This window comes from Cheilinus undulatus, linkage group 17 (genome assembly GCF_018320785.1).
Source record: "Cheilinus undulatus linkage group 17, ASM1832078v1, whole genome shotgun sequence".
Classification (NCBI taxonomy): domain Eukaryota; kingdom Metazoa; phylum Chordata; class Actinopteri; order Labriformes; family Labridae; genus Cheilinus; species Cheilinus undulatus.
Genome location: NC_054881.1, coordinates 11476599 through 11608613, shown reverse-complemented (window position 1 = coordinate 11608613; position 132015 = coordinate 11476599). Strand labels below are relative to the sequence as shown.

Sequence of the window (132015 nt, the reverse complement as noted above, 5' to 3'; positions counted from 1 at the left end):
TGGAGCTTTTCCAGAGACTCCATAGATGTAGCTACCTCTACTGCTGTATGTCTTCTGAATTTTAGAAGCCTTGGCAATAGCATGTTGCTGCCATCTGTAGCCAGACGTTACCTCTATGGATAAGAAGATGGCACTAGAGAGGAGTGTGATAAGCACAACTTCTAATGCAGACTCTCTTTGGGATCATATATCAAAAGTTTTAGAAAAAATGTGTCTACTTCTTGTTGCACTTGGCAGCGACCACATATTTAAGCATCATCTGACACAATAGATCATATCTTTTTAGATAGACTGAGGTACTAGGCAGTTATCTGGTGCAGTTTTAAATTCGTTTTGTTCTTTTTTATCTAACAGGAGGTCTCTGCAAACAATCCTATCATCATTTTCCACCACTAAGCATGGTGTACCTCAGGGCTTAGTTCTTGGACAAATTTTATTCTCTTTGTATGCTGCCTTATTGAAATATTTGGCCTTTTCTTTCACCTTTATGCAGGTGATACACAGCTATACTTGTCAGACCTTGTAAGCTGGGTACACTGGAAAGTTGTTTGGATGAATTGAGGATCTGAATGTCAAGTAATTTTCTGCGATTTAATGATGAAAAAATAAACATATGTGTCATTGGGTCCTAGCACATCACAGAGAGAGTGCTGCCATCTGCTGGTCCACCTTTGCAATAAGGCAGTCCATGGCACTTCATCCTTGATGGATACTCCACGGTCAACTGTAAGTGATATTATTAGAAAGCGGAAGCGTTAAGGAACAGCAGCAACTCATCCATGAAGTGAAAGACAACGTTAAATCATGTAGCGGGGTCAACGACTGCTAAGGTGCATGGTGCAGAAAAGTTGCCAACATTAAACTTCCACTGGCTTTAGTGTAAGCACATAAACTGTGCAGCAGGAACTTTATGGAACGGCCAACAGCCGCATGCAAGCCTCACATAGTCAATCCAATGGCAAGCATTGGAGTGGTGTAAAGCACACCGACATTGGACTGTGGAGCAGTGAAAATGTGTTCTGTGGAGCTGGTGAGTTATGTTATGTCAGTCAGATTGGTGAGTCTGGGTTTGGTGGATGCTGGGAGAACATTTCCTGTCTGACTGCACTGTGCCAACTGTGACAATTGATGGAGGAGGGATAATGGGAGGGACTGTTTTTCAAAGTTTGGACTAGGGACTTTATCTCCAGTATGCTTCATCATACCAAGACATTTTGGACAATGCTATGCTTCCGACTTTTTGGCAACAGTTTGGAGAGGGCACTTTTCTATTCCAACATAACTGTGCTCCAGTGCACAAAGGAAGGACAATAAAGACATGGTTTGATGAGTTTGGTGTGAATAAACTCTACCGGCCTGCACAGAGCCCTGACCTCAACCTCATCGAGTACCTTTGGGATGAACTGGCATTCTCATTCAACGTCAGCCTGACCTCATAAATGCTCTGCTGAATGAATGGGCACAGAAACTCTCCAAAATCTTCTAGAAAGTCTTTCAAGAAGAGTGGAAGCTGTTATAGCTGCAAAGGGGGTAGCAACTCCATACTGAAGTACATGTATTTTAATGCAATGTCATTAAAGTCCTTGTTGGTGTGATGGTCAGGTGGCTGAATATTTTTGTCCATATAGCATATGCTCTGTTACATCAATGCAGTCATTTTGTTTGTTGCTGACCCCATACACAGAGGATTTTGGTTAAATCCAATTGTCCAAATTCAGATGAAGAAATATGTTCAACCTAGCTTAGCATTTAGTCTTGACGTAGCTAAGTAGTTTTTAGACCCCTTGAATACAGAAATTACCAATAAAGACCACTAGTATTATTGAACCAGGGTGTAAATATGCTTAGATTATACATAAAATGGTCATTGTAACGTAAGGCCTTGTGTGGAATATCTCTTTTTTGAGCAAGCCCCAAGTGGACACTCTTGAAATTGCAGTTCTGACACTTCCACATTGTCTCTATTTGACTCTCTTTGATTATTTTTGGTGTAAAATAATCTGAGTGCTTGTACAAGTGGAAATATGTTCCTGCTCTATTTTTCTCCTTTGTTCCAAAAAATGATCTGTAAATTCTTCCATCTCGAAATGACTGAACAATTTCCAATCCTTCTGCATTGACTTGATCAATACATTTAGCGGTAATGCCTTTTCTCTGTCACATTACCGAGTCTTTCAGAGCTGTAGACCTACTTTTTACAGCAGTTTCAAAATACTCGGCTTCACTCAACACTTTTGGGTTTCTCATTTTGAAAGAATGACTTCAAACATTCACTGGGAGCAGCCCTGACAGCCCGATGATTTCAGATGAGGAGACAGACGAGGAGGAGTACGAGGAGGTAAAACTGCTCCAGTGGGAGTGGGACCTTTTATCCGCTCCCATCTTGTTGAAGCTGCGGAGCATCTGGTGGGGGGATCCCCCTGGGTGGCACCCTTTGGAGGTGTTCTTAGCACAAGTAAGGAGACCGTGGGGATGTCTGGGGACGTGCTGGAGGGTTGATTTCTCTCTTAGCTGGTATGAAATCGATAATGGAGCCATAAATGACAGAAGGAGATGGATTGGCATGTTCAGTTGACGTCTGGCAGAGAAATTAAACATCCAAGTGATAAAAGCATGAGACATAAAAGGAGTAGATGTGGTTTGAAGGTTTATAAAAACATTAAAATCATAGGGACACATGTATCTGATGGACACATGAGTTTATGAGGTAGTCAGGCCCTTTTGAGAGCCCTTTTAGATTTTTTGGTTCCAGTTATTAGTCCCAAATCATACAAAAAGAAACAGACGAGAAGGCTAATGCTCATGAAAGTCATGCTTCATGTTCTAAAAAAAGGCTTTTACAGTTTTCAGTCTCTTGACCAAAAACATCTACACATACAAACCATATTTCCACTGAAGTTGGGATATGACCTTGTATTTTAAAGGCTGTATTCTTTATAATATAAATTGCAAAATGTTTTTTTGACATTATCCTCATTTTGCACATGTCCCAATTTTTTTGGAATGGCCCAAAATGAAGGTCCATCCATACTCAAAATAGCAGCTGTATTTCAAGCTGTATTTTTTCACAAATATCTCACCTTTTTTTAAAACCAGAATACAATATTAAATTAAAAAGTGCAACAACTAAAATCGCGCCTTCATTGGCGTGTGGCTTGTGTGCGTATTTTAGACAGAAAGAAGCATCTTTGTGCATATATCTATACTTGTAGCCCATTCAGAACACTTTCATATTACTAACCACCCATCAAAATGCTGAGTCATTGTCAGAGGTTATGCTAGTAGCTAGCTAATAACTCTTGCACTGCTGCTAGCAAGCAGCCCTTAGCTGCCCTCAAAGTGACTGTTCGGTTCATTGAGGCGTTCGGAAGGTGATTTGAAGAATCTTTTGTCTGTCACATTCATGGTGGGCCAATCAGAGTAACAAGACAAAATGACGTTGAGCTAACAGGCTACTGCTGCCATGGACTGCTAATGGCGGAGTTTCTCTGTGAGTAATATTGATGCCAAGGCTAGTTGGTAGACATCGAAAATATCTACTCTGCCGTGACAAGCTATCAGTGTGACTCTTTGCACTTGTTTTAAAAAGAAATGTGGTCCAGTTCCGATTAGATTGCCTCTTTCCTACAGCTAAATCAGATCTAACAGCTACCACGCCAGCAGCCACTGGATACCAGCAAACCTCACCTGTAATTATTGTAAATCCATATTCTTTCCGGGAGAAGAGCAAACCAGAGCATGTGAGCGGAGTGGAGTGAAGAGATTTCCCGCTCCTCGCTCACAGAGCTGTTCCTTGTGCCCGTTCGTCCGCTCAGAGGGGATTCACGCCGCTCCGCTCATTATCGCTCCACCTTCAACTCAAGTTTCTTCCCGCTCCACTCCGATCACTCACCGCTCACTCAACGAAAACACGGAAGCGCATTACCATTACCATCTTCTCGGTTTCAGACGCTGGGAAATACTGATGTTTTTAAAAAAAATGACGATGGTGTTAATATTAGTATATCAACACTGTGCAGGCATCTCAAGTCTCTTGGATTATTCCGGCGGAAAGCCCAGTCTGACGTGCTGGATGTCGCTGTCTTTCTGCAGGAGCAGTGAAACCAACACGGGATGCTTCACGGATACAAATTCTTGCAGATGCATTCTGGGTGAGACATGCCTCAGACACATGGTGTGAGCGTTACCGGAGCGAAATTGGAGCAGGATGGAGTGCAAGATAAGGTGCCGGTCCAGCTTTTTTTGAAAAAAAAAAAAAACGCTCCGCGCTCTGGCCAAAATCCTTCCGCTTGCGCTCCCCGCTCGCTCCCACTCCGCTCCGCTCACATGCTCTGGAGCAAACACATCTTTTCCCTCAAGAAAGCTTTCATAGTTGCTCATTTCATAGTTGAGACTGCCCTTGTTTTAATAATAAATACATGTTGTCCAGTTTTGACAAAACTGCCACGGTGGCTAAGTCTGAGCTAATTACTCTACTAGCAGCAATTAGGGGCACCCACTCACAACAACTAACTCTGTTAAACTCATGCTAAGTCAGGCCAGCAGAAGAGTAAGACTATCTTTCCCATCCTGAGAAGCTTTTAGTGTTGTTTTTATTCTCTATTTCATACAGAAACATGCTGAAGTTCTGTTAATGTGATGCTATATTAGAGCTATATCCAATCTCATCACTGCACTGGAGGCAGGCATTGCAAACAGCTTTGAGCACAACTAAACCATGCCCATGGCTACCGGCTTGTTCTTTTTAACTGACACTGATTGGTCCCAAAAGTGTTCGGTTTGGCAGTAGCCTTGTGGATTGAAGCCTTGGAGTGCCTTTTAGGGTGCCCCTCTTGAAGACAAAATATAATGAAATGGCCTCTATAGTGCTCTTACACTGGACAAAAAGGGATAACGTGCCCTCTTGGGTGCCTTCCCATTGGAATCAAACATGATAAAGTGCCCTCTCAGGGTCCCTTCTGTGGATTGGATGTGGTAAAATGTCCTTTAGTGGGCTCTCTAGTGGACAAAACATGACAGGTTGTCCTTTGGGTTGCCCTTCCAGTGGACCAAATGTAATAGTGGCCTCTGGGGATGTCTTTCCAGGAGACAAAACATGATAAAGTGTCCTTTTTGTTGCCCTTCAACTGGACTTAATGTGATTAAGTGCCTTTCTACTTAACAAAGTACCCTATAGGGTGCCCTTCAGTGGATAAAATGTGGTTAAGTGCCCTCCAGGGTGCCCTCTCATTTGACAAAATGATAAAGTGCCCTTCCTTATCCTGTTCAGGCTCCTCAAAATACAATATATATCACATTGCTAGTGACAACTACTTCATTAAGGTGGTCATATTGAACAATATAATTAGTTCAAAAACAGTTAATACGTAGTATCATGAATCTCAATATAAGGGTGCAACAAGCTTTATGCTATAAAGAAGGAGGCTGGGGTGGAGGAAGTTTAACTTTACCAGCAGCAGCAGAGCAGTATTAATGCAAGCAGGGATAATTATTTAAAGAGAGAAAGAGGTGCCATTGGCTGTGGGAGCTGGGAGGTGATAATTGGGATCAGTTGACCATCAGCTGATCACAGCTGGGCGTTTGACTACAATGTCCTACATGATCTAACGCTGGGCTTCATTTCTGGCAAAGCTCTCGGATGGTCCTGAAGATACCGATTCAGTTTTGAGCAAGAGCAGGAGATAGAGCATCTGAGTCCTGAGATGCAGCTCCAGTCTACATGGCTACACGCATTGCTGCTATGCGATTGGCTGATGAGATAGTTGCTTTAACGAGCTGTTGAAGAGGTGTACCTAATAAAGTGATCAGTACTTGTATGTGAAAATTGTAATGCACTGGCTAGTTCCTGTCATGGTTACATAATTATAGAGTAGCTCTTCAGTTGAAAGCACATTATAGTGTCATCACGTCATTTCCAGGAATATTATAGCAGGAAATTATAAATAGCTCTTTGTAGGCTGGAAATTGCTGTCATGCGATACATGTTGAGAAGTTATTTTCATGCAGTAGAGCATGTGTTGGAGCCAAAGGTGCAAACATGAAAGAAGACAAAGCTATATGATATCACCTCAGAGGTGTTACCAGCCACAGGAGGCGTCTGCACCTTTGAAGGAATGATAGGATTTACTCAGAGCGCACATCACTGCCTATAAGTTTGAGGATTACTGCCGTCCGGGCTGTGGATACTCAGCGTGGTGTGCAGAAGTATATGGGTGCCTGGGAGAGAGTGAAAGTGTGAGAGATGGGGGAGCGAGGCTGAGCCCCCGTACACAGTCTGGGAGTGTGTAAACAACCTTGTGTGCAGCACTGCGCCGCAGGGTGTGAAAGTCTGAGGCAGAGGAGGCTTTACTCCGAGTAGCTTCTGTTATTCTCACATGTAGCTTCCTGAATTCAACATGCCCTCCAGGGTTTATAGGCTTCATGTCAGGATCAGTCACAGATTTGTTAACCTGATTTGGAGAAGAGCTGTCAAATATGGGTATGTAATAAGGGGAAAAGCTAACAATAAATAACATGTCAACCTAGAATCCAAATCAAATACAAGCAGCTCATTTTATAAGAACAAATCTGTTGGAAATAAAGTATTCCAACAGGAAGCAGCACAATGTTCAAATGCAAATTTCCATTATTTCCTCCCTGCATTTCTTCATTACTTCATTACCGATTCCATTCAATTGTTTCCCAGCTAATGTGCTTGGTACTTTGCTCTCCAATGAGGCTCATTGTCTTCTTCTGTTCACTGGCAAGACAATCAGTGCATTCAAGAGAAAATACTAATTACAGCACCATCTGCTGGTGGTCAGCGGTAATCCATTTATCAGAGTAATTAAATGTAATAGGACATTTCCCTGCAGCCAGTCATTATGCAGTGCTACCAGCAAATCTCACACTATTATGAAAGCCATACCAGGATAGTTTATCTTTTTAATTTCATCTTAGTCGCTGGTCAACTTCCCACAATTGACAGTTTGTGGAGGACTTGTGCAGAGCTCGGGGACAGACAGTTAAACACTTGACCTTTACTGTGCAGAAATATACCGGGAACATTGTGGAGCTTGACTTGAATATGTTAAGACTCCTTTAACTCACATTTTTCCACAGACATACTATATGATTTTAAATAATGATCATCATCACATTTTATTGGAATAGCCAGCAGGGCTGCAAGGACAGAGTTCTATCAAATAAAAGAGCAAATAAAAAGTATACAGCTAAGACAAAGGCACAGCAGACACCGCAATTTTAAGAATTTTAAAATAACACACAATTAGGTTTTAGTAAGGCATTAACAAACACTTGACTCATCTTTAAAGTATTATTTACTGATTTAAATGTCATATAAGAACAGTTATAAATGCCTTATTCATGCATTAGCATCATTCATTTGTAATTAATTAATTATAATCTTTAAAGGGACATTTCACTCTTTTGAATTTTGGTTGTATAAGGTGAACATATAGGCAAATATATTCGACCTCCTGACCATTTCACCAATGGGTGACAATTTAATGACCTTGTATTCAAATACAAGTACCCTGTTATAGGGTTTTGCAGCTCTAACAGCCTCCACTCTTCTTTCCACAACATTTTGGAGTGTTTCTGAGGGCATCTGTGCCCATTCATCCTCCAGGAAATGTCAAATCGAGGATAGTGCCTGCAGCCTGCATCACTCCCCCTCCAGAGTTCCCTGCCTTACTGAACGTTTGTATTTTACTGACTTTCTTCTATTTTCTGAAGATAAATTGGAAAAATTGACCTCATCTAGAAGAGATGAATGTAAATTTGTCATCCAAATTGGTTTATAGCTGTCACATTATTTTTCTAATGGCTGATAACGAGACTAGCTACAGTCGGCATGAAATGTTCACTTTATGTAAACAGCCTTCAAAAACGCCAAGGCTGAAGAACATGTGGCTGGTAGGCAAAGCTTGTATTGCAAAATAGTCCCAAAAACAGAGGCTTTGTTGGTGTGCAATTGGGCTAACATTGTTTTTGGCCCATTTTTACCTCAAATTTGTAATATCATGTGGAGCACCTATACCTGTCTGCAGCACTGTAGAGCCAAGCATCCTTGTCGGTGCCCCCAGCAGGACTGGGGGCAACACAAACTGCAATCTTTGGAGGCTAATACCTCTAGTATTACCAAGTACCTCTTACAACCCAACTTCAGAAATACCTAGATATGTTTATATCAACATATACATTTAGACTTTCATAAGCCTATTAATATGCATTTCATTCCTTCCCTTTATCACTTTGATAGCCTTTGAAAGCCTCTACGAATCAGTGAGCTAAAATGTGATTAAATGAAAGTGTATACACTGAAAAGTATCCAGTTGACTTTTCTTAATGAATCTTGGTGGGTAGACCTCACTTTCTCTGTCACAGGGAATCTTTAGGTGGACAAGGTTGACCACTGAATTAGAGTTATTTCTCACACCTGGGCCAAGAGGTTACTTAAGCTCCTGCACTTACACTCGCATTCTCTCTCTAGTCTGGCCTCCACAAAGGGGTCACGCTTTTGTGTAGTTACAGTTATGTCTCAGGCATGTATGGAGCTAAGGCAGTGGTTCTCAACTGGTGGGTCAGGACACAAAAGTGGGCTGCGGAGCAGTTTTCAGTGGGTCGCAGCTAGGTGTCTGTAAAAGGAATGGTGGCAAAAGTCCCAAAGTCCTTATTGGACATGCATCAAAACCTTTTATTGTACTCTGTTTTACTGTTGAATTGGGTAAATTTAAATGTTTGAGCAATATTTCAAACAATTTATCTCCATTGAAGTATTTTCACAAGTTCTCTGGAAAAATGGAAAAAAATAGGCACATAATGATGGAGACAGAGGGAATAAAATTTGTCAGTTTTGACCCTTTTCTTTTATTATATCAGGTGTTTTGGTCCAATCATGCTCCAAACTGCAACATATTCAATTAACTAAACATTTGTTATTGAAATTTTTTTGGAATGTTGGGTTGGGATCTGTCATAAGACAGACTAGTGGGTCCTGAGGCCGCACCAGTTGAGAATCACTGAGCTAAGGATTCATTACAGTGACAAGGTCAAGGTCAAGCTCAATGGCATTACTTTTGTCCAGGTCTTTTCAAGCCATCAGTGGTTCTAAGGCTTTTTGGTTTGTTATAGCACTACCAGTGTCTTATGGCAACCCTTTTACCTGCTCGGCTGGTACCTTAAGCCATGCTTACTCAACACATCAATCCCTTACTCTCTCCTAAAGCTATGGATCTTGTTATTTTTTTCATCAGACTATTTTCCTATGCCCCTGTAATATGCAAAGACATTCAGAACACAACTGGGGGTTTGTCCATCCTCTATCCTGATGCTTACAGTGTTAAAATGCCATTAAGCAGATGCTTTTAGTGGCCTCAGGTGGGTTTAGTTGCCACTGCATGCCTTACTTCTGCCTCAAGTTTTGACTCAAATGTCCCTTAAGTTCTGCATAGTACTGTTTGTTAGATTGCTAAGCTTTTTTGCATTCACCTCATTTACTCTCACCCAAATTGTTCCACTCATGCACATTAGATGCTACTGACTTTACTGACTTCAATATTTCATAGTGAAACTGTTTAATTTAATGCAATTTGGTTTGTCAAATCTGGCTCATTAAGAATTCTTCAATTTGTTCTAATTGATTTGGCTTAATAAAGAATTGTTTGATTAAATTTAGTCCAACTGAGTCTAATTTGGTTCAGAAATAGAATTGAATGGTTTGAATGTTTAATTTGGCCAATAAAGACTAGTTTAAAATCTGATCATGGCCTTGTCTCCCATCTTTGTTGTGACCACCTGAGCCAGGCTATGAAAGATGAGTAATAGAGCAAGCCTGTGCCACATTTCCATCCTCTCTCTGACTCTCTTTCCATTCATCTATAGTTGATATTTTATCCACACAAGCTTTCAGACTTGAGCCATACTCTTTGGTACAAATCATACAGATTGTGCTGGACAAATCTCCTCAGCCATATGTGCCCATTTGGCTGTTACATACATACATCATACTTTTCTGAAAATGTGATGTTTTGTTGTAGAGAAAAATAAAGAGTACTCGATGCAGAGAAGCATGAATCATTCGCCTGATTCTTAAGTGTGCTGTAGCCACACATTGCAATGCAAATAAGACATAAAAGAGCCGCTCTCATCAGAAGAAATGAGGAAAAGTGATTAATAAGAAAGCTTCAGAAACATCCCAGAAGACAAAAACAATGCCACACTAGGCTTTGATGAAAGATTTTACACTGCAGCTTGTTAGGTGATGTTAATTAAAACTTTAATATCAGATTAGGTGTTAACCAACATCACTGCCAGTGCTTTACTTATTAAACTCATCATACTGACTCTGCTGCCCTTGAGAGCTTGACAGCAATGTGATCTATACGGCTGGCGAGAACTTCCTTGGCAACAATATTGTGGTACTTTTACATATTTTCTCCCGGACATGCTGTATATCCTTGACATTTAATTTGTAAAGACAGAGGAAATATCCTTGGAGTGTACAGATCTGCACAATACTCAAGCCTGTCTGTATGCATAAACACAAAGACTGCATGACGCCGTCAAGAAAAGAAAAATCGACCTCTTTAACCAGCTCATACCTTCATTTCTAAAGCACCGAGCTGGTTTTACCCCCGGGTTGTTGCTTCATGCTTTATGCAAAGATAACAAAAACATTTCAGGAGACATATTTAGTTAGAAAAGAACAGATTTGTCCTTAGAGTAAAACAACCTGAAAGAGGCGAGCAAGAAAGCGCGCATATCACATAATGTATCCTGTACAAGGCCACACAGCTCCACGGTCATATTTGGAAATGATGGTAGTCCATAAACATGTATTGTGTGCCTTGGCTCTGGTCCTGAAAAACACGATTGAATCTGTATATAGAAAGGAAGACGTGGATCCCAGAGAAAAGGCCATAGATAGAAGAAAACACCATTATTTTCATCATTTCAGCTAACAATGAAGGTTATATATGACTCATAACACCATTATGGTATGATGGTTTTCAATTCTTAAGCTCATTGTTTTTCAGGTCACTCACCAGTCAAGGTCTGCTGAATCAGATGTAGAAATAATAAAACATAGAGACATTCATTTCTGTGGTATGGGTGTTCAAGTAAACACGATTTCACCTAACAGAAAAGGTGATACATACATGCATCCGTGGAAAGAATGAAGCCAAGCAGCCAACTAAATTTACACTCCAAAGTACCCGGACACTACAACCCCAATTCCAAAGATATTTGGGTGCTGTGTAAAATGTAACTAAAAATAGCATCCAATGATTTATAGTTCTCACAAAACATGTACTGTTTCATCCACAAATGCAAGTTAAAGTTGTATCATTCAAAGGAGAAGGCATAGGTGAACAGGATCTGAAAATGCCTCTGTCTTCTCTGGGCCATAGCTCATTTTAAATGGACTGAGGCAAAATGGAAAACTGTTCTGTGGTCAGACAAAGCTAAATTTTTAATTTCTTTTTGGAAACAATGGACGCTGTATCCTGAAGACTAAAGAGGAGGGGGAACATCCAGCTTGTTATCAGCACACAGTGTAAAAGCCTCAATCTCTTATGAAGTAGTGTTGCGTTTGTGCTAAAACAAAGCGACATACAGTCACATACAGACAAAGTCTCTTTCAGGGAAGGCCCTGCATATTTAACAAGAGAATGCTTAACTACATACTGCTTCCATCGCAGTCCAGTGGAAGGGTCCAGGTGCTGGACTGGCCTGCCTGCAGTCCAGACCTTTCACGCAGAGAATACTTTTGGAGCATTATGAAGTGGAAAAAGTTGCCATAAAAGGCCCAGGATTGTTGAGCAGCTAGAATCCTACATGAGACAACATTCTTCTCCTAAAGCTCCAGCTACTGGTCACTTCCCAGACATTTACAGACTGTTTTAAAAAGAAGAGAACATGCTATACAATGGTAGACCTGGCCTTGTCACTACTTTTTTGAGATATACTGCTGCCATCAATTTCAATTTTTTTCAACAAATGGTAAAATGCCTCAGTCTCAACATCCTAAATGTTTATTTTCTAATGTGAATAAAATATGGATTACTGAGACTTGTAAACCATTACAGTCTGATAAATTTCGCACAGTGCCCCAGCTTTTTTGGAGCTGGAGCTGTATTTCCTACCACTACAACTTATTTCCCATCTCACCTGAGGCAAAAGTTTTCTTTTCCCATCTATTTAATAGCTGCAGATACTTAATATGCAGATGATGCTTTAGTATAAAATTAGCTCCACTGCAGTCCCCCCAACATAAAATGCTGCTTACACATTAATGCGGATTAGCATTAATCCAATAATAAAATATGTACATAATAATATAAAAAGGCCAGGGGCATTTTTATGTATGACAAGCACATTATAATAAATGTTTAATAGGCTATGGTACTTATGCATGTGCTTAAAAAGCATTTGGAAAGCAGCATAGCATATGGCACGTGTTTTACAGGCGCTTTTGTGTGTTTGTCATGAATCATGTAAAGGATTTTTGTTCTCATTTCCCTCAATGATGAAACCTGAAAACAAATTGATACAGTGAGAGGAAAATAAAACACTGTTTTGGGGGTTAAACATAAAATTCAAAGCAGCTTTATGCTCAAATACACATTTTTAATGATGCAAGAATCTGTGTTTTCATCATCTCAGTATACATATTTGAGTCTCAAGCATGTTATCTAGGTTAAAGCTGATTTAACTGCTTATTTCAGTGCCTAGTTCGCATTTGTCTTTGTTAGGGTTCCAACTCTTTTCTAGAGATCGTTTTCTAGGACTTTTGCCAAACATTTCCGCCCAGTTGACATCTAAAGCTTATGAAAATGGGGAGTGACCACACTGCTAGGCCATCTGCACCCCTTTTGTGAAGTTTTCACCATGCAATGAGACAATGCAAAAGTTACTAATTTCATGGCATCTTAAAGGCCACTGAGCTGATGTATATTCATTTATAGTTTTAGCCACAGAGTCCCATTTTTCATCACACTATGCTTACAATGCCAACACACATTTGAAACCAGAGCTCCAAGCCACAGCTGAAACACAAGACATCAACCTTTGCATACAAACAGGCTACAACCCTAATTCCAAAATGTGGAGGTGTTGAGTAAAATGTAAATAAAAGCAGTTGTCTGGACCACTGGGAGTATATGTTGCTCTAAAACCTTGTTATGCTTTTCAACACTGATAGTGCCTTTCTAGATGTGTAAGCTGCCCACTCCATAAGCACAAACGTAACCCAACACCATCAAAGATGCAGGCTTTGGAAGTGTGCACTGATAACAAACTGGACAGTCCCTCTGTAGGACACGCCATCAATAGTTTCCATGAAGAATTTCAAATTTTGATTCATCTGACCACAGAACAGTTTCCCATTTTGCCTCAGTCCATTTCAAATGAGCCTTGGCCCAGAGAAGAAGGTTTTTTCCATGTGTACCACTTACTTTTCCAGCCTTCTGTTGCCCTGTCCCTACTTTTATGAGATGTGGAGTTAACTGTAATGTTTGTTGTCTGAGTAGATCAATGGTAACATAGAACTGTTTTTTTTTTTTTTTTTTTATATGGTACAATGTTAGTGCTGTGAAAACGACACAATAAATCACAAAGTACATTTGTCGTATTGACTTTATTAAGATAATTTCGAACTAAACATATATTTCTTCCGAGACATCATAGAATAACATGAAAACAGTTGAAAACTGTCCTAACATATGGACCCATTTTAAATGGGAAAAGGTTGCATACTCTATAAACACCCAAAAATAACTTTCATCACATTTATGTGGCAGACATTCTTCACTGCACAGGGTTGGAAGCTCAAATACACTTACAATGTTAAACTGCTGTGTTCAGGATTGCAAGATAAGCCACAAGAACAATGTGAAAAGGGGCAATGTTTCAAAATGGAAATCAAAAGACATTGGATGTACTGTTAGCTAATGTTTGCTAGTTAATAAATCTAAGGGGTTGAAATTCCTACTGGTAACGTTAGGAAGAGTTGCTGATTTTCCTTAGCAGCCTATAGTAACTGTCTACTTTTTTTTATTTAGCTTAAAAACTGGTAATATTCCAAGGTAAACAAGATGCCAGCTATACTGCTAAGTCACACCAGCTTATGTTAGCATTCAAACAATTCCTAGCGTCGCTGCCATAAGCTTCACTGGTCTAACAGTGTCTTGTAACCAATTCATTTGAAGTTAATTTAAAAATGATCAGTTTTCTATCCCATCAGCTATGCTAACCAAACATCATCCAATCATTAAGTTATTCATTGATAGTTTTATAGAACAGTAGGGGCATAATTTCCTAGCCAGTGGTGTTGTTAGCAAGCCAACATAAATATTAGCAACAATTTTAGCCTAGAACTGCTGATATTTGAGGTAAAACAACATATTTGGCTACATAGTTACAACAGTTGGTGCTAGTATTATACCAGCTCCTAGCGTGCATAAATGATAGCTACATCAGTCCTATCATATCTAGTAAATATCCCCTGCAACTAACCAATATCTGTGAATTAAAAACATCAAACTGGTCTGCAGAATGCTGCTAACATCAGCAGCGCTAGCACTCCCAGACTTTGGTCTTACTTGGAGGTTAATGTCAACTTCCCTACACTGGAAGTGGTTAGGTATTGCTCGGATTGATATTCCAGTTTTATTTAAACGAATTCCACACAACTTTATCTTCATTTTCTAGAATTAAAAAAGCAAGAAGCAACCTTCTCACTGTGCTGGTTTACATCCAGGTAGTACTGCATTATGGCGTTAGCCACTTAGTGGAGCTACAGCCCCAGGTAGTGGCAGGTGTCTGTGTTTCAGCTTAAATATGACATTTGACCGGCATTGATACCTACTTTACACAGCTAGAGACTTAAGTTAGGTGTGGCTGCAGACCTCAGCTATCAGAAAACTCCTCTTGCAGTGAGAAAACACCCCCGTTCAGATGGAAGTGACGCATTTTGCTGGTACAATATATTCCCTGTTTTAGAAGTAGTTCTGTGAACAGTGGTTAGCTTTAGCCAAAGCTAAGATAGCTGCCAAGCTATGTTTTTCAATGAATTCAAAAGTGCCCTGAGCTACCTGCATTTCTATCATTGCTAAGTAAGCTAACGTAGCTATGTTTGTTGTAGCAACATGACCTTTGGCAAACATAGTGTAAAGCTAATGTAGCTCAAGCAGAGCTAACTTAGCTATATTTTGCTTTAGTAGAGGTAGCCTAAGCTAGCTTTGTTAGTTTTAGCTACATTAACCGTGCTAGAGTGTTTTCACTGTTACCTTTTTTCTGTAAGCAGGCTGTTTACTTTGCTATATTAAATGTTTTATAATCTGATTTTATTTTGAAAGTTTAGTGTGCATTTATGTCCTGACAGTGTTGGTGTCTCATTGTGGTGGTCCCCAAGGGGGGAAATGGTCTGCAGCCAGTCTGTCTTGAGAAATTTTTAGTATCAATTTCTGTTTAGTTAACATTTAGAGTCATTTAGTTGGCAAATTCTGGTCATCCCTACTCGTGACCCCAAGTTAGTCAGTTAAATATCGTTTAAGGGTAGTTTTAATATACGCTGTAAGTTGTATTAAACTAGATTAAGTCCAGATTTTCACTATTTGTGGACCTCTAAGTTGTAATAAAATGATGAGAGTTTGTCCTTTTATCTAAAGTTTGAAATCTGAACAAAAGTAGAGCCTTATAAAAGCCTGTGAGCTTCTCACCCTGTGAGTGTGATGTCAATGGTAAAAATGCTGCTGTGTGAATCTGGTGAATTCCATTTTATACGCGATAAAATCAAAGCCGACATTTTGACACGTTGTCAAGGTTACAGACGTTGGGTAAGAATTCAGAATTGGACATTGTTAAAAGGCCAGAGAATGGCTGCATTCACAGAACTGTAGGCAGAGCTTCTATTATACACAGCCACATAAGGGCACACAAAAACACACATGTATACGCGCACACACGCACACAGATATTTCATTAAATGTGTCTGAAATGAGGAAATGGCTGCCGGAGGTAACGAAAGGATCTACAGGGTTAACAAGTGAATTAACTGACAGCCTGTCTGATTATACTGTCAGTGCTCAGACAGAAACAGGCACTCACCAGGGCGGCTTTAACACAGGTAACAGAACAGCCGACATGTGAAAAGCAGAAAAAGTCAAACATTGCAGCCAATTCCTAAATTTAAATGGGGAAAAAAGTTCTCACTAATGGCCACATTTTTAAATCTGAATGTTCCCTGAGAACATCAGGTTCGTGAGTGTTGAATATCTGGCTGGGAGGCTTCACCGCAGTGAGACATTCAGACAATACAATGTCAGGATGTCAGTATCAGCAGAGATACGATGTGTTTTTTGGACAGCGGGGAATCGCACGGCAAATGTCAAACAAGGAAAAAACCAACAAACCTTGGTGCTGTGTTTGACATGTGATGTGTCACGCACTGACTGAGACCACAATGCAACACAGGCCTGAATCTTTAAACCACAATAAAAAACAAACATTCCTGTACATAACAACCTTATGTATTTATATAAGTGCCATTATAAGAATTGTCCCAGTTCTCCAAATACATAAAAGAACAAAGCAGGTTGAAGAAAAAGCAAGAATATCATACATCACTTACAAAAACAGGTAAAAAAAACTATATGGACATTAAATACAAGTCATCATATTGCACAAATACTCAAGTGGCAACGTGTATTTCTTAGAGATTTTTACAAGTTTCTTTGGCAGAGAAATTAATTCAAAGATTAAGACTGAAGGTGAATAAATTATATTCACAATCTAAATCAGTAGGTGAGTAACTATTGAGACAGTGATTATAAACAGCATATTTGAGTATGCATAAGGAATCATCACAATTTGGTTGCCTGTGTCAGAGCTACAGTATGGATACAAAATGCTTTCTTACACAAGACCTGATGCCTGTTTTTCCAAGATGCAAGAGACTAGAAAAAATATATAGATATATAAAATGCATGTACATTTGCACACAGATCAACCGTCACTCTGCAGTTGCTTCCCTCATGAAGATCCTGGTTTCCCATTTATGCAGGTTGTGTTAAGCCTGATTCATACTTCTGCATTGGATCTGCAGTGGCAGATTTTAGCATCTACGCTGAAGCATACATGCTTAGCCTAAAATGCACCACAAAATTTAACTGTGTGTTGCAATGATGCAATGCTGCTGGGCCTTGATTGCTCTACCAGGTAGCATCATTATTCCAGTATCGCTGGTGAAAATTTTTCCCAGTCTGCGCTTGAACTGATTCAGCAGCCATGCGTTGCATCTCTTTTAATGTCTCCTTTCTTTGCTTCTTTACACTAAATCGGCTGCTGCTTGATATTAATCAGCTCCAACTCCAGCATAATAAGCTTGATTTCAGTCACCAAGGTGTCCTGTTCACAAACAGCCATGTAGCAGAAATGTAGGTGGCAACATAACTAGTACAGGAGCACAGCTAATTGGTGTTTAAGTGGAGTTTTGCAGCGGTACGTAGACACACCAGCCCAGGAATATATAATGCTAATGATGGAATAGGCTGCTGCAGTGTACACTCAATGCAGAGGTATAAATCAGGTTTAAGTATAATTAGACATTTAAACATGAAAATAAGCTCTTTTCAATGAAAGTTTCTGTATAAGGCATGCCAAGTGACAGCTGGGAATAAAGCTAGTGTTAATTTTTCATCTGGCACTCTTCATGTAGTTAAAGCACAAGTGACTGACTGGTGCAAACAGGTATTATTCTTTTTCCATTTTATTTTAATTAAATCCATGGAGGCTATTTCCCTCTGATGTCACACACGGAAACACTGTTATAATGTTAATCTGCTCTGTCTGAGGCTTGCGTGTCATTACAAAAGAAAAAATATGACTAAATGGTTATGATTCAGCTGAATTTACACTGATAAACATTCAAAAAGAAAATGAATGGTAAAAACAGAGATCATAGACCATATTTACAGTTAACTCTACATGTTTGATAAGTACTAAGACTCCAATAGACAACACCTTATGTAAGCTGATGTTCAACTAATTTCTTCTTAGCATCACAGGTAGAAAGTGTTCCTTGACCAAGCAGCGAACACTGATGTTAAAATGTAAGCCAAGGCAGAAGTGCAGAATAAAGTGCAGTACCCCACATGTCCACAAGAGGTTGGTGTCAAACACCCTGGAGTCCCATTTACACCCATGTTAAAATGTCTATTTCGACAGCTGATTTAAACATGTTTACAGCCTGGTTGAGAAATCAAATCTGGTCTGAATGACTCATGTCAAATTGGTGCACATCATGGGGGTTGAATAGTTTTCATTACTCATTTGTTCTGATTGGATTAAGGCAAAAATTTGTGCATAAACTCTAATAAGTGGCATGGTTAATTTGACAGACAGGCTGCCTGGGTTGATTAAGGTTGTACAGAAAAAGCATTTTCAACATGGTAACTGCCCTCATTGGGCTTCAATACTCCCCTCTAGGATAACATCATTGAGCCTACAACCATGCATGCAGTATGTTCTTGACACAGCAGGAAAGACTTCTTTCTCAACTAATAAAAATATATATTTTTTTTTCAATAATGGCTTTCTTGCCTTTATTAGTGAGACAGGACATTGGTTGGGCTGGTCTTGAACCCTGACCATCTGCGTACACAGGGTGCAGCCCCAACTACTAGGCCATCTGTGCCCCTTACCCAACTAATATTAGCATTAGCAAACTATTGGGGCTTTAATTATAAAGCAAGCTAGACAGTTTCTTGTTTAGTTGCTTTGTGGCAAGAAAAATAGTTAATACAAACGATCCTTTAGCTACCCTTTAATGTTAGTTAGGAAGTCCCTCCTCCACTTTGAATTTTGTATTACCATTAAACTGTGATGAAAGCTAGGAAGTGGCTAATTGCTAAGTTTTTATTTTTTACCTGAAGGTACTGTAGCAAGAGTTATTAAAAAATGTGCTTTATCTTGAAATATGGCCCAATAACACTCCCAATTTTCACTCTCCATTGTCCTTTCAGCTCCTGATCTAATGTGAACTATAGTAAATTGTCATGACATCAGAGGGAAATGGCTGCCATATGAATATTCTGAATTGATGTTTATCTTATGGGATCCAAACATGTTGTGTTCTGAGCTGGTGACTTGTATAAAAAGTTTTAAGTTCAAAAGTTAAACAAAAGGGGGTTAGGCATATAGATATATCATAATTTCCTATTTACAGTCCAAAGGTACGAGTTTGCCAGTTTTCAACTGGAAAATTGGGTTTTCTGGCCCATTTGTTTTAAACAAACATTTGCCTTTAATCTCGCAGATTTCATTTCCTTCTGTGCGAGAACTACTAATTAAATGTGAATTTCATAATGGAATATTTCAGGCTCTTGTTTGTACCTTAAATCCCCCCCAAAGGAAAAAGTTTCTTGGAGTTTGGTGACACAGAGGTAGCAACTCTTCAGGGTGCAGAAGGGACCAAGGGTGACAGAAGCTGGGAATGTTTTGGTGATCCAAAACATCAATTAGAGCTCTGATAATTACTTCCCTTTTGGTGCACTCATCTCTAATCACAAGATGAGGCAGACAGTGAGCGGCTGGCTACATTTAGAATGAAAAGATGCCAAGTATGAGCAAGGATAAGGAGCTGTGAATGCCTGTCAAGTCTTGATTTTCAAATGAAGACAAAGTAATGGTTTTGACACCATTAACAGCAGCTCGTACATCTACAGGATTGTGATTAAAATGCCCTTAAAACACTTTAAAACCAAACATAAAGGTCTTTTTTATGAGGATGTGGGTACAACATATTATAGAGATGGCAGTTACCAGAGAGAGTGGACATAATGCAGAGGAAAAGTACTGGAATTTCACCTCCAAAATGACTCTTTTTATGGAAACTCCACCCTGGGGTGTAGCTGTATGAGATGACATAAATAGTCCCAGGTCTAAAACAGTGATGTTCAGTGTTGTGCTACTATCTCCTTTTTTAGGGACATAACCAGGCTCTGAATACAGATATGTATCTGCTTGTGTGTATTTCTGATGTCACATTCATGATCATTTTTTAAAAATAATTTAATGCTACCTTTTAGGCATTGATAGGGTTGGTTTTAGTGAGTTATTAAGGCAACAGGTATACTGTATTTCTGTGTTGCTTAACTCTGAAGTAAATGCCCATATACAGCTATTGCATAGCATAAAAAAGGCACCATAACTTTGTTTTGTGAGCTACAAATGAGCAAAAGAAGTCACCTATAAGAATCACCTCAAGTGACACGGACAAAAAGGCAGAAAAAAATTATAAATTCACAAGAAAAATCTAGGGCTAGCCACTCGCTCAGCTCCAGACTTCTTAAATACAGGAGGTAGCTGTTAAACTGTTGACCTTGACTCCAATTAAGACAAATACCCCTTGATAGGAGCATCTGGTTTGAACTTTTGGTCCTCGAAACATGGCTGCTATCTTTTAAGACTGACCTCGCCAAAAGCCCATCATATTTTTGTAGCTTGGATGTGAATTCAAAACAGCTTTTCATCTGTTTTTCAGGCGGTCTTTTGACTGGTTTGTCTCCTGTCTGACTATTATTGTGCTGCCATCACACAAGCACAATTCATTGAAAGGAATGTAGTGAATTTCCTGTTAGCTCTTGGGGGGATATGGTTTGTTTTTCCTGTTGCTTGGGAGCCAATTTATTTTTTTTTCTCTTGCCCTCTTTAACTTCCTGTGTAGGAGCTTGATTTTTACAGAGAGGCTGCGGAGGTGAACGTCAGAAGCCATTGATCAGACTTCTGTTATCCGTCACCCAACACCCCCCTCCTTTCACCATCACATGCCCCCAGATCATTCCATTTGTGTGTCAAAGACGTGGGTCGTGCTTTGTAATATGAATTTGTAAGGGGCAGAAAAGGAGGACATGCTTTTCTAAGCATTATTTTAGAAAAATAAAGCACATAACCCATATAGGTGACTTTGGAGGGAGATGGTGGCCCTGCTGGTAGTGGAGATCATCATGACTTCATGCCATGCTGCTGGTCGGTGTGCTTTGGGTACTTCCGATGCTTGCGTTGGCGCTGCTGTTCTCAGAGGGGGAGGGGTTGGTGGAGACGGGTTGTCGCTTTGCACCTGAGCATGGACATCCTGGAGAGAGAGGAGAGAGAAGCCAGTAAGAACCTGGAAAAAAGGAAGGAGAGGAAAAGAAAGAATAAGTAGTAAAGTCATTTTTCTTACCAGGAAGATTTGCTGCAGTTGAGCTAATGTCCAGTCCAGTTGGGTATCCTGAATAAGGCAGACATTTTAAAGCCCATTCTAATATCAGTTTAAAAGGGATGAGCTACATATATGTCATATATTTACCTGTTTTAATTTTGATGAACCACAGCGCTCCAATAAGTAAAACGCCAATCAGGAAGCCTCCAAATGCAATGCCCAGGACACCAGGTAGGCCAAAATCAAAGCAGGGTGGGGCTGAAACAAAGACAAGAAATAAACAATGTATGCATGCTTCAATGAAACAGCAGCAACAACCACCATAAGTAAAAAGTAAGAGTTAGTTAGTTAGTTTAAAACGGCTGTTCTTAAAATACACCTCATTTAATAGAAATATTTGAGTCCAAAAGTACAGGTGCATCTAGTCAAAGCATCCATGCTGAGATACTTTGGAATACTTTTGAACATTGCCCAGCAATTCAGCACCAAAATGTGCTGGCAACATAATCTTTTCCCCAATCCAGCATTAGAGAATCACTACCACCAACCGTTGGCCCAGTTGACAACAATGGATGACCGTATCTGTTGTGTTTCATCAATTTAACATCCTAAGACCCTCCTTAAACTTCAACTATGTACATATGTTCTCATATGTACATAGTTGAAGTTTAAGAAATTTGCTAGAAACGTTGGGCGAATCTGCCATATATTTTCAGCAATTTTCATGGAAACTTAAGGGAACTAGTTTGGAGATTTGGGGAAATGTCTTGGAAAATTTCGAGTATTTTAATGGAAATGATGGGAATATATTTGCATATTTGAAAGAGTTTCATTGGAGGTTTTAGCGGACATTTGCTCTGAATGTTTTTTTTTTTAGCATTTTCATGGAAATTTGGGAAATCAAAGAAATTGTAGGTATTTGAAAAGTAGGGTATTTCTGTTGATTTGGAAAATTTCAGAGCAATTTTAGAACCTAAAATGACTCCCCCATACCTCTCCCAATGAAAGACACAATTTCTTACGCCTGAAGACTCCAACAACTGACCACCTGGCTAAAACACAGCCAAACATGTGCTCTGAACTTATTCAGCACTGAATTTTCTACAGACACAGGACTTTCAGGAGAATTACAGACACAATTTCGGGTAAAAACAAATTCCAGTTTAAAGACAAGACTGAGCTTTTAAACTTAACAGGTCCTACCTATCCCAAATAAGTGAAGCTAAAGACTCATTCCAGACAAAAGCTCAGGTCTCAGGAGGTTAACGCTGGGCAGCTAGTAGGGTTTCACTTAACTCATGAAAATACCATTGTTATAGGTTTTACAGCACGACTTCATCAAAGTTTTGCTCATCTTTTTTCACTTTAGAGAAAATGGCAAGCCTAAAGTCAGCTTCTGAATAAGTTGTTCTTTTACTTCAGCAAAAAATGGCAGTGTTTGGAAGTTCATGAAAAGTATTATACAGACGCTCTTTGGTTGGGAAAAACTTAGATTTAAAATGGTAAAAAAACTAAGGCAAACCAAGGTAACAACCCACGCGTCACACCCTGAAGAAAGCTCTTTGTTCTGCTATGTGTGGGTTGTTGCTCAGCTTGGTTTTAACATGACCTGTTTTAGCAGTTTCATTATGAAAAGGCTGTTTGAGTAAAGGGTTTTTACTTTTTCCATAAGCTAGCCTTGTCTTTTTGATCTTTGCTATTTTTTTATTTTACATTTTATGACAGCAAAATTGTAAAACATTGTCTTTCTTATGGTTATGTTTCTATTTTTCAGATTAGGATGACGAATGAGAGAGATGGAAACACCCCTTTTAGGTTAAAAGAGTATTGCAACACATGACTTGTCTAAATCCTTGATTTCATAAATATTGAGATATATTATATATCTATGATGACAGATTAAGTATATTGTGAGCTCAGCTCTGCTCAGTCTGGAAGGCCTTGGACTGGGAATTGAAGGTCACCGGTTCAAGTCCTGGTCAGACCATAGCTGGACTTTGGTCTGGTAACTGGAGAGGTGCAGGGTCACTTCCTGAGCACTGCCGAAGTGCCCTTGAGCAAGGCACTGAACCCCCAACAGCTCACGGCAGCGCTCCAATGAGGGCAGCAAGACCATCACTCACATCTCTCCATTAGTGCATGTCCTGGGGATCCTGTTTGTGGATGTGTATTTGCATGTAATTCAGCCTATGTTTGTGTAGCATGTATATCACATAGAGTGTAAACTGTGAATTTCCCTTTAGGGTTTAATAAAGTATGACTTAACTTGACTTAATCATTGCATCCTGACAAGCAAGAGTATCTAATTGCTAATTCAGATAAATGTTTTTTTTTTCTAGTGCTGGACAAAGGAAGTCCCATGTTGGAAAAACCGGTTTGTTTTCATGGTCTAACATAAAAGAAAATGCCTGCAGTGTGTGAGTCTTGTACTGTCTCTGGGAGAGATCTGGAAAAATGCCAGCTAGAAGACTCTTCAATGAAGAGGACAGATTAGTAACAGTATCTACAATATCAAAAATCATCTACTGTTTTTAAATACAGACACAAAGACTTATGACAAAGGAAAAAACAGCTTTGCTTTTCACTGTTAGGTTTCACATTTATCCCTCTTGGCAACAAAACCTTGAAATAAGGGATCATTAGTATTGATCAATATCCACCCTATTGAGAGATATCTGCCATCAGCCACTCTTAGTCATTCCAAGAACCGAATGGCAACTCTTGACTGAGCTCCAGAGATCCTGACCCCGGCTAGATAGAAGCCCCTCCTCAGTGCAAAACACAAGAAAGTCTGTTTGGATGATTTTGCAAACTCCTACTGGGCTTTCATTTGTTTTGCACTGACCTGAGGCTTGTGTCTAGGCTTCTGCCTAGCCATAAAGCCCAGATCAGTGGATGGCTGCAGTGATGATTATCCTTCTGCACTTTTGTCCCATCTCCACACAGGATCTCTGAAGCTTAGTCAAACTGATCATCAAGTTCTTGGTGATCAGTTTGGCTGGGTGACCTGCTCTTGGAAGAGTCCTAGTTGTGCCAAACATCTTCCATTTAAGAATCATGATGGGCGCTGTGCTCTCGGGAACCTTGAGGCAACAGAATTTTTTGTAGCCTAACCCAGATCAGTGCCTTGTTCCTTTGACCTCATGGCTTTGTTTTTCAGCTATGAGGCCTTCTATAGACAGGTGTGTGCATTTCCAAATCATGTCCAGACAACTTACTTTAACACAGGTGGACTCAAATCAAGGTGTAGAAACATCTAAGCAAAGATTAAAAGAAATGAGAGGAACCTGAGCTAAAACTTAAGTGTTTTCTAAACTCTATTTTCACTTTGTCATTATGAGGTACAGAGTATCAATTAATAAGAAGATTTTTTTTTCCAACTGTAGCATCAGGCTTCAACATTAACTGGAAAAAGTGAAGGGGGTCTGAATGCACTGTTATGTGGGCATTAACCAATGCCAGCAGCAGATGTTTATCTGGTGGGTCATATCAATTCGATGCAGGCATCTAGCACACTTTGGCTGATTCAGAGAAGAGATGTAGTAGAAGATGTGGCCTGTTTTTGTGGTCGTCATAGAAGAAAATGTTGGCATTATGGGAGTGTAAAACCCAAAGCAGTGAGGAAAAAACATGGGCAATAAGCTAATTCATCACTTAAAACATTGTCATGGCATGTGCCCTGACTTTTACAGTGCATCTCGACTTGAAATCAAAGTAGTAGTGTCGTCCTAATATCTGATTGGATATGCTCACATATATATACATAAGCATGTAATGCAACTATGCATAAGTTCAGTGTGGTGTATGAAAGTTCAATGTCATCCTGTCATTAGCTGAAATCAGCATCTGAGAGATTCTAAAACATCTTAAAATAAAATACATAACATGCTCATGCAACAGTAGGGGCCTCTAAATGTAATTATCATGACAATACAAGCAGGGCCCAGTGAATAGAGCATTTACTGCTTCTGCAGGGTTTGACCTCAGCTTTACCAAAATAAAGCAGTCCATTTATGCTCAATCATTTTCTCTCTTCTGATTTAATGATACAAATTTCAATTCACAATCAAACTTGGCATTGGAGATGTTCTTTGGGCAAGCTGTGCGCTGTCTAGCACCCCCACATCGTGCTTCACTGCTGACAAACTTAATAGAAAACATAAAAACCTCAGCCAAGAGCAAACAGAAATTATTTTCTCTCAACTCCTCTCAGAGATTTTTGGAAAGGAGAAATTATTAACAGTGGCTCAAGTCTCTGACGTACGGCGGCACAAAAATACACTCAAAAGTTTGGCAAGGATTCGCTTTGTTGTCCGGCGAGGCCTCAGAGGATTACCTTGAGATGGACGTCATTTCAGGCAAGATGTACAAAAGATCAGTGACATTTTTACCCAGAACTCAGAGGTCTTTTAACATCTCATTGTGCAAAGTTAGTACTCCCAGGGCAAGTATTGATCCACAATATTTTCAAGAAATCTGCTTTTAAAAAATGTGGATTTAGGAACAATTTCAAAGTTTCAAGCAAATTTTTTTTTACTTCTATATGCTCTATGTCTCACCGGGGCTGAAATAATTGTTAACTTCATTCTGTACTTCAACTGAGTACAAAAACCAAGGCGTAATTGGCTCTGCAAGGCTAGAAAACTTTCTTTGAACCATGCCAACAAGCTGTCAGATTTTCCCTATCAGAAAAATAAACCAGTGTCTCCTAGCAAAGAGATGCATAAGAAGAAAAACACTGCACAAACCCATTATTTTCATTCCGCCCTTTGTCTGCTACCTGTAGAGATGCCCCCACAACCATCCTGAACATTTGGAAGAAACCAATCATCACCTTTGCAAGAGTTCTCTCTCACCTCTCTCTGCTGCCTCCAGCCTCCTGGTGAAATGTGCTCAGCTAAAACTAAACTGGGTTTCGTAAACAGCTTCTTCTCTTAAAAAGTGCATTAAAAAACAAGGAAATTAAAGACAGAGGACAATAAGGCGATGACGACTCTGTGAATTATGTGAGTATGAATTAATGTGGGTGGTGTGACGACCTCTGCAGAGAGCCTTTAGCTGAAAAAACAACATTAAATCTGAAGTGCACAATAATTTGGTGAATAAAAAATGCCTCAAATTAAGCATGTAACGTCTAATTTAACATCTGAACTAATTACAATTGGTACATTTTTTACTATCATGCTGATATTTGATTAAACAACACCAAAAATCAGCTGAATTTCTGATAAATCACAGCACTGAAACAGTGACATCTTGTGACCATATTACCAACTGCATCCCACACAGCCAAGCCTCTCAGCTGCTCAGTCACAGACAACATTCCCTGACCTTAAATGTGCTAAAAACAAGGCTCTAAGTCGAGCAGGCTTTCTCCTGAGACTGTTTTTCATGTCTGCAATCAGTCTGTGTGTTAGTTTGTGTAAGTGCGGCTGAATAAACAGGAGCAGGAAGCAGAAGCTCCTGAGCAGGTAGAGAAGAGGACACAAGATGAATGCCTGTGATGTGACTCCCTGGAGCCCCTTGAATGAAAACTACAAAACAGGAATGATTACTGCTAGTCCTGCAGTGCCCTGCTGAGTTAACCCTTGTTGCTTCAACACTGGCTAATGAATGGAACAACATGTGAAGTAAAAACATACCAAACTGGATTTTTTTCTTATTAACTAGTGTCATTATCTCCAAAAAATCTTTTAATTATGTAAGTTTAAGCAAAGGAGGGCAAACAGGACGCATGGAGGCATTATTTAGAAGTTCAGTCAGCTGCCTCAACATGTAAAGTATGCAGCAACTTTTATCTTTCTCCTCTAGAAGAAAGTGAAGGATAAAGGGTACGTTAGGAGTTTACTAAAGCAGTGGATGGGTCATCAGAACAAGAGGCGTACTGATATTCATATGTGGCATTGCACACTTATAAAGCTGTCAACTTTGAGGGCGAGAAAGGTGTCCTACTGCTGAATACTAACGAGAAACTTCACTCTGGGTTGTTAACTGCATGTTTTCAGCAGTTTTATGATTTATCTTTATGCATTGTTGTTCAATTATATTCACAAAGGCATGAGAAAACTGAGCCTTAATGCTGCTAGATACTCAGCTGTACCTCAGGGATCAAAAGAACAGACATCTTCTTATCCTGCTGTAAAATATTCTATCATACAATATGATACATATATAATAAGACACATACGATACGATATGACACGATAGGATAGAATAGAATACAATAGGATACAATAGGATAAGATAGGATACAATTCAACATGCCATGCATGTATCAAATTATATCGACATGATGTGATGTGATACTATACCATACTTTCCCATTAAATATGATGTAATATGATAATATAGAATGGGATGAGATACCAAGATAAGATAAGATATTCCTTTATTAGTCCCACAAGGGGAAATTCCAGTTGACAGCAGCAAAAACTGTCGTAGACAAAGTAGGCAATAACACAACAGATACAGAGGACAAATAAAAGTAGTGTACACAAGAGCATTAATAAATACAAAAATATGTAATATTAAACGTCAACTTACAAACACAATACAATATGATACAATACACTTTCTTGACCTTATCATGATCAATTGAGCTAATACTACTGTTTTTTTTAACTAACATTATGACCCAAGAACATTGACTGAAAGTCACAGCTGACATTGATCTTTATGCAAACAGCAGCTATCATTAACTCACTCATGTTAGCCAATTAGTGCTAACCTATGCTTTGCTAATGATTTTTTAGCCCTAACAGCTGTGTTACTGACTAAACCACATCAAAAGTGCAAAAAGCTTCCCGACATTTATACTGGCGGCTGTATAAAGGGAATGATGAGCCACTAAATACTGTTTTTACAAACATCACTGGAGTAAACTTGGGCCATGACAAAAACCATCAGCTGTCATGGCAACAGATAGCCTTGTGGGTTTTGGCGTGTACCCTGTGCACTTTTAAGCATATCAATCCAAGTTATCTACTCAATATTCTGTCCTTTCCTTACAATGAAACCACAAAAGACAAATAAAATGTAAAAGCTTCTGCTGTGATGTTCATTAACAGTGTTCAGAACACCTGGCTGAGGTAGGACGCTACACAAAGTTAAAAAAAACCCTGATGTTGACCTCTATCCCTGTGTCTCGATTCAGGGCCAGAGTCGTGTTTCAAAGGCTGTCCCATTTTGAAGGCTCCTTCAAATTCCGACATATAAAGCCAGCCTTCTTTCCCTGGCCAATGAAGGATCCAGCTGTTGCATCCCTAGTGGCCCAACATAGCCTATGAATCACTGAGTGGCAGTAAAAAAACACAGCATTGAGTGGCCAAGTAATCCACTTTAAAATGTTGGTAATTATACAAGAATGCACATATTTTACCTTTACTCCTGGCACTGTTGTCATAAATTCCCTGTATCTTTTCCCCTGTTGTTGCTTCAATCATTTTACTCAGTCCATCTCCCCTCACAACATCAACGCAGTTTTGCTAAACAAAGCCTGACTGACTGATTGATAATTGGTTTCAACTCCATTGAATAGCAAGCAAATACCAAAGTAAAGAGACACTGGCAGTTTGGTTTATCTTAAAATAATACTTTTAAGCTCTGAGACATTAGTTATGCTACAGTGCAGCTGTTGAGACAACAAGAGCAGCTCTTAGAAATGTAAAGGTAAGGGCGAGGACAGCTGGTGATGCAAACAGGAAATCCTATATAGACAAGACCATGTCATTCTAGTTCAGCCTCAGTGTTCTACTTAGTTGTAAAAAGGTTGGTTCCTTAGAAGATTGCCCCTAAACTGGGGCATAGTTTCTATCAGATGACTCAGTCAGAAATATCTATTGTGTAAAAATGTTTTAACAGTTTACCGTAAAAACTATTTCAATTTCCAGGTGATCCCCTTTTTAATCATCTCCTCATTCCTCATGACTTTCTACACAGGAAGCAACTCATCCAGTTTAACTGGAAATTCATCATCTGTCTGTTGACTATTCTTTGTTTAAAGACACGCATCTTCCCTCGTTTGACTCACTGGTGTTAACTGCTCTGACAATAGCAGCAGGCCTAGTGGTCGTGTTTGGACAGAAACCCAGTCAGACCCTCTTTGGAAACACAAAGGACTTCACCTCCGCTCCCCTGAGGGCCATTACTTCTGATTGTGGCCACAAGGTCAGCCTGCAGACCTTCCTAAAGGACGAGGCCCAGCCCTGCAGCCCCCTCACCGCTTTCACTGCATATCCTGACTTTACTGCTATGACAACAGCTTGAGCGGCATTTGTTGTTCAGTGAAAGCAACAATAGGAATTTAAGTTAGAGAAGCAAGCAGAGGCTGGCTGGCTGTGAATTAGACTGGCAGTCTAGTCTAGCAGGGGAAAAAATACAATATAGAAGTTTCTGGGAATTTGGAAAGTGTATTTTTTTAGGTATAACATAAAAAAAAAATCATCCTTGTGGCAGGATTGATCAGAAACATGAGCACAGCTTTTTGAGGCCATTGTGGAGACTGAACATTTCTGCTTTTGTTCTGTTTTTTGTTTGTTTTTTTTTCATTTTGATTCATCCAGCAATCAAGCTACCTAGCTGCAGGTAACACGAACTGTATGCATCATGGCATTAAGGCTATGCATTCCTTTTGTGACATAGCTATGTAGCTTCCCCAACCTATTTTACCTTATGTTGTTTCAAATTCCCAACTTTTAGTTTGTCTCTATATGTCAGCCCTGTGATTGAGTCCAGGGTGTACCCCACCTCTCGCCCAATAACAGCTGCGAAAGGCTCCCCGTCACCCCCAGCGGGATAAGCGGTATAACACAATATAATAATATAGCATTGTATTTTGTACTTTAAACTTGAGATGTAACGGTATTGTTCATATCACTGTATTGCAGTGACGGAAGTGTCTCAATACTGTCGGGGACATGTGACGGTTTTAAACGATAGGTCTGAAGGCCAAAAAGTGGTAACAGTGCAAAAAATAAGTGGCGAGGGAGAACCGAGTGTCAAGGAATGAGAAAGGAGGAAAGATGACGGACAAACTATCAACAGTATGCAGACACTGCCAGACTGCAGTTGATGGATAATAAAAGCAACAAAAGGAGCCACTTGGCTGATCATCACCCTGGAAAGATATGCAAGGATGCAAGGACGTGCTCATAATCCCACTCAAACAACAGTGCGAGGGCTCAACAGATCACAAGGTTTGTTGTGAATATTTTTCCATAGACCTACAGCTATTTTCAGTGGCGGACAATGAAGGTTTTAGAAGGTTAGTAAACACCCTGGAGCCAAAGTATAGGAATAGATTTAAACCTAAAGCAAATCTACGGCACTTTTCAGCACATATTTCAATATTCAGTGTATTCAATTTTTATTTAAGTAATGAAGCTCGCAAGCTAGTTCAGTTGATAATCTTGAGCACAGTGCTTCACACCTGATGCATCTTAATCAAATCACATGACTCACATCCTCCTAAATGAGTGGTCTATTTAAGCTGCAAAACTCCTGGTCTCTTCCCGTGCTCTGCTATTGCCTGCTCTGTCCTGGATCAGCATCATGCTATCACTTTCAACCCACCTCCAACCCAGCATCCACCTGTTGGCTCCAACTGAGGGTTAAAGCTGTTATCTTAACACTCCTCAAATTCTGTATATAAAATTACAGAATCTTGTTGTTTTTCATTTAGTTTGTTTTGATACTGCATCTTATTACCAAGGTATTATTATGACATTTTGATTCCATTGCATCCCTACTTTAAACCATCAAAAAGCCATAATTTATAGGGATGCATGACATTATTGGTCTGGTATCGCTATTAGCAGATATCAAAATTTCTGCTGCTATTTACATCCAATTTTTTGCCTGTGTATTTTAGCATACATCAACTGTTAATTTTGTCCATATATACAAATAAATAAGTGGAGTTTTAGGCTAAACCAACAGACCTATGTCAGTTGAGGTCTTTTTTAAATTTAACCTCATTCTTTGAACTTTAAAGTGTTTTTTTAAGGTATAAAGTTTGTTTCCTTGTTCATTCTATAACCGTAAAGTGTGTCCAAAAGGACTGAAATTTCTTGTCCAAAAAGCATATCTAAATATCAGTACTGATATCCATATCGACTAAAATAAACCTGTAAATATCGGCAAGAATCCTGTATCACGCATCCCTAATAACATAGGATATGTTTTTTTTTTATCTGCAAAGGACAACGGATTGCTTTGGGCTGAAATAAGAAAAAAGTAAAGTGGTCAGATGTGGGACCAGTGTTGTTTTCCTGCTGACTCAGAGCCAGCGATCGCTCTGTGACAGCAGCAGCTGTGGTCTGCCTGTCTGTTTACACATTCTTCACTCATTCACTGAATGATCAGTGAATGGATCAGATCCAACTTACGCACTCAGTCAGTCACTTCATGACACCTCTGGTCATCAGATAGGATCTTTTGTTAAGTTTGAGGGAGAAAGTCTGAAAAGACACTCACAATCTACCAAAACTTTATGATAGTGCAACTTAGCTGCTTTTGCAAAGAAAAAAAAATGGGCCATGGGATTTTTGTTGCTTGTTTTGTTGTTTTGTTTTTGTCCTAAAAGTACTATTTAGGTACCCCTCAGTCACAGACATCCCTTTTGAAGTATTGATTTAGCACTGGTAATGGGAAAAAAGCAAAAAAAAAAATGCCAATACACAGTCCCAGTTTAGCATCTACTTTTGTGCATTGCCACACAAATTGGTAATATTTATAAATGCAGTTAAGAAAGAATATTAATTCAAATAATCTATCACAAGCCTTATTATTTTATTTTATTTTTATCATTATTTTATTTTAATTCCGAAACATTTTGTTTCCTCTTTTATCAAAATCAGAATCAGAAATACTTCACTAAACCCCGAGAGGAAATTTGGGTTTTGGACAGCCAATTAAGGAAACAGCGAAGTGTGAAACAATATCGACTCAGGATTACTCACCTGTGCAAGAGTAGAAATAATAATTTTCATTTTGAAGGGGATATTAGATGACTTTACTCAGAAAATCACAAGAGAATATGCAGCAAGGCTAAAAGAAGAGAAATGAGCGATGATTTGGAGTTTAAACTGAACTCACTCGGTGGTTGCAAACACGGCTGGGTCACCTCCAGATTCCTCTTCACTCTTCCTCCATCTCCACATTTCTTGTGAGGTTATAAAAAAAATGCATAACATGTCAACATCAACCCAAAAAAGTCAGTATGTCACGGGGTCATATTCCTTCCTGACATATTTCAATTAATGTTTAATTCCAAGTGCTTCGTCATGAATAGTTTATAAGCTCCTACCTCGCTGTGGCAGAGTTTGACAGAGCACTCCAGGTCCCACGTGGTGGACTCCAGCTCCTGCAGCTGATCTAAGGAGAAGCTGAGTCTGGTGCTGGTCGGGCATGAGTTTAAGGAGCAGGTCTCTGGTATGAAGGGAAGTTCCTTTATTACAGGACACGAGCCTTTGGAGCGCACAAAGCAGCGGATTACCTTGATGGTCAGGACAATGTCTCCAAAAGTGTGCCCTGAAATCTAGAGACAAAAGGTGAGAGATCAGAATTAGTAAGGCAGAGCAGAAAACACAGGAGAATGGAGGGTGGGCATCAGGAAAGTGAGTCAATTTAATAGATCCTTTGTGATTTAAGCCGTTTGATAAAAATTCCAACCAAATGCCAAGCTATCCACTGTGATTGCTGGTTTGCAGTCTATGATTTTGAAGCCTTGAGTTACGGAAATTGAACACCAGTATTCTCTTTCTGGACAAGAAGTGACCTTAAGAAATGGTTCTTTTGCTTGAATCTTTGTCCTTGTTAAAAGAGTACCATTGTATAAATTGCCATGCCCTTTGTTCTCCACTTAATGGTCCTTTTTTTAAATGATAAACAGGGCCCTTTTTTGGGAAATCAATGCTAATGGAAAATTAGCTGTGCAAATATGTGATATATAGAGGTATATCAAAGCATGCATGTTAGACATGCTCAACATCTAAGAGTCTGTCTTAATCTGTCTTTTTTACTACCAAGGTGACACTATTGTTTATATAAAGATGGACAACACATCTCCAGTTCCTTCAGCTGTACAGAAGTAAAGCCAAGATACCTTCTGACAGTTACTAATATACTGCTCATTTGAAGACTGTTTGCATGATTGGTTGATTGGTTGGTAAAACTGTAGTATAAACACAATGCTGCTCAGGCTAAGCAAACCAAACTGGATTAGTGACTAAGAAAATGGCGCAGTGGCACAAGAGCCACATTTACCACCAGGACTGTAAATCATGGTATATATATATTTATTTTATGAAATCACATAACCTTTTACCAGCTGGGGTGCTGGTGGCCAAATGGTTCATTTGTGCGCCCCTTACAGAGAGGCTGTCGTCCGCGACATGGGCAGCCTGGGTTCAAATCTGACTTGTAGCTGTTTTCTCACAGGTCAGTCCCCACACTCTCTCCCCAATTTCTGACTCTGTCCACTGTGCTGTCTTTCTAACAATAAAGATCTTAAAGATAAATTTTTAAAAAGGAGGAAAAAACTTAGCAGAAATAAGAGGACTTGCACAAAAATCAGCATGACAGTGACTAGCTATCATGACTGAAACCAGTCTGACTGCACGTGTACATCAATTTTAAAGTTTGCTGCATGTCCCATCTGTTAACATGGTGAGTTGGCAAAGCTATAAACTTACACTAAAGCCAGCCAGAAGGGGAGCTCTAAATATTCTGGCTTCTCTTTTAGGGTTGTGTAGCAGGGCTGAACGATTTCCAAAAATAATCTAATTGCGATTTTTTCCCCAAATATGGTGATTGCGATTTAATATGCGAATATTCTTGGGTTAATCTTATGTATTTTTTGACAAATTCAAGCAATAAATAATTTGATAAATAAGACCATGTGTATTGAAAACAATGAAATTATTTCCAAAGCAATTAATCCATTGTAGCATGAATCTGAACATGGGGGTGAAACAAGCTTTAAGCTTTAAAGGAGGCGGCTGGGGAGGGGGAGGTGAGGCTGGATACCAGCTAATCGCAGCTGGGGTATGACTTTTGTGAAGTAACACCAGCCTTCACCAGTTTTAGATGCAAATGTGATGTCATTTGCTTTTTTTAAGGGCATTATCATTTTTGTCACTCATTTTGATGAAAAAACATACATAAAACACAAAAAGGAGGATTTTGTAAACCATCATAAGAAATACTGACACTTGAACGTTTGCATAATGTCCAAAAAACTCTGCCGCTGCAAAATTTAATTTATTAAACTTGTAATTTAACACATTTTAAGTTAAAGAAATATTGCAACTTCTGCAATTTGAAAATTGCAGCAGGCTGTATCTAATTTGCGATTAATTGCCCAGCCCTATTGTGTAGTGTTGCCTGTTTTCTAGGTTTAAGAATACCACATCACCTTCACTTTAGGAAACATTTATACTTCACTTGCACATTAAATATGTGAATACTGCTAAAATTGAGCATGAGTTCTCACCTCTGCATAAATCCTCCTGTCACTCTGCACCTTGGTGTTGGGGTCGAGAGGAGAGCGGTAGTCTGGGGAAGTGTAAAGCTGCATCGTCAGAGGCATCTGAGCAGGGGCATTAGTCGTGACGGCAGTGACTGTTGGTACTGTTTCTGTAACTTAGAAAGAAATGGATGATACTCAGTTATTTTGCATTTCAAAACATTGCTTTGAGGTTATATTGACAATATGAAGCATTTCTTTCCACTGTCTCAATTTAGGACTAAAATAAATGCCAAGAGACTTATCTTAGGATCTTGACTATACGATTTAGTAAGTACTGCACTGTTATACCAGTGTGGTCTGTAGTAGACAGCTTCAAAGTGCTAATTCTGTCAAATAAAATGTTTAACACTGTTACTGAAAAACACAGGTGTGTATGTACAAAATGACTGACAGAAGTCCAATGATTGTTGGTTAAAGGAATAAGGCAAGGCGCCTTTAACACTGTTACACAATAAGAAATAAGCAGGAGCGCATGTACAAAATGACTAACAGAAATTGAATGATCACTGGTTGCATGGATATTTCTGTAATTTTGAAGTTGGGCTGTACAAGGTACTTGGCAATAGCAGTGGCATTAGCCTCTAGAGATTTCAGAGTGCATTGCCCCTTTAGGAATTACCTGGTGGGCGGAAGCTAAGCAATACAGTGCTACAATTGAGTACAGTTGCTCTGTTTGATTTAGCAAGCTTTAGGTAAAAATGGGCCAAAACTTAAATGAGCAATTTCAGCTCAAGTGCCATGACATGTCATTTGTCTTAATTGTCTATCGCCAAGTATCTCATACAACCAAATTTCAAAAATACTGGAATATCCCTTCCATACAACAACAGTTTAGATTTTGGGAGTTTCAATCTAGCCTCCTCCTCTGTGCAAAAATAACCCAGTTAAGTTTAACAATTAGGCTAAGATATTTACTAAGATATTTATCCTTTTTCATATTTTGTATTTATATTTATTGTTTGTGTTTTTTTTTTTTTAGCTACTATCTATTGTTTTAATATATTCCCTTGGCTTTATTGGTTTTATCTTGAGCTCTGGTATACCAATTGTTTTGTTTTAATGATGTTTTATGCAGCACTTTGGAAATGTTCAGTTTATAAAATGTACTATATAAATAAAGTGGATTGGATTGGATTGGATTTACTGAGTAAATAAGTTTAGTTTATTTGTATGGCAAATTTAAATCAGTGCTTCCCAAGGAAGAAATAAAACAGCAGACAAAATACAACAGACAAACATAGAAGCAATGAAAAGAGTATACACATATGGAAAATAGAATCTGGCTCAATTTAGAGACATTTTTAGTAGTGTCATAAGCCATAAAATATAGTTTGTTATGCTTTTATTTTATCATTTGTACTGTTTTAATCTAAGAATACTTCTCTCCTTGTTTGGCTAAAAACAGCTTGTATCTTGAAAGAAAATAAAGAACTTCTGGGAATTTGAAACATTAGCTCCACCAAGGACAAACAGACTTGCTGCAGATCAAAAAGGAAAGCAAATAACCAAAAAGAAACAGTAAAGAAAAATGTTTGATATGGTAAGGTGCAAATAAGACTTGTCCACTGAGCTGTGTACAATGATTTTTAAAGTGAGAATTTAAAAGAAGCAGTGGTGTACTTATTTTTTATCACTGTGGGAGCAGGAAGATGCTAAGGTGAGTTGCATCCAACTGCTGCCCCACTACAGTAGTTGTTTCACAATACAGTATAACAGCACAGTACAGGTGTTATAGAATTACCACACTGACAGCCCTACCGTGTTAGTGTAAGTCTGCTGTTTTTGTATAAATTGCATATCAATTAGGATAATGATAGTAAAATTGCTTTTCCATGTACTTCTCCATCCTGACTCCCTGTACCAAAGCCAATAAGTTGTAATCAACAATTGGTATTTTTTCCTACCTGGTGCATTGTCGTTCCTCCCCAGAACCAGTAGAACTGAAGAATCCTCTGGTCTGAGTTCAGTGTAGCTGGTGAAAGTGCTAACTTTAAAGTGATCCAAAGCCTTCCTCTGCACATCCTCTGCACCATCCCTGTTCAGGGTGATTAAAGGTCGGACTGTATGTGGGATGTTGGGGAGCAGGACCTCGTTATTGGACTGGGGAAAGAGAAGACGATATCAAATACATCAGTTATGCTCATTTTTACAGTAGAAAATCACCTACCCCTGATACAATTTAAGATTTAAAAGAGAATGTAATCACACATAGTGGAGTCTGTCCTCCTGATAAATCCAATCTAACACATGGTTAAAAAACAATAAATATTCCAAATCTTCTTGCACTAGTCCTAGAGTCTATATGTTTGGGTTAGCTTACACCAAACTGGGCATGCTGTGGGTTTAGGAGAATCCATGTGGTACCCTGAGGTCCTCTTAGGAACACCTTGGTTTTCTTGGCGTCAATGCGAAGTGAAACATTGCTGCTATACGAAGACAAACCAGAGCAGACATTCAGCTAAGGAAAAACATAAAACAATAAATAAGATCTATACTGTGTGATGCCATTCAAATGGTTTACCGTATGTTGGTGTCCTCAGGTATGTTTATGATGTGTAGCTCCGCCTCAGTGGGACTCTGTGGCTGCGGGGAGCAAGATTTTAAGGAAGAATCTGAAGATTCTGCATTAATCTTTAAGAAGTGTTTCTCCGAGGCATCTTCATTTTTTAAAACGCAGTCAGGTGAGTCAGGTTTGGTTCCTGTGAAACCACAAAGATGCATGTTACATTACTGGAGTTCATTGTTTTGTTTAACCTTTGCTTAGCCAGGCTAGTCCCACTGAGACCAGAGATGTCTCTTTCAAATGTAGACCCGGTCAGGAACAGCAGCAACATATATTTTCAACAACATATGAGACGTATCAAATGATAATAAAATCATCAGCTAAGACACAGAGAGTTCAGATTTAAGATTTCACTGAGGATTTAATCTCCTTCAGGGAGTTTGAAGTTTAAATCAGACTGTGCAATTTGTTTGTTCCCAAAGCTGGAATTAAATTAGGAAAGAAAGCTTTCAGTTTCCTGCAATCACTAATCTACAATGTCCAAAGAACAAAGGTTACGTATTTCATCATTTGAGATTAAAAGAGAGGAAAGGAAGCCCAGACTTTGCTCAGAGGTGCTCTATTAAAGTAGATATAAGAATGGGCCAGTACTTGGAGCAGTCCCTTTTACTTTAGAACATTAAAAGAAACCCTGCATTTTAAAACATGTCGACTTCAATAAATCAACATCATTGCTTTGTTTGGACATGTATGTTGTAAAAACAAGCATGCTAGATTTTGGAGAAATGATGTAATATGGATGCCTTTTTCCTCTTCTTATGGAGTTCTGTCCTGAAAACCTCTTTAACTTTAACACTTTTATACCTCTGATTAATTATGCTGATGTTTAATATATGCATGCATCTTGCCAATGCCTTAAGTCTTTAGAGAATGTTGTTTACCATGGGGTGCTAAGGTTTAGAACAAATCTAGAGTCCTTAATTCATCATTGTATTCCATAGGATCAAGTTGGTTGGCCTTCATTTGCCACTAACAGACAAAATCATTAGCAAATCCTTATTTGAAAGGCAACACTAAACCAGCTTCAAACATACTTGTGTGGTTTTTATTCATTTGAAAAGTTCTGAAAGCTATGATCTTTGTTCTCTGACTCAGTCACTTATTTCCACTCTCTGTGCTCAGTCCATGTTGAGATGGGTAAGAGGAGTTTAGGATTTGTTGCACCTGCAGCCTGGAATCTTCTGCGTGTCTGAGGGAGCTGTTCTCCTTAAGTAGTTTTAAAGTAGATTAAAGGTCTTGTAGGAAGATGCATCAAGTTGTTTGATGGCTTTCTGCTCTGTGACTCATGTCTGTAAATCTGTTAAATGTGTTGCTGTCTGTCTTGACCAGGACACTCTTGTGAATAAGAGCCTGATCTCAATGAGGTTTTCCTAGTAAATAAATTTGGATAATAATAATTAAATTGCACAAAAATGGAAACCTACATGTGAGTCTCTTATTGGCTGACTGCCAGGGTCTGTATGTGACTGCCTGCCTGACTGATTAACTTAACTTTCAGAGCAGCATCAGCGGAGGAGTAGCGGCATCTAATGGTGGTTCGTGGAGTGTAGCGGACCTCTGCTGACGCCATGCCCTGTCTATCGTGCTGTGGATACCTTGTTCAGGGGAGTAGGCGGAGCTACTCCTCTCTCCTGTCCGGCATTTCAACAGGCATCCCAGATAGCTGTGGTCAGACATATACCAGGTTTTAACCTAGTCTTGTTTAAATTTCTCTAGTACTACGTAGCAGTCTAGTTTGCTTTCCTTACAACATGTGTATAATAGACACTAACGCTGATCTAATAAGGTCAATATGTCTTAATAATCAGGGTTCCCTTTAAAGCTCCTATCGCAAACTTTCCGTTAAGTTGATTTTGGTGACCCCTGTGGACAAACTGGTACAGTTTATCTCTGCTAATCTTGCCGTGTACATATGTGACAATGGTTTTTCCTTTTGAGAATGATCAAACATGGCACTCATAAGCTAAGCTTTGAAAATGTAAACAAAGGCATTGTCTGACACCAACATCTGAAACGATTACAGACATGAAAAAAACAGTCATCTCACTGATGACGATCTTTGCCTTTGTAGGTCATAAAGAGGCAGCAGTCTTAACTTCAGCCTTTCATAACCACTTGAAAGCTCCTCACAGGAGCATTACCTGCAATAAATAAATAAATAAATAAATAAATAAATAAATAAGAAACTAACAATCAACTGAAAACTAATAATTAAAAAAAATCTGGTTTTATAAGGAAGAAATCTGCTTTAAAATTGTATTTCAGTATGTAACTTATCTTTGGCTTCATGGCATCAACATACAATCAATCTTTTTATTTGACTAGTTTAACTGAGTATGGCTTGGAGTTATGTTCTGAAAAATGTTAAGCTTGGCAGAAAAGTATACATAGTTTGTTCCTGGCACATGTGAATGTAGTTTCTACAATTTTAGAGTGAAAAATGGAATTTGAATGTTTTTATTCTTCCAAAAATATGCAATATATACACAAGGCTTCACTGATTTTACTTAAACTTGAGAGGTTATTTGGTATAGCTATTTTTCAGTGTTAATTTTGTCAGCTATTTTGAATTCATTGTTATCTTAGTCTCCAGTAGTTTTGGTCACATTTAAGTCATTTTTAACCTTAATAGTTTTGATCTATCTTTACAGGACAGAAAGGCCAAAACATCTCAGTCCAGTTTTAGTCAATAAAGACCTCTTACACTTTATTCTTTAGTGTTAGACACAATCTATGTGGTCTTTATACTAATTTAATAAGAAAAATTGTAGAATAAATCTCAATCTAAAGGCACCTACAGTATATGAATACACTAGCAATGTTTTAATTGACTGAAAATAAACTGATAAAAATACTGACATAACTTATATGTCAAGTGGATTTGAAAGTCAACGGTCCAGGACTAATATTTTAGTCATGTTTTAGTCTCCTTGATGAAAACTAAACTTTCTTTTTATCAGTTTTTTCACCAAAGATCTATTTTTAGCGATTCTTAGTCTTGTCTTCCTCGTGAAAAAATGGAGCCTATTAGCTTCAGTTTTTGTCAACAAAATTAACACTGCTATTTCCTTTTTCCTATACCACATTTATAATGATGTCTTTCCAACCTGATGATTTATGTGTTTTCTGTTTTCTCTTGCTGCCTATGTGAAGCACTTTTTACCTTTGATTTTTTTTAAAGTGCTCTGTAGATAAATGAATTATCCTTCTGTTTACAGGCTGTGACCATCACAGACAGTTCACAGTGTTTAACTTGGTTTCCAGCAGCAGGGAGCCAGGCTGAAACAGGAGACCAAACTGCCTGGACAGAGGTATTAGAGCAGTCTCATGAGAGTGCGCTGTGCTCTGCCACGGACCAAATAATGGTGACAGATAGTTTACAAGTGAACACCAGTTAAAAGCTTAAATTGCAATGCACACGTCGTTTCGAACACTTTCCTGAACATGGGGGTGATGTATGTTTCCCAAAGCACCTAAAATGCTCTCACTGAAACCAACAGCTGAGTGTACTGAGAATTTGACAGGAAATAAAAGCGTTTGTTAGCAATACTTAGAGATTGAGAGTAGCACATGATTTACAGACAATGGAGAGGAAAGTTACTGATATGGATTGATGGATTCTCCCATTATGAAAATGAGTTACCATTAGAAACACTAAGAGCAGGCTGCAATCGGAAGAAAAACATTGCACATACTGTACATGTGCCATGCAGTTACACACTGTATCTCTAAGGTGGATGCTAAGTATACACAGGCCATGCAATCGCACAATCTGGTCACTTAGGGCCAGCTATAAACCAAGAAGATGGACAGCAAACCATGTCTGGGGCTATAGTCTGAGTAATAAACCCTGCTCTCTGACCGTGTTTCCAGCTCTATCCACTGTCTTCTGATATAAATAAAGGCTGAAGAAAATACATCTTCAAAAAGGCTGAAAAATGCCATGATTAACACCTATGCCAACCTATGACATGTTAACAAACATGTAATTTTCCTCTACTTGCACCAAAAGTTTGAAGCTCAAACAGACTAGTAACATCTGATAAATAGCATAACTGTAAACTGAGCCGACATCGTCCCATTACAAGTGACAACAAAGCATTTAATTTCTTATGTATTAATAGCTTAGTTGAAGCAGCTTGTTTTAGTACTGACCTTACTTTTGCCCTGCCCTTCAATGACACAACCAATCATATTTGTCGCAGATGCACAATATACCTGGATATCCTGCTAGCTGACCTCCACAGAAAAGCATTCTAATTGTTGAATTTTCTGCAGTTTACTTAAGATTCAAACAATTATAGCAAAGAAAATGGTCAAAATGGGGTAAAATTAATGCTAATAGAAGGTATTTTAAGTGGCTAGAGAAGACAGTGAACCTTAAAGGTTAGCTCGTCATCAACTATGGCACCTAGATTCTTGTCAGACTAAATAGTCATGGTTTCTGAAAGATCTGGCTGGGATGACAATAAGCTCACTTTCAGTAAGACTGAGCTGACAGTGGTGTACCTTCATCCATTTTTAAGTCTCAACAAGGCATAAAGAGATCAAGAGACAGTCGTGACGTTTGGTGGAACTTACAGGAAGAGCTAGGCATCATCTGCATATCAGTGAAATAAGAAACTATGGGTATGGATAATTAGAGTGGGGTGCAGTGGGAAAAGGAGGGGACCAAGCACGGATCCTTGAGGCACACCTGTTGGTAAGCCGTTTGGTGTGGACAGCCTGGATCAAACTAGGAACTTGCATCAGTAGCTCATATTGTTATACACTGAAATGGGAGTATTTGCATTATTTGCAATCATTTCTTTTTTTTGTTAAGCCTTATATATTTGTATAATTGCATAATTTGGGGTTGGCTGTGTTCACTGACACTGAAGTGTGATAGCTGTTTTCCAGGAGGTCAAGGACTATTAAGCTCTGCCACTTTGCCTTTTTGAAGATTGATCTCATGTAAAGTTGGGATAGCATTTCCAATATGATGACCTCCATCATTGGAGGCTTTAAAATGCATATTAAAAGTTGTAACTGAGATTACATCCATGTTTTAAATTGTAAATAAGAAGGCCTTAACCTTGCAAAGCAGGTGGATATGCCTGTTTCCTTGTTTCTCACTGGCGAATCCATCTTGCAAAGCTCCTATCTGAACTGTTTGGGCCCGGTTAGAAAGTGACAGGACCAATCAGCAATGAGGGGCAGTACTTTCAGGTGCGGCAGAGTTGTGACGTAAGTAAGCAGCAACAAGAGACAGGTGCAATTATGGCGGAAGACAGTAGCATGGATGCTACTAAAGCGTCAGTTTTATCAGAACTTGACGACATTTCTTCGTGAAAAGAAGAACAAAGAACAGCAGTGAGTTGTTTTCTTTTCAAAAACGACAAAAGTCGGGTACTGACATGTCTGTAGTCGCCATGGTTCGTGTTATGCAGGTCTATATTGTGACACTCACTCCTGCAGCTCATTGAGGCAGGTGAGGTAATCATTCAACTCACCTGCAGAGTCAGGTGTGTGGCTGATTAGCCTTGATGATGACCAGGTGTGGGAAGCTTATATATGCTCCTGAGGTCCAGCTCTCTTTGCTGACTCATTATCTCACCTTCAGAGATTCTGAGAGCATCTCCCTGGGGTTTCTCGTGTGTGTTTTGCATGAAAGAGTTTTCACAAGCATTTATGAACCTTTCTAAAGGAAGTCTTAGTTTACTGGTCACTGAATGATCATTGAGTATCACTGCTGAGGGTTTTTACCCAGCCATTTTTGGTTTCTTTGTTTAAGCTGATCTAGTCACCTCTGCATGTCATTTGAGTTTACTCAGTCTCCCAAGTTGTTCCAGTTTGTGGTCAGCTGCTTGGCAGCAGTGGTTTAGTTTCTTGTTTACATTTTGAACGGGAGCTTTTAGGTTATTTCTTACCAGCACATAGTATGTTTTCTTTCCCCTCTTCCTATTGTTTGCAATCTTCGTGGTTATCCTTTTAGTATAACTTAAAGAACCCCTGCCTTATCCGCAATTGTGTCCTAACTCCCCTCGTCCTGACATATGGAGTTTATTCCTCGGTAGCTGTGCAAGAGCACCTTGGTAGCAGCGACGATGTCATGTTTTGTTGCTCTGATGTGATCTAAAGATGTGACAGACAGATCGTCATCCAATCACCCTCCAACTTTTTATTCAAAGGCTCTGCCCTTTCCAAAATGCTGTATATCAAAGGTTTTCCAGACGGATGTGTGAAACAAATCCATCTGGCGTGTCAGGTAAGAAGGCCTATGATCTAGTCCTCAGATTGAGGTTACAAAAAATAAACTTAGCGAAACCAAACTGAAAATACAAAATCTATTTACTGCACATTCAAGTCTACAACTGTAACCACTGTAGTTTTTAATTCAGCAGCCTTAAGAGCTGCTTTAAGTCACTCTAACTGGCTCAAAGCTTGGCATCTGGTATTCAAAAGTAGCTTCCTTAACACTGCTTAACACGTCTCTTTTGCACTGGCGATAGCATGACCTGAATTTCAAATCCCATCGATATGCCCAAAAAACCTTAGGGCCATGTACATATTTTCTCCTCAGCGAGTCTTCAACTTGGCAATCCAGAGCTTTGCAGTCATTGCAGCCTTTTCAAAACGCCTACGATGAGGGCCTACGCAGATTCACCTCACACCCCATCATGAGTCGAGGGAAACAGCGAAACAGCGATGTAAACTGCTCTGCTACTTGGGTGATTTTAATGCCCTTGTGGAGTATGAGTCAGTAAAAGCAGTGGATACAGTAAAACTAAGAGTGGGTGAAAATGCAGCATTTAAGCAGAATTTAAACAACGCATTTAAAGTTAGGGGGATGTTAACCGGTCACCTTCTGTGACACAATGTTTTTAAAGACCAAGCAAAGAGATAAGAACTTAATGAATCAACAAAATAATGCTTAGAGTTACATTCTCACACTATAAGCAGACTTCACTTCTTTCTTGCAGAGCTCTACAAACCACCTACAGCAGGCTTGGCTTACAAATAATTGTGCTTGCATGGAGCATCCCTGCTGCTACTGCTGCTGGCAAAAGCAACAAATAATATTCTTAATGTCCGGCCTTTGCTCAGCCATGAACACTCACTTTAAATCAAAGTGTTTCTGTGCCTCTGTCTCTGGCATCAGTGGCTATTTGTCCACAGCTTTCCTCTTTTCTAAAAGCTTTGTCATATGCAAATATGTCCTGTCAGCACTGAGAATGTCGAGCTCAGCACACAGCTCTTTAAACAACAACCAGAGGATTTACACTGACTACATGAGAATTTTCCATATGGTAAGCTTGTCAATGTACAGGTGTTTGTGTTTCAAACATGCAGTCTTATGGAGGGTTTATTAAGCTTCAAAATCAGCAGCTGTGCTCCTTGTAACAGACAATACTTTTTCCCTTAATATGCAAACACAAACATCCGCACGCTTGGTGCTTCACATACAATAAAGCCTGAATGAAAACATTTTTTTCTGAGCTCAAGTAAGTGACAGAGGAAAAGGATTACTAGGTTGATATTAGATGTTTTGGGGTTAATGGAGCAGATTTAACATGAAAAGTAGTACAGTACCATACTACATTAACAGTAACAGGCAGTTACAGTCAACCGCTCTGAAGTGAGACAAACCTTCGGTTAAGGTCACATTATTGTGACATGGTTATGAATCTCGGTAGTTCCCTTGCTTATCTAAAGCATGGGAATGGACCTGACACCAGTAGGAATCAACTGAAGAGCTCAAAAATATCTTTACTAGGGATAAGAACAGAGGCAATCAAAGGCACCACAATAAAAGCAACAATGTGGCTGCTTTGGTTCTAAATGAAGGTCTTTCAGCGCAACTATATCATCCCAAAACATACATAGTACTGTCACGCCTACCCTTATAGACAACGTGCATTTCTTATCAAACTGATAGATGTGAAAGCCATCATGGGAAGCATATCAACTGAGAAAGTACAGTAATGCTCAAATGTTATATGTCGATGTGTCCTTGTGCAAAACACTTAACTCTGATATGCTACCAGTGCTTTGTTGGTGGCATGTAAATGGGTATGAATGCATTTGAATGGGATAAGCTAATACTGATGGTCAATCTCCATAGCAACCTCTGCTATCAGTGTATGAATGTGGAATGAATGGGTGTGAATGGGTGGGTGTGACCTGTGGTGTAAAAGCACTTTGAGTAGTCAGACGACTAGAACAATACTATACAAGCTCAAGTCCCTTTGCCATAATACTCCCTTATTAGTCAAAGGCTGTAATTTCTAAATGGTAAACACAATATTTCTGTGAAATCCTTTAAAATTAAAGCTGTAAGTCTACACTTCAGTCACAAACTGATTGTTTTACTTCATTTTTATTGTGGTGGTAAATTAAGGTAAATGATAACAACATGGGTAAGGCTACCCTAATATTAAGTTACAATCAATTGTTGTTGTTTTTTGTCTGGCTTCTTGCCCTGACACACTTTTTTTTTCTTTTAGGCTTACCTCAAATGTTAGGAATTTTTCTTAACCATCCCACACAGGTCATTAAATGAATACTTCTTGAAACCTTTTTCAAGACCCTCTCAATATATTTCAAGACCTCATTGCATTTTCAGTTTCTAACTAGCTAAACTGGTGACAAGTGCAGGTTTTGTGACATCATTGCCAAGAAAATGCAGATTGTCTGTTACTGTAGTATGCAAATTAGGCTTTCTTTGAGATGCTAGCAGCACTAACATCAACAGACCCTGTGTTAGTTTTACACTTGGTAAAAGCTTCACTGCAAAGCTGCTTTTTATTTTAAATCCTGTAAAACATGAACAAGCCTCAGCTACAACACCTCCTCAAAACACTCCTCAGAAAAATTGCACTTGCCTATTTACATGCACATATCACTCGATCACATAGTAAACTTAATATCTAGGATGCACAGATAGCTCAATAGGCCAGAATATAAACAAGCGAGCAGACCGAAATCAGATCTCTTGGTGTACCATCAAAATCTTACTTGTGCTTAAAGCTAAATGTTAATAAAAAAGGAAAACTAGCCTAAAACCACTTTGACAAATAATTGAAAACAGCAACAAAATTTAAGACCTTACAGTCTGGCTTTTCAGATTTTCAAATATTTTTTAAAAGTCTTAATTTTTCCTAAATACGTAATGTTTTTAAGACCTTGCAAACACCCTGCTGCATGCCAAAATATACTGGTTTCTGCCATGTAATAGCCTGCTTGGATATTTGCATTATCAAACAGTTGAGCACGTGTACCTAATAAAGTGATCAATGAGCGTCTCATTACACTGTGCATGTGGACAAAGTGTTTCCTTCCCTGCCCATGCCTTCAATATCTTTTATTTCTTCTTTTCTCTTAAATAATTATGTTCTTTGGCTTTTTATCTCATTGTAGATCTTTACTTTTTAAAGTATTGTCCTTGAAGCTGGAGTACTTTTTGTTTTGGTTTCATATTACTTTGGAAATCATCTTTATACCAAATAAATACTGCAGTAAGAAAAAAAAGTCAAAGTTTTAACTGTTGTATTGTGTAATAGTACATGTGGCTGTAAGAGATAGTCTGTGAGTCAACTATGCTCCTTACACTCCTTATTTAACACTACACATTAGGATGTATGGAGGTCTTTTTTTTTTAAATTTTGTATTCATTCATCTATATTTGCGTATTTGTGGCTAAAAGTGTGGGAATTTTATCATGGAAAATCACTGCACAATAAATGTAAAGCTCCATTTATGATTACTGACCTGAGTGTTTCTGAAATAACTTGCTCAAGCACAGGCTTAAAATCCTCTCTTACAAAATTCAAATGAAAAAGTTTGTTGGACTATTCAAGCACAGCTTTTGTAAAAAAGCTTGTTTTTCTCTGCAGAGCAGTGTTTTCTCAATGATTTCATCTTAAGAAATGTATGATAAGATAAGGTTAGAAGGCGAAGATATCTCTGGAAACAACACTGCATCATTCCCTGATTACAATACTGCACAATGACTGCTGGGTTATATAAGCTGGAGCTGTATGTTGTGCTGACTGTTGTTCTTTTGTTTTTGTTCAGCATGGAAAATGTTGTTTTCTGAAGAAGCAAAGATGCAGATAAAACTTTCCAGATAAAAAAAATGTCAGATGTAATAAATCCCTTCATTGCACAAAGAAAAATCCTCACAATATTGTGGTGATTAATTCTTATGATGCCATTTCATATTCGTCCTTATTTAAAGTTTTCACATCTTGCCAGATGTGTGATTGCATCTCTTCACACTGATAAATACAGCCTACATTTTTAACAAGAAAAAACTTCGGTGAATAAAAATCCAGCACCAATTATCCTCACCTTTTGTTGCTGTTGCTGTGAGGTTTTTCAGATTTTGGATCGTGGTGAATGATGTCACGCCTCCAAACCTCTTCTTTGCCCACGCGACCAGCGCTTCCTCGTTTTGTGTGGGGAAGTCTTCCCTGTGGAATTCGTTGTGATTCTGATTACTGTAAAGGGCCAGTGTGGAGTTTATGTTTACCTGCAAAAGGAGAGGCAGAGTCATGCCAATTAATTTCATGACACATTATTTCCAGAAAGAAAACACAGTCAGAGCCCTCTACTCCCACCTCCATGTCCTGAAAGGCGTGAGTCGGTCTGTTACACACTGCTACAATAACACAGAATCCAATGACTCAGCTTTATATTTATTTTATTTACCTCCAGTCGGCTCACTTTTTGTCATATCAAACATTTCAGCCCACCCCTCTCATTCTCCACTATTACTCTTTCTTTACCCTCCACCCAACTCTCCCTCCATTCTCTGAGCAGGCTCCTGTTAAAAAGAAATGTTTATTATGGTTAAGTATCCACGAGCACAGTTGCACAACCCTGTTGGAGCCATGGTCTTTCCTTTGCTTCCTGAGTGGGGCCAGGAAATGGGACTTTTTTAGCTTTGTGCGTCACCGCAGTCGGCTGGAATCTGGCTCCATACAAGGTATAAATATATACATCCATCCCCATCGACTAGACACTGCTGTTTCCTCGTCTGGGCCGATGGGAAATAATGGAGTTTACATTAAGCTTAGCATGATAAAGAGGGCTGAAAAATGCACCAAGAAAAAAGAGGGGGAACAGGGGCTTCTAGCATGTTGTTAAAAAGTGCTCTTAACAAATAACAAGGCAAGACAAAGCTCTACTTTTGTTTTACTCCATTTTCAATACATTTTAATCTACTCTGATTTATCTTCCTCTTCTTCAGCGATCCAAAGGCTGAAGTGGAAAATAAAGTGCTTCATAAGTAGTGCTACTTTCCATTGTGTAAACACTTAGGCCCAATGACACACAGGAACAGCTTATTTTGCTGAATAAAACTCAAGTCTTTTAGGACAGCACAGTGACATTATCAAAAAGACATTTTTGCTGCATCCTATTGAATTTCCAGAAGTATTTTCATTTGCCTAAATTCACTGTATAGTACAAGCCGCAGCATCACTGCTCACTGATGGCAACACAAACCAGGCTAGCAGCGCCACATTTCACCCTTTTCACCCTCATAATCCTGCATTTAAAGAAAACAGTGCAACTGTGGATCAACAGGTGGAGTCGGTCGTCTTACATTTAATACTGATGGTAACTCTGCATAGCAGCCTTCACCCATCTGTGACCATGTTTGCATGGATTAGCGTATCCCAGCTTCAATTGGTTTTGTTTTTGGTATCCTGGTTTCTTTTAAGGCATGGGCTGCTGTTTCTAAATCAAAGCCACTTATCAGAGCTGACATCAGTGTTGTACCTATTGCTTCTTTGCAGATGATGCCACACCAAAGCAGAGAACTCCAGATGGGGAGAAAGAAGTGATTCTGCATGGAAAAACACTACCAAAATGCCATGTTATGTGCTGTTTAGCATTATGCCAACCATTTGAATAAAGGTAATAAAAACATTCTTAGGATACTTTTGTGTCCTAAAAGTAGTGGCACATTCAGGCAAGAAAAAAAGTTTGAAAATCAAAAAGAAACCACAGCATGCACAGGTAAAGAAAAGCCTCCATCTAAAGCCTGAACCACTTGTTTATGGTCTGTTTGCACAAAGCAGTCTGGTTTGGCTCAGTACAGACTTCCATGGTTTAGCACACTCATTCCCAAAGTCTGGGTCAGGACCCACAGGTGGGTCAATTACTGGATTAGGTCACCAAGTTATCAGAATTTCTTTCCTACAGTGTTTAATGGGACATTTATGTCTACACTACACATCATGGCCACATCGGGGAGCCTCATCCTTTAACACTCATGCTCTCCACCCTAATAAAGAACAAAACAAAGCTCTATTAGATACTAGATGGCAAAGATGGCAAAAGCAGTCATGCCCCCCCCCAATAACTTCAATTCCTAATTGCTGTTCATCCCTTCCTGCCCCCCATCTGGCATTCATGTGTCACCAAGATCATGACTGCAAACAACACGCTGTTTAGATGAATAGTGACAAGGGGTGTGAAAAAAATTTCTAGTCATGAATAATCTCAGAATTTCTATGGTTAATCACAATTGTTCTCCCTTTTTGTTGCTTTTTAAAATTCCAGCATTAATAGCTTTCACTTAATGTAACTGACTTTCTGTCTGAATACAGACCTGCTATTTTTCTAATAAGGCAGCAGTAAAAAGCTAAATGTTTGATAAAACAAGGATGACTTTTTACTTCTTCCCTTGGCCTTGGAGCGATGTTTTTAAACTGAAATGAGACACTACGGAGCAGTGATAGACTTGAAGTGAGTGAATAGGTATGGATAGGAAAGTCTGACCTGTGGTGTGAAGACACTTGTAGTGAGACAACTAGGAAAGGGCTTTACAAGCTCAAGTCCACTTACCATTTAAGTTAAAAAAAAAAAAAAAAAACCTTAAGGGGTGCTGATTTGATTGAAAAGACTCCTCAGCTAAAGGCTGAAAATGAGCAGTGTGGGTGGGCAGTGAGACTCATGGGCTGCGGTTGTCTTCTCACTTCTGAAGCCAAGAACTCAGCTACCATACTGGTAGCTAGCAGGACTGTAAAGTGCCCACAGTGACAGCAGATGGTATCACAAAGAGCTAGACAGCTGCAGAGAAACTATGAACCACTGTCACATAAGCACACACCTTTTTCCCTCTGGGAACCCCCAAAAAAGAGCAGTTCAATTATTATCATAGTAAACAAAGAATATCAGTCTTGTTTTTTTTTTTACCTAACTGCAAGTACAAAAAACATTTTTAAAGAGGGGCACCCCTGGCAATATTAAGTCACCCCATGCAAGTCTGAGTCTGTCCCAAGGCTCCTTTCCTGCATGCTATTCCCTCCTCACTCTCCTAACTGTTCCTTAGTCATAAAAAAAAGCCTGAAAATAAATGTTGAATTAAAATAAATAACTACTGAAATAACTAATCTCTATAATCAGGGTCTTGTTTACTTTTTCAGTTCATAAAGAACTATTAATAATAAATTTAGTCTGATTTATAACCAGCTTAAAAGCTTTAATCATTTTTTCACCACACAGCTGAAACCAGAATACAGATGGATCTCTTAAGTATGCGAGCTTGCTTGTTTAAATAATAAAAATCCCTCTCTAGACCTGTCGAGTACGTGTGACTACTTGTGAGTGTGTCCTTGCGTCACAAAGCGGCACGAGCAAAAAAATAAAAATAAAAAGGGTGGAAGCCAAGTAAGCCCCAGGGAGCCACAGGTCTTTCAGCATGAATATTTGATTGACGTAAGATCAAAAAATAGAGTGAAGGGAAACGACATAAATGAAAAGAGGGGAAACCAGTCAGGACAAAACCAGGCAGACAGCGAGGGAGGGGAAGGCCTGGAAAGACGGAAAGAAAAAAGGGGAAACAACAATGGCAATCATTTTAATGATTACAGTGGAATTTAACTGAGATTAGGCTCTGGGGAATCAGTTTGATATTCTGCAGGCTTACAGGAAAGTTCAAGACATCCAGCAATGCTTTGAGAAAGAAGTTTCACCATCTGCAGGAGATTTGAGGGAGCTCTGATGATACTTCTTTCCCATGAGTTTGTTCTGGGATGGATACATGACTTTTAGAAGTTTCATCCAACCAAAAAAGTCAGAACAAATCAGACATTTTCCTAAACAGTACAATCATTTTAAATTGGACGGTAAAACAAAAAATGAATCTTGTTCTCAATTTCTCCAAAGACACACACCAAAATCTTTCCTCCTCTGGAGTGGCATTAAACCTGCTGGTCTCTATGGATAAAGGTATAGTTCCTGAGTGTAACTGTACTCATAATGATCTTTGTCTTCTAGTGAGATTATAATTTTTATAGGACTCTACATTTTAAGAATTCTTTGTGGGACATGTTTGCAGAACAGCTACAAGGGCAGTACCGCTAAACATACAAAATTCTTAGCCTTAAAATAATCTTTCAGCACTCTTACCATAAATTTTACCATTTTATTGCAAAATAGATTTACAATTTTACTTGGCGGAGAAGATGCCACTCAAAAGATTCTCCCTGAGTTAGTAGAGCAGCATGCTTTGACTTTCCAGTAGGGCTGAAACGATTCCTCGAGTTATCCGGGTAATTCGATTCAAAAAATTCCTGGAGGCAAATTATCTTCCTCGAGGCTTCGCTTCAATCAGTCCTGTATCCATATACGGCCACACTGTAGCTTGGACATCGCGCCGTGTGTTGCGCGGCGTGCTGTGTTTCGCACGGAAGGCTATTTGTGTGGCACAATGCCCTTGTTTTCACTGTTACTACAGCGTAACATGCATGATACGAGGCGTGAAAATTACGATGGAGGAGAAAGAGATGCAGTGATGTTTACATGCACTCGTCCTGCGTTTTTACGCATCCACTGGCCGCGGCTTCATGGCAGACACGGCACTAAGCCTGCACCTGTAAGCATACTGCACGACTCGCAGCACTCATTTTGTGTCTGCAGAATTCAGGGAATTTCATAAACTTCTCTGATTGACCTGACAGTTTTACAGAACACCGTCAGGCTTCACGATTCAAGTCCTGTTTTGGTGCTCCCCTCTTTCTCTTCCTCGCTCTCTCTCTCTCGCTTTTCCGCATGCACGCGTTATACATTGAATTATACATGATCTAAAATTCAGCGCACTGAAGTCTTGATTGCAGTCTTGATTCCTGTAATCTAAAGGTTCACCTTTCAGCCATCATCAGACCCCTGTGGGAATGATGGAACTCTATTCTTGCTATAATGTGAAATATTACATTCATGCATAAAATAGAGGATTTCAAAATAATTAAGTGTCCCTTTAATTTAATGACAAATTGGAGGATAGAAATAAACTACAGTAGAAGAAATAAAGTGTTCAAACAATTCCTGGTGAAGGATCTCTAAAATCCTGAACATGGCATAATCTAATGTCATTATTTAACTTCCTTTTCTTGTAACGTTAAGAAATGTAAATTGTCATCAGAACTTCATTGCACTTTGTAAAATTTATTTTCTTTACTTTCTCTATATTAATGACAATGCGTACTAAATACAATAAAATTAGTACAAAAGCAATTAATACATGGTAATATGAATGCCAATATGAAGAAAACAACAAGTTTTAAGCTATAAAGGAGGAGGTTAAACTTTGCCAGTAGCAGCGGCGGTATGGTGCATCAGCATTACTGCAAGCAGGGATGACTGAGAAGTACATGATATTTAAATAGACTGTGATTGGCTGTGAAAGCTAGGAGGCCATAACTGGGATCAGCTGGCCCTCAGCTCATAATGGCTGGGCATATGACTACCGTGTCCTGCATGAACTAACACTGAGCCTCATTAATATACACAGATAAGTTATGGAGCACCAGTGACCTAGCAGTAAGCTAGCGGTCTCCATGATTGGTTTGAATCGTGTGTCATTGCCTGTTCTCTTTCACCCCATTACCAACACTTTCAATGGTCCTATCTGCCAAATAAAGGCATAAATGCCATTTTTTTACAAGGCTGTGTAAACATGTTTATATCTCCTGTGAAAAATGGTCATTTTAACATTGGAGACGTATTGGTTCGTGCAGCTAGACTCAAGCAAACACTCTAACTGGAATTGCCAAATCTGCTTCAGTTTTAAAAAATTCAGCGGTTAACCTTTTTAGAAAGTCAAGTAATAAATGACACAAGCAAACTTAGCAAGGGTAGGCATGCACTTAAGCTTCTGTTTTCATATAAAGTGCCTGAAACAAGCAGTAACCTCCTTTGTTAAAAATTAAGCCAATATGGAGGTGCAAAATTTAAAAATAAAAATGTTTCCACTTGAGGCTAGCTCCAAAAGTTGAGGAATCCCCATTAGGCACCACATTAAAATGCTAATTTCTGCCAAAAATATATATGTTTATAGCTGTTGTTGGGCAATAAGGAGCACAGCGAGTTAGATGCAAAGCTAGGTGTGTTGTAGCTGTTGCTTGGAGGCTAAAGGCCCACTCAATTCTTCTTTTCTACATGTTTCTGGACTGTTCAAAAGTTAGGTGGAAAGGCATTTCCAATATACCGTCTTCCATTGTTTGATCTCATAACATCACTAAAGAAACCACTGGAGATGTCAATGAGATCATGTCCTATCAAAGCCCCTCAAACAATAAAGGCTAATTCCTGCAGGAGCACTTTCCTACCATTTTAAGACATCCTGATAGACCGTTTGAGACAATGAAAAAAGCCAAAATTTGCAAATTAAGTAAATTAACTCCAGTTGTTGCAGGCAATGACCTTTGGAGGTAATTAGCCCATCACAGAAAACATTTGGTGTGGGACCTAGGTTAAAAATACTGCAATTCCTCTCCAATAGATTTAGGTAGTTTTTTTTTTTTTTACTTTTAATCTTACTGCATGATGTTAAAAATCCTGTGAAGAAAAGCTTCTGTGACTTAAAAGCTTGTTTAACAAATATCTTGCTGTCCTTGTGATTCGTAATGTTTGTTTTTAACCACTCTGTACTTCTGTCAGCTTTGAGAGGACAAAACAGGCAGTGATTGTGACTCTGAGCCAAGCTGTCAAGCTAGTGACGTATTTTCTCCAACACAGAACAGATGCTGTTTCTCTTACGCTGCAATCTGCAGTAAAACACAATTATCCCCCAGCGGTGCTGCTCATCCCACGAAAACATCCTGTAGTCACAGACGATGTTGTCCAGGCTCTTGACAGGACATGATACAGGATGTGGTATCACGCTGCTGTCAGCGTACCACTAACTGGCGACATTCCTGTTAATATCCCAACACCCTGATTGGTCAGCTTTTAATTCATGTGTTTTTCCTTCTTATATTTGATGATACATTTAGAATAACATCGCTTTTCAAAAACTTTCTTCCTGTATAATTTCATGTCAGTTATTATCTTGACGAATCGTTATGTGACTCCTTAGTGAAGCATTTAAGTGCAAAATGAAAGCACTGACATTTTCGATACACAACAGCTTTGCACTTTGGAGCTACTTGTCAGACAAGTGGAAAACAAACAATTTTCAGTAAAACTTAGTGATGGATGTTATGTTTGAAATGTTTTACTTTAACATCTGACAGTCAGTTTCAAGCGTTCCCAAGAACTCAAGAATCCAGGACTGATAACAGAAGTTTGTGGAGAGAAATACAGCAGATAAATATAATCATTGTGATTCTTCCTCTTGGGTATGTTTGAAAACTAAAATCAACTGTCAGAAAAACTAATGTGACTCTGGTGAATGCTGGAAGGGTGGAATTAAAAACAACACTATAATCAGAGTACCAAAGGTTCAAACTGGATAAAAGAAATGGACACAGAATGTTGAAACATAGTTGAATAGTTTACCTAAGGAGAAGAAGGCCAACACTGCTACTTCACAGACCAGTACCAGGATGCACCAGCTATGTGCTGGTTCAAATAAAGCCTAGCTTCAACCTCATTCTAACTAAGTTTTCACACTATGTACAAAAATGTTGAACAACTGAGGTAATTCCAGTAAATGCTAAGCTACTGGGTAGCTGGCAGCAGAATTACTAGTAATTCTTAATATTTTTATCAGCTCTGGCACACAAATCCCAGTAAAATGCTTTGTTCAAACTGTAAAGTAACTGCCTGCAGCGAGTAGCTGCTGCCATAATGCTCTTTAACTCAGTGTAAACAATGTTGAACTAATAGCAAGAGTAGCATCTCTTAGGATCAGTGCACTCTAGCACTATTTTGATCTAGAAAATGGGGATTAAGTTGTACACAGAGTGTAACAACAAGTACACAATTCAGCACAGAAATGCCAATGTTAGCCTTGAAGAGGGTCATAGCTCTAGCACTGCTGCTAATACTAGCCTAATTCTGAACTGACTTTGTGTTGTTTACCTGCTGCTGTGATCCCGTCTTCAATAAACAGTGCTCAAATTTGGTTTGTTTCAACAATTATATATACATTATAATTGTATAATATACAATATGCAGTTATTTGGGGGAAGTCTTCTGTAAAAGAATATGATTAGATGAGTGGATTTGAATGGCTTTATCCAACAGGTCACATGAAATTCGAACATCATTTCTAAAAAGATATTTTTATTTTTGACATTATGCACTACCGTTTCAGAATATCCTTGCATCCTTGCGGTGCGACTGAAAAATGACAAAAAATAGGGCTATGCTTGCAAGCTATTTCAGACTTAAGCTGCACTGATTTCACACTTGAAATGCATCCTTATCCAATCACCAACTGCCTTCTTGTTTGCCTTTTAAGACCTTCTCTGTTTGGTCTAAGTGTTGATGTTCATTTCATTACTCCCTGAATGCCAGCCATTAAATTTGTCTGTTAAAGCTTTATGTAAACATCTGTTTTTAACAGTGTTATATACATAAAGATATTATTGTTATGAACCTCCTAAATGGCAGTCTATTTAAACAGCATGATTTCTGGACCCTTCCAATGCTTTGCCATTGCCACTTCTGCCCTTCAACTGTATTACACTAAGAGCTGCATGATTCTAGCAACATGATATACATGTTGGCTGAGATCATTATGTAATAAATTATTTACTAACTTTTTTGTACAGTTTAGGCTTAATTTAAAACATATACAGTCATATGCATATGTTTTAGGTATGTAGGGTGCTAGGGATTCATCACGGGGCCAGAAGTTCTACAACCTTGGCTGGAGATGGGGGTGGCTAGAGTCAAGCCTTACATGTGTCTTGCTCGGCAGCCAAAGTCAAGCTCGACAGCATTTCTTTTGTTTGGGCCTTTTATACCCCTGGTAATACACCCAGCTGGTGTTGAGACATGCATTCCACAGCACTACCAGGGGCTCATGGCAACTGACTTTTTTCCCATTCCCCTCATTATATACAAAGACATCCAGAACATGACCAAGGCTGTGTCAACCCTCCTTCCCGCCACGATGTGGGCTCTTAGGCAGCTTAATGGCCAAATCTATGGCTTACTTCAGCCTCAATTTTTAACCCAAACACGCCTAAAAGTTCTGCACAGTAATGTACATCCTGTTACATATCTGTTACCAGGGCCAGACTGGGAGAAAAAAAAATCTGATCAGGCATTTTTGGCCGACATCAACCCCCAACAATTTTGCAAAATATGATCCAGCAATGATCCACAGTATCCATACTCAGGCAAAAAACATGTAAGACATGAATATCAAGTATTCATCCTCTTATAGAAAGTGTTAAAGTGTTGCTGGGGGAATAAATCTTGACTGCAATTAAAATTTAATTAACTTTGCAGCTCTAACTGCACTCCTGATTTCAACCCCACCCCTCCAGCATTTACCGATTAGGTGTTTAAGACACCATGTCATCACTCCTTAAATTTCTTCATGTAACTTGAATCTGCGTGAATTGATGAGGCCTAAACACTGCACAAAAACTGCTGCTTTAATACACTTTTCAAAGCATTTTTGAATGTGAGTTGTCTGACTGTGATGAAGTAACAATTAAAGTAGTTTCAGCGTAGAAGTTTAGTGTTGACCTCCCATTCAAATTAAGGCAGAACTGACCTGGAGCTGGTGCAAGAGGCCACAGTAAGCATAGGAGCTTACCTTTAAGGTAATTTGTGAAACATTTCCATTAATATTCAAGTTTGAGGCACTTACTCCTGTAGACAAGTCTTTCCTGTCATATAAAACCCTTCTTTTAGGACTAGCTGTAAGTTGGTTTACACTGGGCATAAACATAATCTTATATTAGACCAATTTTAATGACTCAGTGGTGTTTCCCAATAAAAATATATTTGTTGTATTCATCTTGTTAGGTTCATTGCCAATTGCAATTTCAATGCAACAATAGTCTGACACACTACGGTGACCAAATGTGGAAACTGTAACACTCTGTCCTCATAAGAGCCTTATTCCTTTATTTAATTGAACACTCAAGCAGCTTAATAAAAGCTGTTTAGTGGCCTCTCTAGGTTTAACTCAAAGGTATAATTTGAGGACAGTGTATAAAAGTCCGATTCTCCACTTTCATTGGAACATTAATTCTGTTGCAGATGCCATCAGCCTCTCTCGTTGTCAGCTGCTTTAAAATTTCTTTTACAGGTTTTATGGTGCGGATAATAAAAACACAACAACCCAAACTGCCTCGTTGGGATCGGCCACCGGGGAATATCTATGGAAAAACCAACATTGTTTAGTGTCTCTTTGAACAGGCGCAGAGAGCTGCACAGCTGGGGCAGTCAGACTGGATGTGAAAACAGCTGGCACGAGACAGGAGTTAAGTACATGTGGAGAAATTTGAAAATTATACAGTACAGAAAAAATAAGCACTTACACTGGTTTTAATTCATCATGATTAGCTGGAATTAACACACAATGGAATAGCAAATGAAATAAGTCAGTGGTGTGCTGCACACATTTTCCACAAACCCAGCAGAAAAAGTCAGAAAAAAGGCTCTACTTACATAAATGTTAACATCTGCATTGATGTTGTAGAGACAGTAGGCTGTGTCTAGGGATGTGAGGATGAGGTTCATTGGTTTGGCGTTGGCCATCTCCAACTGGAACATACTGCTATCCTGGGAAGAAGAAGAAAACATCAAACCTGATGTCAAAATCATGGGGGGAAGGGAAATGCTTTTATATTGCATGTTACATTGACAGTAATTCATTTCAATACCTTTAAATACACTGTATGCAAATCCTGCTGCCAGGAGATTCACAATCAAAACAACAACAAAAGATGACAAGCAGTGAGATGCAGCTCAGATTTGTCCACCTCCACTGCAAATTGATACTTTTAATTAAGGACTGTTTTGCAGAAAATTGACTCCATCAGGTGTACTTGAAGAACAGTAAGGCAATTTTTTTCATTCCATGGTTGAATTTCACATAAAAGGGTAGAAAGCTGTTGAAAGAGGCCTTCCTGATTACGGCAAACCACCCACCAATGGTTCTGAGATCACTTGTAGCACAAAAAGAGGGAAACTTTAACAGCTTTTCTCCCTCATGATGTAAAATTCATCCATTAAAAGAACATGGTAGTTTTAGGGTAAATTCCCCTTATATAGATAGGTTTTTGCTTTAAAGGCTCCTTAAATCAAAATACCAAGCAGGCAGGAGATGTACTACACAGCAAAATCATCAGCATCAACTCAGCTCCCACAGTATTAAATCTAACCAGTGTAAATTTTGGCAGCTATTTTTGATTTTAGTCTTAGTTTCAGTCTTTAAATGAAATGCATTTTAGTTGTAGTCACATTTTAGTCATTTCTACCCTTTTCAGTTTTAGTCTTGTTTTAGTTGACGAAAACTCAAAACATTTTAGTCTAGTTTTAGTCCATAAAAAGTCCTCACATTTTAGTCTTTACTTTTAGTCCAAGACTTTATTTTCTTGCCTAAATCTGGTACCAAGTCATGTTAGTGTGTTCTATACACCCTGCCAAACCTGGGGTCCCTTCTTTCTGCAGCTGAGAAGCAGAATAGCTACAGCTGCATTGTTTTTCGACAGATTTACCCATCGTGGAGAAATATCACAGATTTTCAATGTCCGACGAAAACAACAATACATTTTAGTCTAATTTTAGTCATCTTGACGAAAACTAAACCTAGTTTTGGTCAGTTTTAGTCATCACAGATCACTTTCAGAACACTTCTGAGCTTTGTAATCCTCATAGTTTCAGAGTTAAATTGATACGTTAGAAATTTTAATATTTTAGCTCTCTTGTGTAGTTATAGTAAAAACACTCACAACCTTGTATTTTTCCACACCAAAATTTCCGTTTAACATGATATTGTTTTATTTCCTTTCCCCTCTGGTGTAAATCCGCAGTATTTTCAATTTTGTTGTTGACATAGTGCAATGCACTTTTCATGCTTGCTAAAGACTGCCACCTCCTAATAAACTCCTACAGCTAAGTGAGGTGTTTTACGGTAAGTATGGAGCAGAGAGACAAATACAGAGGTTGGAAATGCCATTTGTTGAAAATCAGTATGTGACTTACTCAGTGGATAACTTTACTCATGGTGCAGAAGTGTTTAACATCAAAAACAACAATGATCCGCTGGAAACATGGACAAAGGAATCTGAGCTGTGATCACTGTACAACAGGCAACATCTACACACGTGCAAACACTCTGCCCAAGTGCCTAATGGCTAGTTTTCAATGCATTGTGGCTCAGCCATCAATCTTACTACCTATTAATAATTGTTATTGATCTCAGCCCAGAAAAATCAATACTAACACACTGCCCAATGCTGACCCCTTGTGAGTATTCAATAAAAAATATATATGTAACAGAGAATTACTCTTTATTATTCAATCTATTTATTTTTCCTTTGTGAAAATTTTGCATATGGTTCTGTAAAATGTTAAGTGTTAATCATTTGTTTAATCTAGACTTCTTAACCATGCTAATGGATTAACATCCTCCCTATCTGTCAGAAAGATAAGGAGTTTGAAGTTTTTAGTCATGTTGCAGGCAGAAGAAGTTTGGCAGTGCTGTAAAAACTCCAACAGGAACACTGGGACTGATTAGGAGGAAATCAAGAGGCATAAATATTCACTCACACTGTGAATTCATCTATATGGGATTGACTGTGCTGCCAGTAACGAGTTTTTTGGTAAGAACATCATGCTGAGTATGTGCTGTGCTACACAAACAAAGCACTGAAATCAAAAGACAGAACACTTTTATGACATGTTTCGAGTACATCAAAAAAGGCATCAATGCTCCTGTTGCATAATAGTGTTATACAGCATGCTGTCAAGAGCAACTAGTCTGCGGTATTGCACACTTAAAACACACAAGAGGGCTCAAAACAAACAAAATTAAGTTGACAGTACACTCTAATGGTGTTTAACAAAATCTAAGGTTTGCTGTCTTGTTAGACAGCAAGAGTAGTTTGTTTTTTTTGCTGAAAAAGCTGCAAAAGCTCAATAACAAATCATAATACTCTCATTGTTTTAGTGGATTCAAACTGATTTATATTGGCCTTTAATATCTTCTAATATTAATCATTACATGCCACGTCATTGATCCAAATCAAATTTTATTGGAGTAAGTAACAAGCATCTTAAAGGGATATTTCAGTAATTTTAAAAGTGTTGTAAAGGGTTCTTAGAAAGAGTAATTCAATTAGCCACAGGAAATTTCAGTTTGTGTTCTTTTAGGAGAGAGCCCTTTATTCATATTGAAAGTCTTTAAACCATCTGCAAATGACATTTCTTATATCTAAGAACAATATTAATTTAAGAAGCAAAAAAAAAACAAAAAACAAACCCTCAATCCAAACTCTAGAAGCCAGTTCTTGACCCTGCTTTGGCTCCAACAGCTGATCAGGGATAATTTGATGAGGTGGAAGAAAACATAGAATGCCAAAAAGAGTTTTCTGAAGGAAAAATTAAACTATTACATTTTTCCTGTGTTGTGCATTCAAGCCAATGTTGATTTTTGACTTGTTTTTTACCTGAGGATGAGAAAAATGCTCTGTGCAGCAGGAAGGGGAAACACTGACAGTCCACATGATCACACAAGAGTAAACTGTACAAAACAAGAGTAAACTTTGTGAGGCTGTTAAACTTCATGGGATGGTGTAATCCTTCTGTCTTTATTCACCCAGGTATTAAAATCAAGACATGTTTACCATTTTATGTTGTTGTCTCAATCTAGCCATGAAAAATACTAATCAACAAATTGTTATTGTGAAAATGCTTGGAGAATCAACACAGCAGCACTAGTGAGTGTCTAAGACTGCTAAGAGGGAATTTTGTCTGGCTCTTTGCTCCTGTGTTCTTTTATAAATGTGGTTCAGGTCCAAAGTACATCCAAAATGGCTACAGGCTTACAGTAAAACTCAACCCCCCTAACGATTGCAAACTCATGCCGAAGCAGATCAGCAGGGTGAAAACATCTTTTCTGTCATGAAAAGCTTTCAGTTCTGTTCTGATAAAGCTGCTGCTATACTATAGCTACATCCAAGCTAACGGCAACACTGGTGGCAGCCACTGCTGTCAGCTCACAGTACAATGAAACCTCTCTGTACCTACTGTCACGTTCTACTCAAACAACACTGATTGGTCAGAACTGTTTTTTGTTTGGCGCATACAATGTGGATTTGAGCTTTTTATTGCCTGATGATGGCATGGTGTCTCGCCAATTCATTTTCTTTGCAAGGTTACATCCCTTAAACAAAATAAGCTTTAATATTTCACACAAAGCAGACAGTGCATGTTAAAAAAGGTGAGGATTAAAGCTTAGACTTTTCTTTAACCTTTAGACTACTGCCTCTATCTTATGAGACAATGCTAAACGATTCCATTTCATACAAATGAAACAAGATTTATAGGCTTTTTTTTCTATATTTACACCATTTTGATAACTTCATACCTCCGTGCCATTAAATGAACGCATCTTAAAATATTCTGCTTGCAGCCCCCAGCTTAAAAATAGTTCCAGCTGCAGCATAATCCTACATAAGGTTGAGTCCATTTCCACCCTTTTGCAGGAATCCCATGGTAAAGACAACTATCCTTCTTTAAACGAGGCGAATGCATGCCAGGAAAAGCAGCGGCAGACATCTGAGGCAGGCTCATAGACAGACTGTATCCTGCGTGTTTACTGTCTGCCGTCATATTGACTCAGACGTTAATGAGGTAATGCAGCTTGCCTCTATTTTTACATCCAAACAAGAGGACAAAAAAGTCAAAATATAGCTTTACCTCACTTGCAAGGAAGCTGCATTTTCTAATTTATGCTTTTTGTCTTCATAGCGTGGCTGATCCCGGTAGTGTACTGTATATGAAACCTCATTAGCATAATTTAACACATAATGTAATACCTCATTAACCGTATTTCAAGCTGAGGCTAACACAATGGTGATGTGATTCGCTAATCACCACCACAGTCGCTCTATGAATCAGCTGTAATTAGCATGCTCCACATGTGTGCAGGCTAAAGCTGAGCAGCTGAGTTTTATGGATGTAAGAGGTGGTGAGTAACCCTTTTCATTGCAGAATAATAAGACTGGCATTACAGACGTTTCTCTTTTATATTCCAGGACTGACTAAATTCAAATAAATCCTAGACTTTAATTTCGTTTATTTCTGTGAAAGCGCCAAAATAATTGGGTTAAGGAAAGTAAAAGAGTTATGGATTTGAAACTGGTTCAATTTTATGATTGAATGCATAAGAAATCTCCCTCTAGAGCAAGGCTTTGTGGAAATTTAACATTCATAAATACACATTTCTGCTTTCATTCCTGCATGATTCCCTTTGACAGGAGATACTTTATTCTGTTAAATTATGTTTATTTGAAGGTGGATTGTTTTGAGAGCTGAAGCCTGCTGGGAAGACAATGAGCATGCTGCGGGAAACAGTGTGAATCCCTAATATTAAATTCATTTACTCGCTACCTGATGCTGCCAGAGTTTGATCCAAGAGAATCCTGATGAGCTCAGACCTGAACCGCGGAAATATTCAGACCAAATTAGGTCTAAGGAGACCATCAACAAATTGCCTCTGAGCCAACGCAGATGCCCCGGAAAGAGAGGCTTGCAATGGGCAGAGGGATCTGTCATTACACTCACAGGCACACAACATATTATCAGTGTGTTGTACAGACCTGGGTTCTGCATAATACCTGCTGCAGCTCATAAATGTGCAAATCCCCTCTTGTTTAAATTGGCCAAAGGGGGCACTGCTGTCCCAGGTGAGGCATAGCAGCTTTTTAACAAGGGAAAAGTCGTATCATTTTATGAGGGCTGCTTTTGTGTTGAAACATTTTGACCAAAACACTTGTTTTCAGTGTTTATGGAGAAGCAGATTGACTCTCTAGACTTCATAGCGCCTGCTTTATGATTTAGAAAAGTGCAGAGGAATACTGCTACTTTCCAGTAGAGCTGAATAATCAACATTTTAACAGTAATCACAATATAAAAATGCATTATGTACTGGTAGAAAACGACCTCTAATAGGGGGTTCAATTGGTAGGAAAGCACACACAGTTTCCAAACATAAACGATGCAATCAGTCAGCATGTACCATTTGACCAATTAGATCAGGGGTGTCAAACTCAAGGCCCGGGGGCCAAATCTGGCCAGTGGTGCAGTTTTACCCGGCCCGCAGGATCATATCATATTCTAATTAGAATTCGCCTGCAAGTCTGAGGTCTACAGATTTCCTCCGGTATAAAAATGTAAATTTAACCCTGAAGATTTAAAATATCTGTTGTTATGTCATAAAAATTTGAAAAAGTAAAGAAAAAATGACGAGAAAGAAAGCAAGGAATGGGGGAGAGAAATTAATTTGTGTTTTAATTTCATATTTTCTACTTGCATCTCAAAATTCTGACTTAAACTTAACATTTTGACTTTTGATCTCATATTGTGAACTTTTGGATTTGAATTTTAAAATTTTAAAAGTCATATTTTGAAATTTCAAGATCATGATTTCAAATTTAATTTCATATTTTGTCCTTTTCAACTCCTAACTTTGACATTTAATCCCATATTTTGACCTTTTAAACTCATAATTTTGTATTTTATCTCATATTTTGACCTTGAAACTTGTGATTTTTACTATCTCATAAAAACATTATTTTAACTTTTGATTTTGACTTCTAACCTTTTTAACTGATATTTTGACTTTTTATCTCAGATATTGAGCCTTTAAACTTATCATTTTGTCTCTTTATAAAATCTCAAAATCATTTATCATCAGTTTTTCTCCCCCTTAACGTATTACCTGTGAAAATAAGGTTGACAGTTTATGGTTAAATGTTGACCCTGTTGGGCCCTCAGGTTAGACCTAAATTCAGATATTGGCGTCTGAGTTTGACACCCCTGAATTAGATGAAGACCAGGGTGCACTGCTGGATTAGATGAAGCTCTAGCATGGTACAAGCTTACTCCCCCTGAGTAGACATGGAACATTTACCGTTTCATACATTATGGTGCATCATCCATTAATATGATGTGCCAGAAAATCATTTGTGTCCTCAGAAGTTGAATTTAGACTCAGGATAAAATGCAGATGAAAGTGTTTCATTAGAAGTTAGTCATAAATGTGACAGTTTTCAGATGTTTTTGCATCTTAATATTTTTCAGCTCTGTTGTAATTTAATTTTTCTCCAAACTGCAGCAAAATATCAAACTGAAAATTGATTTTTTATTTCTAAATGAAAAAGAAATTGTCTGTTTCTTTGTTTCTGAAATGAAGCTGTTTGTGTGGACTTAGTATCTCAGTTTACTGCAGCACTATTTAACAATTCTACAACTCTTGAGGACTGCAGAACAAACGAATGGAGGAACATGAAAGGGACTGTGTTATAAATGTAAGACTTTGAATTGGAGCAACACAATGTCTTCACGGAAACACAACTTTGTTTCTACCTGCGTTGTGCGGCACGTACATGCAGCAAATGAATGAATGGCATTTCCTTTAGAGTTCACACAGATACCGTTCCTTAAATACTCCTCTCTAATGGGCCTCATTGTCTCCCTGTCTTGTTTCCCTCCCTTCATCCTTTTGTGACTTTCATTCTCTCTGGATCGTGGCTGACCCTGATCACTCACCTTTTGCTACTTTTGTTCCTGGGCTTTCAAGATACAATTGTTTTCCTATTTTTTTTCTCCAGAGCATTTTTGAAGGGCTTTCGCTGATGTAGTTTCCAGTTATTCTTTTGGCTCTCTCCCTTAACTTGAATTGGCTCCGCTGGTCTCGTCTCGGCCGCATGCCAAGACCTCGACAACTTTGGCCAGTGTGTGACATCAATGGGGCCCGTTCGAGCAGCTCCTCCCTATGAATTCTCCCGGCCTGTGCTCCCCCACCTCATGCTCCTCTTTCTAATTCTCCTCGCGGTCAAAGTGTGAGAGTCGACCGTCTCTGGCAGGTTGTAAATCAGTATGAAAAACAAAAGGGGGATGGGAAAGAGGGTGATAACAAAATTTAAAGGACAAAGAAAGGAGGAGGCGAGAGTAAAAACCCTCCCCTCTGACTGGATGGTTTGGCAAGAGATTAAGTCGTTCCCTTTCTTCAGCATTCACAAGAAAAAATCTGCTCTAAACAGACAGTCAGGAGCAGATAAGAGGTCTCTGTTAGGAGAATTTATGTGCACTTTCTTCTCTGGTTTGATAAAACATCCACTCATAGTCCCAAATGAGAACAGGATATGCTAACTCTGTCAAACATCCATTGCATCACACTGATCCAGAGCCAAATTCCTTCTGCAGCCTCCTACAAACCCCACACCAATTTAGACTTACAACTTGCACAACACTTTGGACTAACTTTTTTGCAATGAAATGTGTTGTTTCCTAATCTCCACTTTAACATAATGTGTCTGGTTTGCACTCTTCAGGCCTAATTTAGCTTAAATCTGCTTTGACATCTAACAGCTTTCTCTTCTGATTTACAGTCCATTAGTAATGCTGTAACACTACAGTCCATTAACCAAGACCAAGGAGTTGGGCAATAACACGCTGGAAACTCAGGATTTGAGGCAAAAGGAATGATTTACTTTCATACTATTAGTATCATTTTATATCAACCTCTAGCTTTACAAGAACATTCTAATTTAGATAACACATCTCTTTTTAAAGTGGTTCTGGCCCTTTAAATTCCACATAAACAAAAAAACAGACAATAAACAAAAATTCTTCCAGCAAGTTGTGCTGGGAGAAAACAATCTTTAATCTTTTATTCATTACATTCTCTCTTTATAAAATTATTTAATAAGGGGTGAGTCAATTGCTGAGATGACAATGTAGGAGGAAAAACAGTCAGTCACTTCAAAGTTTGAGCAGATTTGAGCAATATGAGTAAGACCTATTCGCATGGGATTAGTATTGCCGAGGGACCTCTGGTAGTTTATAAAAATCACGCTGTATGACTGTGTTTTCAATCCCAGATGAATCAATCATGTCTGTAATTTGCAGAGTAAAAATTCCACAGCAACTTAACCTATCATATTTCAGCACAGAGAACCATGGTTAATACTAATCCCATGCAAATCAGCATCTCTTTGATGTAAGGTGGTATTCATTAGGGATGCACCGATACCGATCCTGGTATCGGGTATCGGCTCGATCCAGCCCCTCAAAGCTGGATCGGGTATCGGTGGGAAAGGGCCGATCTGTGGTGCCGATCTAGGCAACCAGCTCTAAGCCTTTTTTACAAGGTTGTTTGCACTATTTTCTCACAGAATTGTCACTTTGTTTACAGCATGTGGTTAAAAACACTTGTGTAATACAGTTTTGTACTGGAATGTTACCTCTGATGCACTTTCTTTGTTTTTTTGCTGCATTACCAGTCTACAGAGTAAAGAAGTTTACAATTGAATAGTAATTTCTCTAAGTTCTGAAGCATTGTTTTACCAAACTGCTGGCAAACATTTAAACACTTTATAGTTTAAATAAATATCAACTTCAGTAAACTATATGTACTCATTTTTTGCCTTTTACCCAAAACAATTACCAGTCCTAGTGTACAGTAGGGCATGCAGGTTATTCTTTTAACACTGGTATCGGATCAGTATCGGTATCGGTCGATACCCAAAGCCCAGGTATCGGAATCGGTATGGGGACCAGAAAAGGTGGACTGGTGCATCCCTAGTATTCATGTGGTTTTCAAAGTCTGTTTGGCTTTTTCTGCTCCTTTATCTGATCAAAAAGAAGATAGAAAGATAGTTAGAGATAGTTTACAAAGTTTTGACACATAAGGGCTACCATTGTGCTTTTCTTTCAGTTTATTTCATCTTATGTTGTCAAATGACTTTATTTCACTTGATTCATTAAATCAAACTATACTTTCAAAGTGCACACGTACGCACCGCTGCTCTCTTAAGAGACACAGTGCTTCTGCTCTACATCCTTCAGCTTCTCTTTACCTGTGTGTGATCATGTCAGTATCATTTAGCCGTGTGCATACACAATTTATATTTTGAAACATGTTGCTCAACATTCAGTGACTGGCCTTCAACAGCTGATCTGTGTGAGGAGGGATGTTGTGCACAATGATCTGAAAATAATAAGGTCCAGAATAACATCAACAGCATCAACTGCAGAAAACTTTTAACAGACAAGAGCCATTCGTATTTAAAATGAGACATCTCACTCTCATAAATTAACAGGAGAGATGTTGAAAGTGCTCGCCTTTTTTTCTATCCCCTTCCTCTTTTTCTGATCAGCTGAAGATACACACAGGTTACAGATGTGATACTGATGCGTGCTGGGAAAGCCAGGGAACATTGATCACTAGTTTACTGATCACACTGACAGCTAGCTACAGATTATAAAATTGTAATAACACTTTGGCCTATGTTATCTATTGTTAACTCCAGTTGACAGTATATACAGGATAGGCTATGAATGAAACGTCACCTGCAAAACACTGCATTCTTTATGGAATAAAGAAATAGAAATCCTCCATGTTTGTCCTCCATTGCAGGCTTTGCTTATCCTGTGTGATTGTATTGTAACAAACACTGATATCAGCCATTAACTGGCAATTATCAAAGGCCCACAGGTAATACTAAGCCTGTTTGAATAGTGCTTAAGAAAGCATAAGCTAGGAAGCAGATGATGTGGCTTCATGTTAAAAAATAATTTTTCTTTCATTCTAAAGGTTCATTAGGATTATAACTGCAGGCCATGACATACTTCAACACATCCCTTCAAGACTGGGGAATCAGGTATACATAGTATTAGGAAAATCCTTTCATCTGTTATCACATAGCACTTATCCAATTTGGGGTCTTGAAGGGCTTGGAGCCAATCCCAGCAGCCACTGGGTGAGAAGCAGAGTGCATCCTGGACTATTAGCCATTCCCAGGGCTGACATATAGAGAAAAATAACCAGGCTCACTTACACTCACACCTACGGGCAATTTAGAGTTACCAATTAGTTCAAAAAAAGGCTTCTCAGGAACTTCTCACTTTTTCGGCTGCATGTTTAACTGCTAAGCATCTGAATTCATGTGTCTTTCTGTGACATAAATCCAAACAAAGACACTGTGCATCATACAGCTCAGTAATTTTCCTTAAAGATGCTGAAGGCTATAAAGACAAGATGGATTCAGGCAGCCATTGTTTTTCTGCATCCTCTGTGATGGCACACGGCACATCTGCTTCCCTCCTCATGATCGCAACTAAACGAGAAGGAATGACCAACCGAGTGAAAAATAAAAAAAGACAATGAGTAAACAACAGTTGCTTAACACCAGCTCTGTGAAAGAACTACACAAAGAACTCTTTAAGTGAGAACAAACAGAAGAAGCAAACAAACAGAGCACGCTGATAAAGAAATGACTAATGCGAGCTGACCGACAATGTTGGACAGTGAAAAATGGGGCCCGGCACGGCAATAACAACATTGGATTAAAAGTTTTCTGGAGTAACTTTCCAGTCTCGTTCTCTGAAGCTAAAAGTTTTAACAATAAAAATGACCCAATACACAGAATATCTGCAATCTTGGAGTGTTTGTGAAGGTGAAGAAGGAATTCTTCAGAAGCATGGACAAACCTGCAGAGTTTGGTTGTTAAAGCAGCACTCACAGGGAATAATGTGAGTCCTGTTGGGTAATCCTTTCCTTCTGTTATGTAGGGCATCTGCTAATGGTTAGTTAGTTATTTAGCTCAGAAATGTTGGAAATAAATGTCTGTGTTTCCACATCAAAATTGGCAGAACGTTTAAGAGCTTTATTTTAAAAGACACTGGTTTATCTTTGTACTTGTATAAAATGGTCTCAGGATGAGCTTTAGAGCCATATATCAATATCTGGCATCTAAATGGTCTACATGTACTGGGACAGTACTGTGAAATTGTATTCGCCCCCTTCATGATCTCTCATTTCTTTGCATATACGTCATGTTAGACAAAATAAGTAATTACAAAAATCTGTTTTTAAATAAAGATTTAATTTGTTAAGGGATACAAGCCATCCAAACCTAACTGGCCCTATGTGAAAAAGTGATTGCCCCCTAAGCCTAAAACTGCTTGTGCAGTGCAACAACTGCTAACACATGTGCATAACTGGCAATGAGTCTTTCACATCACTGTGGAGGAATTTTGGCCCTCTCTTTTTTGCAGAATTGATTAAATTCAGCTATAATGGAGGGTGTTTGAGCTTGAAGTCTGACCTTTGACTAGGCCACTCCAAAACCACACACATTCTCCTCCATCAGGATTTTCTGGAAGAGAGCAGAATTCGTGGTTCCATCAATTGTGGCAGTAGTTCCAGGTCCATCACACCATGTTTGACAGTTGGAATGATGTCCTTTTAATCAAATGCTGTTAGTTTTACACCAGATGTAACAGGATGTACACCTTCTAAAAAGTTCAACTTTGTCTTGCCAGCCCACAGATTATTTTCCAAAAGTCTTGACGATCATCAAGAAGTGTTTTGGTAAATGCGAGACAAGCCTTTGTTGGTTTTTAGGGTCAGCAGTGGAACTCTCCCATTGGGTGCCATTTTTGCTTTCTTATTGTTTAATCATGAACACTGACCATAACTAAGTCAAGTCAGGGCCTGCAGGTCTTTAGGTGTTTTTTATGGATCTTCTGTGACCTCCTGGATGAGTCCTCAATGAACACTTGGAGTAATTTTGGTCGGAAGGTTCACCACTGTTCGAAGTTTGGCTTTATAACCCTTTCCAGACGGGTATGTCAGTGACTTTGTTTTAAATCTTTTCTTGAATTTCTTTAGATTGTGGCATGATGTTTTGCTTTTTGATATCTTTTAGCCCACTTCACTTTGTAAGACAGGTTCTAGTGATTCAAGTGATTTCTTGATTCAACCACGGCTGGTAAAAATGAACTCAGCTTTTCAAACCAGTCATACTTGTTCCTGGTTTTGCTTACATTTAAAGCTCCTCTCTAAAGAGGCATTAGTACTAATTTAATTTAGTTAAATAACTAGACAAGTTTATCTGATAAATGTACAAATGCTTTCCTAACCCACATCAGGTCATATTAAATCTAGCATTCTCTCTTGCAAACAATCTGTACTGAGTTTCCTCCTCAGCTCGATGCATGACCCATTCACCTGGCTGAGCTCGCTGAAGTTTTTTGGCACATCTTTACTCACTTGGAAGTTCCACAGAGTAGCAAAAAAGTCTTAAGAGGTCAGAGCTGTAAGTAAGCCAGTCTTACAAAAGTTGTTCTGTATATTACAAGTGTTGCTGCAGTTTTGACCTCTCCACTCACCTGGCTGCCAAGCTACTCCTTTTTTGCCATTAGCCTCAGTATATACAGAGAAAACTCTGCCAGGTTCATCCATATTGTTTTAGCTCTTGTATATGACCAGTGAGCTTATTTTCCCACAGCGGTACAGCAAGTTAAATACACATACAAGTGCCTAACTTCTGTTTGTTTAAAGTTATTTGACACTGTTAAGGAGAGAAACCCAGGTATAAGCCCAGAATGAGAAACATTGACCGAGAGAGAGAAAAAACAGAAGCCAGGCATTGCTACAGCTGATTCTTATATGTTTCTTACACAAAGCACCAAAAGGCACGTGAAATTTAAGGCAAAGATATCCTGATTTCCACAAATACCACTCAGTTTTAGATGCTTTTTGCTCTGTCTGATCAATTTAATGCTGCCATCTGGTGTACCTATATTACCAACTGGGCAGAAAAGTCACCGTTTAGATGAACTTTGATCTGCTTTCATGCCCAAACACAAGAGGAAGTGCCCGCATTCCAGGGGTTTTCACACAAAATAAGTGATTAAAAAACACCAGTTTAAGTATTGGTAATCAGCTAAATTATCTTACTCATCAGTACCAGCCCTAAATGTCCCAATCGATGCATCTCTAGTGTCCAGTGACAATCCCATTTTGGACACCAGAGCCAACTGAGATGTTAATACAAGGTCTTTTCTCTGACATGACAGAGTGTTGTCTAATCCATCTAATATCCTCCGATCTAAGTAAAAACGTGTTTGCTCCTAGTTAACATGTTGTTTTTCTATGGTTAGCCTGCTATACAGAAATGTCAAGCTACACTTTTAAAGCGACACTGACCATATTTCTTCTTTTTACAATTCTAAGACTAATTTTACATTACTTTTACAAAAGTTGACTGTATCCTACATCTGGGCAAAATTGACATTTAAGCCCCAGTCCAGGATAAAAGGATTTTTAAAGAGATGGGTTGATACTTGCAACTGCTTGCAAGGGGCCAGTCTACAATGTTCTGAAAGCTTACAACTTCACACTGTGCAACTGAGAGAGATGGTCTATCACTGCATAGCAACGATTCACAGTCACTCAGTTTAAAGTGACTCATTCCTGAAGCTAATATGAAATACATTTGCTTATGTGCACAGCTGATGGAGTGTTTACAGGGCTGAAATTTCCTAGTGAAATGTTTATTTTCTTAAAAAAAAAATTAAAAAAATAGATGTAATAATTTCCAAAATTCACAGTTTGATTTTTTTCTACAGAAATACTTTATTTAAAAATATAGTTGTTGGTGTTTGTGGTCTATTAAAACAGAATTTTGATTTCCAGCTTTTGGTGTTTTGACAAACTAAATCACAGGCATCACCAGCCAGCCTGGTAATACAGTAATTCAGCAATACTGTGGCTGTGGCTATTTTTTCAGTGCAGTCCAGTGTGTAGTGGTAGCCAGTGAGGTGGATGTATTCTTAACTCCCCCTCCCCCATTTCTAGCCAGCTACCTCTGTCCATGCTGCCAACTTATTTTACACAGTCTAAATATTCCTGACAATGTTTCTGGCAAACAATAACCTGCCTATTCGACCTCTGATTAGCTTACCTTGATATTCTCATTCAACCAACAAGGCAAAAACCAGTACTAGCCAGTTAGAGGCAGAATAAACAGGCCCTCACTTATCTAAGAAAAAAGTAGCATAATACTGACTGATGTGCATCAGGAGGGATTTGGAAATCGGTATACTCTACTGAGACAAAAAATAAGTGCACTGCACCACTGGCAGCTCTTACAGTGTATCCTAAGCACAATGAGTTGAGGCAGCAGCTTCAACTATCATGTCATGGCCAGAATGAATTGAGTATAAAGCTCCCTAAAGCTGACTAATGAATGTGTAGAACAAACTCAATCTTTAAATACTTGTGTTTTAAAATCTCCTTTGTGTAGATTATCCTACAAAGTCAGCTTTGCAGGCATTTACAGCTGGGACAAACTGCATGCAATCCAACAGACTACTTGCAACATCATACTGTGCAAGCAAAAGTAAGATTGAATTCTTTTCTGTAATTTGAAAGGTATAAATGCATATTGGCACATTGCCAATAAGGTATGGTTGGATTTGGCATGTGCTTTCCAGAGAAAGACAGGATATAGTTATGCAATTTAATGAAAAGTCAGGCTTTACAGAAAGCTATGCTGCTGATAGGAAGGCATGTTAACTTCCTATGTGCTGCTGATGCTACCAGGGTCCACTTGGGCTTCATTTGCCTGCTGGATTATCCATTTTAAGTCTTAAGAAGGATATTTTTTTAAACATAATTCTGTTTTTACCACCATCTTACATTTGACTCCCACTCCCACAGCTTGTTCAGTTTCGCTTAATTAGCTCTAGTTGCTCAGCATCTCATTAGTATAACCTTGACATGCTTACCTTGGAAGCAAAGTTCAGATTAAGGATGTGGACCTCTGCCTTGTCCTCTGTGATGAAGTTGGTCCAGCAGCCAATTAGCATTTCTTTCACATAGACCCATGGGTTGTCATTAACCTCCGTTGGAACACATGTCTGACTTGAGGCTGGAAGAAAATCAAGTAGAAGAAATGGTGAGTTAGTGTCAGCAAAAATAATCTCTTCCCTCTGACATTAATGTGAAATTCCTGCATTAGCTTCTGTGTCAAATGCCAGGTATAGCAGGATTATGAGTCAATCCTCAAACATCCAGATCATTTGCACATAAATGAAGACCTATATGTATGAAGGCCAAAAAGCCATTATTAAAGAGATAGATAACCCAAGCTGCGTTATAGATACCTTGTCTGAGAGGAGCTAAATTTGGCATTAGTCATTCTGAAAGCTTCCCCCCCTAGTCTCAGAGTATGGGTGTTAAATGTGTGGGTAGGACTACATTGTTTAAAAACGAATCGGCGGGTTCACGTTTATCAGACGTGTCAGGATACGGGGCTGCACTCATCCATCACGCCTGCTTGCTCTGCTGCCTGCTATGAGCCCGCTGTTTAACCTGGGGATCCGTGTCTCTGGAGGCAGAATTAATCAAGCCAAGGCTGTGCGGTCATGGATGAGGTTGGGTATAAATGCTGGGTGTCTGACCTGGGCAATGTGCGTGTGTACTTTGGTGTGAGATTAGAGTGAATCTGTGCGTGCACAGGCTCACTCCAAACCTGTCTGAAGTTGGTAGGGACAAAACATTCTCCAGCAAGCTTCCTCCTTCCTTAAGGAGAACAGCGGGGAATACAGTTTAAGGGGTCAGATGTCTTTTCCAGCTCAATCAAGGATGACTTTCCTCGCTAATCTCCCACCTTTTACTGATTAGAGATGAAAAGATCCAGCTGTGGCATTATGTGGCACATGTGGTTTTGTAATTTTGCTTTAAACCACCATTGTGGTCAGTATCTCTGTCCTGGATTCACTCCATGACAAACATTAAAGTTTTAAGAGTTTTTGGCCTGCCCTTGAATTTTTTACAGAGTTTTTAATCAAGATTGGCCCAAATGGCTTGAAGTTTTTCCTGTTGGATGAAAAGGAGCTGAAGAGGGCAGGACTCTATGCAAAAAAGGATGCCACAGGCATTATATTCAAGATGGAGAGGAAAGCATAGTTTGACAATATAATTATAGCTGTTGCCAATAAACCAACGCTACATGCTATTATATGTACCAATAGTATCAACAGAGGAGTGAGCAGCTCACCAGTCAAATCTCATCAACATCACCACCTTTCACTCACTCATGGAAAACCTGACTTTTACCAGCTGCATTCACAGATCAGCTAGGGCTGGGCAATCAATTGCAAATTAGATTAAACCGCAATATGGCCTGCTGCGATTTTCAAATAGCAGAGGTTGCAATACTTCTTTAACTTAAAACGTGTCAAAATACCAGTTTAATAAATCATTATTTTAGCAGAGGCAGAGATTTTATGCACATTATGCAAACATTCAAGTGTCAATTTTCTTATAATGGTTTACAAAAACCCTCCATTTTGTGTTTTCCGTACTTACTATGGCAGGGTTAGGTTATGGTCCAAAATCAGTGCATTAACGTTTCTAAATCCTAATAATGACATGTTATTTTGTGGAGCAGTACATAGATGCTACTCACCTCCCACAGTGATGTAAAACAAGGACACTGTGACTCCCTTGCATGTCTCATTTTATCTTACAAGCCAAAAGCAATCTGTATCTAGTGATATGAATCATTTTATTTTTCACTTTCTTACTATTCCCTAGATCTGTTTAACGTTTCAATCTGTAGCAAGTTCTTTTTTCCACTGTTACAAGTTCTAATTATTTTCTTCCAAAATAAAAGCAGGTTTTGATCTAAACTTGAAGCAAAGTACTCTTAGCTCATGGGGCTCATGCACTGTAACAGGAGCCCATTTTGCACAACTTTCATGACAAAACTTTGAAGTAATTTAAGGGTCAACTATGAATCTACAAAAACAAAGACAAGAAAACGTGGCAAGTCATGTCACACCCAGATTCACCAGTACAAGGATGGGTATTAAAAAAAGCTACATTCAATCCTTTTACTACACCATACCTGTGTGGGATGCATGTATCAGTGTAAATCAAAAAACTAGAGATGTAAAACATTGCATTGTTAATATCCATAATATGACAGTTTCAGATGATAGGTTTCGAGGGCAAACAGTCTAGAGCAAAGGGAAGTGGGAACTACAGTTACCATTGGCCCTAGGATACCCATCATCCTTTGCACACACTATCCACACACTGCCAGACTGTGGTGGGGCACTTGATGGGAATTATGATGATCATAAGAAGCCACTTGGCAAATCATCACCCTGAAAAATTTGTGAACATGTTATGAGCAGAATCCAGTTGAGCCAAAAAACTTGTAAGGAAATGTTCACAATCCCACTTCACCACAGCAGGGCCAATGAATGCATCGCCAAAAACCTATGGCTATTTTCAGTGGTGGCCAACAAAGTTTTTAGAAAGTTACTAAACAAGCTGGAGCCAAAGTAGAAGTATATTTATTTATGTCTAATGCACACCAATGAAACTCTGTTGTACATACTGTAAATTTTAATGTGCAATATTCATTTAATAAATGCCATTGTCACTTTTTTTTCCAAGTCTTTTTTTGTTTTAGGATTTTTAAAAACCTCATAAATACCATACTGTGGACTTGTTATCAAAGTATTATTGTGCCCTGAGATTTTGATATAGTTTCATCCTACAAATACAATTATGTGTGGATGTATATGGTGAAGGATAGGGGTAGGGCTTGTTAATACTTATATCTGCTAATGGGGGCAGGGCAGAAAAAATCTAGGAACCAATGTCTTAGCTTAAGACAGCACAAATATCCCTTAGCTGAAGACTTCCCCTTAACTGGATTATTTACACACAAAATATAAGCTAAACTGGACCTCATGGAAAGTGCAAATGTTGTACTAACATCAGTAAATCATCACAATTAAGGCGGGGCAATAAATCGAAATATAGATTAAATCACAATATGTCCTACTGCAATTTTCAACTTGCAGAATGTTCAATATTTCTTTAACCTATTATGTGTTATGTGTTAAAGATGTTATGCTACACATCATGCAAACATTAGAGTATTTATTTTATTAGAACAATTTACAAAATATCATACTTTACTTATTTTTGAATATATATTTCTCAATCAAATAACAATGGAAAAAAATGATTATTCATACAACAATACAATTCACATAGAATTTGCAGTTCAAGGTGAAATGATCAGATATTTTTTTTTAACATGTTTCAGCCCTAGTTAATCTATCTAATGTTTTTATTATAATATAGAATGATGTATTGCTTGTGTTTGTTGAAAAATACACAGATTATGAACTTTATAAAGTAATCACACATTAAACAGCAATATTGGGGGTAAAAAAAAAAATCACAATTAGATTTTTCTTAATCTTCAGCCCTGATCACATTTAACAATATCAATTCAGCAATATAAATGCAGCAGCCCGAATTTATGTACAGTATTCTTTGAGGTTCTCACAAAAATTCCACACAAACGCTCTTTCAAACACTCACTTTTACACCATCTAAACAGGAACTCATTCCTTTCAGTGCAACATATTGTATTTGCCAGGCTACTGCAGCTTTCATATAACCTTGCACATTATGAATACAAATATAAATGTACAGGTTTTGATGGTTGGTTATGGATAGATAATCCTGTTTTCAAGTACAGCTTTTTGCATGATGAAATATTTCACAGTCTCATGTGATCAGTCAGAGCTACTTTATCCTGCGCCTTAACATAAGATAAGCATATCTACAGTAAGACGAATAGAAGCAATATATGCCTAAGTATCCCTGTGCATACCTCAATCACCCCAAAACAGCTGGCGCTGATGCATAAGCAAGCAAGCAGGGGCGATATCACAGCAGACACAACTAATTTAGTAAGCAAATGCTGCATGACGTACCGGTCCACTGATTTTTATGATATATTTGGTCTGTTTACCCAGCAGGCCACAATCCCTCAGAGGGGAGATGTGCTGTAAAAACAAGCCAGAAGAGAGAGAAAAAAACAGCAAGAGAGAGGAAAGGGTTAATGGGAAATTACAAAGTTTGGAAGGTCAACAGGATGTGCTTTATTTAGAAGCGGCACTAATCAAAGACCTTGGTTGAGGCAATGTCATCGCAGCCGTAGACACAGATGGAGATAAAATGGGATAAAAAGCAATGAATGTGATGGAAAAAGAAGAAGGTACTGGAACATGTTATTCAACCACCTTTTTCTCCCGCTTTTGTTGCACTCAGAATGAAAGTGGCTGGGTATTATTGGTACTTATTTGTCCAATTCATCTATTTGTTCATAGCATCTCTGACCTATAATATCACTAATGTTAAAGAGCAGCTCATTTCATGTTATTGTGATTAATTTCAAAAGCTCACTGTCATTTTGGGAAGTCTCTTGTCCTACATTAAGCCTCAGATACAGACCATTAAAGAAAATTGTAAAAATGATCTTTTATTTCCAACCCATATAAACATTATTTTCCCATCTTTCCCACTGGCAGTGATACCACATTTGGCTCTTTCAAGGGAGCTGTATCATTACTATTGCAACATCTTTTTCACTGTTTTTTTGCCTGCTCAGCTTTGGACTGCAGCTTTTCTTGCAAAACAAGATGGAGAGCCCCCCCATGCTCCTCATCTCGCTCTCCCCCTAACTCCCTCACCCTAGAGGTCAAGGCTAGTTTCCTGTTATTCTGGCCCTCTGTGTTAATGTCTGTTGCTCAGTATCCACATCCTATAAAGTTATTTCTCTCCTGTTCGATGGTGACAGAGTCAACGGCCCATGACTGTCGCCTGAGAGGTTCTGGTATAAATCACACTGACTGCATATGACTGTGTGTTTGTGTGCGTACATGCCTGTGCCACTGGTTTCGGTTTTTATGAGTCACGATAGGATATGAAGAACATTCATTTTGGCCTCTTGACCCCGGAAATGCCAATGGCTCTGCTAAGCGGTTTGCTGGTAAATGAGGTATAGAAGAGCTCTTCCATTCCCTGTCCGTTTTATCTACTTATATCAGTCCCCTTCATTTCCCATTCCATGAGAAGGCATGTTTATTGAGGCTGGAGATCTAAATTTAGATGTTATGTATGACTAGGAGATGTGAATGGGCAACATTATGGAACATCAGAAGCCACAGATAATGGGTTTAATTCATGATAAGTGCTTGTTATCATACTTATTCTTTAAGTTTGCTATAATTTTTCAATACAAACTCATTAAAGTGTTTCATGTTGGGGTCTATTTGCTAGTACCATACCACCATGACGTCTCACCAGGTGCGGTCTGTCTTGCTGATGTTGTAACCAATCACTTATCTACATAGCATACAGACAGGCAGACAGCTGGAAAGTTTTCCATCCATCATAGTAAGTCCACACTGCAAAAACTCCAATGACAGCTGGGATATAATCCAGCCCCCCTCAACTCCGAATGGGATAAGCAGTGTAGAAAATGGATGGATGAATCAATAACTCTAAAGTATTTTTTGTGTAATTCCTAGTCAGAAACATCTCATTACTTTTATTATATGCCAGATTCACCTGACAAGTCTGGCTAATTATATTACAAGATTTAAAAGAGCAAAAATAAGGTCTGAATTGCTTGTAATACAAAAAGTAGCTGTCAATGGGGCAGGCTATTTTCACTTAATTATCTTTAAATGGGATATACAAACAAATCCAGCTAAAACATCTAATATTACCACCCTTGACAAGTACAATTTCCTGCCCCTTGGTGAGATTCTTTCACTCACTGCAAGCAAGTCAGGCCTTTTTAAAATTTCTAAATAAGCTGTTTATGCAAAATTTTCAGTGATGGCATATTTGAAAATACAAACTGAGATAATTACTGTCGTACTGTATTTTTATTATTCCTGGATACAGGGATTTGCAAGCCCCCTTTTTAACCTATATCCAGTGAAATACAGCACAAAGATACTTAATGTCCAAATGGATATACTTTGTTTTTTATTTCTTATGTATACTAGGGGGGGGATCACTAGTGGCCCCAGAATACGATATCATCATGATACTTGGTCACGATTCGATATTATTGCGATTTTAAACACTTTGCAATACAGGATTACAATACCATAAACTGTGATATATTACAATCTATACAATTTTTTCAGCTCTTTAGCTGATTTAGCATTAGTCTTGCCCTCATGTTTGTCATATTTCTGCAGTATTTTATTTTCATGTAGCACTTCTTGCAAACTTCATGTGTCATGTCCATCTCATTCACGCCCTGCTCACATTCCTAATGTCCTTCTGGTGCTGCCATGTTTGCTGTACTAACTTTCTCCTGCTCTATGACCTCTGCTGACCTCAATGGACTAACAATTGTCCAAATAATTGATTTTATCTTTCCACTATCATAGACCTCAGTTCATATTAGCAATTAATTTGAACAAAAAAGCTGATACTTGGTGGACAAGACGATACGTTATATCACCAGACAAAATATCCTGATATTATGCTGTATCGATTTTTTTCTCCCACCCCTAATATATACACATGAAGACTGAAGACACTGATAATGGAATTATTTCCCATTCTTTCTTGATGTACATATAAAGTTGCTGAACAGTGCAGGGTTTCCACTTTGTTCTTCATAGTTCACCACACATTTTCAATAGGAGACATCTCTGGACTGTAGGAAGGTAATTCAGTACCTGCACTTTCTTACTGTGAAGCCATGCTGTTGTAACTGTGGCATGGTATTGTCGTGCAGAACTAAGCAGGGATGTTACTGAAAAAATCTGGATGGAAGTATATGCTGCTCCAAAAGCTGTAGGTACCTCTGAGTATTATTGGTGCCTTCACAGATGTGCATGTGACCTGTGGCATGGGCACTAATAGAGCAACACACAATCAAAGGTGCTGGCTTTAAACCTCACATTGATGACAATCTGGATGGTCTTATTTCATCTTTATCCCAGCGGACTTCATAGCCATTATTTCAAAAACAATTTGAAGAATGGACTCATCCAACCACAGCAAATTTTTTCGCTTTAGACCACTCCATCCCAGATGATCTTGCACCCTGGGAAGCCAACAACGCCTCTTGATGTTGTTGATGTATGGCTTTGACTTAGCATGGCTAAGTCTTGACTAGCATTTAATGCTGCAACTTATTGTGTTAACCAACATTGGTTTTCTGAAGTTTTCCAAAGCTCACATTGTAATATGTGTTGCAGAATAATGCCAGCTTTTAATATAATGCTTTTATAGTTGGTTTTGGCCTTTCCCCTTATGTGCAGGGATTTCTCCAGAATCTCTTAATCTTTCAATATTGTGTTCTGTAGATGGTGAAATCTTTGAATTCCTTGCACATTGAGGATAACTGTTCACAAACTGTTGGACTATTTGCCCATGCAGCGGGTAAAGTGGACAACCTTGCACCATGATTAATTGTGACGAATATTTCACAACTTTCTGAGTCTTTTCATGCCCCTGTCCCAACCTTTTCAAACAAAATGCTGGTATCAAATTCAGAATGTGTACTTAAATCTCAAAAAAGTTTAATAGCTTAAACATTAGACATCTTCTTTTAGTGCTGTTTTCAACTGAGTGCAGTTTGAAAAAGATTCGCAATGATCTGTATTTGTATTTAGTTACATTTTACACATTGCTCCGACTTTTTGGAATGATGGTGGAAACTTTGGCAACTGCATGATGCATGAGTGTACCTGTATTAGTTATCAGAGTGATCATATTAACAACATTATACAGCTAAATTGCCAGTCTTAGTGGACAAGTTTTAACCACAAATACATCAAAAGGTATCGTAACAAACTGATCGAATGCTCTTAAAATTAAGACTTATGAGTGTGCAGCCAGAATCAATAACAACCAACTTGCTGTTACTGAAGCAGCCTTCGGAGAAAACACACTCTAGGAGACTGTGCCAATGTTTGGGAGTGATGAACAACTTCTGATGCACTTAAATTGCCCCTAGCAAATCTGCTGGTTGTCAGCTGCAGCCTGGAGCCAATGCCAGCTAACGAGAAGAACAAAAGTTGCCATCTGGTTAATTCACATGTCTAGGGTTGATCTGCTTTTTCTTCTTTTACTTCCAAGGCTCACCAGAGAGATGGAGGAGAGTAGGTAGCCAAATCACAAATGTCTGTTTTTGCGTGTTCAATTGTGCAGATTATAGGGATGTCCCGATCAGATTTTTTCACTTCCAATACAATACCAATACTTCAGCCTTGAGTATCGGCCGATACGGATACGATATCAGCACGAATCATACACATTTTTATTACTTATTTTGTAGTATGGAATGTTAGAAAAGGCTTGATCAAGTGATATTACTCAGAGAACAAGTCAGCAACAGTAGGTACGAGAAAAACTGAATTATTTATTGTTAACCAATGAGTTACATAAATTTTGACCTTAAACATAAGCACATTCTACAATTAAATAGAATAAATGAAAAATAAATTAGACAAGCCTGTCTATACTGTGTTTCTTTCTGTGAGCATGAATGTGTGGGGACAGGGTGTGAAAAGCTGAAATGCTTATCTTCTTAAAAAAGAATCTCCACATCATGCTCGGACTGCAGAAAGTGGAGATGGAGGAGTAGGAAGGGTTTTGTTAGGAATTTAGTTAACTGATTGATTATTATTTGTTTTCTGCTCTTGTTATTAGAGTGAGATGTTTATTTTGAAATTGGAGCTGTGGACTCTTAACTTTGAGCAGTTGGACAATAGACAATATTGTGGGGGTTTTTTCCCTACCCTCAGCTGTTCCCACCATGTACTAGCAGTAAAAAATAACTGAGGTGAACTTCATTTGTTATTTTGCACTTTAAAAGTATGATTTGTTTTTATTGGATTTATTGAGGTCATTTTTCAGGCTTGTCTAATTTATGTTTGATGTATTCTATTCAATTGTAGAATATGCTTATGTTTAAGGTCAAAATTTATGTAACCCAATGGTTAAAAATAGGCTCGAGGTTCAATCAAACGTTTGAACCTGACATTGCTCACCACTGACAGGGGCTCCTCATCGATCTTTTCTGTTATAGCTAATGCCTTTTTGCCGTCCCGTGGGAGTTTATCACGCTTTCCAAATGTTTTGGACAGCGTCTGTTGTTTAAAGGAGCCAGAGCCTTGTTGTTTCTTCGTGGTGTTGTGAAAATCCTCATGCTGTTTTTGGTGATGCTTCTTCAAATGCCCGATGAGGTTGGTCGGTTCTTTGCCACCATGGGGAACTTGTGCATGACAAAACGTCTTTATCTGACTTTAACGAAAAATACTGCGACACGGCCGACATCACACCTACTCCTTGCTACTGTGTTAGCGGTTAGCACCGGTTAGCACTCAAGCATGCTGTTGTTGTGATCACGTGGGCTATCCTCTGATTCTATCAGTCTATAAGCCTACAAGCTCATCTTTCATGGTATGTTCTTAGCTAAGGTCAAATTAGCTCAAAGTTTTATCCGTCTCTACAGCTTCAGCAGGTTAAATTTGTGCTTTACACATTTGTCTAACACCTCATGCCTACTGCATGCTAATCATCAAAGAATCAGCGGTCCTCAAAGTGACTCACTGTGGCTCTTGAATGTCTGTAACTGCAAAAAAAGCAGAAGCACCAACAAGTAGGACCACTGTCAGTTACAGTATGTCTTTCTGACTACATTATCACTTCTTGTTTTGAACATTTTCTGGAGAGTCAGCATGTCATTGCTCAGCAAAAATGAAAAGAAACTCAGCAAAATTATCACTCACATACATTCCAAAAAAGACAGACTTGCTGTAACCACCAGGATGGTAATAAACAGGAAGCCAGAGTTCTGCCAACAGGGACAGAAGAATATATTCAATAGTACTGGGACAGATTATTAAATGGCTTAGCATAGATCTTTTTAGATTCATGCAGTGATTTATTTTTTTATTTCTGTGAACTTCTCACGCTACTTTTTTCTTATTTTCCGTGCTTTTACAACTCAATTGCAAATTATGGATGCAATAAGAGCACACTAAACAATAAAATGATGCTACCTTTGCTGGTTGCCTCCAGAATAACTACAATGTTAGACTTACAATACTGATGGAATACATTTAGGCCCAGAGAGCCAGTTACATGTTGTGATTTAAACTGTTTTCACAGTTGTTACAACAGTAGCACAACAAAGCTCCACTATCATATGCCTAAAGCCACTTATATTCTTTCTGTAATGGCCTGATAACAGCTGTCTGCATTTGTTACTTCACAGAGCATTTTGGTTGTTTACAAAATGACTATTCATGAGTTCATACGACGTTAGGGAAGTTCTGACACCATTTTTTCCTTCCTGATACGATACCGATACCAAGGTGTTGAGTATCAGCTGAAACCGAGTACTGATCCGATACCAGCATAAACTTTCTGGACTGACTGCGCACACTAGCAAATTATTTTAGACCTATATTTGACTCAGAACATAGCTCAACAAATAGAATCATAATGTACAGCATCGTGACCCTACAATTGCTCTCTGCTGATTATTGAGTTTTACTCCTAAATATTAAAATAATAATACAGGGGGCTCCATCCCAGGCTCTCTCTCTGTCTTTCTTATGCTCTACTCAGGCACCATGACGTGATTACGGAACAGCCAACAAACATGGCAGTTAGCATTCGAGTTAGCATTCGGGCTAGCGGTAATACATGATTGTAATTCGATTAAAGTGGATAAAAGTCGTTCTAAAATAAAACTGTGTCACTTTATGTCGTGTATGACAGCGTTGGTCTGGAAGGCGGTTTACCCATCAAATTCACCAGAAAGCTCTGATTCTCAGGATTCTGACCATGGTAACCATTCTAGGATTAAACCAACACAGCAGCCACAAGTAATGCATTTGTCGGACACAGCTCACCATTAGAAGCTCTCCTGATCATAATATTCCATCAAAAACAGTCCTGCTGCATCAGAAAGAGTCGCCAAAATCTAAATCCATTCAAGTTTTAGTCCAAAAATTTGATTATTATCTATAAAGATCCATGGACTGGTTTTATATTATTTCAAATTTGCAGTTGTTCTAAATAGTCCACTGTATTTTTTTCGTAATAGTGTATTTTTCCAGGCAATTATTAGCAATGCAACACAGAAAAATTTCTAGAAACCTCAGCTTGGTCTGCCAACCTCAGCTTGGTCAGCTGTTGGGTCCGCGGGCTTTGTCAGAAAAGACATATGAGGCTAATGCCACTATTGCCAAGTACCTTATACAACCAAATTTAATAAAGACTGAAATATCCCTTTAAATCTTTTTATACAACTGTTTGCTATCAGAGATGATTTAATCCACATTTGCAGTATTTTGGAGAATATGAAATAACAGAAGACTCTGGGGATGAGGTTTTTAGAGCTACTGTTTGTTTGTTTACTACTTCTGTTACTAAATTAAAGATCACTAGAACTCACCCTACTGTCTGTAAGACTGTTTTCTCAGCTTTGAGCGTCTGTGACGTGCCAACATTGCAGAGAACGAACAGGCAGTGTTGAGCCCTTGAATTCTAGATCTTTAATCAACCTCTTAGTAAATGTTGATTTAGATTCAAGGGATTGAGCACCAGCAGCCCAATAACTGGCTGCCTTTTCACTCACTTCAGGCTAGCAAGAGGGCAGACTTGATTTCATGGCCTGACTTCATGCCTTCCCTCTTGTTACTCTACCTGCCTTCAGTTTAAATGCTAAAGGAAGACTTGCAGGTCTTGAAGCTGCAGTGCCTTGCTACATTTCAAAGAGAGAAAAAGCAGGAGGGGAAGCCCTGACAGCAGACGACGTCAAGCCTAGCTGTCTCCCCGGCTCCCTCGGGAGGAGAGTAAACTGTTTGTGTCCAGGGTCGGACGGCGGAGTCTTGATGGGGAAAGAAGAGGGAGGGAGGGGTCAAAAGTCCTATCAGAGTTAGTCGCGGAGGGAAAGCTTCAAGTCTCTCTCTCAACTCCACATACACACACACACCTATTGTCCCGGCGTTTCCGCAGCTGCAGATTGAGGCCTGACCATCCACAGGAAGGTAAACAAGCTCTTATCAGTGCTCTGCAGGGGCCCGCACTGTCCCCTGGCCTCTCACCCCTGCATTACAACACACTACACACTCCATGCAACGCACACGCTTCCTGACCATCTCACCTCCCTCTCCTGAAGTCCTAAAAAATCATTCTGACGAGGAAAAAAAAAAAAACGCTGATTAGTCTTGTCAGTTTAACAGTTGAAGACTTTTCGTGGGTCGCTGGAGAGGAACGGAGGATGTGATAGTGGGTTTTTTGGAGACAGCCTGTCTTCACACTAGCTCTGTTTACACCTCAGGGAGCCATTCGTCCGTCGTCTCGTCATTGTCGGAAGCCGGCGGAACAACAAGTCTGACGGTGGCGTATGGAGGGCCTATGCCTCACTTCCTCCGTTGTTCTCTCACTCGCTTTATGCCCTGTCGGCTGCTCTTATTTAGCCATTTTGTAGCCTCTGATGTGGATTAATTTCATGGTGTTTTTTGAAAAATGCACCTTCAGGTGATCTGTTATACCATGACATCTTGGAGGCAATCTTTTCCATTACTTTGTGCTTAATTTCCCCCAAAATATACAAAAAAAAAGACCGCTAGCAAAACACAATTAATCATCCAAGTGTTAATTGGTGGATGGACGGACTAATTTAGCACGTTTCATGCTAACTGTGAGCAACCAAAGCAGATTGAAGCGTTAGAGATTCATTGCACGGCAGTTGCTCCCAATCATTCAAGATTAATGTAGCTTTGCACAACATATGCTTGGTGTAGAACCAACAGAGATTAGCTCGTTTTTCTTCACTGATTTTTGCCAGCAAATATTAATGGTTTCCGATATGAGGGTGGCATACTAATGATGGCTGTGTTATTATTTTTTATACATATTTAAAGTGAGGAAAGTCAAGGGTAAGATCAATAAGTCATCTACATTAACCATTATGATCCTAAGGACAAGGGCCTGCAACCAAGGAAGAAGATTTCACCCTTGCATCGATTGACGGCTCTTTTAATTTATTGCACAAGAAAAAAGCTGCAGTCTGTGCTCTTAAAAAAGGTTGGAAGCAGAAAAAAGCTATATTTTTTCATTTTGTGATAATAAAACGGGCCTATGTGAACATAAAAGTTTTGAATTATATCCAAGAGAGATCTGTGAGCTCCAAGTTTATGATTTCATTTTCACAATTTAACTAATGGAAGTGTCTGGACCAGGGAGAGCTGTTTGACAAGTGTAACTTTATTCCCTCCAGCATGTGCCGAAAAGATTATTAAGTATCCCAAGCTTGACTGTTGGATTTGTTGTAGTTACAGTACACGAGCAGATTAAAATAATCTGTCAGATGTCTCCAGGGTTTTACTTTGAGTCGCACGTTCTGGTGTCTGACATATCACAAGAAGTACGAGCAAAGAAAAATCCAATGTCCAAATCCAGCGAGGATAGTCTCATCGTATCACACAGAGTCAGACATCAGAGAGAGATTTCAGCTCTGTAAATAATACAGATTGACTGGTGTGGCACCTGAATCAACAGGAAAACTACCCACCCAGTACTTGAATCAAGAGGCTCTGCTATTATACAACACTCAGCTACAAACCGAGTGCTGTGAAGCAGTGACCACTTTAGAAATATGGGTCTGTTTATGCAGAAGAAGAGTTCCTTTCTATGTACTTAGTGCAGAATAAACAGCTGTAACTTTCTTTGAAGTGCTTTTGTTTTGTGGATCATCCTTTATTACAAGAAAAAAATCCAAAACCACAATAAAAAAGCCCAAATCAAATACATTTGTCTAATGTGTAGTCAGACACGTCATTACACTTAATACAAGCAACATTCATCTTTTGAGGACAGAGAAAAATCATATTTTCTGTTATTAAAAGCAAAAAAAAAGGCCTGAATTGCTTTTATAAAGTAGGGGCAAGAATTGAAATAAAATTCCTTTCACTCAGAAATAGACTAAGATGTAAATCTGAGTTTGTAAATCTGAGTTTGTTAGAAACGGCCACCAACAAGCTAACAGATTTCGCATCGCGTTAGGGTAATCTAAACTTATTATTCAACTTTTATTACCAACAGATATTAACCAAACAATATTCAGTAAAAATAGATTGTTTTGACTCAAGGTCTTCAAAATTTTACCATGCCTAAGACACCCATCAGAGTGACAAGACAAAATCACAAAGTGGGCATGCACAGCTCCAGTGAGCTACTAATGGTGAAGCCAGCTGTTGAATAAATCTCACACTGAAGTAAACTGGGAGAGAAACAAAAACATCTTTTCCACAAGGAAAAGCTTAGTTAACCTTGCAAAGCAGATAGATTTGTCAGACTTTCATCAGGTAATTCCATCTTGAAAAGCTCCACAACTTTTTCACCAAACTGAAAATGGTTCTGAAGTGAATGAGGCAGTACCTATGGGCAGGGTTTCGCAGTACTGTGAGCCATGAGCAAAGCCTGTCTCCAGTGTAGCAATTAGCTTGGATGTAGCTGTAGAAAAGCAGCAGTTTACTCAGACCTCAACCACATTTCTTTATTAAAACAAGAGCTTAGAACAACACAGTAAGCTTTTCTTAGCAGAGATGTTTTTGCACATGTCCCGATAGGCTTCAGTATGATTTTTAGCCACCAACATGCTTTGCCAGTCGAACACTACAGTAGCGCTAGCCTTAATTGCTCCAGGTAGCTTTAGGGCTGTGCATGTCTGCAACCTCATTTTGTCATGTCACTCTGATTGGCCTGTCATGAGTGTCACAGAACATCTGTCCAATCATCTTCTGACATTTTGTTGGAAAGTCCACTTTGCATGGGAGGTTTCCCAGATGAATGTGAATTATAGCCATGCAACGGATACACGAAACATGTCAGGTTAGCTTTTAGTGGAGTTATTTGCACTTATTCAATAAGAAATCTTGTCCAGCTATGAAAAAACTGCCACTATTGCTACATCTGAGCTAGTCACTTCACTGGTGGTTGCCATTGTTGACCAGCGTGCAGTACTACGAGACCATGCCCGTGGCTACCAGCTAGATCTTCTTCAACGGTGGTGATTGGTCCAGTAACTTTTCAGAATGAAGCTTTGCAAAATGGACCTGCCTGATGACAGAATTGGCCAGAAATCCATGTCTAAGTATTTGGCAAGGTTACCTTGATGTCTCCTGGTAACATCTTGGGGGATCAGCACCATCACTTTGAAACACACTGATTTTAATGAAAGTTTTCTTAGCATTGTAGAAGAAAACAAATTTATCTTATTCTGAGTAACATTAACCACTTGGTTAGTGAGGCTCTCCTTTGAAGCCAATCTGTGTGAGTCACCATAATGAAATTGCTGTTCTTATCAAACTAACTTTCTGTAAACCACAAAACTAAAAGATGGAGCCTTAAGCCTCCTGAGAAACGACTTCAACCTGTACTAAGCGTGCTTGCTGCATAGGCTGATATTATTGCTGTATATTGAAATAAGGAGTTTGTCTAGACTTGCCAGATGAACAAGGCTCAAATCAAGTATAATGAGATAATTCTGACCAGACAGTAAACAAATATACTTTCAAAGATTTGAGTTGTTGCAGTGGCCTCACGTTTGGACATTTTATCCCTGAACATTTTGCCCAATCTGCCAGTGACAGCCTGGGCGCCAGATTCTGCCTTAAAAAAATTCCCTCATTAATTTCAGTCTCCAGTGAATGAAGCTTCTGCCAAATGAAGAACAATTCCTGTTATGCCGGATATCGGAAACCCTCCCAGAAGTTCCTCTAACCCTCGTTTGAGCACCTTTGACTTCAAGTCATGGGTGAGTCGGCTCCAAATTCAGTCCAAATTTGCAGGTATGTTTCCTGCGTTTGTGCAGACTTATACAGGGTAGAACATGGGCAGACAGACCTCGAGATAAGAGCACATAATGCCATGCCTTATCTGTGCAGACAGCAGGCATGTTGAAATGAGCACAAGTGGTCGCCATGCTGACGAGGCGTTTATCTCGCCCACTACTAATGAGCCATTCAGAGCTCAAGCTGCTGCATAGTGAAGAGCATGGAGCTGTGGGGTGAAGGGCCTTGTAGTCCCATGGAGATGATGGTCAGGAGAAGGTCAGCAGGATACAGCAAGGAGCTGTAATCTGAAATCTATAATGATCTATAATGATGGACATTATGGCTCCTCATACATACTGAAGTTACTGTACATGAACTTTAGAACCAGGTCTGGCAGCTGAAGCAGTACAGGGAGACAAAAGTGATGTAACATAGAGGTGAGGATCAGACATTATATAAAGCATAAAGGGTTATGATTTCAAACCTTTTCTTTGCTTTTTTAGTGCAGAAGGGAACAGTTAACACAATTTACAGAACCTGGAGTCCTCCTGTGGCAAGGGGAGCTTAAAATATGTTTCCAGTAATAGAAAGTGAAAGAAAAATGAGGAGACAACACAAGAGAACAACTGAGTTTGCTGCAAATGCTGCAGAGTTCCTCTGAGACATAAAAATAGTGGTAACGATAAAACCAGAGAGTGGATGGCTGCATTTTCTTCCCATGATTTTAACCATTATTAAAAGCAATATTTAGGGGCGCTGATGGCCTAGAGCAGGCCTATTCCGGCCCAGAACCAACCCCCAAGTGGCCCAGCCTGTGGTCATGCCAGAGATGCAGAGGGCAACCTATTTTGCATGTTTTCATTAATTCCCACAGTATTTCAGACTGTGAATGCAACACTTCGCGTAACCTAGCAACAGTCTACCTACAATGCATTTTTTTGAGGCGTGCAATGCTGACAGAAGTAGCCCCAAGATACCGAGTATAAAACATGTCCTCTATAAATGTAGCTACAACTGTTAATTTAGTTTTTATGCACTTTAAGATACGTCTGGGTAGGATGTGACCAAAATTATTATTTATAGAATTTCATTTTATTTTTATTCAAGTAAAAAAAAATATTTATACTACCCCAGGTTATTTTCAAATACAGCTCTGTTTTTATGCACTTTTGATGTGCTGTTGTCATTAAGCCAAATTTAAAAGGAAGATTATGAATAAAAGTGCATATTTTTCATCAAATTAATCTGTGTTGGTTCAAAATTTAACATTACCAGCTGTATACTTGGCGCCGAACATGTCTTGCCCGACTACATTTCTTGATTTTGAAATTTGGCCCAATTGGAATTGTAATTGGCCTAGAGGTTAGGCGGTCAAGTTTTAGTCTTATGGCTCCTTTTCTCCCCTGATTCCCCACTCCATCTACTGTTATACCTGAATAAAGGCCAAAAAGCAACAAATAATAAAAAGAATACTGGTAGTTTTCCATGTTAATAATCACATCATAAAGATAAAAGCTGAAGCATGCACTGAAAACCAAAGCCAGGATAAGATTATGTCCATTCAAGTGTCATGTCTTTGCTTTAAGACAGTGTTACTCAACCCTGCTCAACCAAAGAGCCAAATTGTTGAAAAACACCTTTGCAAGAGCCACAATCTAAGTGGTGAAAAGTAGCAAAACTGGGTTAAAGTGGCAATAAAACTAAGTTAAAGAGAGAAAAATGCTCAAAAAGTGGCAAAGAAGTGGCAAAACATGGGTGAAAAGGGGCAAATAGGCATTACATTGCAAAAACCAGGTAAAAATGGCAAAAATGGGGAGAGAAAGTGGCAAAATTAATAGAAAAATTAGTTACAGATGTAAAAAATGTCAAAAAGTGAAAAAAAGTTGTAAAAAATGAGTGAAAAGTGACTAAAATGGGCAAAAAGCAGCAAGTGACAAAAATGGGGAAAAGAAGGGGCATTCAATGGTAAAAGGCAGCTAAAATGGGCAAGAAGTGGCAAAAAAGAGGGAAAACTGCAAATAGCAAAAAGCAGGATAAAAGAGGCAAAAAATTTGTTAAAAAGGGCCAAAAATAGGACAATTGTGACAAAAAGAAGTGGCCAAATTGGCTTAAAAAGCAGAAAAAATAATTAAAAGTGGCAAAAAAGGAAAAAAATGGGGAATATGGGGGGAAAAATTGCAAATAAGGGCAAAAGAAATATATAGACAAAAAAATACAGGTTGAACATTAACGCTATAGCTGCACCAGAGTGTAGCTTGCAGAGGTCTGAGGTCAAAGTTGACCTTTTTTAAGGTTTTCTGGACAAAAAATATTTCAAATGAAGACATAGAAGAGCCACAAATCATCACAAAAGAGCCACATGTGGCTCCAGAGCCACGCTTTGAGTATTACTGCTTTACGATCCCACAAATATATACATGAGCTACTTCGTATGGTATAATCTTGGCAAACAGTGCAGTGTAAGCCAGTGGAAAAAGATGTGGGAACTCAAAAGTGGAGAGGATCATAGCTTTACTGAGTCTTTCTCACACTGCCTTCTGTATTCAAACAGAGGAAAAGCAGTGCAGTCAGAAATGGATTGTTATTTGGGAGGGGCATAACACTGGAGGAGATTGAAATCGGTCTGAGGCAGCGACAAGTGGTCGCGTCTCCCTGCCACCCAGTCTGACTGCGAGCTGAGCTGGCTCACTACAGTCAAACAAGGGAAGTGGACTGTTTTGACTCTCAACGCCATTTTTAACATGACGTTTTTTTTTTTTCTTTTTGTGTGTGTCGGCTTACTCTGTGAGCATGCTTTCTGAGGAAACTTAGTCAACTCTTTCTGAGCCTGTTCCCTTTTAAAGTCTTTCAGTCAGCTAAACTCTTTTTAGATTCCTTTTTTCTTCTTTTGTCTAATAACTTCAAGCTTTTTAATTTCCCCTTTTCTTACTTTTAATTTCACTGGATCTCCATATCACCCTGCTTTTATCCCCGTCTTGTCCTTTTTCTATGCCGTAGTTTTTTTAAATCCCCAATTTCCCTCTATCGTCCCTCTGAACTACTTATCTGCTCTTTGACAGTCACACGAATTTGACCCCCCACTCCCTTGCTGTCTCCATGAACCAGTCTTTATGAATTTTGTTATCTCTGTTCGTCTGTCGCTCTGTCTCGCTCTCTTTCCCTCTTTAAGATTCCTCTTCAGACAGCCCTCCCTCCACCTCCCAGCGGCTACGCTAATCACTTTTGTGCTTTTCCTCCGGCCCGTGGAGGGAGACTCTGGGGTAGGAAGAAGTGCAGCAGGAGGTCTGGCGGTTGACATCATGATGCCCGGCTCCCACTGGGAAAGTTGCTGCAGCGGGGGGCATATTCAACACTACTTCCCCGCCAGGAAATGCCGGGCACACAGCGGATAAAATCGCTAAATACAAAGACTTCAGTCAGACGCATGGATAATTGTTCAAATGTCCCACTGCTACAGCCAGCTTAAGTGGTAGCAGTTGTTATGCTTGCTGTTGTAAAGTGGTCCAGGAATGAACAAATGAAAATATTTTACCCATTGAGGTGCTAAACAGCTAACTATCAACAGGCCTATTACCAGCTTAGCAGTGCTTGTGTGAATATATGCCATAATTCCAGGATAAGACCCAAAGGGAGACTCAACCAATTTCACAAATTACATGTTTACATATCAGGGGCAACTAATGAGAAAACTGTTGCATAATCATTTATGTGTGTGTCTGGAGAATCCATGGCATCCAGCATTGAAAAATAAAAGCCACAGGAGTGCAGAAAACTGCAGTTCCTCTAGTGTCCACTTGAGGCAGGCTGCAAAAGCTAAGAAATCTCCATTACTGCCAGTTTTAAAATACCCATTTTTAACAGAAATAAACATGTGTACAGCTGGGTTCAATGGCTCTTTCCTATATTGGTAAAACTGTGCAGTAGGTGATTTGTTTCATAACTCAATCATTTTGACTGTATTAGGCCTAACAGTTATTCATAAATCAGCAAAATTAGGTATTTGACGACTGATAGTTGATAGTTGGGCGTGCTGCAGCTCTGAAAATGTAAAATGTGTAAAATTGAGAATATTGGCGTCTTTTTTTAAGATATATTTTTGAGCTTTTATGCTGTTATTCAGACAGATGATGGTTGATACAGTTGGGAATAGGGATGAGAAATGCAGGAAACAGGCAGCTGATGGGACTTGAACTGTGTACATGGTGCGCGACCTAACTGCAAGGGCATCTGCACCCATATTAGCGACATCTAACAGTCAAATTCTAGATTGTAATGCTCACTCACAACCAGTGGAGTTTTACAAAAATGCATATCTGTTATTTGCTTCCTTCTAAGGTACTGTGAAAGACACAAAAATGCATGATGATGGATCCCAAGGAGGGGACCCTCCCCATGTATGAATAAAATGTGTATTCTAAGTTAATAATATAAAACAATTTCATATTTTCAGGAGCTTAAAATCTAATTAACATAGGCCTACATCTACATAATGTCTTTCATTTTTACCAAGTTTGTTTTGTTAAATGCTACTAGGCTAAACATTACACACTGTACTCTTGAGCTTGCAAGGCTGATTGATAAGCCAAATTTCACGCCTGTCATCAGCCATCTGTCATCCGTCTTGCAAAGTTTCCAGCTTAAATACTTCTACATGGTCAGAGAATGGCTAAACCAATCAGCATTATTTGGAGAGAAAGAGGCCATAGCTACAGGCATGGTTTAGTTGTACTGCAAGCCTGTGACAAAATTTAGCACGTAGTTATGGTGGCGTTTTTTTTATCAGAACTAGAAAACATTTTTGTCTTTAAAGAAGAGTAAAGGACTGCATTGAAATCTTTTCTTAAAAATATGTTTTTGCTCTTCTCCCAACTGGCTTCAGAAAGAGTTTGATTCATCAACTTGCTCCACTGCCTGTTGAGCTTGCATAATGTAGCTTACTCCCTGGGGCAGTGCATGACTACTACATCATATTTTGTTGCCTTGATTTGCCTGTAATGACTGTGACAAACAAAACATCTGTCTAATCACCCTCCAAGTTTTATCTTTTAATTTCTGAAAGGTTCTACGCCTTCCCAAACACCATGAATGAGCTGTTGCCAGATGGATGTGGAAAATAAGCCCTGCCATGGTTATGTGAAACAGCCAGGTAAGTAGCTCTTTACCAGAAGGCCTGCCTTAGCGCAATTTTTTGAATGTTACTGATGGAAAGTTATGCTGGCAAAGTATGTTCAAGTGACTTCAAAGTCCCAGACTAATTTCTAGTTGGAAAAAGAATATGATAGTTCTCCCTGTACTGGGAAAAGCTCCTGTGATGTGGGTTTTTTGGTGGAAGATGATCATAAACTTGATCCAAGCTGATCTCTTTCTTTCCTTCGGTTTTACAAGCTGGCTGGCACAAATTGTGTGGTAACTATTGTCAGCAACCAAAGGGAGCTGCCAGTACCACACGAGAAGCTGCAAACCAGTAAATATGGCAGGGAGGCAAAGGAACATGCAGATTGTGGAAAAAGAGAGGAAACTGGTTTAACTGCACTGAGAATAAATTCCTCTTTGGCATGGCATCTCTTTTGTACAATAATAAATTAGATAAGAAGAAGAGGTGCAAAGAAATTGCTGTTGCCCATGAAATACCAAGTGAGTAAGCTGGAGCTAAAGCTTGTAAGCTAGCTTTAGCATACTCTCTGGGGATGAATTAAAAGTTTCAGTTGAATATTTCCTTTAAGTTCATGCTGGAATAAAATCTCAAAAGGTGTCTTGTTGAAGTCTTGCAGTTAGTGACCCTGCATGACCTGCAGTCTTTTCAAAATCTTAAATCTCTGAGTTGCTGATACATCGTCTTTAAATGTGTGAGGGTATCAGACATTAGCCTTTAAAAAAGGTTTTCAAAGTCTTCTAGTGTATTGAAGGCCTTAGATGAGTCAGCACTTCCAATATGGCTCCCACCATTGTCGGCCTTTGCAACATGTCTTTGGAAACCAATGAAATGACATCACTGTGTCCATATTTTAAACAGTCATTTTTTTAAACAGTCTAAAGACAAATATTAAGAAATTAACCCTGGACATTTCATAACAGTTGTATAGAAATGAAATCAGGGAAATGATACTAAAAGTATGTGTTAAAAACTGGGGGAGCTGGGTTAAAAAGTATGGGGAATTTCCATGCAGAGAAAGTCTGATAAAACTGCATGAACAGGTTGCATTGTGGGAAATGTAGAGCTTTTTTAAGGGACTTTGGAGTTAGAATCATAAAACCAATGTAAAGTAATATCAGCTAAGCCTGTACTGTTCAAATTAAGACTGCTTTTTTTCGTCTGTTTGCTAACTTTGTAGGAAAACACATGAATTTTGAAGCCCATAATAAGTTAGGCCAACAAGTATTTATGCAAATAAAGGTTGTCACAATGCCAAATTTTTCAACAAATAGGATTATACTAAAAATCACATACTTTTTAGATCCTACTGAAACAAAAAGGGATGTCCTTGACACCCAATGTTGGGTGATGTCTTAAATAAGGCAGGAATGCTCTTTCTTTGTGTCCAAACTGCATAAAAACAAAGGCAACATTGTGGTTCAGGAAAGCTACCATCACATATGTGCCATTTAGACAGTATATTTGTGCAATTTAGACATTTATTGCTCTCTCTGTCACTCACTGCAGCTTCTGGTTTACAGTATGACTGCAGATTTTGAGTCTTTGTTAAAGCTTTGGTGCCTTTCAGTACCATCAGTTGTAAAAACAAGAAAGATTATAGAGTTTAAAAGATGTGATTGTGTGGAAAAGTATTGCAGTATTCAAAGATTTGACAACTTTAATGTAACTCTGAGGCAGATATGAGGACATCTATGAGGGAAGATATTAGACTATGTGACTTTCCGTACCCCCTTTGAACAAAAGTTTCAAGAAAGTGTTTCGACTTCAGGAGGAAAGCCAGACAGAAAAGAACAAGATAAACAAAACAGTGATGTCCAAACAACAACATTTTCAAAGGAAGACCAAAGCTGACCAAACACACGGAGAGAATGAATTCCACCATTGCACAGGCAACTCCGCCTGTGTGATCTTGGCACAAACAAATACCCTCCCGTTAAATGACTAAAGGGATTTAGACAAATCGAGGCACCACAGGCACGCAGAGATAAACCGCTGGCTGGACCATGTAAGGCCTTCAAAACAAACAGCAAAAATTTTTAAACACAATTAACCTCACAGGGAGGCAGCGTAGTGAAACTAAGACTGGTGTGATGCTGTCTGTTTTACTGGAGCCTAACAGAAGCCGGTCCAGAGATTATGGATGAGCTGTAAACAAGAAAGAGGCCCAACTGATTCGAACATGGAGGGAATTTTATCAATAATAAGCAGGGTAGTACTAGTGGTTGATTTTAACAAAAGAGAAAAGAAAAAAGCAGCACTGATGAAAAGAGGTCGTAACGACCAAATTCAGCATGTGTTTGACAAATTCCAGGGTTACATTTGGAGCTGTGTCTGGACTCTTTGGACAGAAAGTGAGTATTGGAACATAAGACCTTGAAGTTTATTTACTCTGATTTCTCTGGAGAGAACTCTGAACCAATCCAGCATTTTTCATCAACAATAAAGCTGTTAACTTCTGCAGGACTGATCAAATTATTTGGCTGCAAAGGTACTTGTATTTCTCTCCACTGGTGTTACGAAATTTGGAAATTTTCCTCAGTGAGAACATCTGACACCACTCAAAAACAGCCATGGATGTTCTTCTGAGAAATGTGATAGTTCTGCAGCATAACAAAGTTTCATCCATTAATCTGCTGCTGTGCTTACTGCATCTCTCTAAAGTGTATAAATACATGATAGCTGAAGACCCAGGGGGGTGCTTGAAGAGAGAATTAAGTTTCCAGTTGCAGGAAATGAAGTGGGTAAGTAACACGAGTCTCAGAGTTAGACTCAGAAATAATCATAAGACTTTAGTGAAGGTTGTGTGTTTATCATATTTCATGGAGGAGAACTAGGGTTGGGAAATAAGGATCAAATGTTACATCTCCACCATTTTCTAGCTTATCCGCGATAAACATCCCAATATATTACAGTAAAGAACATTATTTGAACCTGTTGAATACCACTGCAAAAAAAATATAAGAGTCCTGGACTCTTAATACTGGGTATTTTTTTGTTTTTAGTTATCAAAAGTTGCAGACTTGCTTCTCTAACCTTGAACACATACCTCGCAGAATGAAAAGAGTCTCCATTGTTTTATCGCAGTGTCAAAAAGTACAGAAACTATATGATCTAGCGAGAAAGAGCACTTTTGTAAATTGCACAAAATGTGTTGGCAACATTTGGAAGAGTATTTGAACTCATTGCTTGAAAGTTTGCATTATTCATTTATTTTTTTGTATATTTTATTTTTAAGGAACAGATGCAGCCATCCCATGTCTGTATCATAGTGTTTATAGTAAATGCTAGTTTGCAACACTCACTCCTGGAAGGGCTTTAGTGAGAATCAAAAGATAAAACAGTTGATTGAGAAGAGGAAAAGATGAACTGGGTATAACCTGCTGCTAACATTTAAAACAATTTGAAAAACAAGCAATAAACAAAACTAAATTAGTTAAAATATAGATGTATTATAAAAGTTATATAATGAAATAATAACCAAAAAAAACCTTCACACTGCAACAGTGTTAAGTTGATTAACAGAATGTGGCTAACATTAGCAGTGCTAGCATCGTCTGCTCATTGTCAGGTTAGCGTCGACATTCCTGTGCTGAGTATTGCCATTCAAAGTGTGGTTATATGCCAGTACAACCTCACACAGCCTCAGGACAACTTCATCCTCATTTTCTAGAGCAAAACAGCTAAACCATGCCATTTTCAAAGACATGCTATCGCTGCTATCCATCAGTGGTCGTTTACATTGGATTAAAGAGCAATGTGGCAGCAAAGCAGTCATTAAACATAACTACAGTGGCTACAGGCTGTTACAGTTTAGACAGAGCATTTGACCAGGATTGTTGGCGTATAAAAAAATGAGAAGAATCAGTTTAACCAACTCCTTATTCTGGTGCCAACTACAAAGGGAGCCATCTTTAATCGTTTAGCCAGCTAGTTGCACGCATCTCTAGTGTGAAATGCATTTAATCATGCTTTGCATTTAACTGCCCTCCACGTATTACACATTTTTTTTAAATTGGCTCTTTTTTGTGCCAGTTGTTGTACTTCTAGCAGGGATAAACAGTCCAGGGTCTGGAATTAAGATCAGTCAAGTGCCAAATGTAGGAAAATTTTCTGTTTGGTGTGTAAAATTCAGAGCAATATGCATCAGGTTAATGTCATACCAAAAGTAGTCATATTCATGAAAATTACACAGAATTAAAAGTCTTTTGATGCAGCTCTGTAGGTGGATCAGTGTAAATTTTGCTGACTAAAACTATTCGTCAACAGCCTTTATTTCCATTATGAAAACTACACTAAACCAACCAAAGAAAGATCCGCAATGACTAAAACTGACAAAAGTAAGTTTTTGTCGAGATGACTAAACCTAGATGAAAACAGGCTTTAGTTTTTGTTTGACATTAAAAATCCATGATATTTCTCCACTGTGGGTAAATCTGTCAAAATGCAAACCATCTGTAGCTATTCGGCCTCTCAGCAGTAGAGAGCAGGGACCCCAGGTTTGGCGGGGTGCATAAAACACACTAACATGATTTGGAACCAGGTTTAGGCAAGAAAATAAATGCTTGGACTAAAAGTAAAGTCTTAAATGTGAGGACTTTTATGGACTAAAACTAGACTAAAATGTTTTGAGTTTTCATTGACTAAAACTAGACTAAAACTAAAAGGGGGAAGAAATTACTAAAACATGACTACAACTAAAAGACTAAGACTGAGACTAAAATCAAAAATAGCTGCCAAAATTAACACTGACATGGATTGATGAAAATGCATCATTGGGTTGTTAACAAATTAACTACTAATAAGTCAGTTTACAGATTGTGAAATGAAAGTAGAAATAAGCTGAGCATGCACCATGAAAATTACTTTAAACAATCTCCTTTCTTTCTCTCTAAACATGTCTGCATTTATCACACCGGTGACCAACAACAATCAGCAACTAACTGTTCATTGCATTATTCCAAAGCCTGGTGTAGACTTACCTCACATAAACTTATACACACATGCATGACATGCAATGCATCAATAAAAACACTCTGACAGTGTTAACTGCACTGTCGCATCCCTAATGAAATATCTAAAAGTCAATGCAGCTGGCAATCTGTAAAGGGAATATCGCCTTGGGAAATGTTTTGTTTCTTTACTTGTGAATCTCTTCTCATGCTTCAGATGTCACAGAAGGATTTAATAAGCCTGATGTGGGTTAGTGTACAAAGGGTTAAACAAGTTTCAGTTGAGCTGAAGCAAAACTAAGCACAAGTAAAACTCAATATACCGTCGCCTGCAAGTGGCAGTGGGTGTTGTGGGATTTGTTGCAGGCTGCAGGCTGTTTTCGATTTACTTTTTCTGTGTTCACTTCTTCTTTTCAGGAACTTTGACATTGTGGCTACTCCCACGGTGACTTGCAGCTGGCGATGATGCTCTTAAAATACAATCCTCAAGTAAATATATGAGTGCTGATTTGTTTTGCAACGCCTTATTCTGCCTGTAAATTTGATTTTCTGTGCTATTTGCTTCAGTCTGTCACATCTGATTACTTTGCTTCATTTGTTCTGAAATAACAGGACTAAGCCCAGGAGGCAACGCTGCAGAAAATGCCACATTAATGTGACAATACTGGACACGTAATGACGAATAAACAACACACTCGATAACAGAGGAACTCCTACATGTCACAAGAATGCTTTGATTAATGCTTCAACGTTCAGTAAACAGGGTCAGAGAACAAACTGTGAACAGCGTCACAGCTCCTCCGAAAGCTTCTCATCTTGAAGCTGCTGTAGCAAAAAAAGAGGGAAAGAAAATCCTTAGAAAAATCTTCCCAGGAAGAAAAAATAGATGGCAAAATCAGGGCTATGTATCACAGAGGCAATTAAAGGCTGAGCTAAACAGCTCCTCTCAGACTGCAGCAGCAGACAGAGAGACTGATCCCCCACAGTAAAGCTACACGAGGTCAAAACTCCCAAAGTCTGCCATTTGGCCAGAGAACCACCTCTGTATCCCTGCCACCAGCGCCCCGCTGAGTGGCTGCTTAACACTTGTGGCATTATTGTGATTTGTCATACAGAGGGTCAGCGCTGAGGCCAGGAGACGAGAACAGGCTTGTTTTCCTGGCACAAGTTTGTTTGCTTGCTAGTTTTGCTCTCGTAAAGACAGTTTAGTTTTCTGATGGATATGTCTGAGCACCAAGTGAGAGAAAAGTTATTCTGAATTGTAAAGTGCAGCTTTTACCTTCAAGTGAAGCTTTGTGACATTAATGTGGATGTGCCTATTTTGCAGAATGCTAAACTGTATTATTACATAACAGCAGGGTGCATTATGCTTTCTTTTTTGACATTTACTGTACAGTCTGAAGGGGATAGTTCTTTTTATGCATTAAGCTAGTAAAAGATGAATGAAAGGGAGAAAGGAAAAGTTATTAGGTAAACAAAAAATGTTTAAGCATGCTGAAATTGTTTGCATTTGATTGTGCAACATTTCATTTTAAAACTTAAATAATAGCTGCCAAATTTATTAAGCTGAAAGCACCAGTTACACTCCAACAAAAGTAAAACTCCCTGCAAAAGCAATATTTTGCTATTCAATGCTTTCCAGACCAGCAAAGCTTAATATAGCCCATATCAATGGCTTTCTAAAGACACGTGGAGTTGTCAGCCAAGAGAAAAAGTAGCCAGCAAAAGGGATATGAAAGCTTGGCCTCCCATCGGTTGATTAAACAACTTGAGAAGCAAGTAATAAGGGGACGTCTAGAGGTCCTCCCCTAAGAAATTTTGGGCATCCAAAGCAAAATCCCCTAAATCTGGTGAATATTTAAGCAACAAAATATGGTAGGAATTTGCTGATGTAAAAGGAAAACAAGAGTTAATGACAAAAACATTAGCTTCTTCATGCATGTAGCTGAAAATTGTTAAAAGATTTAGCTAATCTGTTGGGGTTTTTTATTCATATTTCAAAAACACATGGTTTAATGTTAAAGACTATCTCACTCAAGAACTGCTTTAAACACTCAAGTTCCAGCATTTAAAACTTACATAACAGCCAGTCACAAAATTAAAATTAAGTCTCAAACTTTTATAACTAAACAATAAGACACAGTAGCTGGCTGTAAATAAGTGATTAGTCAGCTGTTTGGCTGACAACTGGTGCTTGTGGAAAGTCCTGTTATATCAGGATTGATCTGAAACATTATGTTGAAAGAATTTAAAGAAAAAAAAAGGAAGTTCTGTTTTTCAGAGCACCTCCCACCAGCATTATTGTTGCTTCTGCTTCCCAGTGTCTGTGATCTGTTTTGATTTGCTTTTTATTTTACTTTACTCAAGGAAATGTCACCAAGAAAACGTGAAAATGTTGTGAAGGAATTCATCCTGGTATAACCAGCAATTCTGCACCTGTACATTTTTCAACTGAAAATACAAGTCAGATCATTTCATCCTCAGCATTCGTTGTGTAGAAGGCTGATATCAGAAGTTGAACCCCTTTTTGACTTTGACTGGTCAGTGAGGGAGAGGTCATACTGACAGGTGTGATGGTGCTTCTAAGGGTTAACTACTGTAAAATTCAGAATCTAAGACACCCTGGTTTATATGCTACATGCTGTTATTTGGTAACTCCCAAAGGGAAAAAGTTTAAACCGTCCTCCTATGTGACAATTTCCATTTCTTTTGGCAAAGTCCACAACATGCAGCTTTAAGACAGACTCACAGCCACTCATTCTCCCCTCTTTCACCTGTCACTTGGTGCCCTAACTGAGAAGTGCTTTCAGCCAAACCAGCACTTCCTAAGGTTTATTTACTTAACAGTATGCACCCCGCTTTCTTCAAATGCAAGATTGAGAGAGAGAAAAGCAGTAAAAAAGTGGTGCAAAACCCTGCCAGACTTGTCTGTGCCATTATGCAGCATGGTCTAAGCAGTGATGTGATGGTTTGCGGTCCACAATGAATTGGTGAATTTTCAGTCACGTTAGGTCTCATGCAGTGCATGACTGTGGCAGCTAAACGCTATGGTAATGACATCCTTTGTCTCAGCACTGGGCTATAAGTTAAGCTGCAGTCAACCTCTTGAAAGAAAAAAACACAGGTATTAAAAGATGCATGCCAGATTTCACAGTATTTCAACTGAGAGTGCTGTAATTTCAGTAACAAAACAGAAACAGTGGGCATTTTTTAGCTATATTGGGTGTTCAAAACCCTGAACAAGGGACACTGGCCCATGATCAAACATTTTGAACTTTACAAGGCTCTTTTGTGTCTTGATATGCAAAAACTGTAAAATTCAAACCTTTCTCTCAACAATAATTAGAGCAAAACTATCCAAAAATAAATAGAAAATCTGTCTCGCAAGCTAAATTAATTTGGGGCAACTAAAAACATTGTGTTTCCAAATCAAACAGTTTAGAAACTGTTTTGCCCTTTTGTTAAAACTTATAAATAAATGCTTTTTCTGTACCTTAATCACAAAGAGAAAAAGGGTTATTCTGAACTGTAAAGTGCTGCTGTTATCTTTAAGTGCAGCTTTGTGAAATGAATGTAGACTCTTATGTTGCAGACAGCTCGTGTTATACTGAGTTACTTTACAGTGGGATGCAGTATGCTCTGACATTTACAGTCTGAAAAAATGTCTTACATACACCTTTACACAAGTGTGCTTTATGCCTTATCCTTGTATTATTTTTGAGCTTTTCTGTATGCTATCTTGTAAATTAATGGTTTCCAACCTGGGACTCTGGCCCCTGAAGGAAGGCACCAAGGATTAGGGAAGGGACACAGGACTTTGCCTGCTCCGAGGCTTTCTAATAAGATTTGCATGAATTAAGTAGAATCATGACAGCACACTGACTGGACAGTTTATACAAAGGCCTTTCAGTCAGATCATCTGTGTGTAGGTCTGTTCTAATGAGGTTTTATCAATGAAACAAATAAATAAAATAATTTTGAGAAAGCACTGCATCACCTTTTTTCAAGTGAGTCATAGGGGGCGAAGATTTTCTTAGATACAATAAAGGGGGGCTCCAAGGAAAAGGTTGGAAACCATCATTTGAGGGAGTGATCCTCTGCCTTTTTTAAATCACCACCTCCCATTAACTATTCTGAATACATATTATATTGAAGTGTAAGTTCATCTTTGCCCGTCCTGAATGGATTCTGTTTGACAACTTAGTAAAACAGATTTGACAGCTTTGAGATGCAGCCTAAAAGGCAGGTACTATGATGATGCATGCAAGGTTGAGAGTGGTCCTACAGCAGCAGGTGTTGCTGCTGTAGGACTAGAGATGAAATTTAGCTACTGTGCTAATGCCGCTAATATTTACTTGGACAGTACAATCAAAGAAAAAACAAGTAATTGGCATGCATGTTTCTATTAGTCAGTCTTGACTTGAGTGATGCCCTAAAAACATCACACAGGGAGACACATTTGATACAAAAGTAAACTTGAATTTACAGAAAAATGTTCCATTACCACAAAGAAATCTAAGATTTGTGACCCGAAATGGCTGATCTGCAACTACACAAAGCTTACCACAAATTTATCTCACTTCCAATTTACAGGCTTTTTGACTGCATTGTTGCTCTACCTTATTTTATTGGACTCAAAGAAAGTTTCTCTCTTAAAAGTAGCCTCATAGATGTGCTGTTTTAATTGAAAACCATGTGGCCACCCTATATGAAAGATAGCTGCAGGGAAGTTAGCCCCGTTCACCCTGAAGCAGCAGAGCTGAGCAGGAGTCTGGATCATAGCCTGAGGGCATGGGGAAGGTTCACATCTCTTTACTGCCTTGTCTGGATTACCGGTTTGAATTTCTTATGTGCAGACACACACAGCCAGAGTCAGAGGGAGGCAAACAAAGGAGGATCACGTTAAATCTACTAGCACGCAGCATGTTTTTTTCCTTTTCATGCCTCCATTGTCCTCTATTAAAATCTGATTTATCCCTGGTAAGAAAGGTTGTCAAAATGCTCAATGCTTTCATGGTTTTTGATTCCACATGGCTTAAAATGATAAAATCCCTGTTATTTTAAAGATCAATAGTAATAGAAGCTTAAATAAAAAGACGATTGAGTCCACTAAAAATTGCTGAAAAACTTCTGCACAGTCTAAACTTTGCAAAGGCATTAGCAGTACAAAATTGCTGCACATTTGCAGCAATTTACATGCACATTTTGGTGATTAAATAAGGAAATGAGATGATATCAGGTGCCCAGGACTCTATTTTTTAAGCTGTGGCATCAAAACAGATACCAATATTGTTTGATTTTTTACTAGTTTCATACTAAAGTTTAAGAATCTGGTATCTTGACAACCTCAATAAAAACACAAAGAAATGTTTCCCAAAGTGAATGAACAGAAAAATAATCCTATCACCAGTTAAAGTGTGATAGAAATCCTGTCTATTCATGTTTATAGTAATATAAGCTACCTAATATTCAAGTTGCTGCAAGAATAAAGCAATACATCAAATTTCACAAATCTCTCTTCATAAATGGGCTGAAAAATTATTAGAGTCCATGCAGGAACAAGCATTGGAGCAAATTTTAAAAAAAAGTCTTGATTAGGGTTTCCAGAGTTTTAAAATTTGATATGATACCAGTAAAAATCTAATTATACTGATACTTGTTTTGACACCACATCAATAAAAATCCAAGTCCTGGCACACCAAAGTAAAAAAAATCTAGTTTTAATCACCACAATTTGCAAGCAAACTCCTGCACAGTGTTGGATTTCTCACACCTTCATTAATACCAAATGCATTGCCAATGTGTTTTTGAAAATTTGATGCAGTGAGTTTCTCTGGTATCTGTTTGGAGAGTCATCAATTGAACTTTTGAGTCAGCATCCCTCTCTCTTTCTCTTGCAGCATCTTTTTTGTAATTAAATTGTTCCAAAAGCATAAGCCAAGTCTGAAAAACCTGACAAACTTAGTCTCAGAAATGAATTAAATCTATCAATACTCACTTTTGAATTACTTCTGACAGAAATATACCCAGAAGGCCTGAAATCTGATTCAAATTTACAAGAGTTGCTCATTTTAGAATGAAATCCTATTGAATAGGACCTAAATGGTTAAGAAAAAGCAGAATAATAGTTGGTAAACTTACCAGAGGCTGCAACAGTGATGCACAGAAGCAGGGCGAACCGCGTCATGTGGCTCTCCATATCTGCTCAGTTGTAGATTGAAGTGTTGGTTTGTAGAAGCTGAGTCTTGGTCTCTGGAGGATGTCAGGGTAATTGTGTGGAGGCTGTCCTTGTCTGGTGGCAGAGCAGCAGTGACTGTGAAAGCCAAAAAGCACACAATATAAGTCCAGAGGTTAAACATCATGGGGAAATAGGGGAGGGTGGGAGTTAATGAGGGGACGTGATGGATGATGAGTAAGGAAGCAGCTGTCAAAACCGAAAATAGGACTCTTATTTTGAAATGCTAAAACAAGCATTGTATGAAAAATGATAACAAAAACATACCTCTTGACTCTAATTCAACACCTCTCTCTAGATAACTAAGTATTGTTAAAACCAAGTACAAATAAAGTCAATTAAAGTAACAATACTCTTTCTTCACTTTAATATCCCCAATAGCTACTGGTGTAATAGTTTTCCTACTTTTCTAGCAACTATACAACCTTGAACTCTAAAAGTATTACTCATATCTATAAAAATAAATAAGGAAAAGGGACATTCTGCAATTTTGGTGTCAGATAATTTAAGTAGGAAAATCATATTCATTCATCCAGTGACTTCATCAAACCAGAAGATTATACAAAGTTGTGATATAATTGGAGCCTGAACCCATTATCAGGATAGTATCATTAGATAACTAAGAATATTAGCATGTAGTACCTCTTATAGGATATCTGATAAAATGCCGGCTCCGTGCAGCAGATTAAATGATAACAAAAAAGGCCATTGGTCATTTATACAGCCCATTCAACACTGGCATGTTGATCAAATATCTAAAATTCCTGAAGTAGGATGACAGGATTTTCCTCCAGAGACAGTCCTGCAATATTTCTGTCCCTCTTCCTGGTGCACAATGAGGGTCAGCACCCTCGGGTTATCTGCTGGTCACTAGCTTCTGGCCCGGCTCTGTCAGGAAGCAGAACGGCATGCCTTGGCTTTAAATAATATCACAATGCCGAGATCAGATAAGACGGTGGCTGCTCCTGTTATATGATTCATATAGAGGGAAAGGAAGAGCCTGTGTAAACTGTTTATGCACTTTCAAAGGAAAACAAAATGTCACGTTATTTCCCTAGACTTCTTATGAAGGAGAAGTATGTCTTTGACAAGGTTTAAGGGAAGGATTACTAATGAGGAACTTCAGTAGCAAATAAAGGAGGCTTGAATTGGGGTTCACTTATGAGCAATGCAAAGTTGACAGGCTTCAGATATTTGTATTTATTTCTATGTAGTGAGATAGAATATTGTGTTAAACACCATCCGGACACTTCTTTCATATCTTAAAGTTTTCCTATAGTTCTTATTGCACATACTTATGTTACAATATCTTATAGTTTGACCTCCTCATTTTCTATCATGAAGTCCCTTGACAGAATGCATTACTGTGTACTTTTTTGCATCAAAATAATGACAAATTCCGTGCATGTGTACACACACTTGGCAAGGAACTGATAAAACTTACATTAATTAACAGGAAAAGAAGCATAAAAACTATCATTCAGATACGAGCTTTTGTGCCATAATTCCTTGCCTTGACAACCCCAATAATTCGCCCTTCTTACAGTTATTAACATTAGGGATGACACGCGCTGTTAGAGCGCTGTGAAAAGAGTAGGAAAGCTGCTAACATCACAACTAATAGGGATATGAAACCGACAACATATCCACGAAACACCACGACAGTGAAAACAAACTCATTAAGTTTAAAACTTACTTTCCAGATACGGTGTTTTTCTTGAATAAAGCTGGCTTTAGGCTATAATCCACGGGTGAGGACACGGCTGCGTTCAGCACTGTAACAGAGTCAGGACTTTCCAAACTTTTTGTGCAGCCTGGGCGGCGCAGATTTACTTTTCTACCCCTCCCACCAGACTTTTTTCCCTTTTCCTGAGTAGGTGCTGCCCCTCTGAAAGCATTGTCTGGTCCACGCAGTGACTATAAATAACAAATAATTAAACCGATGTGTTGTTTTCTGAATATATGGCAATTTATGCCAATATTATAATAAGAGCTTTCCACTCTTTAAGAAGAGAGTGGCATTGTGTATAACTATACAGCCTACTGTTATTAATTGGCTTCTAATAATTGATATCTCTAAAATCTGTAAACCTTGAACTCATTGTAGACCTGTAAATTAAATGGTTTGACGAGTGACCATGCTAACTTGTGACTGTGTCTCAGCTGGATGCGTCGCAATTACAAGATGTTGAAAACCCCGCAAATGGTCTAATTGCGTTGATTATTTTTTACTTGAGTGCCTTTTGACACCAAACCAAAAGAAAATACATTATTACATTATTTCATTTGTTTCGCTAGGACTATTTAAGTTTTTACATCTTTTGTAACTACGACATCCATAGACGCATTCGGCTACAACCGCACTTTCGCACTGTCATTCTTCCAACCGCTATACCTACAATTCAAATTCCGACAATTTCTTCCCCTTTTAGACTCTTGTCGAAATATGTTTACATTTTAAAGCTTTAAACCTACTAAAATGGCAAGGCTCTTACTAAAATATCTTTTAAAAATGGCAAATAAGGGTTTAACTGACGACAAAGTCATACCTGCAACTGCCCGTTGGATTTTGGACTAGTCCATCTGCACCGGGGTCATAAAGGCCATCGAACAAGCGATATAAGGCGAGCAGCGACACTAGGTATGATTGGCGTCCCCTACCCCACCCTTTCAAGTGGTTTCGTCCATGTGATGTCGGGTGTCAAGCGGGAAACATTCAAACGGAACCGTTCCTGGTTCCCATAATGTCAAATTCGAATTAAAATGACCTACGAATTAAATAGGTTGATAAAGGAGAGGAAAGAAAGACAGACGGATAGGAACAGGCCGGAAAACAACGGAAGAAATGTCAAACCTCGGTGTAAGATTTTTTTTTTTTATCCGAGAAAGTCATAGCATGGACTTGGCAAATGCTATGCAAACGCCAGCTAGCTAGCTTAGATACAGCTAACTTTAACAGCCAGAAAGCACAGATTGAAGAGGAGAATCACCTGTTTTTGGCACAGGTGTCTGTTTGGAGAGGACAATGCGGTCGAGACAAGAGGAGGCCTGACAGGACGTCCCACCTGGTGACACACGTAAGTTAACGGTTATGGCGGTTAGCTTGCTAGATAGGCAGTGGGTCACTAAATGTACTTTTCACGGAGATACCGGTGGGTTGTTGAGGGTTGTTTGCTGTTAGTCCACCGAGGCTGCAAAAATATCTTCTTTTTATCTTATCGTCTAAATATCTATGCAGGAAATAATGGTGTCTGGTGCTGTGTGCAGTATCTTGCCTAATTTCTACTACATAGTGCACTGAAATTACCTTCTACCATCCTAGGAGGCAGTCTGTTCAAAATACCAATGATTCATGAGCATCTGCTGTTTTAAATTTGCTGTAGCTAGAAATTTGTGAATGTCTTACCTTTAATTTACTGTATTTTTGGTGCACATTTATTCACCAGTCTGTCATAAAATTTACTTAATTTCTTGTAGGGTTACACAATTGAAATAATCAAGGATAGAAAATGTAGAATTTTTGCACTGAAATATCTATATTAATTCAAAAAGGGACCATTCCCATGTTATATATTTTTAATTGAGGTCTTACAGTATCTCAAATATTTCCCAAAGTTTAAAAAAAGAGAAAAATTATTCATCTTTATAAGTGTAACAAGACATGTCTTGTAATGGAGGCTGCCACTGGTTGCAATTTCAGTTGCCCAAACCCACCTCTGTAACATAGGAACCCCCTGCACAAGGCATGTCCAGCCAGTAGAGATCAGCATGGCTCAGCACCGCTCATCTCCATGGCCTACTTCTCAATACTACTTCCTGTTTTCAACTGAGGACTCTGCTCAATTAAAACGGTACCTCATAACGTATATTTACTTCACCAACAACTGACATTCTGTTTTCATTCATAAATTTCTTATTATGAGGAGGAAATGCACTTAAAGTGCACTTTGCGTACACATTTGAAGCAACACCAGAGGGCATGCACATCTTTTGATCCCAGAGCGCTTACACACTCTGAGACTGGCTCCAGCTTGAACACAGAAGAGCATTTTAAAGTGCATTTCTCCCTCATTATGAGAAATTTATGAATGAATAAAAGGTGGAGCTGCGCATTGCTGGTCTGTACCTGTCATTCTGTGATATTGTTTTGGTTGAGAGACTCTAGTGGTGAAATTTTACATATTTTGCATTTAAGATACTTATCAGATACTTATCCCATATCGCTACTGGTATTTAGATATACAAAAAAATTATGCCCTTAAACTTTCTTTAAAGCAGTGTTAATTTCATCGACTAAAACTATGACTAAAAATGGTCGTCCACAGCCTTTTTTTTCCATGACAAAAACTAGACTAAAACTAACAAAAACAGATCTGTGATGACTAAAACTAAGTTTAATTTTTGTCAAGATGACGAAAACTAAACTAAAATGTAGAGTAGTTTTTGTTGGACATTTAAAATCTGTGATATTTCTCCACCGTGGGTAAATCTATCATAAAACAATGCAGCTGTAGCTGTTCTGCCTCTCAGCTGTAGAAAGCAGGGACCCCAGGTTCAGCAGGGTGCAGAGAACACACTACCATGATTTGGTACCAGATTTAGGCAAGAAAATAAATGCTTGGACTAAAAGTTAAGACTAAAGTGTGAGGACTTTTATTGACTAAATCTAGACTAAAATGTTTTGAGTTTTCGTCAACTAAAAGTAGACTAAAACTCAAAAGGATAGAAATGACTAAAATGTGACTACAACTAAAATGCATTTGAATTAAAGACTAAAACCAAGACTAAAATTAAAAACAGCTGCCAAAATAAACACTGCTTTAAAGCTAAGATGCATCAGTTTACCATCAATATCGGCCAGCATTGGCCATATTTACAAACCATCAGCAAATAATGTGACATGAACAGATGTTGTGTACAATCAAGCGCACCTGTCAGCTGACTCAAAGAAGATATTTTGTTTGGCAGAGGAAGTCGACTCTAATCTGCTTTCATGGTCAGGCATGACAGAAAATGTTGGCATAGTCAGAGCATTAGCCCTAATTTTCACAATCGGTGCATCTCTAGTGATAATTCAACCTTGTATTTGATTTAGTCTTAATGTTGTTGTCAGTGATGGTGGCTTACTACAGTGTACTAAACTTTGTTCCTGATAATAATCTTCCCTCATGCATGGACAAAATATTTAGTGTGGTACACAGGGAGGGAGAAAAGGATTAACAAGAGCACCAGCTGTATGCTTAAGGGCATCGGCACCCATGCAGTTTGCCCAGAAATATGTGATTAATGCGTTCTGTTCAGTGCCTTTACACCTTCATTAAATCAAAACTTGCCAGAGTGTTGAACTTTACTTACAAACCTTAAATAACAGCCAAATGATATGAATAAGAGTGACTTTTGAGAGCACACAAATACACTTGTGAACAACACTCGCTGGACCTTCAGACAACAGATTCATGACTACAACCTTTCATGAGCAAGTGTGCACAGTAAACCATTTGAAGCAGACATTTTGGTTCACAACAGCAGCAAGACAGCACTGATACCACAAATTTAATTTACTACTTATCACTCCCACTTTAAGAAATGCCAGTGAGCCAGCATGCACAATACCAGAAGTCTAGTACTGGAACTGGATAAACTAAATGCAATGCATTTCTGTAATCAATCACACCTGTTCTTTTCTGATATGACAAGCCAAAATGTCTGCTGTGAAAAATAGTGGGTACAAAAACAACTTAGAGGAATCCAGCCGACATTAATTCTGTTATTTACACCTTTGCTTTTCTGACGGTGACTTGCCAAAATGTTTTCCTCGAAAAAGGTCAATCAGGCTCAGTCTGTTCTCGCCCACCCAGGCCAGAGAGGAAGGGTTATGAAATAAAATAAGTGAAAAGCTGGTGTTGGGGTCTCGTAAAGTTAGAACAATAAAATTACAAGCCCAATTCCAAAAAAGCTGGGGCACTGTGAATACTGTAAATAAAAACAGCACCCAGCGATTTTCAAATCTCATTTAAATTCAAAATTCAATTTAAATGGAGACATCTTACCATTTCATGAAAAATATTAGCTAATTTTGAATTTGACTGCAGCGACATGTCTAAAAAAATAGGGACAGGGCAACAAACACTGGAAAGTAAGTGTTCCTAGGAGTGTTTTGCAACCCAGTTGGTTAACTGGCAACAGGAGCATCTTAAAAGGAGCAGAAAAGTGTTTCTCAACGTATAATTGCAAGGACTTGGAATATCTCAGCATCTTTTTGTACATAACATCATCAAAAGATTCAGAGAATCGGGAGAAATCTCTGTGCACAAGGGACAAAACCAAAGGCCATTGTTGGATATTTGTGATCTTCAGACCCCAGGTGGAGCATGGTTCTGTACTGGAAATCACTGCATGGACTCAGCAAGACTTCCAGAAATTAATTTCTGTCAACACAGCTCATCATGCCATCCACAAATGTAAGTTTTATCATGCAAAGAGGAAGCCATATGTGATCACAATCCAGAAATGCCATCACCTGGTCTGGGCCAAAGCTCATCTAAAATGGACTGGGGCAAAATGGAAAACTGTTCTGTGGCCAAATCTGAAATTATTTTTTGGAAATCACAGACACCATGTCCTGCGGACTTTAGAGGAGACGGACCACCCAGCTTGTTATCGGCACACAGTTCAAAACCTGCAGCTCTGATGGTATGGAGTTGCATTTGTGCTTATAGCATGGGCAGCTCTGGAAAGGCATTATAAATCCTGAAAAATAAATAGAGGTTTTCGGTAGGGATGCACCACTACCGATCCTGGTATCGGGTACTAGGTGGATCGGGTATCAGTGGGAAAGGGCTGATCCGTGGTGCCGATGTAGGCAACCAGCTCTAAGCCTTTTTACAAGGTTGTTTGCACTATTTTCTCACAGAATTGTTTACAATATGTGGTTAAAAACACTTGTGTAATACAGTTTTGTACTGGAATGTTACCTCTGATGCACTTTCTTTGTTTTTTTGCTGCATTACCAGTCTACAGAGTATAAAAGTTTACAATTGAATAGTAATTTCTGTAAGTTCTGAAGCATTCTTTTACCAAACTGCTGGTAAACATTTAAACACTTTATAGTTTAAATAAATATCAACTTCAGTAAACTATATGTACTCATTTTTTGCCTTTTACCCAAAACAATTACCAGTCTTTTCTTACAGTAGGGCATGCAGGTTATTCTTTTAACACTGGTATCGGATCAGTATCGGTATCGGTCGATACCCAAAGCCCAGGTATCGGAATCGGTATCAGGACCAGAAAAGGTGGATCGGTGCATCGCTAGTTTTCGGCAACATATTTCTCCCATCCAGACAACACCTCTTTAAGGGATGGCCTTGCATACTTCAACAAGACAATCCCAAACCACATACCGCATCCATCACAACAGCATGGCTTCACAGTACAAGAGTCCAAATGCTGAACTGACTTGCCTGTTCAGACCTTTCATCAATAGAAAACATCTGGAGCATCATAAAATGAAAAATCCAGCAAAAAGAAGACCCAGGATTGTTGAATAGCTAGAGTCATGCATCAGCAGGAATGAGACAACATCCCTCTCTCAAAACTCCAGCAACTGGTCTCCTCACTTCCAGGTGTGAACAGACTGCTGTTAAAAGTAGAGGGGATGCTACACAATGGTAAACATTGGCCACATCCTTACATTTTGAGATGTATTGCCGCCATCAAATTCAAAATGAGCTAATATTTTTTTCATGAAATAGTGAGATGTATGTTCTCTTTATTCTGTTGTAAATAAAACATGAGAATTATGAGAATTGACAATAATTGCATGCTGTTTCTATTTATATTTTACACAGCGCTCCAAATGTTTGGGAATTGGGATTGGATTACAAAAAGGATTAATGTAGTTCTTGTGACTACACTTGTTGTTTCTATGTATATGTGTTGGGAGCTCATGCTACTGAGAGATTTCAGTATGAAATTAGTTTTTAAAAATCGGGGGAAAAGAACTTGTTTAGAGGAAAAGCATTAGTCTTCTGCTACTGTACTACTTGTTCTTTCTCAGGAAAATAGACTGGAGCAAAGAGTAGACACAACATCCTTTCTGCACAGACCAGACTCACAGGAGTCATCATTACATCAAATCAACACTGCACACAAAGTCTATTGGCCTGCAGGAGTCACAGAGAGTAAAAACACACATATAGACTAGACGATAACAATGTTACACAATCATTTGGAATAATTGGAAAAGTTCTGGAGAGAGCACAATTTCACAGACAGTGAGTCTGTCCATTAATCTCTGTTTTGGCCATGTGTATTGTATTTTGTTATATGCACAACAACGGGAGCAGAAATGAGCTTTATTTAGTTCCTTCTACTCTTGAGCGAGATGCTGTTCAAGCTGTTTTTGGTTGAATTTGTTCCCAGTTCTTTTATTATAATGTTTTTAAGTTCAAAGGAATACATTAGGCTTTTTTCATTATTTATTTTTGGGCTTTTTATGCCTTTATCATCAGTTGTTGGAGTAACGTAATACATTATTTCTGCAATTCAAAATATGTGCAAAATACCAGATTTTTAAACTTCAGAGCTAATAATCAAAGGGTACTGGTACATATTAGGATACCGTGGCAATATGGGCGGACACATGGATCCCAAAGGAATAATTCCTGGTTTAAGCCCATATCCTCCATCAAAACTATAAAGCATGACTGGTATGTAGTTTTTCATTCTTTATACATTTTTCATACAGCTGAATACACAAATAACAAAGAAAATATACATCAAATTAAAAAGTATCAACATTTTGGTAATCTTAGCGCGTACAGAATTTAAGTGAAGTGTAATGTGCCTGATTAGTTTGCTCTCAGGAGGGCCTAATCAGTTTCATCCATGACTGCAGATCACAGGTGTTTAATGCCTAATTGAACTAATTGACACATTCAAGTGTTAAAATCCCACAGCGCTTTAATTACAGTCACACATACATTCAGCCTTGTTTTTTCAGACTACTTGATATTCGAGTCATTAACTCTGAACTTGATCTGACCTCCTTCTTTCAGGCAGCACGAGCAAAGAAACGCACACAGGATACTACATGAAGTGAAACATTTTTGCTTTGCTTGTACTCTGTGTTCCTTTAAATGATTGCAAACTTTGAGTTGACACAGCTTGGATTAAGTTGCTGAGGCATATGTCACAGTTGGCATTCATTTCAGGTACTCCATCACATCAGAGGCTGGCCAAAGGACACTCCTACAGTAGCACTCTCCTTCAATGGATTTCCTTTTTTATTGGAGCATAGCCCCAACCCTCTACCCCCGCCCATGAGTAGTGTTTCAATAACAGGAAACAATCGGCCATCGTCTTTCATCATAAGTTGACGTTGGTTCCCGCACAGTGCCACCGGGGTCTCTGTGGTGCCAGCCAGCCAGTCCGCCACAGTCCATAGTCAAGAAAAGTGAGAGAGAGAGAGAATAAAGTGTATGCTGCAGCTTAGCCGTTTCCTTATCGTCCTCTGAGGGGGGATCTGACGCATGGCCTTGCAGCGCTAATATCCAAGACTGATAGTAGATGAGCGTAAGCCTTTCAGTCTTTCAAAGTCATAGAAGTATCCTATTTGAAAATATTATCTCTTACTTTTCAAAAAATTATCTTCCTTGGATGAAAATGCTGCATTATGATTTAGTTTAGTGAGTTTAGAAATTTGCAGTTGAGCCACAAAGCTGCATGTAGTTGTCTGTGAATGGGTGGAAAGGTAAGCTGTCCTCATACAACCTTTAGATGGTTTACTTCTGGTAATCCTATGAGACACTGCATGTTCAGACTGTTTCAGGCTGTTTCAGGCCTTAAGACTAAGAAGCATACATTTTAAATACAGAGTCCCCTTACTAGCTACTAAGCCCCTGTGTATGATGGTGATAATATGAACTTGCTATGCTAAAATACAGTTGAACCTATCTTTACACTGCCTTCACTAAATAACAATTAAACTTAAAATATATTAAGACAATGGCATAGGTTTTGGGAGATTTATTAAAACCCAAGCTTTTTGTTGGCATGTGGGTCTCCTAAATTCACTCATTGTGCTACCTTCAGTTTATTTCTTCCCTTTTTGTGTTTTAACTTAGATATTGTATGCTTGTAAAATAAATATAAAACTTGGGACAAATAGTGGTCACTTACATGTTATATTTTGTGGCTTTAGGGCAACTTTATTTGTCATCAGCAGCCATCAGGCCAAGGGTGATGATAGCTATCAGTCTTTTATAATAGCTATGTATCTACTTGATTCTTGGCCGAGGCAGTAATGTTGTCAAAGCAATACTTTGATACTCATTCTTGTAACCATCAGTGTTGGGAAGGTTACTGAAAAATAGTAAATAGTTACAGTTACTAGTTACTGCTTGCGAAAAGTAACTGAGTTAGTAACTGAGTTACTGCTTTGTTAAAGTAACTAGTTACTTTGAAAAGTAACTCAGGCGTTACTTTTTTGCTTCGACCCTTATTATTGTATACGTCACATTAATTTGTGTTGTGGCAGTATGAGAGGAAATAACTAATGTCATATAATATTGTAGCCATTATCATTTTGTTGGTAAGTGGTGAAACAATAGAATTCAGTAGAAATGTTTCTCAACTTTTGACACTGTTAAAGCATTTTTACACTGTTTAAGACGGTGTTAGTCAACCCTGCTCAACCAAAGAGCTGAAGTGATGAAAAAGGACCTTTGCAAGAGCCACAATCTAAGTGGTGAAAAGTGAATAACATGGGCAAAAAGCAGCAGAGTGGCAACAAGAGGCATTTAATGGCAAAAGGCAGCTTAATGTGGCAAAAATGGGGAAAACAGCAAATTACAAAAAGCAGGATAAAAGAGACAATAACTGTCAAAAAGGGCAAAACGGGATAAAAGTGACAAAATTTGGTGCAAAGTGGCATAAAGAAGTGGCGAAATGGACTAAAAGCAGCACCAATTATTTAAAAGTGGCAAAAAAGTGGCAAAAATTGCAAATAAAGGCACTGCAAATATAGTTACAGACAAAAAGATAAAGGTTGACAGTTAGGTTAATGTGACTTTGAATGGCTAATTTCTGAGGTCAAAGTTTCCCTTTTTTAAGGTTTTCTGGGGGATAATATTCAAATTCAGCCATAAAAGAGCCCCAAATCATCACAAAAGAGCCACATGTGGCTCTAGAGCCACGCGTTGAGTATCACTGATCAATGTTTTGACTTTCTATGGATCTAACTGGATAACTGGATAGTTACACCCCTAACCAGGAGGACTGCAGGACTGAATTAATTGTGATATTGATTGCCTCCACACCAGGTAAATCTGTTATGCTTTAGAAAAAATTACAGTTTTGTAAAGTGCAGGAATCGTATTCAGTGTATGTAGACCAAGATCATTATAGTCAACTAAAACTAACTAAATAACTAAAACTAAAATTTAAAAGCATTTTAGTTAACTCAAACTAAGTAAAAATTAAGCTTTTAAAAACTAACAAAAAATAAATGTGGTGCTTAGAAAACTAAAATAAAATAAGATTAAAGACAAAGCATCCTTAGTTTAAGTCTTTGACAGCAGACTGACTGACATGTATGCCAAGCCTGGAGAGAGTAAAATGCCCTGATTTGATTGGAGGAGACTTCACACATTGGTCACTTTTTGTCTTAAGTTGTACACAAACATCAAAACTGAATAAATGAAATGAAAAGTGATGAATTCTTTTGGGTCTCCCCCCCCTGACAGGTTTCTGAAGGAAGCATTTTTGCCAAAATAAAAAGGAAACTAAACCAGCAACCCAGCCGGAAAAAACTTATGAAAACTAAAAAGGTAAACGCGACATAAAAATTAAAAACTAATAAAAAAACCTCCAGACTATTTTAACCTTGTGGACATTCTCTGATGATAACTGTAGAGTACAGCTCCACTTTCATACATTCACATTCATTCCTAAGGCTGGCCATCACTTCCTGACTCCAAGTGGACATTCAGGATTGCAAACAACCTATCTGAACATTTTTGCAATTTTCTGCGTTTTATTTTGAAAATAAACATTGATACTTCCTGTCTGGCGGAATGTTGGGCACAATTTGTTTTTTTGGAATGTTGCTTACATTCCGTGTCCTTGGGTCCATTGATGACTGGTGGCTTATGACATCATAACACTCCCAGAAACCCTTAAATAGGCTGCCAGACTGCAGTTCCCCTTAGTTCTGTTAGTGACACGAGTCTGACAGCACGTGTTTTTATCCAGCTTTCGTAGCCAGATATACAATACACTACAAGAACTTTACTTATCCCTGAAGGGAAATTCAGTATTCTACCATTTCAACGTTTTTTTGGATTGAATCTACAATGATGCAAAGAAAGGGCCAAACAGCTGAAAGTTTGGACAGATTAGGCATTGTGAAAAACGCAAGACAGAGTTTTTCAGCAGCAAAGATGCCTGAAACTGTGGCGTTTCAGACACCTGCAGAAACCCATGAGGAATCATGGTCTAATGACGAAAATGAGTCATTTGTGTTGAGTGTTAAAAACCCAGAGCCCAAGAAAAAGAAGAAGAAGAAGAAGAAAAAGACGAATAACTATGGGGAAGAGGAAGACGACCCCCTCAATCAGATTCAGTGCAGCTTTGGGTTTCCTGCAGGTCTGGAAACTGAATTAGATTGTGAAGACCCTCAAGATCCAGGATTCAAGTTTTCACGGAGACGTGCAGTAATGCTGCAGCTTGGGGAGTCTGTGCCGGCTCAGCAGGTTACCAGAGGAGAGCCTGGAGAGAAACCGCCAACTGAAGAGACTCCTGAGGAGATTCAGTCTGCAGCTGCAGTCAACAGGTTTCAGGAGACCAACCAGGCCCCAGTTCAACTCCCTGAACGTGAGCGGCAGCCAGAGGGTCAGGCAGCCAAAGTCTGCTCAGACACGCTCCTGCTCAACGCTGAGGTCCCCACAAAACGGGCCAAAGCATGGGCAGACGTGGTGAAGGGGAGGACAGAGGAGCGTGAGCAGCAGCCACAGAGTCAGGCAGCCAAAGTCTCCGCAGACACGCTTCAGCTCCACGCTGAGGTCCCGACAAAACAGGCCGAAGCACAGGCAGAGGTGGTGGAAATGGGGACGGAGGACTGCTTTGCCAAGCTCAGAAAGGAGAACCTTGAGCTGAAGGGTGCGCTGTCCCGGGCTAACATGGCCCTGCAGAGCGAAAGGCAGAGGTCGGAGCGCAATAAGACGAGGCTGGTGGGAAAAATAGAAGCACTGACAGCTGCAAACCACCAGGCAAACGTCGAGCACGAGGACCTGAGGAGACAGTGGGCGGAGGAAAAGTCCCGCCTTCTGGCTGCGTCCATCATGTCTTCACCAAACCAGGGCCAGGACGACCAGGTGAAGAACGCAAATTTGGAGAATAAGAGGTTAAGCAATGAGAACTGCTCCGTGAAGAACACGCTAAAGCAGGCCATTGATGACCTAGAGAAAATGAGGATAGAATTAGAGGAGGTGAAGTCCTGTATGATGGAGAAATCTGCAGAAAACTCTAAACTGAGGGTGGAACTTAGCCAGGCCAAAGAAGACCTGGCACAAAAGGAAAAATCGCTTCTCCTGGCAGAGATCAACATGGCTGCTCAAAAGCAAAAACACCCACGGGAGGTCTCCAGAGAAAATACCACCCTTAAGGCGGCCCTCAGCCAGGCCAAAGAAGACCTGGCGGAGAAGGGCCGCCAATGGGAGGACGAGACCTCCAAGATTAAGGCCTCCATGGAGCAGGCCAGAGCAGACCAGAAGAAGCAGCGTGAGGTGTGGAAGAAGGAACGATCCCACCTCATCACAAGCCACCAGGAAGCTGTCTGCAGGTTAGAGAGGGAACTTAAAGACGCCCGAAATGAGCTCAGAAACAGCCAGAGCTCATGGGAGAAAGAACGCTTTGAGTTCCTTATCTCTCAGATGGATGAAAAGGCCAAAGCCAAAGCAGCCATAGTCCAGGTCCAAGACAGGTTAGAGATCCTTCAAAGCCAGTATGACGAGGAGCGATCCCGTCTCCTGGCAGAACATGAGGAGGACTCTTTAAGGTTGAAGGCTGCTCTGTGTAAGGCCCGGGAGGACCATACAAGACAACAGTGGGAGGAAGAAACGTTGAGGCTCCTGGACGAACAGAGCAAGAAAACTACGAAGTTGGAGGAGGAATTGGCACAAGCCACAAAAGATCTGGTCAACCAGAAATCCAAGTGGGAGGAGGAAAGGTCAGAACTCCTCAGGGAAAGTGCCAGCCTCAAAGACTCTCTGCAGCAGATGGAGACCCAGAAGAAGGACTGGCTGAGAGAAAAAGCCTCTCTTGTGGAGTCTGTGAGCATCCTCATGCAGACTCTGCAGGAGATGGAAGACGAGAGAGCCAGAACGTCAGAAAGTCTGCAGCAGAGGATGGACCAACTGGAGCTCCAGCTGGAAGAGGCGAAGAAGAAAAAGGAGAGGAAGAGGGGAGGGTTTCTGAGTTGTTTTAGAAGACGTTCAGGAGCCTCAACCTCTGACTCCTAAACCCCAAAGCCTCCTTCCTGTCACCTGTTAACTGTCTGTCATGAAACTACAACAAAAGAAGGGCTGCATGGTGGGACGGTAGTGAACGCCTCATAGGAGGAGGGTTTCTGATTCGACTCCCTGTTGGACAGGAGCCTTTCTCTGTGGAGTTACCATCATCTATCGTGCATGTGTGGGTTCTCTCCGGGTGCTCCGGCTTCCTCCCACAGACCAAAAACATGACAGCAGCTTAACAGGTGACTAAATATGATACAAAAAAAATTAAAAAAATAAAAATAAAATTCAGCTTCAAAAGCATGATTCTTCAAACATCACAGTGAGGAAAAAAAATTAGTTAGTTATTGATGCTATGCAAACTGATTTTATTGATTTATCTTGACATGTTGATAGATTTGTAGAAGTAGATGTGCACACAAATGTCTGATGTGTGAAGTTCCTCGATAAAGACTCCTCTAAACATAAATCTGAGTTTAAATTTGCATAAAAATGTTGAGAAGAGTGTGCCTTTTTCAGAAATGTTGGGATAAAGATGTCAGACATGCTTTATTAAGAATGGTCCATTTTAAAATGCAGTATTTGCAGAACTTTTGTGTATGTTTGGGTCAAAAACAGGCTAGAGTAAGGCGTAGATGTGGCAGGTAAACCCACCTGAGAGTATCACCAGGCAAGACCAGCACATCAGGAGGGATAAAGGGGAGAGCTTTCTGGGGCCCTGCTAAACGGGGGCCAATGGAGGTCAGCAAAATCATGATCCATTATAAAGTCCAGCTGTGTTTACCTTATTTTATTTTAAATAATAATCACTCAAAGCAACAAAATTTACATTTATTAATGCTGTAGATTTTAAAAGTAAACCCCCTTAAAAGAGAATGACCCTTTTTTACACACATTGAACTAAATCATTTGGGAAGTAATGTAGATATCAGGATGTAAGAAAACAAAGAACAGGAAACTGTGACATCTTTAGTGGAAAAATAATCAAATATTTGCAGAATGATGCAAAAATGGGTGACAAGTGGCGATAATGAGTTAAAGTGGTAAAAAAGGAGGGAAACTTGGTTTGAAAAGCAAAAAAGTTGTGAAATGGCTTAAATGGGTTAAAAGTTGCAGCAAAAAGAGGATGATAGTTATAGTCACCAAAAAAATGGCAAAAAGTTGCATGTAGTGGCAAAAGTGGTGAAAATGGTGAAAAAGACTTGAAGATGCAGTGCCAAATAAAAAATGTGGCAAAAAGTGTTAAAAGCAGGTCTGAAGTGTCAGAGAGTGGTGAAAATGGGTTTGAAAGTGGCAAAATGTGTTAAAAGTGGTTAGAAAAGTGTGAAAGGATGAAGTGTAGTCACTGAAAATGTCAAAATGGGCTAATAGTGTCAGGAAGAAAGTAGTAAAAATGGGTTTAGATAGTTGTGTCAAGTTGCCCAAGAACATGTTGGCTCATTTAAGATCTTTATGTTTATTCAGTGTATAAGGCGCATAGCTAATTTAAGAAACTCAATATAACGTGTTCAATCAACTGGCTCAGTTATCAACAGTGTACCCAGTCTTTTATAATTTGTTTACTAAAATTAATTGAGTTCGTTTTTTTACAGTGGAGTTACAGAAAAAAGTAGTTCTGTAATTTAATGACTGAAAGGTTTCTGTATTTAATAAAAGACACAATTTATTTTAACAGAAAGAACAAAGAGAAGCATTTCACCACAGTACTATTTTTAAATGTTTTTAAATCTTTTTACTAAAAGATTAGGGGTCCTGATTATCTTTAAAGTAGGAAAATAATATGGAGTAAAACACACTGATTTTACAACAGCAAACATTTTAAGTACCAAAGATTTTTATTACCTCTTGCCCTCAGATCAAAACCTGTCTACAGGTGTGCTGGGGGATTTCAGAATTAAAGCATAGCCTAAAGGTGACTGTTTAGATTAAAGTTACTCAACCAAAGTGATGAAAAGTACCTTTGCAAGAGCCACAATCTTAGTGGTGAAAGTGGAGAAAAATGGTCAAAAAGCAGCAAAAATGAGTGAAAGGGGAATAAAATGGGCAAAAAGCAGCAGAGTGGCAAAAGACATTTAATGGCAAAAGGCAGCTTAGAGGGGCAAAAGTGGCAAAAATAGGAATAATAGCAAATTGAAAAAAAGCAGGATAAAAGAGGCAAAAACTGGTGAAAAGGGCAAAATGGGATAAAAGTGACAAAAATTGGTGGGAAGTGGCATAAAGAAGTGGCAAAATGGACTAAAAGCAGCAAAAATTGCAAATAAGGGCACTGGAAATATACAGACAAAAAGACAAAGGTTGACAGTTCAGTTTGACATTTAAAGCTTACTTACTTAGTATTAACGACCTAGTAAACCATGCTCAATGCTGACCTAACATTTCTGTTTTTTAAGTGTGGAACACTTTGCAACCTTATGCAGCAGGGTTGCCCATTTACCAGATCTATAGACTTCTATATCATTCTAGCAAAATAAAACAACACCAGTCTTTATGCAAAAATAGAACTACAAGCCTACAGAAATCTGTCATTTTTGTTTTATAATGACCAAAGATAGACAAACTCCTGCACAATGTCTGATATTTGTACATTATCCTACAATGCTCTAAACTTGTTCTGATGCAAGTTTTGCATTTGATTTGATAATACATGCTGGATAACTCAATGTAGTGAGGATGACGGGTGTAACTGAGTATCCAGGGAAAATTTTGCACTTCCGCTGAAGACCACAGGGGGTCAGAAATGTTCCAAACACAGTACTTTTTGAGTTGTTAAAGACTATCTGTTTTGAATGCTTGAATGATTTTATAAACTTGTAAGACAACATGCTTGCACTGAGTGTTCTAGTATCACTAGACTGCGGTACTTCAGGTTCATAGTTTCCTCTCCCCCACACTCACAGACATGTGTCTCTTTGCTGTACGTGATGAATACCACTGCCACATCCTCTCTTTTCCTCTTGTTTTGTACCTTTATGGGGTAAGCACAGCATTCCAAGCATTCAGGCAGCATCCTCGATGACTTTATGAAAGTGCTTACAGACGCCTTTTCATGATTGACTTTCCGATGGACACATCCTGTCCCCCCTCAGGAGCTGATTTCCTCTTCCTCGTCCCTGTGGCGCAGAGTCATGATCAGAGCGCTCCTTGGAGGGTAGTCCGGATACCTGCAGCAGTGTTTGCTCGGCCAGCTGGATGTGTGAGTGTGTGGATGTGTGTGTGAGGAAGGTGAGAGGTAGAGGAAGAGCTGTTGGTCATCTTTGGCTCAAAGGAAAAGTTGTAATAACAGTGGTGAACTATGGCTGCAGCGGTGTGTCCGGTATCCTGTTGTGTCTGCTGCTCCAGCACCTTGACCATGTTTTTCTGCATGGAGAAGCTTTTCCTTTTGTACTTTAAAGCATTGTTTGAGTCTCTTGTTTGTGTTTATGCACAAGGTTGTTCTAGATACAAGCAGAATAGGTTTTATGTAGTAGTTAACTGCCTCTTTTAAATCTCATTTGAGGAGATTTGACCTGATTATGAAGTACAATAAAACTGATGCACAGCAGATGTCTCCATATGACATACAATAGCAATTTTTCTGAGTATTTTATGTGCCTCTTAAGCATGTTGTTGGTTACATTTCAGATGAGGGGAGACATGATTTTCAGTCTTTCTAGTCATTAATCTTTAAAAAAAGGGATGCACAATGAGATCGTCATAAAGTGAATTATCACATCTGCATATGAAATTTAATGCTGATAATTAGAACTCATATTTGGGCTATAAAATCTGACTATGAGCTGTAAATATTGGCCACACAGACAAATAAGCCAGTGGACTTTTAGGCCCTGTTTACATGACTACTTTCTGCTTCCTTTTTTCATCCTCATATTCAAATAGTTTAACATGCAGATGACAACAAATTGAAAAGTCAGTCCGCAGGAAACACCAAAAAACACTGCAGTATACATGTCAAGCCAGTAGTTGGCAGTGTGATTTTGCAACAGACCAAAACATGTGCATATGTTCCTCAGAGCGGAACCTTACTCACACATGGAAATTGACTGCAGCCATAGTGTGCATGTGCATTTTCAGAAAGTTGCATTTTACCTGTCTACATGGAGCTCAAGACGGGGTGTTTTGAAAACCTGTCATTCTGGAGCTCATTTCCAAGTTGTTCTGTTTTCAGGCACCAAAAAAGCCGTTCTTGCTTGGACAGACAGACAAAACGCAACAAAAGTGTTGTGTTTTCAATTGAAAGTGTTGTCATGTAAACAGGGCCTCAGACGGGTCCTACGGACCTGTGTCAGCTAAAGACCTTTTCTTAATTTGTCATCATTCCTTACAATGAGCGTGTGCTTTAAGTATGGAAATTGTTAATTCATTCATCCTCAAACTTTTAATGCTGCTTAAAGGACTGTAGTTTTAGGTCTGAACTTCACTTAAAAACCAGTTTTTATGTTGGTATCAGCCAAAATTAATTTGTAAATGTTGGCATATTGGATATTGGCAAATATCCAACATCATACACCCCTATTAAAAATAAGCTTGTGCCACTTTCAGCTCATCCCTGTTAATTATCTGTTGCTGCTGACTCAACGATGCCATTAAAATTACTGCAACATGATGGGATATTCAAAGACAACAGTCACTAACTATAATTCAAATTGTATTCATGTTATTGCCTTGCTTGTAACTTTTGAATAGTAATTTTTCTTGGAATGCAACTTCAAAAAGTTTACCACACCAAAAACTTTGTGAGTTGTGCATAAAACATTTATCACCATTGAGATGAAGAAGAATGGAATTTTTCTGGTTAAAAAACATGACCTACTCATGAACACAACAGGATTAGCAGAGAGGAATATTCCTACTTTATCCACAGGGGGGCTCCATAATCAACACAGACTGAAATCCTCCAAAAGCAGCTTAAATTTTCCAAAAACTGACCACTGAAAGACAAGGTTGATATCTTTTATGTTTTCCTTATACTTTAATTTCCATTATGTTACATATATCACTTTATAGACGCATGTTTACATCTTGATTAAAAAGAACTAGATCATTTCTGTGCTTCCACATGGTTGTAAATTGATGGAGTCCATTTATAAAAGTCTGATCAGTGCATACATGTGCAGATGTTTCAGCCGTTTGTTCACAGTTGGCGATCTCTGCCGTTGTTCAGTGGCACAATCATAAAGACGTCTGTTATTTCACATGAACTCTGGACTCTTAATGACAGGTTAAAGGTGGGGTAAGGATTGTTAAAAGTGCCTGTTTTTCACAAAGTGAGCACGGAGCCTCTAAGATTAAAAAAGCTACTGTATACATTACTTTGTGTTAAGTTGTGGATATATTCACATACATGTTGAGCACAGAATGGAATCAATGCTTCACCATATGCTGCTTAAAGCAGATTCATTGTTTAAACTTTAGACTGTAGATTCCTGTTGCTTCTTAGGAGTACAGTTAAGGCGATGATCCTTAAACACCCTCAGTATTTTTAAGACAAGGAGAGGGTTTTTTTCTGCTGTTGCTTTTTTTGTTTTGTCCTTATGATGTTGGTTTAGATAAAAAATGAAACAGTAAGAACCAGACACAGCTCATCCAGTTACGTTGTTTTACTACAATGCATCAATAGCCTTTGAGACCTGACCGAAGACCTCGTCCACTGGCAGCTCAGAGTCCACCTGGATGAAGCAAGACAAGAAACACAAAGAAATATATTAAACTTTGCACACAGAAAGCATCACTGATGCCTCTATTAGGAGGAGGTATTTGTGATATATATAATGATAGGGGGGCTTTAATACAAGCTGTGAGCTGCAATGGATCGACTCAGTTCAACTTGAGCCCAGGGCTGCAGAGAACGGTTTAAGGCCGGCTCAGACTACACCATGTTTTTGGTCGTTAACAACAGCGCCATTCAAGAAAAATCTCGCTTGTTTCGGCCGACAGCCTGGCCACACTGCAAAAGTGATCCTGACCACTCATCGTATACTGACGTCACTACTGTCTCCAGACTTGCACACAGTGCTCAATGAGACTGTAACGGTCTTCACTTGTAAAAGACGATAAAAAACAAACAAGAAGCAATTATGAGTTGGATTATGGATACATTTACGGATGTATCAAGAGGCGGGCCATATAGACTGTCTCTCCTTCAGAAAGATCTTAGGCTACGCATGCGATAAAGTATTTAAAATAAAATAAAATGTACACATTTGTTCCCCGGAGGCAGAAAAAGAATGGACTCTTATAAATGATGATGAAAGATAAGAGGTGTCAGGATTCACATTGTTGATGCCAGGTCAGGTTGTCAAACTAGATCACGATGTAAGAAAATTTCTGACATACATTTGTCCAGTTGAGGGGCGTCCCAACGTTCAAAATTGGGCTCAAGTCCTGACAATGAGCAGCGACGTAAACCAGCCAAAATCTGGCTGAATTAGTGTAGTCTGAGCCGGCCTTTAGAAGTGTGTTTTTATGAGATGCAGCTACAAACATGGTAACTAAGCTAAGGTAAATCAACAATAACATGCTATTTCTGTGTTCCTGCTAGTTCTTCACAATAAAAGTCTGTAGTTGTTCTTTTGCTCTAGTTTTTTAATGTGAATGCCCACAACAGGAAATGTGGGGTTGTAAGTAGCAGCTTAGCGGCAGCAGGAGAGAAATGAAACTTAAAAAACTACAGCTGCAGTTACAAAGAAATTGAACGCTTATACGCTCAGGCATGAGCGGAGTATGCCAACATAAGTTTGTTTTAGAGGGAGAATGGGAGGTTGTACCACTGAAATATGCATTTAAATACATTGCTTCCTTTAATTTATAATGCAATAATATTATAGTATTACCACAATAAGCAAAAATATGGCATTTTATAACTTTCAGGCCATTACCCAACTCTTTTGAATAACTATGTGCTGAAAATAAAATGAGTCATGTTGCCCTGCTGGACCTAGTTAACAGTCTTGTAGCAGCTGCTTGGATCAGTTGTGAAAAGGGCATTATAGAAGTCAAGCAGAGAAAGAAGTCCTTTGCAAAAGTCTGCAATAATGCCTTAATTCTTTTATGTAAAGCTACACTGACTTTCTCACACAGCATGTGCACATTTACCAAGTGGTTATAGGCCAGGGTATAATGTTCATGCTTTTAGAAAGTTTGATGTAAGTTTGGCAAAGTTGTTGTTCCTTTTTTTTAACACCATGAAACAATGCATTCTCTTGTTATTTTAATGAACCAATACATTTAAAATGTGTAGGCTTATAAAACACTTGCTGGCTGTCTCCTTCACACTGTCTAAATCAGAAAAATATGTTGGCACATTTTGCTAGCCAAATGTAACCAATTTGTTTATGTAGTTAAGGCAGCGTGGACGAGTTGTTTGCAATTTTTATCATTAAAAGCAGGACTATAGGACTTTTTTATATAGAATTTTTGCATGCCACAGTCAGGGCTGCCCAAAAACCCAGAGAATGGGCCCTCCCTAGTTGTGATTTACTGATATCAGTACTTGAATTTCTCTTGGGATTAATAAAGCATCCATCCATCCACCCACCCACCCATCCGTCCACCCATCCATCCATCCATCCAGCCACCCGTCCATCCATCCGTCCGTCCATCCATCCATCCGTCCATCCATCCACCCACCCATCCGTCCATCCATCCATCCATCCATCCATCCATCCATCCATCCACCCATCCATCCATCCATCCATCCATCCAGCCACCCGTCCATCCATCCGTCCATCCATCCATCCACCCATCCATCCATCCATCCATCCATCCACCCATCCATCCATCCATCCATCCATCCACCCATCCATCCATCCATTCATTGGTAATAGATGTGTAGAATTGGTGCTAGCATCCTGGCCAACAGTTAGCCTAGCATATTTTGGACCTGAAGTGTGCCAGACTATTGCTGGCTTCTGATGCTGGAATGGACTTTTCTTTAACCCTTTTGCTGCCCATTCTTGCTACTTTTTCTTGCAATTTCGGACCCATTTTGGCTCTTTTTCTCCCTTTTACACCAATTTTAATCAATTTTTGCCAAATTACATGTTTTGCCACTGCTTTGTCGCTGTTTTGCCACTTTTAACCAAATTTTGATGTTTTTTGCCCCTATTTGCCACATCTAACCCATTTTTTAATGATTTTATTGCCACTTTTTTCCTCATTTACTACTGTTTTGCCACATTGCACCAACTTTTGCCCTTCTTTTGGCATTGTTATCTCATTTTTGCCGCTTTTTGCCTATTTTAGCTGCCTTTTACTTTTTTGCCACTTCAGCCCTCAAAAAAGATAATCTTGGCATGTTATTTTGCCACTTTTATCCCATTTTCTTATGTGTTCTGCCCCGATTGTCCACATTTAACCAAGTTTTGATGTTTTTTGCCCTTTATTGCCAATCTTTTGCTACTTTTATCTGTTTTTTCCAGTTTTGCCTCTTTACAACAATTTTTGCCACTTCCAATGGCATTTTTTCCAATTTTTGTCACTTTTTGCACATTTTGTTACTGTGCAACTACTGTTTGCTTCTTTGAGAACATCATGGCCTAGCTTTGAAGTCTAACATTTCTTTAAAGTCAAACATTACTTTCCAGAAAGCGCTCTTATTTATCCCCCCTTATGAATGGCCACAGTAAAAGAAAAAAGACTGATTTTTGTGCCAACAAGATCAGTTAGACACAAAAACTCTGAGCTGTAGCTTTTTTTGCCCTTTACTTGTTCATCTTAAATCGTGCAGGCTTATTGCAGTTATACTCACTTTCCTGACAATGCCACGGCTCTCATAGAAAGCAATAACAGGCTCAGTTGCTTTGTAGTACAAGTCCAGACGCTTCTTGATTGTCTCCTCGTTGTCGTCAGAGCGTCCGCTGGTCTCGCCACGCTTCAAAAGCCTCTTGACCATGGTCTCGGCTTTGGCATCAACGTACAGCAGCAGGCAGGGTTTGCCGATCTGGGGTCAAAGACAAGTTTGCTAGATTAAAGCCTTTACCTGTGACTGTCAGGTGAATTATAGAGCAGGGTTTCATGCCCTCACTTACCTTCTTCTCAAACTCCTCGCCCTGCTTCACCTCACGGGGGTAGCCATCAATAAGGAAGCCCTTGGAGACATCAGCCTTGGCAATCATGGCGTCCTTAATCATGTCTAAGACTGTGTCCTGAAAGCAGACCCAAACAGTGTAATCAACCTTCACGATGACACGGCTCTCCTAGTGGAAAATATACTCAACTGAGAGTTTTATTACAGCAGCAGGTGCTTCTGTTGGTTTGTCGAGTCCATAAATATCAGGAAGTGCTTGAAAAATTACGACTCACAGTAAAATGTAATACTCTCAACAGCAGCAGAAACTATACATCCTCTAAATGATCATGAAGGCAAATCAGCAACTCTCCAAAACAGCTTGAACAAAAGCTAAACATAATAACCCTCTTAGTGTGATGTATTTAATCTAACAGCTCTGGCTACAATGCACACTATAAGCTTGATACTGAGTATACACTTTGAGGACATTTAGATTTGAATTCTGCCACTTTGAGATAAATTAAGATCAAGTGATTTATGTTGATATAAGATATTTTCTCACTTTGTCTCAGAAGAGTACCCATTTCTCAATCCTCTCTAATGCACATTTTTAGTAGTGTGTTGCATTATTTTCCTGGGATGGCAAAAGCATGATCTGCCTTTCTTTGCCTCTAATTGAATAGCACTCCTCATTGCCTTTCTTAGTGGTATAAGAATATCAGGGTAAGCCAATCAGTGGCAGAGAAGGTGTTATACTTTGGGACATGAACAGAGCTGCTTTCTGTAAGCTCTCTTTCCTCATCCAAATTTCAAAAAGATCCTCACTACCTGAAGTCAAGCTGCAGAAGTTTTGTGTCAGTGTGCAATACAAAAGGCCTATTTTTAGGTGTACTAAGTATGTAAGAGCAGTCTAAAGCTGGTCACACACTAGACGATTTTCAAGGCTTAAATGATTCTGAAAACGTGGGAGACCACAGACAGGACAATTTCAAACAATTTTTCATCCTATTATCATCTGAACACACACACGAGACGACTCAGCCAGACCATCAGACCACTGAAGACCACACACCTGCTGACCTGCCAACAACCTCACAATGAAGGTTCCCCAGATATGATAGTCACAGAATCTCGCATGATCAAATGGGACTTCAGAATATAAATAAACATGGATGGCTATTAATATCCCTGTCTTGCTGTCCTCTCCTGGTATGCAGTACTTAAAACAAGGAAAGAATCAAGGAGATTCTGTCTTTTCTGCTCTTTTTTGTTTGTTTTTTTTTCTTCTATGCATTCACTTGTTAAGTTCATAAATCTTAAATTGAGGACATACTTGTAATATTAAATATTCTACTACTACTTCCTCAAAAAAAATTTAGACTAAAAGTATGCAACACTCATCTGGTGATGCAACCTGGTCTGCTCACTCCTATCAGTTGTTGTGGGTTTGCAGTCAGCGGCCCTATGACCTAGAATCTTAAATATAAAACACGTTTGATATTTACAATTCAGGGTCTGGGAAGCTACAACTAGATTCAAAGCAGTAAAATAATTGTGTTGACAACACACACAAGGATTATGCAGAAAATAATAATTTCTGACAAGCCTCAAGTGGGATCCCCCCCTGCAATCATAGGAGGAGGCAAATCTGTCTTCAGATTGGTCTTCGTGTAATGTATGGTCAGCCTGTTTAATTTTTGCTGAATGTGCCGCTGAAAAACATGTGGGGCACTGAGTATCCAGAAACCAACAACCCTGCATACATATTAATCTAATAAAAAATATAAGTTCATTACTTTATCTTAATCAAAATATAAATACATTACTTATTAAATATTAATGAATATTTAATAGTCATTACTTATGGTTTCCTATAGCATAAAATAGGAGAAAAGTTTATGTCTACAACTGCCATAAATCTGTCTTTCATTTGGTGTTTTGTTGTTTCTCTTGTCCCTTGACCCCTGCTCCTACTTCTAGTCTTTTCCAATCTGGTCTGCTAAACACTGCTAGTGATGTACTCATGGTGATTAATGCTGCTCTTTCTTATAATATTGATGGTTAATGCTCAGCTATTTTTTGATTGATTGATTGATATCAACATATGGTGTTTTACAAATTATTTCTTCAATTAAATTAATTACCTTAAAATATATCAAAATATTGAAAATGTAAACATATATTTACAAAGATTTAAATCTATCAGTTAATATAATATCCTTATTTAACAGATATAAGTGCAATTTATAAAAATAAATCCAATTTTATCACATGTACAGTGCTTAACAAATTTATTAGACCACCCTAACCTAACCAAAGTAAGGTTTATGCCACAACTGCCCTAAATTAACAGCATTGGTAATTACCAAAATCATTTTTTATGTTTCTGTTATGGTAGATCTATTATTAATAATAGTAATGAAACAATCTGCAATACTTTGTTTTCAGGGTTTTTTGTACTATCATGTTTTTGCCTTTATCTCAAGCTGCAAAAGACATCTATATCTGTTTTCAAACAACATGTCATGATACTTCCTGCTCTCTTACCAGGGGGACGAGCTCTCCCTTCTGCATGATGGCCTGGAGCTGTTTGCCCCTCTCGGAGCCAGAAGACACCTCAGCACGGAGCAGATCTCCAGACGACAGGTGGGTGTAGCCATACTTTGCTACGATCTTCTCACACTGGGTGCCCTTTCCGGAGCCGGGTCCACCTGAAAATAACATGAAAAGAATCCATTCAGCCTGAGGAAGGTCAGGTTTATTTGTGATGTGTGGGACGAAATGAAACCGAGAACTCACCCACAACAAAGATGATCTTGGCGTCTTTAATTTTGTCTGAAAAAAAAGCACAAAAACATGTCAGTGAAGTAGACAGACTTCATGTCCAGTATTGTAAGCACTGTCAGAACAAACCATTTTGAGAGTCACATGTTGAGGTATCA

At 38.9% G+C, this 132015-nt stretch overlaps 2 protein-coding genes across 4 annotated transcripts in view; both read right to left on the bottom strand.

Annotated features, from left to right (window-relative positions):
• Positions 1–13627: 13627 nt before the first annotated feature.
• Positions 13628–107361, bottom strand: eng (endoglin). Of its 3 annotated transcripts, none has more exons than XM_041810725.1 (14): positions 107247–107361; positions 105457–105628; positions 73291–73433; positions 58150–58263; positions 47632–47812; positions 37258–37435; positions 37057–37162; positions 36641–36836; positions 34701–34849; positions 32514–32744; positions 32303–32369; positions 21356–21466; positions 21230–21277; positions 13628–21139 (listed from the first exon to the last, which is right to left on the bottom strand). In XM_041810725.1, exons 2-14 carry the CDS (start codon positions 105512–105514, stop codon positions 21018–21020), a joined length of 1704 nt encoding a protein of 567 aa, XP_041666659.1. In that variant the 5' UTR covers positions 105515–105628; positions 107247–107361; the 3' UTR covers positions 13628–21017. The 3 variants fall into 3 exon arrangements, with proteins under 3 accessions (XP_041666659.1, XP_041666660.1, XP_041666661.1); XM_041810726.1 differs by having other exon boundaries at positions 37057–37159; XM_041810727.1 differs by lacking the exon at positions 21230–21277 and having other exon boundaries at positions 13628–21172.
• Positions 107362–125648: 18287 nt separating this feature from the next.
• Positions 125649–132015, bottom strand: part of ak1 (adenylate kinase 1) — a 12009-nt gene continuing 5642 nt past the window's right edge. The window contains exons 3-7 of the mRNA XM_041810234.1: positions 131873–131908; positions 131621–131784; positions 129093–129209; positions 128813–129004; positions 125649–125732 (exon numbers count right to left, since the gene is read on the bottom strand). Of these exons, the coding sequence (XP_041666168.1) occupies positions 125667–125732; positions 128813–129004; positions 129093–129209; positions 131621–131784; positions 131873–131908 (575 nt within the window). The 3' untranslated portion in view covers positions 125649–125666. The remainder of the gene's footprint in view (positions 125733–128812; positions 129005–129092; positions 129210–131620; positions 131785–131872; positions 131909–132015) is intronic.

Coding starts and splice junctions, on each gene's coding strand:
- eng (XM_041810725.1), bottom strand. CDS start 105,514: ATGGAGAGCCACATGACGCGGTTCGCCCTGCTTCTGTGCATCACTGTT. Junction 73,434..105,456: donor CATCACTGTTGCAGCCTCTG/GTAAGTTTACCA, acceptor ATTTTCTTCCAG/CCTCAAGTCAGACATGTGTT. Junction 47,813..58,149: donor ATGCAGATGTTAACATTTAT/GTAAGTAGAGCC, acceptor CTCCTTTTGCAG/GTAAACATAAACTCCACACT.